This window comes from Rhopalosiphum maidis, chromosome 2 (assembly GCF_003676215.2).
Source record: "Rhopalosiphum maidis isolate BTI-1 chromosome 2, ASM367621v3, whole genome shotgun sequence".
Classification (NCBI taxonomy): Eukaryota; Metazoa; Arthropoda; class Insecta; order Hemiptera; family Aphididae; genus Rhopalosiphum; species Rhopalosiphum maidis.
Genome location: NC_040878.1, coordinates 34,480,917 through 34,617,320, shown reverse-complemented (window position 1 = coordinate 34,617,320; position 136,404 = coordinate 34,480,917). Strand labels below are relative to the sequence as shown.

The 136,404-nt window shown below is 26.9% G+C and overlaps 9 protein-coding genes across 16 annotated transcripts; 3 read left to right on the top strand and 6 right to left on the bottom strand.

Annotated features, from left to right (window-relative positions):
• Positions 1–23,952: 23,952 nt before the first annotated feature.
• Positions 23,953–36,497, bottom strand: LOC113554898 (ectopic P granules protein 5 homolog). Its single transcript, XM_026958988.1, is given in 38 exon segments — positions 23,953–24,314; positions 24,386–24,511; positions 24,569–24,757; positions 24,854–25,058; positions 25,125–25,570; positions 25,649–25,818; positions 25,888–26,031; positions 26,106–26,266; positions 26,356–26,541; positions 26,637–26,820; positions 26,886–27,155; positions 27,225–27,359; positions 27,420–27,617; positions 27,700–27,874; positions 27,956–28,101; positions 28,171–28,348; positions 28,411–28,560; positions 28,624–28,784; positions 28,845–28,968; positions 29,099–29,257; positions 29,348–29,502; positions 29,565–29,813; positions 29,867–30,188; positions 30,246–30,460; positions 30,538–30,705; positions 30,766–30,892; positions 30,992–31,164; positions 31,244–31,384; positions 31,455–31,612; positions 31,676–31,860; positions 31,926–32,149; positions 32,236–32,388; positions 32,451–32,607; positions 33,883–34,069; positions 34,072–34,171; positions 34,300–34,452; positions 34,581–35,192; positions 36,441–36,497. Coding segments are annotated over 38 exon segments (7,260 nt in total). The 3' UTR covers positions 23,953–24,097.
• A 455-nt stretch (positions 36,498–36,952) lies between these two features.
• LOC113554899 (decaprenyl-diphosphate synthase subunit 1) lies at positions 36,953–70,721 on the top strand. The gene is made up of 8 exons (XM_026958989.1): positions 36,953–37,303; positions 48,483–48,635; positions 49,251–49,384; positions 50,043–50,184; positions 61,912–62,001; positions 62,094–62,225; positions 64,481–64,675; positions 70,431–70,721. The coding sequence occupies exons 1-8, from the start codon at positions 37,142–37,144 to the stop codon at positions 70,650–70,652; spliced, it is 1,230 nt and encodes a 409-aa protein (XP_026814790.1). The 5' UTR covers positions 36,953–37,141; the 3' UTR covers positions 70,653–70,721.
• Positions 70,722–72,943: 2,222 nt separating this feature from the next.
• LOC113553117 (TBC1 domain family member 5) lies at positions 72,944–78,304 on the bottom strand. Of its 3 annotated transcripts, none has more exons than XM_026956276.1 (14): positions 78,127–78,304; positions 77,886–77,959; positions 77,556–77,814; positions 77,057–77,227; positions 75,340–75,434; positions 75,230–75,280; positions 74,670–74,766; positions 74,460–74,587; positions 74,243–74,388; positions 74,072–74,175; positions 73,923–74,011; positions 73,606–73,657; positions 73,425–73,535; positions 73,128–73,364 (listed from the first exon to the last, which is right to left on the bottom strand). In XM_026956276.1, the coding sequence occupies exons 2-14, from the start codon at positions 77,957–77,959 to the stop codon at positions 73,128–73,130; spliced, it is 1,614 nt and encodes a 537-aa protein (XP_026812077.1). In that variant the 5' UTR covers positions 78,127–78,304. The 3 variants fall into 3 exon arrangements, with proteins under 3 accessions (XP_026812079.1, XP_026812077.1, XP_026812078.1); XM_026956277.1 differs by having other exon boundaries at positions 78,150–78,300; XM_026956278.1 differs by lacking the exon at positions 78,127–78,304 and having other exon boundaries at positions 72,944–73,364.
• Positions 78,305–80,908: 2,604 nt separating this feature from the next.
• Positions 80,909–85,847, bottom strand: LOC113553378 (folate transporter 1-like). 2 transcript variants are annotated; one of them, XM_026956687.1, is made up of 10 exons: positions 85,731–85,847; positions 84,564–84,704; positions 83,735–83,905; positions 83,444–83,657; positions 83,228–83,382; positions 83,048–83,158; positions 82,855–82,978; positions 81,371–81,563; positions 81,158–81,296; positions 80,909–81,090 (listed from the first exon to the last, which is right to left on the bottom strand). In XM_026956687.1, the coding sequence occupies exons 2-10, from the start codon at positions 84,684–84,686 to the stop codon at positions 81,010–81,012; spliced, it is 1,311 nt and encodes a 436-aa protein (XP_026812488.1). In that variant the 5' UTR covers positions 84,687–84,704; positions 85,731–85,847; the 3' UTR covers positions 80,909–81,009. The 2 variants fall into 2 exon arrangements, with proteins under 2 accessions (XP_026812488.1, XP_026812489.1); XM_026956688.1 differs by lacking the exon at positions 85,731–85,847 and adding an exon at positions 85,023–85,143 and having other exon boundaries at positions 81,010–81,090.
• Positions 85,848–90,854: 5,007 nt separating this feature from the next.
• Positions 90,855–96,165, top strand: LOC113553501 (activating signal cointegrator 1). The gene is made up of 12 exons (XM_026956864.1): positions 90,855–91,039; positions 91,116–91,234; positions 91,302–91,411; positions 93,059–93,143; positions 93,202–93,320; positions 93,385–93,536; positions 93,660–93,823; positions 93,907–94,037; positions 94,119–94,300; positions 94,617–94,738; positions 95,782–95,970; positions 96,030–96,165. The coding sequence occupies exons 1-12, from the start codon at positions 90,957–90,959 to the stop codon at positions 96,089–96,091; spliced, it is 1,518 nt and encodes a 505-aa protein (XP_026812665.1). The 5' UTR covers positions 90,855–90,956; the 3' UTR covers positions 96,092–96,165.
• A 9-nt stretch (positions 96,166–96,174) lies between these two features.
• On the bottom strand, positions 96,175–97,351 carry LOC113553502 (DNA-directed RNA polymerase II subunit RPB9). The gene is made up of 5 exons (XM_026956865.1): positions 97,102–97,351; positions 96,845–96,899; positions 96,589–96,662; positions 96,397–96,523; positions 96,175–96,337 (listed from the first exon to the last, which is right to left on the bottom strand). The coding sequence occupies exons 1-5, from the start codon at positions 97,164–97,166 to the stop codon at positions 96,266–96,268; spliced, it is 393 nt and encodes a 130-aa protein (XP_026812666.1). The 5' UTR covers positions 97,167–97,351; the 3' UTR covers positions 96,175–96,265.
• Positions 97,352–97,522: 171 nt separating this feature from the next.
• LOC113553503 (multifunctional methyltransferase subunit TRM112-like protein) lies at positions 97,523–98,791 on the top strand. The gene is made up of 4 exons (XM_026956866.1): positions 97,523–97,785; positions 97,888–97,989; positions 98,105–98,197; positions 98,599–98,791. The coding sequence occupies exons 1-4, from the start codon at positions 97,708–97,710 to the stop codon at positions 98,704–98,706; spliced, it is 381 nt and encodes a 126-aa protein (XP_026812667.1). The 5' UTR covers positions 97,523–97,707; the 3' UTR covers positions 98,707–98,791.
• Positions 98,792–100,724: 1,933 nt separating this feature from the next.
• On the bottom strand, positions 100,725–105,462 carry LOC113554415 (microprocessor complex subunit DGCR8-like). 3 transcript variants are annotated; one of them, XM_026958245.1, is made up of 4 exons: positions 105,196–105,462; positions 104,799–104,971; positions 102,582–103,531; positions 100,726–102,481 (listed from the first exon to the last, which is right to left on the bottom strand). In XM_026958245.1, exons 3-4 carry the CDS (start codon positions 103,523–103,525, stop codon positions 101,455–101,457), a joined length of 1,971 nt encoding a protein of 656 aa, XP_026814046.1. In that variant the 5' UTR covers positions 103,526–103,531; positions 104,799–104,971; positions 105,196–105,462; the 3' UTR covers positions 100,726–101,454. The 3 variants fall into 3 exon arrangements, with proteins under 3 accessions (XP_026814047.1, XP_026814046.1, XP_026814045.1); XM_026958244.1 differs by having other exon boundaries at positions 104,799–105,462; XM_026958246.1 differs by lacking the exons at positions 104,799–104,971; positions 105,196–105,462 and having other exon boundaries at positions 100,725–102,481.
• Positions 105,463–107,061: 1,599 nt separating this feature from the next.
• On the bottom strand, positions 107,062–131,480 carry LOC113552894 (aminopeptidase N-like). Of its 3 annotated transcripts, XM_026955902.1 has the most exons (17): positions 131,166–131,480; positions 122,115–122,206; positions 116,279–116,722; positions 115,719–115,940; positions 115,477–115,644; positions 115,105–115,401; positions 114,816–114,999; positions 114,599–114,755; positions 114,452–114,533; positions 112,123–112,306; positions 109,723–110,017; positions 109,461–109,657; positions 108,972–109,171; positions 108,692–108,859; positions 108,109–108,252; positions 107,948–108,029; positions 107,676–107,855 (listed from the first exon to the last, which is right to left on the bottom strand). In XM_026955902.1, exons 2-17 carry the CDS (start codon positions 122,129–122,131, stop codon positions 107,676–107,678), a joined length of 3,021 nt encoding a protein of 1,006 aa, XP_026811703.1. In that variant the 5' UTR covers positions 122,132–122,206; positions 131,166–131,480. The 3 variants fall into 3 exon arrangements, with proteins under 3 accessions (XP_026811706.1, XP_026811704.1, XP_026811703.1); XM_026955905.1 differs by lacking the exon at positions 122,115–122,206 and having other exon boundaries at positions 107,062–107,855; XM_026955903.1 differs by lacking the exon at positions 131,166–131,480 and having other exon boundaries at positions 107,062–107,855; positions 122,115–122,131.
• Positions 131,481–136,404: the final 4,924 nt, after the last annotated feature.

Genomic DNA, 136,404 nt, shown 5'->3' with positions numbered 1-136,404 from the left:
GACTTTCGTCGAATAGAAATTAAAATTGTATATGTGATAAAAAATTATCAAATAATGTATAAAAGAAATAATATCGAAACCAAAAAAAAATCTATAAAAAAAATACAACTGTTACATTCAAAATAATTAGTAAAATTTAAAGTTTATCGCAATTTTTTTTAATCATTATAAGACATTAAATTAAATTATTATATTTTAAATAACTGAATCATAAATTTTTACAATTTTCAAAATGCGCTGCATTAGTGTATTACGTTTATATTATACCTAATAACGAAACCACCATATTTATTTATTTTTAGAAAAACAATAAAAATAGTATTTCGTACCTATTTTATACAGGCTGCAATTGGGATTTTAAAAATAAAAAAGTCACTTTAGGCCACAAATGGATGACACACCGTTGAAAAATGGAAATCTTTCGTGGCCCGCGGGAGACCGCGAACACTGTTTTTTTAGTTAGAAAAATGGAAATATAATTTTTTTCCGGACGCTATTCGGATGCCGTCCTAGACACGAATAATTTATATCCATCTAGATATATACATTCGGTACAGATCACTGCACATTATCCGGTACACGACGTGTATAATATTTAAGTCGATAAGTAAACTGCACGATGCGATTTACACTGATAACCGTTATAAAGCAAATTCAACCCTCCACGCAAACTATAGCTGTGGCGGGGTCGGTGCGGAACCAATTAAATAATGCAAAGTGGCGAGTCTTAAACGATCGCGGCGGCGGCTCGGAAGTGGTCGTGGCGGCGGTGGCGGTGGCGTCCGTGGATTATCAACCGACCAATTAATATTCAAAGTCGTCGGTCGCGGTGTATATAGCGGTAATATATTATTATGTGTATAAAGGTATTCTATGTCTATACAGGTGCAGTGTATATAACAACTTACGATGCGCGTCCGAGGAGGCAGTTTATATACGTATATATATATATATATATATAGGTACCGCACACCATTATATCAGTATGTATATACACGACCAAAGGATTATAGCTAGTGTATATCTTCGGAAAATATCCTCTATCTCTCTTCCGTCGTCGTCTCAGCATAAATATGCGTATGTGTATATGTGCGTATATATTATAATGAAATATCAACAATCCTTCGGACGCGGCAAACCGACCGCGCGAGCGTCTTATAAAACATCCCCTCTGCCGACCGTCATCATCCTCTTAGCTACACACATACACACACACACACAGAGCCACCCTCTTCCCTGAAACGGTCGTACTTTCATCGCGCGTAAGATACCTATACATAAATGCGCTTGTGTGTTTGTGTATAACAATTCCAACCCCTACCCTCTACACGAGGTTGACCTATACACAGACAGCCGCATCCCATGCCCTATCGGCGTCTTCCAAGCGTGGTGTTAAGTAGAATCCTATATATATATAAATATACACACACACATTATGTATCCAAAAACCGGCAATAATTTGTTACCGGCTAAACAAAACAAGACGGTCCCGATCCCGCTATCTCATAATTCGTAACAATGCAAATATTGCTTATTGGTATCAACGCGTCTCGGGAACCACCTAATCCTATTATATATATCGTATACATTGTACATGGATTGAGGCCATAGCTGTAGGGGTGAAGAGAGGTACGGTTGAGAAAGTTATGTGGTGTAAGATTTCAGCATAGACAGACTCGTTGAATTCATAATAATATTATGATTGACATAAAAAAATTCATTACACAACGGCAAGAATTTTTAAAATTATACTTTATTTAACCGATAAGATACCTAATCTAACTAATAAATTAAAATACAGAAAAAAAATCTTAAAAGTAACCTTCACCGTTATTCATGACAGATAACCCCGATGAGTTCTACACGCGAACAATTATAAAAACACACATTTATTGGTTTACACTATTCGTCCACCTGCTAACCTGGAACTAAACTTTAAATTTGGATCGAAAGCAGTTCTCTATTGATTTTAAAATTTTAATTATTATTGCGAATATAAATCGAAACTAAGTTCCACAAAATAATTTTAAAGAAATAGAATAGGTAAGTAAAAAGGATAATCCTCTTTAAGCAGGACGTAAGATTTAAACTATATAACTACTATTTCACGTAAAGTTTTAGATAAGTGTAAAGATAATGGTAAATGTGTTATATTTATATAATACTGTATAATCAATCATTTCGCTCGGAAAGAAATGAACAAATATAAAATACGATGTTATTTAGGTATCTTAGTTTTAGTGCAGCTTTGTAAACTAATACGATCGAGATGGTCTACTTTCTGTGGAGAATTGGATATAAAACTAAATATATTTTTAGACGTAATTCAAACTCTACTTTCTAAACTTAACTGATATCTTTAAAATAATGTCTGAAATTTCCGTGTGTTTTAGAACATAACAATATTTAAAAGTACTATATTATAATAAAAGTTTCCATTTTTTTAACCAATGGAAACCCTATATAAACATAAATATATTTTAAAATGAGATGCCAATTGGATACGTGGTCCCACTGAGATTACAATAATATACAACAATTATGACTATTAACAAACGCACAATAATTTATATGGAAAGATATATAAACGTTAAAAACTTTAATTTTTTAGATTTTATTTAAATCTGAGTAGAGTAACGAGTTATATAAACTTTTGCGCCACGACGAATTATACTGTAACACGCGCATTCGCAGTTTCAAACCCAACCGACGTAGATAAATCGTTGTAAATAAACGATTTAGAACGTCTTTATCGTGACGAGAACCAAAACACGGGTCTGAAAAATTACAGTTGTTTGCTGGAGCCACGGATGAGGTAAAAATCGTAATGGAGAATTTCGGCATGCGGAGAAAAAATAATTGGAAAACATTTGTAACATTATAGACAATTGACCACAACGATATAAGATAACGAGGGCCATAGAGTTGCAACAGAGTCTACCGTCACCCCTCGCCCTCACTATATACAATTATATATACTACATTGGTTAACCTGCACAGTGAGAAATTAAATTGAGTGAGAACACGAACACTTGGTCCCAGCTAATTATGTCCAAAACGCACGGAAATCCAAAAACGAATCTCGAAAAACTGCTCTACCGTTTATAATTCACTGCACAGTAAGCGTCTCTGATGAAGAGCAAACGCGTACGGTTTTTGGTTTGTTTTTGTTTTTTGGTTAACTAAAAGTTGCGCAAACAATATGTTGTAAAATTCAAACAACGGTTCGGGTAAAAATTAAATAAATGATTAAGCGGTTATCCGGGTAATCGATAGATATACCTACCTCGTTGTTAATTGTTATAAAATTTTCGATTTTATAATATGCGTCTTACTTATTTACCTATGTTATAGTAGTTATATAATAAAATAATATGTAATCAAATATTATGTATAACGCATTAACATTAAATATATTAAAATAGAACATGAATAAAATACTTTAGAACCTAAACTTAAACATCTGCTTTTTTTAATCAAAAATGATGTATAGTACTTAATATATTTTATAAACTATGTTCATCTTCATTGTTAATATCAATTATAAGAATTTAAGATTGTAAACAGTGAAATATTATTATATTAAATCGTATTATCTTATATTATGTATATGTTTAGTAATCAATAATCATAAATATAAATACTTATAATACTAATAATATATTAATATTAAGTTAATAAGGAAGAAACAAATAAAAATAAATATGTTGAGAATAATTGTATTTATGCAACTTACATAAACAAAATATTGAATATTATAATACACCTAACTCCTCGTATAATAATTTACAAATATTTTTACAATATTAAGTTTCTAACAAAGTTTTAATTTCAAAATTATAATAAAATCACACCTATACCATGTATGACATATGTTTTAATAATTAAAATTATTACACTTATATTAATTTAGATTTTACAAAATTACATTATAATATAGACTTAAATAATGATAATATAGAGGCAGTCATCATTTAGGAGCAGCTTTGTGGTGGTTTTGTTTTAAAATACACACGTGTTTCGTTTTCCTTCAGTGCCGAAATAATAAATAACTGTTGTTGTTTGGCACTTTTACCGGAAAAACAAACGAGCGTTTTTCACAAACTTTGAAAACATACACATTAAGCGAGTTGGTGGCTCATTCATCCGTGTCGGTTTATGTGTTGTGGTTTTATGTCTATACAACTTTTATACCACGACTGTTCGATAAAATAAAACTAATTTTTTTTAATGTTTATAGTGTTTATACTCTACATTTTTTCTACATTTTATTCGGTTTACACGTAATATATATATATATTTATTTAAATATATAAACCATTTTAGAATAGTTATTTCAATCTAAACCCTAATAAATAATAATATTTTTTGAATTGCATAAAAATAACTAAAATTGTTATTTATCTTAAAAATCCATTTGAACTTCAAGTATTTATAAAAAAAAATTCTGAATTTATATTTTTTTTTTATAGATTACGGTTTTTGTAAGAATTACTTATGAGAAACCTAGTAAATTTGCAAATAATTTTGTATTAAAAAATGTATTACCGAAACATTAAAGTTGCATATAAAGTTCCCCATAAATAGTTTATTTTCAAACCATAAATCTAAAAACATATAAGCACAATTATTTTTATAAACATTTTAAGTTAAAACGAAATTATACATTAACACGAAACGATTTTAGTTTATTATTATATATTATATATAACATTATTTGTTATTAGTTTTATTTTAAATATATTATTTGTCATGGTTTGAAACTTGTAGGTATATTATTATACTTTTTAAACACAATGACATTTTTAAAACATTTAGATTAATTTATTTCATGCTATTGTCTATTTATACCATGCACCTTTTCAAACTGATCCATGGTAAGTTAGTATTTACTTAAAAGTTAATAATAATAACAATAACAATAATGTAAATAATATATATATTTGAATAATATAGTAATTAAATATTAATAATATAATAAATTCAATGTTTTTAGAAAATAAATTTAACCTTCCACATTGTTTATAATAAAATAAGTATTAATGTACGAGTAGGTAATAGCAATTTACATGTATCATAAAATACACTCAATTATATAGGTCGACAGACCATCTTCGTCTCAGAACGATTTAGTGTATGCAATGATTTATCATTGAATTCAAATTAAGCACATATATTATACTAGTTAACTTAATGAGTAATGACTAAGTACACTCAACACCTACAGTACAGTACTATACAGTAGAACAGTAACCTTCTTTCCATATTTTTTATTTAAACCCTCTATAATACCAATAGATCCGGTTTGTTATCACTTATAAAAAATATTTGAAGATAAATGCAATTTTCTAAAAAGTGACGAAAAACATAAAAAACAATAAATAAATAATTAAAAACACTCATTATTAAAAATCAATACATTCATTGCTCGGAAACTAAAATATATGGTAATATCAAAACTTATTAAAAAAGGTAGCCAAGTAGATATCACTGTGCTATACATTAGGTTCGAGTGGAGGTGGTTGTTATAGGTGTGTTTATGTTAAATTCAAATTAAAAAATATATTATTGTATTATTGTACACAACTAAAGACTCTGAACGGAGACCGTCTACTAACTTACATCAATATGTATATTTCATAATATATATTTTAGATATTATATCGATTAAAGTACCTAATTTATTTTACTTTTAGCATTACGGTAGGTTGATATATTTTTTTCCGAAAACATTGCGTTTATTATTAGTTCCTAATTTAGGTATTATTAGTATTTAATTATGATATTTATACCATATTATAAAAACTAAGATAACTTAACATTTAGTAACATAATATTTCTGTAAATACTTTAAAAAAGTAAAAATAGGTCCTTAGTATAAATAAATAATATCTTAGAATAAACAAAAAATGTTATTGCGACATTGCGTATAATAACATTAATAATTATAATGTACGTAAAAGTTTTAATTTCATCAATATTCGTTATTTATAGTTTAAATAAGTAATTTCGTCAAAATTTGAACTTAAAATGTCTATAACAAATAATTGTCTTTACTCTTTACATATTCTTTAGATTTTATGCCTTTATGGTTCCATTATAAATAACTTATGAAAAATCTTATATTAAATTTTCAAAACTTAGGTATAAAAAGAAAAAATTTCATCAAAATTCTTTTTTCAATTACATAAAATAAAATTGTTCCTATATATTTTTATAATTTGTATACAAATGTATAAACAGCTTATGTGAGATTTCGTATTCAATTTTCAAAAATTGAAAAATAAATTTAATAAATAATTTTTTATTGACATTTGTAAAAAAAGAAAATTTAAAAACTAAAAATGTCTCATACCTATAAATATAGTCAACTATAAAATAAATGCTCTGAAAATTATATTATAAACATTTGGTTAAAATGTCAAGTATATTTTTAAGGTTATTCGTTTTCCAGTTATATAGAATAAAATTCCCATTTTTCCTTAGTTATGTTTTTTTGTTTTCCCGATTATAAAAAAAGGACTAGGAATTTTTTACTTTTGGTCATCAAAGTACTAACTAAATCTAATTTTCTAACAAAAACACCCCCTCCCCCAAATTTTGAATATCGAAGCATTTTACTATATTTATTAGTTATCATGTTAACAGATACAAAAAACACACATCACTGTAAAACCAATACATTCATTGCTCCGCTCAAAATCTATTATCCAATAATATTACTAAACGTATGGCCACAATGTAGTTTATGTTTAAAAACATCGCAGCGCTGTACAACTTAATAACTAAAAATAATTATATCTCAACGTCTTAGAAACATGTTTCTATATATTGCAAATATATTAGTATGATGTAGCTAAATAATAAATATGTTACTATTTTGAAGTTTTATATCTTATATTTTACCATAATAATTTATTCTTATTAATTTACACCAGTAACATATAGATGAGAAAGTTTTGGCCGTTTTGGGGGTTCAAATGATTTTATTATCGATATTTGTGGAAAAAAAAACTAGAAAAAAATTGAATATGTATAATTGTAGTTCAAAATAGTCAAAACTTTTGAATCATAATTTTATCGTTTATATAAAATGCTAATACAAGTATTTTGTAAAATCTTCAAGCATCAACAGTTATTAGTTTTTGATTTACAACAAAAATCATTGTTTTACGCATGAATATCCAATTTCGTCAAAATTTAATTTTCAAACATTTATAAAAACATTGTAACTATAAATTTACGATATTCTATATTTGATAAATAAATTATTTATGAACAACTTTTTTTTACATTTTCATGCCAGTGAACGATTTTTTTATCGAAATTTTTAGAAAAACAAAATTGATAATTGATAATTTCTGTATTCCATAAATCACTCAATAAGATTCGAAATATTTTTAAAATTTTACCATGTACATTTCGCTACCAATTTATTTCTTATTTAAATAGATTATGCCGGACTTACTTAAATTTGCTATGTTATGTTTGTAAGCTAGTGACAATAAGTACGTTTATTATTTTAATTGATATTTTACCAATACTGTGTACTTATTTTGAGATTACGCATATGATTATGTATATGATTTTGAACCAAATTGTTTTTGTTGGCTATTAAAATTCGATTCTAAAGGTATCCGTAATTATTTTTTCATTCTTTTTTCGTTATTATTATAATCGGTTTCTTACACTTAATATTGAATAATAATATCTAATAAATGTTAGATAGATGCTCCTAGTAAGTTTTATTTATAACATCTAAGAGTGATTGATACGATTATATTATATATATATGTTAATATAACTCGTATGAAACGTCATCAAAATTGAAGAACTGCAGAAGTTGTCACAACATCGATGTAACGTAAAAATAACAATCAACGCAATGTTAAGAGTTGATTTGAAACTTCTCTGAAACGTTTATATGACATAATATTGCATAGTGATTTACTTACTTGTATACTGGTATACTTACTGGTATAATTACTTGAACCAGATACTTCTACACCAAAAATATATATCTTCAAAAATAGTTTATACACGACATAAATTTCTATCATTTATAATACCATAACGCAATATTGTACTACGTATTATTGATTATAAAATACCTATATCATAATCAATGGTAATATTTAATAGTTGTGTACTAAATTTTCAAGTAGGTTCTACTCTTTTTAAGAACACCTTTCTATCTAGTCATCCATTTTTTTTATTCGTGTTCCTGATTGTAATCAACACATTTACTTATTGTTTTTTAATTTTACAGATTGTAAATTCTGTATTTATTTATTTTAAAAACATAAAATTAAAATGTTTTAAATGGTTATAATTTATGTACAGTATAGTGTTCATTTCAAAACACCTTTTGTACAAACCAATTAGAGCGGACCTATACGACTAAACGTGCTGCAGTCCTGCAGGTGTTATCAATTACGCATCTTGCGTTGTTCCTGCGCATAATGTAATCAGTTGTTTTAAATCATCGGTTAGTACCGTACATTGTGTTAATAATTGTTGGAATCTAAAACGTGTAAATTATTCGACAATACCAAAACAGTCGAATTATCATTTTTCACACGCGCGTTTGGCGGTATCGTTCAAAGTTTCTACAATGCTTGTTGTACTGTTAGTTCCACGCACAACAGTTATCTCCATTCTACCTATCTTCCCGCACCGTCATTTTATACTGTCGTCTCTCTATTTTGGAATTCCGCTTTTGTTTAGTTTGGTACCACAGTTGTCGGCCACGGACAAAGCCCGACAAAGTTTCAGTTAACGATTGTTACATTACAACATACCTACCTAAACTACACGTGGAAAGTGCAAAATTCGACAAATGTTTATACCATTATTCCTTTTCCCATTAACCGTATATCCTAAAACTATTTAACTGCGTCGAAAACAAAATATATTATATAATTTATTCATTTTGTACAAATGTACCTAACTATTTTAAAAGGAGTATGTTTGCTAATGCCTAATTATAACGAATCAATAATATTCAACATTTCACTTTAACTAAATTGACTTTCTATAAAAATTTGATTTATAATTTGATTCAATTAAGCATGGTATATCAAAAATAATCATTCCTAAGGCTCTAAGTTTGATATTCAGAGGAGTGATCTAATTTTAACTCGCATGAATTATAATTTTTTATTTTAAAATTCGAATATTATACAAAATATAAAAATCTAAAATTTAAAAACTCGTGCGATACTCCATGACTAGAAACCCCTAAAATTTTAAATAGGTATCTTAACTTTCTAAAACCTTTTCAGGTAGTGAATATTAAAAATATATTACCTATCTTATCTAGTAACTATCTATTTAAATTTGTACAATTACAATCATTATTATTTTATTGTTATTCTGATAACCATTTTTCATAAAAATATATACTTATTATTAAACTTAAATAAATTTGGTTTTAACATATAGCCCATCAACACTACAAAAATATAGCATTTTTTATATATTTTAGATATTAACATATTGTATTTAAAAAATAACTTTTTATAATATATCATGCTATTTGGAATCATTATAATAAAAAATAGTACCTAAGGGCTAAGATATTATAATATTTCTAAAAAATATCAAAAATAATGAACTCGATTTATTTTATTAATTATTTATCATCAATACTAGAGACTAGAGTAAAAGGGAATAAAACCATCTTTTTGTATCTCTGTTGGTTTTTTTTTTTATTATTAAATTATTTTACATTTATGGTTAAGAACGATTTAATATGCCAGTTTTCATGATATTATAATATTAATTAATTAATTAATCATATTTTTGTTTTATGCCTTTTGTTTTTCACAAAGGAATTATGTCAAGAATAAGACATGACTTATATAAGGTTTATGTTACTCACTAAAATAAATTAATAATGAGTTGGTGTATTTTACATAAAAAATTATATTTCTATAATATTAGAAAAAATAAATAATATTGTTTTTATTTAATAATAAATAATAATTACATGTTTAGATAAATAATTGCTAGGTAAATAATGAATCTACCAATTACAAATTAATTATCTTTTATACCATACATATTAAATATGTATGTATATTATTACTTTATAATATTATTCTTTCTTTGTTCATTAATATATAATTTCATAATAATCATCATTAATAAATATATTTTTTTAAATATTGATTTTCAACAAAACACTTTATAATGTGTAACAAAAAAAATATTAAATGCTAATTAAAAAAAAAAGAAATTGGCTTTACAAATCTTGTAAACAAATTGTATTCATTGTTTACCATATTTTATGAATACAAATGTTCGTTCTTTATGTATAGTAATTTATAATATTCAAAAGTTGTTAATTTAAGCGTAGTATCGACATGAAAAGTCAAAGTAGCGCAACAAAAGTTAAATGTCAATTATACGTGATACTATTATTATATAGTTAAATGTCAGTTAGGGCTCACGTGCTTAAAGGTTAAAACCTCCTGGAATTATCAAAAAGACCAGCCGAACGTAAAAGTGGGCACGTGAATTTTATAATGATGTAATTTTATAAATCTCGTAGCTAGGGGTTAAAGCAGTGTGATTTTCCATTTAGTTTTTGAGTGAAAACAGCGCAAGACTAAATGATTTCGCAACATGGACGTAAGTTATTTTCCACCATACACTGGACACGAGGGAAATCAACGCATACTTTAAGATAGGTAACCTACCCTTATTATGCGCGCAAGATACTTAGTTAAATGTCAAGCCCTCTTCAACAGCTCGTGACACTTAGTCCAAAGAACCCTAAAAATATATTATATACTATATACTATTAAAGGTATGTTTTGCACTCAGTGAGTGCAAAGAGATAATTCATCAATCATCGCACAAATGTGAAAAATTAACATTTTAATCTAAATACATTATATTATTACGTCGGCCGGTTTCAATCCCATATAAATCATATTTATGTAAAATCTAAAATATTTATTATTTATTTCGAAGTTAAACTTTCTCTAATTCAGTTCGTACTTTAACTGTAAGCATTTACAAATTATTGTTTTATGGTTAAAATTGTATATATACCTACATTGTACAACTAATATATATTGTACACGGACGGTCAGAATGAAAATAGGACATGAAAAAAAAATGAAAAGGGGTAAAACGTTGTCAAAGAAATATATGCTGTTTTGGCGATAAGGTGCCAAACCACAAGTCTAAACGAACATCAGTGAAAAGGGTAGACATAGTATCAGATATCGATATCAGACCAGAGACACCCTTGTTCTTTTTGTTAATTACAAAAAACTACCCTTCGTGAAAAAAAGAACAAAATACATCACAACCCTTTTACCGGTTTCTTTTGCCGTCTACATTGTTTCCTTTTCTTCCTGAAACGTATTTATTTATTTTTTTTTTATCTGGCTATTGTCCAAAACGCACGTAAATGTTGTAAAAAATCGTGATAAAACGCCACTATAATGTTTACGCTCCCAACTATTTTAACTTCAGAACCACGTACCTCTCACATCTACACAGAACTTTGGATTTATAGCTGTGGCGTCTAACATGTGATCGACGTTTTTATTTGGAATGACCGGCCAAAATTCAGCTACTATTCTACGTTATAACTCAGCACAACAAAAGACTCAAAAGGTTTCTTTTGTTAATTTTTTTTCACCGTCGGTTATCCATCAACGTCAACTAGAGACTAGTGCTTAACATTAGATGTGGTGTATAAAACGCTCAGTCAGCGAATGAAAAAGGGCAGTCGTTCTGAATTGGGTAGTGGGGAGAGCATTGATAATTAACATAAGAACGAAGAAAAGATATTAATAATATGATGAATGGTGAAAATGTTGACAGTAAAAAATATAAAATAAAAATACCCTAGTAAGATGGTACGGATTTAAATGAAACATAAATAAATATATAGTTCAATATGTATATACAAAATCAACTTATCTAGTATATTATGTTTTATAAGTAATAATAGTATTTGATATGCGTTTTTTTAAATACCATTTATTAATTGCATCATAGTCCATGTATTTTATAAGTAGATAAGTATAGAATTATCAAAACTTATTCAAATGTTTAATAAATACAAAATATTCTATATAAGATAAAATATAAACTACATTAATAGCAACGGCAAAATTATAAATAATATAATGAGTGGAATTATGCTCAAGTTCAGAATAAACACAGAGTACAGTGAAGTTTGTTAAATAATGTGACAAGTAAGTAACGCAATCGTAGTTTTTACAATACTGCGTGTGCAACTTTTACTCGTTTTTCCAGTGTGTGATCGACCGTTGCTCACCCTCAACGCAGATAGAGACTTTTCGATTCGGTACGTTAACAATCAAATTTATACGCCATGTCGTTTTATTGGTTTTTAAAACAGCTTTACAAGTCTCACTGGGGCTCACGTATTTGGGACGGGTTGTAATTAAAACGAACTACCGATTTCCCTTGACTATGTGCTTCTCGAACCCTTTTATAATTGGCAAATCAGTTAGTCCGTAAACATTTTCCCTTTGAAGATAATGTTGCAATGGTTATAGGTAATATATTATAACAACACGTAACTTAATTACACGAGTAGTACTAAACGATTTTAGATTAATTTTTCATATTCATAAGTGGCACAGTTAAAACGATGAAGTTTATATACAATAAACAGGCTACTCAATTAAGTAAAAACCTGTTTAAAAGCGATTTATCATAACAACGACAACTAATAAAAGGTATTCAAATTGTATAGCACTGTATTGTAGGTTAAAAACAAAAACAAATTAATTTATAGTGTAGTATAATAAATTCTTATTATATTACACAATTGCGCTTAGGAATTAAATGCAGCAAATACACGTCGAGAATTCTCTCAAAAATATACTACAATGAATAATTGTTAATAAAACATTATTATTATTATTTGTTATATTAATCAATTTAATAAAGACAAAGCTTAACGGTAACCGTTAACCAAAAAAATAAATTGTTAATTTCAAGTACAGAGAAGCAACCTTTTATCAATATAATACTATATAGCATATCAGATATACGGCGAGTACCTACACAAAACTGATGAAAAAATAAAAATCATCTATTGCATTGTACTTCAACAAGAAATTAATTGAAATACCTAGTCTTAATATATTTTCCCGAAAAAGTTATTATATTACTATAAACAACTAAAATACAAAATTATGATAAAAAAAAAAACCAAGAGTAATCACCACCCTTCTCCTTCTCTATGTATATGTATATATATATTATGTCCCCCGAGGAGCTAAAGGCTAATACACGGATATTCACTCGAATCGCAACCGATCATCAGTCTTGTCTTATACAGGTGGAAAACGGCTGTGTATTATTAATCAGCTGCCGTTAACACTCGAGTCCCCAGAGCTGTTTCTTGACGAGGATTTGCTTTTAGCCCCACGGTCACCTTTTATCGTTGCCATTATTATTATACGGTCATTGTCTCGTGGTAATAAAGCGTTTATTACTGTATTATTTTTTTGTTTTGTTTTTAGAGAGAGTTGGAAAAACAAAAAAGTACCCATAGTTCTCCTCAATTTCCCAAAAGTGTCGTTTTCTCAGACTTTCCTTATGACTTGATTCTATACAAAGAAATTGTAGCTTTTTAAAATTATAAGACACGAAGCGAAAAAAAATGAATTGAAACGAGCTTCAATTAAAACAATTATGATTTAATCGAATTGTTATATTATAATGTTACAGAAGCGAAGACTAATTTCACAAAATATCATTTGATTCAAAATGTACTTGAAACACACAGGTTCTCATTTAAAAAATCCTAAGTTGGTGTCGTCATTCCTTAAATATTTGAATAATATAGTTTTTACACTTAAGAATTCCAAAAATCAAAATTTTAATATAATATGCATAATTCAAACATAAAAATGGGTTTGACATGTTTAACAAATCATCCTGCATGTATGAAAAAAATTTTGTATGGAAATATTATAGGCCGATCTCGAGTAACTCTCTACTGAGAATCATTTTTCGTATGCAATGATTTATCGATGAATTAAAATTAAGTACGTAATATTTTACAAATTATCGTGGTTTTGTCAATATAAGAATATATGGAAAAATGTATTAAGCATGTTGTTTAAAAATTACTCTCTAATGATTATGTATTTATGTGTTATAGCAAATTAAATTACTTGAAACTATAAATATAGACATTGAATATGTGTATCCAGATTATTATTACAATGCCATCTGGACCACCGGGAATGAAAATGAAATTTTATGAAACCAACTCTAAAAAAAAATCCAACGTGTTTAATTTTAACAGTATTTTATTATTACTATTATTATTACCTATATAATTTACTTTACTATTACATATTTACCACTCACTCAATTTTGCTTTTTATACTTTACTTACTATTCAGTTTGGTTTTTTATGAATAGTAATTTAATTAATATTTACACCTAATCGTTTCATTGATGTAAATATTACGAAGTTATAATGTTCTGTATACATAATAATATTGGGTATTAGGTTTAGCATACTATGTTCATATATATAAGATTTTTTTTTAATTTAATATACTACAAAATTTTTTCATTTACATTTTACTTAAATAGATATACTAAATGATAATACAGTTTTTCAAATCAATCATTAATTTAGTTTTGTAATATTATAAACGTAGATCAACATATAATGTAAAATAATATTTTGAGTATGTAAACATAATTATATATTTGATAAAATGTAAATCAAGTAAGCACTGATATACGAAATTGATGCGATTTCGAAAAATCAGAACATAATATCTTAATTCATAAAACATTATAAATTGTTTTATGTATAAGATAATATAATATGGTTTAGTATAAAAAATATATATTATACTATAAACTATTTTATAAATATTAAATTATAATTACTGTAGAAAGAAAAACCGATTACCTGCCTGGTCTTATTATATAATAATTTTAATCACTGCAATTTATCGTTAAGATTGTCAAGTTATATTTTTTATTCTTAATAATTCATTGACATTTTGTTATATTTTATTTAAGAACCTTTCACTGAATTAAGTCTTGTAACCGCGCTTAAAGTATTATATTGGTGTATTTTTTACACGTGTACTGTATACCTACGTCATATTTTCTACACGTTTCCATAATATGGTGAATAAAAAAAAAAAAAAAAAAATCAATATCATCTAACATTAATATTTTGTACGTATATTATACATTATAGGTACACGATGACAATAGCGTGCGTCGAGAAATATTATACCGTTTGGTGGGACAAATAAGTGGTAATAAATAAAATATTTCCCCAATGCTCGTCAACGCGTCAGTAATACGGGCGAAGGACCGGTACGTAATAATATAAAGACGTCTACTGGACCTAATATAATTTCGTTGCTGGCCGTCTAGTTCTCTTCCCTCGTCCAACGTCCCACCGTATATTACCGTATATTTCCACTACTCCACATGTCGTTTTGGGTAAAAGCACAATAATATTATCCAGTAGCTTTATAATATTTTTTTCAAAAGATATCTGTAACGGATCAGTGCGCCCGATTGCCTTTGATGGAAAATAAAATAAAAAGAAAAGAAAAGCAAAGACCCTATTTACTCATGGTCGGACACACGCGTACCTTATACCTATATATACATATATTTTTCTTTTCTCCGTTGTACTACATTTGATATTTTTCTTCACCCGACTACTTTCTATCGAGCTACTATTGAGTGTCTCTATAATACAATTAAATAACAAGTGTTAGGAAAAAAACGTAGTACACTCGTATATTATACAATATAGGTATATGTACCTACTATATACTAGAGCAATATATGTTTATTTCAAAATTTAAAATATTATTAAATAACTAGCTAACTAACAATCTAGTAATATTTACCCCTTGGTTTGATTTAGATTTTGATGATTAATAACTCAATATTAACTGTATAAATTATAATAATATTATTACGTGTGAATATTATACACTTTACGGTTTACGCGTTGGACATTCTAAACAATCCATCAAAAATAAAGTTTCTCTATCTACAATCAATGTATACTCCATATACATCACTATATACAGGACAGTATGACCAAACATTATATAACATAAAGATAAATAATAACTCATACTATATTATAATATAATATAATATTTGTATATTTCATGGATCTGTGTTCTATAGTTATAACTGTGATAGGTAGAGATCGGATTTTAAAACAATTTGTGCTTTATTTTGAAAAGAATTATACACTCGTGTATTTTTTAGATGGTATAAATTTTAAATTTTTTAATGACAATAACAATAAATTACTTGTAATATTCATCTGTGTTAAAATGACGATTGTTTGATTGTGATGAATCATAAAATTATAATTTTTACTGTATAACAAATTATCAAAATAATAAATAAATCAAAAACTGTTTGAGAATATACAAATATACATATGAGATGATAAGTTCTGACAAATTTTTAAAATCAAAATATTATACTTACAAGTTCATTATCTACTATATATTGCAGTTGTGGAAGTTTTGGTTATTTATTATTCCCGATTTCATATTATTGTTACAATATGATAATTTTAAAGCATTTTAATAATAATTACGTTAACACGGCGTTATAGATAGGCATTTTCGGTAGGTTTTTGTTGTATGCAACGTTCTGGGCGTTCTGGCCATATTTTATTATTAAAAATAATTATTAGTAATAACAGTAGTTATACTAATAATAATTAGTAACAGTATTAGTAATTACAGGAATTTTACCACTTTTAAAAGTAAACGATCTACAGTGTAAAGTCATGACTCATGACACAGAATATATTTTTATGAAAAAAAAAAGGTATTTTCCTCTATAAAAAAAAAAAACGATTAGAATACATCGAAATACTAATTTTATGTAAATTATAATAATACACTTTATGAATCGCGTTAAAATAGACCTTTAGGAAAGGAATATTATATAAGATCTTTGCTGGAGTCGAGTAGGTGTATTGTGTAAACAGTAATATAAATATAATTTGTCTACAGATGACGAACTGTAAATGTATACGCGGATGAGACGCGAACCCCCTAGTTATAATTATGTTATGCCCGCGAAATCAGTGGCTTAAAAAAATATAATTAATAATTGACATTCGCAGTCTTTCTAGATAGAGAGTAGATGTGGTGGGCGGTGGCAAGCGTATCATTATATGTGCTTGTATAATATAATATTGTAGTGTGTGTGTGTGTATGTATCATATAGGGTAATACATTTAATGTAAAACACTTGTTATTTCAATAACTATTAACTTCATTTTTTTCATATCATTTTAAGTTGTTAAAAACACAATTTTTCAAAAACTATATTTTTTAATCTTGTAATTTTTTTTAAACGACAACAGGCATTTTAATTCCTTATTCTAAACAAAATATTGTTTGAAGTACTTCGATACAAACTATCGAATTTCGGGCGAGTAGATAATGAGTTAAAACTTTAAATACTTATAAGTAAAAACTAATAAGCTATGTGTCTAAAATTTAAACAGTATAATGTATACAGTTCGAGATAGGTACTGCAATTATTAATATCCTACTTCAGATGAATATGAAATTAAAAATGTACAAGGGTCTTACGGTAAATATACCACCCTGTATTTATTTTAGACGTGACTCATCGCCTCCGTGCCGTCAAATTCCAAATGGTCGGGCAGTCAAAGGCCCGCGAAAACGTTTATTTTTTTTTTTTCGTTATTATTATTTATATTTATATTCCTACGCACTCCGCGCGCGGTCGTTTCCCGCTACAATAGCATCACTACCGCGAGAGAGTCGTTATGATATTATTCGCCCCGGAATTAAGCTTGTTTCACCACGCGATTCTCCACGACAACTAATTAAAACGACCGCCGACGTGTACTACACACCATGCCCCTGTCCGCACGACCTTATAGTAAACTACGGCTCTCTTTTGTCGTCCTCGGTACAACCGCTGTTTCTACGCGTGTCGCATCGCATCGTTTTACGTTATACCTGCAATATGTACGTACTTATAGCCGTTATCCAACGAGACAACGAAATACACAAAACGGCGAATGTAAAAAAAAAATAGAATTCTTTACAGGGAATGAACCCTATAACGTAATATGATAATAATAATTATTGGCTGTGTGCGATCAATAGTAAAATTAAAGTTCATAAAAATTAATAAAAAAATTCTTGCAATAAGCTCCAATATTAAAAATATTAACAACCCACCGAGTGTATGTATTTCAAGTTAAATTTATAATATTTAAAATAATAATAATTTTAAAATTAAAATATGCTGGTTTCCTGGTCACTCAAACAGTCGAACACAAAAAAAAAACTAAAGGAACAGTGTCGTCTTGGTCAATTAACCAAAAATTCGGTTATATGCACCCAATCAACAGAATCGTCTACTCTTTTCAAATGATCACGCACATAGTATTTACTGCGTAAAGTATAGCTATACTTAAATCTAATCAAAAAATAAATACATATTTACACAAAACCAACAATGATTGTCTCGGTTATACACTTAGAATTAAAAAAAATGTATACATTGATTCTTCCCTCTTCCAGAATAGCTCTACAGAAAGTTTAAAATAATTAACACAAGACTTAGAATTGACCACACGAAAATATCACGTAGTTGCTTAAATGCTCAGAAAACTCCCCAATAACGTGCATCACATGTAGTGTTACTACATAAGATACTTACTATAAGTAGAAAATCTTAAGTCGTGTACAATGTGTACATACAAGAAAACATCACTGACGCTTCTTTCGGGATCTAAAAATGTATACTATTAGTAGTATTATTATTACCCACATTAATAAATAATATTTTAAATAGAAATCCTAACATATAGATTATAGACTATTACTAACGGAGAAAAAAATACGGACAAGATTTAATTCAAAACGTTTAGAACTGCGTCTAACTACGTAATAATAATATTATGATAAATTGATAACCATAGCATTACTATTATATTATTATTTATTACTCTGTATAAGTTCAGCCTCCAGGATATGCAGCAGCCGTGGCTATAAATATATATATATATATATTTTTCATATGCGATATAAATATATAAAACAAAAGTTTGCAATCGAAAGAGCTGCAGTTTTGTTTTTGCGAAACGTTGAGGGTGAAAATGGACCGATTTTATTTCTCAGTAGGTCAATATGAATGCATGATACAATACCCTTCCGACGGCATGCGAAAAAAATATGAAAATATCTTGGAACTTATATATTATATTATAATACCCGTTCGAACATTATATGCTATTTAATAGTAATTAATATTTAATAATATATTATCATTTCGCAGAAATTTTGCTTTGAAGTCGCGTTTTACAACGCGCGAGCTAATTATTGTCGAACACGACAGGTAATAATGCGTATACCTAACATTTATTTGTATAGTATGTATGTTATGTAAAAGCTTTTATATTAAAGTAATAATATTAAGTGTAGGTACTGTGTACTAACCTACCGAAGACCGTGATTAGTAACTGATGAAATAACTGACAGATGTGAATAACTGGTAACTAGTATACTTACATTAAGCTACATATCAATATCAATTACATTTTTAAATGTACCTATAATTCATAATAATCATATTATTTAAATTACTGAAAAACATCGTTTAAAAAAAATACAATGTATAAGTATAGTTAAGTTAATTAAGTAAATTCGGTATTAAATGTCTATACAAGTTATTTTTATAATATTGTATACGATAATTTTCTATAAACACAAATGGAGAATGGCTTTAATTATAAAATATACAACAGCCATAGAACACGCGCTCACATAATATATTAATATACTTATGTACGCGAACGTTTTAAATAACCTAAATGGTATATAGGTATTTATACATCTGTATAGGAACTTTTTTTTTACAAGTATAGCCGATAGGTGCACTATAATTTGCGCAAATGAAATATTTTTTAATTATATTATTAGTCTACCCTTAACATATTTCAATAAATGTTAAATATTTAAATTATTTTTATATTTAAAAAAATAGCTTATTTTAATATTATATAATATAAACATTAATAAATATTAAATACTAATAATTAGGGCTCGGTAGTTAAAGCACTAAAAAATTAATTTTTAGCGCTTAAATATGCCCATAAAAACAATAATATCAGCGCTATAAATAGCACTAAAAATTGGAAAATATGCAAAATAAAATTTTCAACAATTTTTTTTAAATATGAAATTTAAGATGTATTTAATCTTATAGATTTTTAATGTTTTTTGTAGAATATGATAGTAGGTATCGACAGGAATACGACTACAGCACGATAATACAACGAATCCAATGATAGTGCGATAGTACCATGTGATTGACATGATTTTAAAACAAATCAATTTGTTTTCGTTCACATATTCGTAGGCGGCTGTTTGGTAGGTTAACTAAATTTAGTTTTTAAAAATATGCCCATAAACAACATTTATAACTCCAAATTAGCAAAATAGCTCCTATAATATGTATTTATGTGAAAATATACCCAAAAATAGCACTAAAAACCTTAAATTAGCAAAATAGCAGTAAAAACCATAAATATGCAAAAAATAGCAAAATAAAGTTTCGTGTATGACATCAGAGAAGTGTGAAACATATTCTATATCTTACTTTGGATGTTCTAGGACGAACCAAGAAAAATATGCATTTGCTAGAACTTTCGAGCCCTGCTAATAATACATCATTTATAAATTAATAATAAACCAAATAAATTGTACATTACTATGAGTTACAGCTTTAAATTGGAATCCTACTATTTGTACTAGTGGCGTACTAACGGTGGATTTTGGAAATCAACCCCCCCCCCTAAATTTTTAGAATTTATTGTTAATATATATTATTGAAAAATCTTTATAAAATTATAAAACTTATAGGGTACACCTTTATATAAATAATAGTAAAATATGCACTTATTAATGAAAAATGGTCGAATATACAAAATATACATTTTAAATATACACATAACACTCGTTTGATATAAAACAAATTTATATTTAATTAGCTATGTTTTTATTGATTAATGAAAAACGGGCAAACTCCTAGAAGTTTTTAGCCCTACACATAACTCATATCAATCCTTATACCTAGTTTGTATATTATATACCTAACCTATCCTTCCTAGTTGCTGTATTTACAATTCACAGCGTTTAATGTATACGATGTTTCAACTATTTCTCGAAATATTATATTATAATACGTATTTATAGCGCATACAAGTTGATATATCGACCATGAACATGTTGATGTAACTCTATATATAATCGAATCTTCTGTTAAGTATGCATACATATTATATATTAATGATTTTATTAATCAGTATATTGATAATTAAGTACTTAACACAATTTAAGTAATATATTTATATCAATGAAAATATAAAAAATAAGAAAAAATAATTGTTTGTATAAACACAAACATTTTAACATATTTTAAATATAAAAAAAACATGGCTCATCTACCGAATCACGCAGAAAAATACATTTTAAATTTCAGAATAATCAAATTAGCAAAAATAAAATCAGGTTGCTCAACGTAACATAAAATTTAGCATGAAAACAAAATGTTAAGGAAAAAATTTGGCAGTGGTTTTTAGAAAAAAAAAATAAACAATAATTAATAATAAATTATAGGCCAAAATAAAATGTGTTGAGAAAAAAGTTATCAAAGTGACTTATTTAAAAAATTACAGTAAAAACAAAACATATTATATAAATAAGAAAAAAATTTGTCAAAGTCACCAACATTCTTAAAAAAAAAAAAATGAAAAATAATATCGAAGAGGACGACACAATAAACGTGAAGGATATTAGGTACGAGTTATAGACCACTGGCCAGTAGACCTTTGCATCATTCTCGCGACCGGTCCAGCGGGTAAACGATGAGTATCGCGGGAATGTTTCGCACGGGCTCGTGATGCATCGACCATTACAGAAGGCGAGGCTGAAATGCCTCAGCAGCGGCAGCGACGGATTACGGTGATGGAGCTCGTGCGCTACGACATAGTGATGGATGATGATTCTGGCGACAGACGGCGGAGATCGAAACACAGGACGTGCGAATAGTGTTAGTGCTACGGAACCGGCGGGATTACCGCGAGCGTCTCGTCGACCGCTACTGCGTCCGGTGACCGCCGTTAAAGTCACGCGCCGCCTAAACGTTGAGTATCCGCGGGTATAGCGCCGCTGACGTCCGTATTCCTAATTCCTTTATAAACTCACCCCACGAACCAAGTCGCCGCCGTCGTCGTTACGAGTCGCTCATCGTCACCGTCGGTACGGAATCGTTGACCGCGTCGGTACCACTAGCCTAGGCATAGCCTAAGCATCCAGGCGCGCGCAAAATCGCCATTAGAGGAACAAACGCGTCACTGCGACCGCGAGCTCACGACGACTGCAAATTCGTCGCGCCGCTGGTGATCGGAGAACGTGTTTGGGTGACAGCCCCCCCCCCCCGTGACACCGTTAATGCACTTTCTCGTGTGACCTCTCCTTCCCATCCTTTCGTCTCCGTGGTCTTGCTGCTCGATATCTTCGGCCGATGGGGCCAAGATCTGGACGCTATTCACGTCGGATACAACACGCGTATTGGTACAACACCACGCTTGACGCTTCGCCGAGTCACGCTTTCGATTGTCTCGTCTTCTTGGTCTGTAATGCTGTTGACAACGGTTGTAAGTATGTCATCGATGATCGAATCGAGATAATGCTTAATAAAACTTTTGTGGCGTCATCTTCAATTGAGGAGGCCATTTCATAATTGAAAGTGTGTTTCGTGGCCTCGTCTTGAAGTTTAGATTGGATATCAACTTATTTAGAATATCGTCGGACACAATTTCGAAAAACGGCAAAATCGCCCAGCCGAGTACGCAGCGTCGTTTATTGCAAGCCACTAAGCCAGTGAATACCTGCGTTCGTTAATTCTAATCGACCAACACGAGGATTTCGCGTGCTTATTTATTTTTCCAAACCCTATATTATTATTTATTGATATATTATATTATCTAGTAATATTATAATAATTTAACAAAGTTTTCGAATACTTGATTCATATAATACCCATTTTAAACTTTTAGGTGGTCTTTTTTATTTTATTTTTAATATAATATTATAATTCATACAATTTAACTATAAGAACATATTTTTCCAATAACAAATATTTGGGCAATTCGAGCAAGTATACATAATTATTACTGTCATAATGACAGTGTTATTACTCATTAGAATGTTTTATGTTATGTAATCAGGGATCAGAACACACCGATATTATTGTAGTAGACTACTAGTAGTGTATGTAGTAGAATAGCAATAATTCATACTATACAATTATCTGTATGCTAAAATACTATTCGATTGTATATCAGAGCAATTAAAAATATAAGTTCATTTTTACTTAATTCATTAAAAAAAACCCTAATTATGATGATTTTTTACAAATAAAAAAAGTGTGTTGAAACTATGCATTCAAACAATATTTATATACAGTTAAACACAATTGATTTACCGACCGTAAATTAAAAGGAGCAAAACAAGCACACTGATCCTAAAATACATATTTTGTTTTAGGACGCAATATAATATTTTATTTGTCATTGTAACAAGAGATTTCAAATTTGTCTTGTAAAATATGTTTTATAATTTCGAAAATTTTCCAAGCTATTTTATAAATTTAAAATTGACTTTTATAAGTCTCAATTTTTCTTCCCGATTTTTGATCAATCAGATCAAAAAAAAAGTTCAGAATTATTTTTCGTAATAATTTCAAACAAAGAATAATATAAATAATTAACATCACCACTGATAAAATAGTTGATTTTATAATAAACAAATATATATATTTAAAATATTACTTAAGCATAAAACATGAAATGTATACTAATTAAACTTCAATTAAAATAAACAGAATACAGTTATAAAGTATAATATAATTATTAATAACGAAAATGAATAGTCAGTAAAATGAAAATAAATATTCAACATTAAGTATATCACAGACGACACATTTAAAAAAAACCGGACAACCCAACTTGCTGTCATCAAATTGGATCCATACGGTAAATAAAATTATCAGTATATAAGCATTTAGCTAATTTAATTATGAATAGTTCACCAGTTTTCATAGAACTTTGTGGTCCTTTAATCATTTTTAATGCCATGTCAATGGCTACAATTGAATCAGAAAACTGCCTATCTTGTTTTAAAGATTCTAAAAGGCTGATTGCTTTCAAACATTCTATAGATGTTGTAAAATCACTGCAACAAAACAAATTTAGATTATTTTGTTTTATTCAAAGCTATATTATAAATTATATAAAAATTATTACTTGTCATTACACATGAAACCTCCGGGTGCATTGTCTTCTTGTCTTATATGTTGTTTACGACTGGATTTATTTTCTGGTAACTGTGAGTGTATAAAAGCTACTAGAGCCCGACATAGCACACGACATCTATAATTTTAAAATGTTAATAAAAATGACTTATAATAAAACTAATAAACGACTTACTTTGGAGATATACAGGTCTGTTTTTGTAATCTTATGGCATCAAACAAGCTCCAACTCTGTTTATGTTGCGCTAATTGTGCAGCTGAACTAGCAACTCGTAACAGATATTCAGCTGTTTGATCGTCTTCTACAGTGCTCAATCGTAAGACTAAAGACCACAATAGTGGTAACTTGTTTTCAGTGATATTACTGTTTAAAATAAATATATTCAATTTAATTAAGAATTTTTTTTATTATTATTATTATTATTATATTCGATAATTTTTCCTATACTAAGTCACTTACTTAGGTTTTACAGATTCTAGACACTGTACTAGAGTATTTAGTATGTCAGAATATGCTGATCGATTTTGGGATTCTTTTAGAGCCAGTGTGTATAATGTAAGTAAATGACTGGAAGTCATTAATACTTCACCTAAACCTTGATAGTGGAGACGCACAGGCTGAACCAGTGATAACACTTTATCCCATTTAAAATCTTCTTCATTTCCTATTTTAAATAGTTAACAAATTAATATATCTATTGTTTAATATGTGCTTAGTATAATGAACTTACCAACATGCTTAAACCATGATGTCAAGCAAGCTTCAAGTATATCACCTTTATGTTGTTGATCAGTAACATGAGACCAAGTAACCATTAAGAAACCTTGTAATACTACACAGTCAGCTTTTCTTTGGCTAATCCACTCTTGAATAGATTGTAGCATGAGGGATGATAGTATGGAACCGGTAGGTTGGTTAACTAACACCAACAACTCTAGGACCAATAGTTTAGCCTCTTCACTATTTTTACTAACCATTTCAGTTTCATCCAGTAAACGGTGAAAAGCACATTTAAGATTCTTGTAATGACTACCCAACACTGACCGGTATCGTGAAGCCAACGAGATAAACATTCTTACCATTGCACGAATAAATATTCTTCTTTTGTACATCATGGGTTCTGTATAAGGTGCATTATTATCAATATTGTTATAACCAGCTGCTGTTTTCAAAAGACTAAAAATTAAAAAAATTTTTATTATAAATATTAAAATCCCAGATACTAAATACAATATTATGAAGTGTATGATTTACTCAAGCACAGCAGAATCTGTACCACACCAATCTTCATTACTTAGTTGAAGTACAACCATTGGATCATATTTTGAAACAAACCAACTGAGAATGTTTTCATATGTTTCCCCATCAATTTGGTACCAGGCAAATTTTTGAGCTTCTAATAAAAGGGGCCTAATTTTTCCACCCTATAATAAAAAATATATAATTTTACAAAAGTCTAAAAAACAAATTAAATTGTGTAAACTCAAAAGTACTTTTCTCATATTAGGTTGATTCGATAGTTTTATAAACAGTGATAACAATACACGGAGATCAAGATTCGGAACATACGGCCAAGGTATTTCTAAAATTACATTTGCCAAAAAACATTGAGATTGGGGTAAAAATTGGTCCATGACCTGTAAAAAATGTTAAATAAAATATTAATTATTTTTATTTAAAGTTAACTAATTTAAAAGATATCAACAATAACCTTCATAATCAAATCTAAATCAACAGGTGTTGGTATAAATCTTTGCCAAGGTAACTTTTCAAGATTTAAGTGAATTGTTTCAAAAATGTAATCATTTGTCTGAATATGTGCAAACATTTTTATGTACCATTGACAAACAAAACTTAAGACATTATCACAAGCTAAAAATAAAAATAATTAAAAGGATTTATTTCTTTTAATACTAACATAAAAAATAATAATTTATAATTGTTAACAGAAGTATTCTCACCTGGCATGGTGTCTAGAACAAATATAATACATTCCACAAATGCATCAACCATTAAAGCAGATATTGAAGTATCCGTAGCCAACCAAGGCAGTTTCAATGATCTATGATCAGTGTTCCAACCCTCATACCATGGTTCCAACCATGGGCCAAACATACTTATTAATGTTGGACACAAAAACTCACATACTAAAATAGTTAACATTACAATTATAGTTTCAAAAATAAGATCTAAGCTATATTTTTTATAAAGTTAAAACATTTTAAAGTCATTTAATACTTACTTTTATTTGCTAACATTCCACGATAAGACTGTAAGGTTCCTACAACTAATGCATGGCTAACCATAGCATACAAGCCAACTAATGGTTCAATATATACATTGTATTTTGAATATAGCTCTCCGGTAGCAGATTTCAATCTTTCATTAGCAAAATGAGTAGTCAAAAGATGTAAAGTTTCTTGAAGCTTTGTTACAAAAAATATACATTTAACATAAATTACAATAGAAAATAATAAATATTTTAACATACTTCTTGTGAACTTAGAGATCGTTGATCAGTTGCATAACGCCTTACTACATCTCTTAGTTGATCTGTTGACATTCCTGGCAACAAAATTGTTCTCACAGCATTTGTTTGTGTTGTAGGTACAGCTTGAGCCAAAATTGTATTAAGAATATTAAACCATACTTGACAATAAATACGGCCTTCTTTAGAATGATCTAAGAGTTTTAGTAATATTTCACCATAATGTTCAGGAAAATCATGATCCATTATTTCACATAAATGTTGACTAAAAATCTATAAATAACAATTTTAAAAATCATTAACCTACAATAATAAAACACCAAAAATATTCAATTTACTGACTTCATGTAAAGACCATGTGTAATCTGATCGTGTTTGTTGTTTAACTAATATCAAAGCTTCTATACAGTAATCCATTAATATTGACCTTTCTTGAAGTAAAGGCTGTTTAGTTGATAGACAAACAGATACATTGAACTATACAACAATTTAAAATTAATACAATTTTTATTTCACAAAATGTTACCTTGCACTTACTTTAGAAAGTAAATTTAATGCAATAGGCTCATATTGAGCATAGCAATGGTCAACAATATTTTTATAAGCTTGCATAAATGTTTTTGTGGATGAACTAGATGGTGAAAATAAAGGTATCAGTATGTCAGCTAATTCAGGGAAGTTCAATGCTGTGTTTTGTACACGTAAACATTCATTTTCATTATTCAGTATAAAAACCTAAAAATATGAATTATATACAATTAATTTATTATGTTTATTGATTTATAATATTTTAAACAATGATTAAAGTAATAAATACATTTCCAATAGATTGAAGTATAGTAAACACAAATTTCTCAATAGAAGGACATGTCCTTAGAATTGCATATTCAGACATGAGTGTATAGAACAACCAAACACCTGAAGATTGAATATCGGCAACTAGTGCAATATCCCCTATTTTTATCAATGCATTAAATTCATTGAATATTAATCTGCAATTTCAATAAGTTTAACAACATATATTTACAAAATACTCATCTTATTAAACTGTGGCTACAATATTATACACTTACTGAATAATTAAATTCAATGTAGTACATGCTGTTGTTAATGAATGTGGCAACGAATTTTCCAAAATATCAGTAATTAATGTATCCAATTCTGATCTGTTATTAGAATTAATTTCTACTACATCTGAATTCAACTTAGCTTCTCGAATCTTTAAATTACATTTTATACATTAAGTATGTTAATTTTTTCTTTTTAAAAACATTATGATTAAGTATACTTGGAAAGTAATTTCAGCTGCTCCAGCACAACTGCTCGTACTGCCTTTTTTTGTTTTATAATCACAAACTGCTTGAACTCTGGTAGTAGAATCTATTTGAACATACGCCATTTTTACACCATCAATGTAACGATTGTCTAAATTTTCATGACAAACTGTTTGCATTCGGTATACACTACTGTAAAATGGTATTACTTAATTTCTGACAAAAAAAAAAAAAAGAAAAAAAAAAACACTTACTTAATAAATTTTACAATTTGTTTAATATTTAATTGTACAATATTTTGCAAATGATCTTTTTGATACAACATATTAGTAGATATTGTTTGAATATCTGATAGTCGTAATGCAAAATTCGGACTTTTTATAGGATCATCATAAGATTTCAATCTAAAAGTATAAATTACATACATTAAATTTGTCAATATTAGTAAGATAATTTTAATTTTCAACCTGTTAATAATTCTAGTTATAGGATCTTTCTCTAAAGGTATTCTTCTATTAGATTTATTGCTATTTAGAACATTTTTACCAAATAAATCACACCAATTTTGTACACATTCAAATTTGTTTTCTTCAATTAATTTATGATTGATTAAGTCTGACAACCACTCCTAATCAACAATAATTAAGTTAATATTTTTCAAGCAAAAATATTATAATTATTTCATTACATGAGACCCATTAATAATGTGTGTTAGGTCATTTGGTTCATACATTGAATCCAGTGAAGGTATGAATAAGGTAGATTCAAGGATTCGAACATCAGTTAACCATAGGGTACAAGCTTCATAGTATCTATAATTATAAATTATTATTTTAATATTTGCACTGGATAATTATAAATTTTTATAATATTTATTAAAGGATAAGAGTTTCCATAATCTGGTCACTATAGTTACAATAATATTAATAATAATGATCATACCTTAATAAACGCAAATCAATTTCAGAGTTAGGTTCAATTTGAAGTTTAGAACGATGAAAATCAATGCACTCTTTAAGTTTATTACTTATTTTATTTAGATATGGTGAATTTACAATGCCTTCAAAAAATTTACGACCGACACAGCCTAATTGTTGAGTTCTAAATAGTTAAATAATGTTTAATAAATATTAAAGTTAAATATTATAACTCAAATTGTAAGTAAATATTTAAAAATATATATATATTTACCCTGGAACTCGTTGTAAATACAATCTAAAAAAGTTTTGCCAATATAAAGAAGTCATAGGATGACCAGGTGGCATTTCCAATCCGTATTGCATCCACCGATACAAAGATAAATGTCCCGATGTAAAATGAGGTACTTTTAATTCTGAACACACTTTCTAAGTACAAAAAAACAACAATATAAAATCATGATTATAATAAATTTTATTGTTTGTATAACCTTTAATGCATCGTCCACATTGGATTTTCCTTGTTGTACGTGTAATTTTATCAATAAGTTTTTCCAAATATCATTTCTACTTTGAATACACCATTCTTCAGCTTCTAATGCCAACAGAGCATAATATGGACAATAATATAATACCACAGGATATTTGGGCAATAAGAGTGGTCGTTTTTCTGGACTTTGAAACATAAAATTGAAGATTGATCCAATAGCCGTAACATTTTCTTTTGAGCCATTCAATTGCTACAACATCATTAAAAATTAATAATTTATTAGAATTTTGCAACAACACTTACAGTTATCAAACTTATAAGCATCTCTCGAGCCCACTGTATCGATTGAGTTCGAAAAACATTTCTGAATACAGTATCCAACACATAAACAAACAAATCTGACTCTGCTTCTTTCCATACAGTGCACACTACTTTAGTCCAAAAGTCCATAACAGAATGAGGACTTATTAATCCATACCGCGCATAATTAGATATTTGATATTGAATCATATTTGTAAATTGTAAAGTGATTTCAGAAGGACCTTGAACACTTAATAAATTCATAGCACGTTTTGTGGAGCTGTTCCTGTTATCTGCCATAATGCCTGCTACAATTGTAATAAACCTATAAAATAAATAAATTTTTATTAGATTTGAAATTTTTAAATAAAAATATTATTACTTTTTTGATTCCAATAGGCAATCTGTGTTTTCAAAAAAAAATGGAACTATCTTATTCAGACAAGCAATAGTTGCTGTGTAATGTCTATATTGTAATAATCTATAGCAATAATCTAAGCCCTTGTTTAGAATAACTGGAACACAATGACCCGCTGTTGTTACATGAACAGCAGCGTATAGGGCAATTGGGTCGTCATGACGCAAATATTTTATGTCCTGAAATTAAATTTTTTTTTTGCATTATACAGTGTAAATTGTGAATTGTTTTTAAATATATTAAGCTGTTAACTCACATTATTATCAGTATCAATATCGATAACTGAAAGTAAATAATGGCTCAAATCTTGTAATGAACTACGTACTATAATATCTGGTAGGTCCATTAAGTGGAGTTTTAATGTGTATAGTACTTTCCAAGTCCATACTCGAAAAGCTTGTTCATTTGATTTAATTTGTACCAACTAAAATAGTCAGGGTTAATTTTTTTACATCGGAGTTATTAATAAATTTACAAAAATTACTTGTTTTATACTGTGAACTAAATATTGAGTTGAACTTTCATCTACAGTGATGGGAGCATGCTGTACAACTGCTTTGACAATAATGCTTGCTATACGACAATGCATATCTTTAGTCAACATAAAATCACTGCATTGCATTGAAAAAATAAATAAATAATAAAAATATTCAAACATAATTTCTAAATTGATACACTAATACCTAAAAGCTTTTTAAAAACATACATACTTAATATCATTTTCATTACATCCAGAAAAAATCTTTGAAAGTATATGGCGACTTAAACAATTTTCTGTAGATGTAATTGGATGATTGAGTATTAAATGTTCTAAGTATGATAAGTCATCCATAGTAATTTTCCAATTTGGTAATTGAAGAGTTTTGAAAAGATACATAGAGCCCTTAACATGGTATATTTAATTTAATTTAATCTAATAAAATAAATTATTGGTGTAAAAATTACATTTTTAGCATACATACCGAGCCAACTTCATCAAAGTTATGTTTAAGTACACTTATAATTTCAGAAATAAGAAATGGATGTTTATCAGATAAATGTGTAAGCAAAGTTCGACAGGTTTTACGGCATTGTTCTTTAGTTGCTTTACTCACAAATCCTATCTATTAAAAAAAAAAATAATAATAATAAATTATATACAACAGCTCAAAAGAAAATTATTATTATCCTTACTTTAAACAAACAAATAGTCACTGCTTTTATAAAGTCTAAATCATTAATATATCTGCTTAAGGCCATATTACTAATGGCTGTTAATAAATAGTAACATTCATCGTCAGAAGTATGTGTAATGCATTCTGAGAGTTCTTCTAATGAACTTTCATTAAAATCTATAAACGAGATAAAAACTATAACGATAAAATATATATTTAAAAATTGTGATATTAATCTACCTGATTTGATGTGTAGTATATATTGGAAGAGATTCACTACCATTTTAGAAGATACTTGTCCAAAAGGTAACATCACCAAATACTGCCAAGTAGTTCTATCAACATTATTATACAAACAACTAACAGCACGGAATATAAATGCATCATATTCTGTTTGTACTCTGGCAGACACAAACTTATGATTTCTAAATAAAATTACATTATATTAATAACTAAAATAATATATAATAGTATGAACTAAAGAACTTACTTATATTCTTCTAATACATCAGTAACATAGTTTACAGTATCTTGAAGTAGATGTCCAAGTCGTTTTGAAAACTGCTTATATTCGGTACTTTTAGAATTGTAAGTCTCTAATCCTGATTTAAATAATTTAACCAAAACACTGCCAACAGCAATCAGTCTTAATAGGTCATGTTCATTCCATAAGTTTATACGTAAAACATTTTCATCCTCAGAAAACATAATCATCTGTCATAAAAATTAAAATATATTTTTTTTTCTGAACTTTAATTAATAATAAATAATATGTATTATAAAGTAAACCATTTAAATACTTTTTTAAAGAGTACTGAAAAAGGCATTTGATTGAGAAAAGCAATAATATCACTCTCACGAATTGTTTGTTGAGAATTTCCTGGACTATCTTCTTCTCCTTCGCTGTCTACCACTACCCATATAGATTCATTGGCATCTTCACTTTTATAAATCTGAAAAATGTAACATACAATAATATGCATATAAAATTAACTAAACAGGTATTATTTCTTACCTGTTCTAAGAATTTATCTCGAGCTTGGATTGGCAGTAAGATATTGGCCAATGATGTAATCATGAAATCTAAATGAAAGTTATTATCTTGATGATTTAAATCAAACAATGGTATTTGTATAAAAGAATTGGCCCATTTCCCAACACCTGTTTGACACCTAGGCCATAAAATAAAAAAATAAAATTATTTGCAATGGAGAAAAATATAATTTACTTATGATTGAAGTGAAATACATATATTATATTAAATAAAGTTAAGTTTTTTAACTAACACTTATACTCACTACTTAAATAAAAATTAAGTTTTTTTTCCAAAATGTCATATAATGCTGTCAGTTTTTAGAGCTATTATAAATCAGGTGAACCCAGAGGTGTATTTAGGGATGACGAAGGGGGGTAATCGTCCCTGGCACCAAATTGGAAGTCTTTTAAAGGGATGCTGTGCTAAAAGTTAAATTTTTTTAAAGTTAAAATCATAAATATTCCTCTGGGTAAACCTTCTGCTGTAATTAATTAACAATTGTTATTCGTTTAACCATATTTAAGACAAAATTTTGAATGAATTATCTAAAATTGTTTTAGATGTAACCCCAATTATCCTAAAATAACATTTATTCCAGGACGATAAATCTACCATCACAAGTGGTATCTTTTATATAATCATAAATTTCTAAAAACGACGGAAAAGAACTAGCTCAAGATAAAGATAGATGGAGGTATTTGGTTGTTGCGGCAATTGACCTAAATGGCCCGTAAAAGCCAAAAGAAGAAGAAGAAGATATATTTCTAAGTGTATTAAAAATAACTCTTAAGTCTAAATTATATTATTATGACCTATTTGTACAAAACCTTTAATTCCTTTGATTACAATTTCCTCTGTAAAAAAAACTTTGAATAGATAATCCATTTTATCTTAGCTAACTTCTTATTTCAAAGGTTTATTACAATTTGTTAAACTAAATAATACCCACCAAAACCTAGAGCTCTTTAAGGCAAGTATCTGAGTTATCTTTTTTTTAGATGCTAAGCAATTTCTTATAGCTGACATACGGTTTACATGAATCCACTACAATTTTATTAAATTCCTTATGCTCCATATCTTTTCAAAAGTTTCTTATAAATTCTCTCTTAATCTACCCATAACTAAATTCTTTTTTCTATCCCCAATCACATGCCTCGTGTGGCCATAAACACCTACTTCACCCACATGACTAAAACATATTATGCTCGCTGATTATTTGTATTTTTAAATTTATATTATGTTCAGACTATATTATTATATTTAGATTTGAATTGTATTTGTACCTATTTATAACTGTTTTTAGTATTTATATTGTAATACAAATAAAAATAAATGCTATTATTTTATTCATATTATTTACTAATAAACAATTATTCATTTTTTAAGTTTTAGTTCAATGAGATCTGATTACCTTAAAATGTGATTCATTATAAAAAAATGATCTTTCCATGAAGCAACTCTAAGTAAAACACTGATTATTTTAACCAACAATTGTTTAGTTTCATTAATGAAAACTTTGTCGTTAATTATTTTTCTTTGGTATAAAAATAATATAGAAATGGAAGACTTGAGATCATGGATGGCTGACTGAAGATTTTTCCTTGTAAACTTCTTACATCAGAGTCGAGAAAGAGTCTTACAGGAGTATCCGCAGACAAAGAAGAAAAAGGTTGACACAATACATGTAGATAATAGTCAATCTAAAAAAAAAAAAAATAATATATTTTACTTATATGTTTTTTTAATTTATTGACTATGGTATTTTTAGTGTAGTTAAGTAAATATTACAGAAAAGAAAAATAATAAATACAACTATAATCTGTCAAACCTTTTCTTTGATCATCTGACAATCATATAAGGCACAGTAATAATTGTTAACCAAAGTTCTTAACTGTTTGAGAGATACCACTAAATTGTCTAAAGCTACTTGGTTGAATCTAGATATATCATATTTTTTAGTAGCTGACACTGGATTTCCATCCTAAAATAACAATAATTAAAATAAAATACAGATTGGCAAAGCATTTTTGGATGAAATACATTTATATATATTATGTATCATTAAATTTAACTCATATAAAACAAAACAATTTTTTTAATAATATTTACTTGGCATTCACCGTACTGTGTATATGTGGCTGGTTCTAATGCCCAGATATGCTTTTCATGTGTAATATAAGAATATTTTGATTCATTAATTTCTTGTTTAGTGCTTTCAAGTTTAAGTCTTGCATGTAAATAATCTTCTAGTAATGTGTAAAGTGGATGTTCACAAACTTGGAAATATTTTAATTCTGTTTTATTAAATTCTTCAATATACTCTTGTAATTCAAATAATAATGTATTTTGGTAATATTCTGCCAGTTGTTCATCATTAAATGGAGTTAAAGATTCAAAAGGTATTTCATCAACTGGTGAACTACATAAATCATTGAATATTGGAGCACAAGGAGTTGGTAATGAACCTACAGAGCAAGGAATTGAAATTGGTAATATAGATGTTGGTGTTATATTTATAGCAGTAGGTTGTTCAACAACATTCTCTGTATCAGAAGTTTTAGTAGTGTCATTATTCAAATAACTAATACTTTCATTTACTTCTTTTGAAAGTTCTGTACTTAAAAAAATATCATTGAATGCTTCGTGAAGAGCATTTTCAACATCATCTGCTATAGAAGAATTCAGCACATCATCTATAGGTTCTGGTTCTTCAATATGTATCTGCAACCAAAACATTTGTTAAAAATGTTCATACAAAATAACATGATTTACAATAAGTGTTTTTTTTCAAATATTTTAAAAATTAATTTATTCAATTGAACAAAAAACCAAAAAATTATCAACATGATATTTATCTGAGCAGAAAGTATAGATATATTTAGTACTATTTTACAAATCTTTCAAAAGTAACTTTTTGATAAATCTCTTGTATGAAATCAGTATGTGCACTATATACAAAATTAAAAAAAATAGTTTTGAGTTAATTTAAACTTTTAAGTCTAGTCATTGCCAGAGTGGTCAGATACATAAACATACCTTTGAGACTGATTAGAGTAAATATATAAGAGATGATTGAGTGATTCTGGGTTCATAAATTACTTTATGTATGCCTAAGATTTACTCATTATATTCTGTTCCATAATAATTAAAATCAAACATTAATATAGGAAAATAATACTATCAACAATTTTTGTTTTTATTTTTATAACTTTATCAGTATAAGATATTAAAACAAATTTTAATAGGCACATTGCACATAAAATAATTGGGTATAATTTCATAAGTAAATAAAAAATTATATTTAATTATTAATATAACCAACTATGATAAAATATGCCTATTTTTTAAATTAAATTTCATTATGAATATTTGTCAACATAAATTAGTGATAAATAGTATATACAGCATCTAAAATTCAACTCAATAATTAATTTAACATTACATATTTACACACAATAATATTATAAAATTGTTCATAAATACCAAATTCTATAAAGATAACACAAACAGAACTAACATTTGTGGAATAGGATATAATAATAATAATAAAATGTTTAAATAACCAATTGATATAAACATAATGCTTATAATTAAATGTTATATCAGTGGTTTTGAAAATTTGGATTATTTTCATTTTGTAAACATCAATATAAAGTTATCCATTAAATCAAATCAGAAGTGTATTGTAGTAAACATATACTACATAACGAGTCTATAACAAAAGGCGAGTATGTGTAGAAATATAATGCAATTAAATATCCTTAGATAAATATAAAAACCAAATGAAACAAAAAATAGTGAAAAAAGTATAACTCAGATACATATAAAAAATACGAGCAGTACATATTATGTCTTAATATGCTTAATTGTTGGTTTGGTTAAGATAAATTGAAAATTACATAATATACAAAGGCGACCTAGTTTTGATTTAGTTCGGAAATAAGATCGCTACACGGATGTCGTACATACTTTGGCCGATTGTTTGGTCTCCGGCGGAGTACGATTTATTGGCCTTTGTCGTTCCATATCGACAAAATCAAATCATTCTTTCTCGAACTTTAAACGATCGATGGACAGTGATGATCACGTATAATAGACACCTAACGATCGACAACAACTACGTTAGTACACTATGTCGAGTGTCGTGCAAATAAGCAAATTGCGACTTCTCCAATATTTTTTTTTGTCATATCAGTTTTTACTTTTTATCGTTGTTTTTAATTATTTTTGCTTTGTTTTATCTCTTGTCGCTGACAACAACAACAACAACAACATTGAAATCAGCTGCTCCTGTTTTAGTGGCGCTCAGATTTTATCAACATCAGTCATCAACAGCTGCTGAAAACGTCTGGAACCCCGAAACAGCCAGTCCGCCACGTTGGCAACAGTGGCTGTTATCGCGGTCACCGGTCACCCGTAAATGATACGCATTGACGAACAGCTGGTCCGTGATATCGGGTCCGTCGGTCGGATGTTTGGTAGGAAAAAGGTGGAAATACCACCGTGAACAGCCCGCGGAGATTTCCTTACGTGCAGCACGGCCCGCTCTCGATTGTTCCGTTATGAGTGGCGTCCACAGTCGCCGGTCGATCAGTGTCCGTGTGTAAGGCTGACCAACAAGTCGTTGCGGTTCGGTCGCCGATGTTGTTGAACACGTCCAGTACAGTGCTATGGCTTCGCGTATAACGTCCGGTGCTCGGTTGTGCGTTCGCGCCAGTATCGACAAACTCGTGTGCAATTTGTCCAGGAACCGTCACCACAATGCAGTGGCAGCCGGCGTGGAAACGGCCGCCGTCCGTCGGGGCTCAGACAGGCTGCTACAATGTTACCAGGTCAGTACTGGGCTGGGTGCTAGCTCATCGTCAGAGTGACGGGTTCGGTCTGTAGTTTTCCAAAGTTTTTAATCTAGTGTTGGTATTTTTTTTTTTTCACTTCCTCGTGAGAGACCTTTATTCAAGGTCCTTTCAATGACTTTGCAATACGAGGATTCTTTTTTTTTTTTTTTTTGGCAACATTCCCCGTGGACAAGATTTTATACAGAGTATGCCAATATATATACAAACGTCACAACTTTACGATAATTTAATCTTCTAGCTAGTAAGCTTTTGAAATCACAACTAGATAGATATCAATAGTTTTTATTCACTCAATATTTTAGTTTTATATTTTTTTTCTGGGATGCAAGATAATCAATAATCACTTGGTCACATAATATACTATCAACTGAATATTTTATGTTCTAATACTATAGTATTGTCATATCTATACCAATATTTTCGTAATCTTGAATATAATAACATAATATTTAAATTATACTTTAATAAAAACATCGTTATTACGTGCATATATTTGTAAATAATTTTCTTACAAAATGTTCCTTATTCATTCTTATTACATACCTATAGCTCAACATAAAATTTAAAAAATGCGAAAATAATTTTAAATATTTTTTAATATTTATAATATTTTATTATATTTTATTGTGTGTAGTCTATTTACTGAACATACTTCATATATCGTTACGATCAGTACTTAAAATTTTATCTTTTTATGCTGCGTATTTCTTCTGTAATGAGAGAATGTATCCCAAAGAAATCCCGAAGAAAAACGACCTCATTTTCTTAAAAAAATTTCTTTTTTTCTTTGTGTATAAATAACTCATTATCTACCGTCTAGTCTAGAAATTAAATTACCTAATTTATTAAATATCGTAAAATAAATAAATTATAAAATTTCCATCAAAAATATAGGTAGGTGGATAACTAAATATTAAATAATTTAAAGTCTCTAAAGTCATCTTATGTGGTAATTTATAGTTATGTTTATGAACTATTTGTTATCAAACCAAATAACTTACATATTAGCATAGGTATACTAAAAAAAGATTTCTGTTTATTTGTTTATCTATATTTAATATATATTAATATATTATTTTTTATTTTAACATATTTTTATAATCTATCTATTAACTTGTTGCCATAGTTACTACCTATGTCATTGAATAAAGCATATAAATTACATATTATATTGTTATTAAATTAAATTTAGATTTTTATACCTAAATAAACTTTTATGATTTAAAATACATTTCTTTTAATTACACTAAATTTGGACAATTTGTATGAATAAAGATAATTGCAAATTAAATTAACTATATAATTTGAAATTTAGCCACATAAATTGAATATGTTGCAATTGTTATTTTTATTGCAACACGTTAGATAATAATTAATATTATAATTGTAGATTCCTTAACCACGTATGGAAACCAGGAATTTCGTATGATTTTATAGATACTTTTTCTTATCCTTATTTTCTAAATACTGTTGTATCTATAAACCAACCATATTATAATAGAATATGTTATGTGAACATACGTTTTGTATTTTTTCACATACATAATTAGCGTTAGGTATACCGTTTATAATCGTTCGGTCCGTCAAACGGGTTATTGAGCTTGACGAGTGTTTGAAACGCGACGCATTAACGGATTAATCGTTTATCGACAATAATTAAATTATATTTTTATCTGATGATTGATTGCATAACAATTTTTAATACATAATTGTTATTATCTATTTATTCCATTTATGATTTATTGAAAATAATAACAAAATAATTTTTATATATCGATGTGCGTAAATTATGTAAATGCAGCGCCACCGTGGTTCATAATAATAATGTATAAATACCTACAAAATCATTTTGTGTCGCGTGGGAGGGGGATGTTTGAACTTGGATAACGTAGGTACGCCGCCGCCGACCCACTATCCGACTTGTCAGGCTCGGCACAATATGGTCGCGTGTTTATGCGATTCGTCCTTGTGACGTTTTACCCGTATCGTCATCGTGCAATTTCGAGTGCACGCATGTGTATAATTGGCGGCGGCGGCGGCGGCAATAGTATGTATAGGTGAATCGCCATAATAACGAACCAGTTGTGCGCAACACGTTACTGGCCTACTAAGAAAATAAAAAGAAAAAATCGATAACACATAGAAAAGAAAAATAAAAAATAACGTATACCTATATAGTCGCCGCCGACACCGTTAATCAAGTTCGACAACCTGGTATAGCCCGCGTTCGGTCAATCTCTCTCTCACTGTGTCTGTCTTTATAGTCTATCTTTTTCTAGCATATTACCGCCAGCTCGTCGAATCGCCAGACCATATCCGATTAAGACCTGTAAATTCTAACGATTCAGCCTCACCCACATTTCGCCCTTAAAAATTACGATTTTCAAAATTGATACAACTTAAATGTTTGCGTAGTTATATAGTTGTAGTGTTATTTAATTGAAATACTTTTAAGCTCAATACTAAATATAGTGTATATATATATTTTTTTTATATATATATATATATATATATATAATATAATATAAAAAATCTTATTGCATTTACAATCTTAAAAGATGCCGTCTTATAAAAATTATCGGTAAATTGATAAGGTATTTTTACGTTACAATTTTTATTTAGGGGCTATTGAAGAAGAGATTTAATAAAGAATCTATACAATAATATTATAGGTATAATTCAATTTTAAACCTTTAAATGTTTAATATGATTCATTCAAAGAAATTTAAAGGATTAACAATGGATATTAATTGTTACTAGATGCCTTGAAACTTTCTTTACTTATTTTTAGCTTTATCGTGTAAACGTTAAATATCCTATATTTTATATTTAAATTTACTTTAGGTATTTCATCATATTGTATTTGACACCCCAATTATTATTATTATTATTATTTTAAATATTTAAATACCAGCTATTATTGAAGAAATATTTACTCATCAATAAAATGTAAATTTATGGTTTAAAATTAAAGTTTGTCCAAGCAAACTATCTTAAATCAAATCATAAGTAATTCCTATACGATTACAGATTTATACCATATATTTCATATTATATCTACACAATTTATAGTTTGATTTGGTTATAATAAGTTGGTACCAACCAGATCACAAAATATTGTATAACTTATTTGTTCAAACATGTGCACAATACATTGATAATACAATATACAATAATATAGTTCAAATTAAATTTCATATAAAGCCTCACAAGTTGGAAAATAAATAAGCACTTAATATTTTTAACTGTTAACTATATAACAAGATTAAATCTAAGCTATAAGTTTTCTTTATACTAACAAATGACTTATATAACATTTTTATTCCAATCAATATTGTTTTCAATGTTAGATCATCTTATTTAATACTACGCTTATTCGTAATTTATCGTATAATATTAAAGCTATGATTTGAGTCTGTAATAGATTATATTATAGACGTGTATAAAATAAATATAAAATAAAATAAAATATTCTAAATATTTTTATTATACTTAAGTATATTTTTATAAAAAGATTAATAGCCAGTAGATACTTATTAAATATTTAAAAACATTATTTAATTTTTACTTATTATTAGTTAATTACTATTACTAAGTTATTCATACTTTAAAATCAAAAGGACGCTACACCAGCATGTGTTGTCCCAATCTTACACTATATGTAAGACTTAGCCAAAACTGTTTTAAGCAGAATAGAACCACCCAGACTGTAGAAATAGTTAAGACTCTAAATTGATATACAATATAGTTGAGAACAATACTATCTATGAAATATTGTTTTTATATTTATGATATAACTATTATACGAAAAAATTTCTTATTGTTTCAAAATTCATTATTTTTGAACTTGAATAACTTTTTTGTAGTTCTAATATCGAAAAAATTAAAAACGATATTTCACAGCCAACGTTCTCTTCTTTATGTGGTGAAAATGTCGTTTTTTAGTTATGACTGTAGCCCTCTCCGTTCTTTACCGCGCAAAACAGTTTTTGCTATGTTTTACATATTTTGGAAGACAGAGATAACATATGAGGTGAGCGCCCTCTTAATAATCATTGACTTTTAGATAAAGGGAAATTCTTATTTCCTCTATTATACATTCAAGATTTATCTTAAAATAAGCATTTTATGGTTTAAAAATGCCATAAGATAGGAAATCTTAAAAATCGTATTACTTAAACAATATTTTTAAATATAAAGTCTTTCTAGAAAGTACCTACCTACATTAATTTGATCATAAAATTATATATTTTTTAATCATAAAACGATCAATTTTTTAAATTTTGATATGCCAGCAAGATAATGATATTAAGTAATTCCTTTTACAGTAATTAAACAATCAAAAATTAAGTTTATGTTTAATATAATGTAAAAGTATGTAGAATCAAATTAATTATTATAATATACATTTAGAACCACTATATTAATGAAATAATTTTTTTTTTTTTTTTAATATTTCCCGTGTTTAAAACGTAGAATTGTGCAATTTAACTATTTTTTCCGTGTGATAAGATGACCCCTTCAATGTTTAGTGTATTGACCTTGTGACTTTACCTACACAAGATTTGGTGTTTCCTTTTTGCCGCGTTGTTTGAGTGAAAGCGCAAGTGAAACACGTGCAAACCAGTCCAGGATGTCTGCTGCCGTGGTATTCAGCACGTAGACTTCTAGACTATCGACTATCTCAGCATAATCCTTAGACAATTTGTTTGTATTTCAAGTTCAGGACCAATTTTTTTATGGGTAGGTATCTAATGTATTCAGGAAATATGAATTAAGTTGTACCGTGAAAAATTATTAATTAAAAATTAAAAAACATATTATTGTTGTTTTCATAAGGAGATTCTTATCTAGGAATAAAAGCTTAAGTGCTCAGATAGGTTAATTTTGTTACCAAACTAAGTAATTTCTTAATTGTTCTAATATATATAGTGAAAGCCGTGGCTCTCTTGCTCATGTACGATTTTCATGGATAGTTTACTTTTTTAAATTTATGCCATCCGCTCTAAATAATAGTATACACTATATTAAATACAACTCATCTTTAAATAATTAGATGTATTTAATACGAGTATTGTTTGCTTTTAGCATATTATCAAAGCAATATAAATTATGATTTCCAGAATACCTCAAAGCTATTTATTAAGATGACATAATTTGGTTTAAAATTTTGCTTATATACCTAAGTGTGTTATTAAATTATTAAATAATGAAAAATAATATTTATTACTACCATGGCGATAATTAGACATCAAATTATTATACGTTTGCATAGATAACTTATGGCCATCTTATGCTATTTAATTAACATTCTAAGGGTATAAGTATCTATTATAAATAACATTTTAAATTTAATTTTTCCATTTTTAAAGTTCCTACTTTAGTAATTAATTTTATTACTTTCGAATTTTTAACTGAGAACTTTCACATTAGGGTGCATAGAAAGTGTCTAAATCAATATTTTATTTTATTGTACCTACTTTGTGAAATTAATTTGCTGCTACTGTATATAAATAAAACATTAATGTTAAGCAAGTAGCCGATGAAAAGCACACTCTTTGAGCATGTTAAGTTTCATGATAATTATATCTATAATCTATGTTTGTAATACGTGATAATATATGGGTCTTGATATGAGTGTATACATAAAAACATGAAATATTTGACTAGCTAACTAGTATTTGATATGTTAAAATAAAAATAATATAGTTAATATATTACTTTATATGAATAATATACTAGCTACTGTTGTAGTAATGTAGTTTGAAGAAAGTGTATAAATTCAAATAGTTGTTCAAAATAATTATAAAATATTTCATTGATTATTTTAGAATCGGTAATACAATTAATTAAATACATTGGAATTAAAACTAAATAAAATATTTTTATAAAATTATCAAAGCTATTTTATACAAATTATGATTACAAACTACAATATTGACAAACTTAATTTTTCAAACAATACAATCGGTTTATAAAAATTAAGACGTAATCTCCATCAAGCCATCATTTTATAGAAAGTTTGGAAAATGTCATTGGTCATGACAAATTAACTATTAATCTAATTTAAAATCATAGCGTTTAGTTTTTTATTCTAATTTTATTATGCAGTTTGTAACTCAAATTAAATAAATAGGTAATATATTTGTATATTATATGTTAGATGTTTTTTCAATATAAAAATGTACCAATTGATTATTTCACTTTTAGCAATTTGCTCTATACTATTTACGTAATTATCAGTATTAAATAATAACGTTTTTGTAAATATTTATTACGCAATGTTAACATTTTAAAATTTAATTTAATACTTGGTCGTATGCCATTAAAATAAAATATTACTATATAGGTACCAATATAAAATAAGTTGACTTTCCCAGAATGAATATTCCTGATGGTATTCTCAAAATATATAAAAAAATATTTTCATACCTATATTAACATAACTAAAAAAATCATCTTAACATTATAAATATACCACGATATATTATTTATTTATCAGTGTCAGTTTTAAATCAATATTTATATAGGTATATATAAAATAATTAGAGTATAATACATACATATTATTCCTATTTTTCTCATAATATATATTTATTATTTATGAATTTGCAGAACATTTGAATTCATTCGTGATTACACTTATATGGGTATTATTGCCTAATCAGATGGACCCAAAAGAAGAATTCTTCTGTAAATAGAGTATTATTTGAATCTGATAATTTTTAAACCATTATAATTTTTTATTATCCCATCTTTGGAATTAGAACTGTTTATGTTTAATGTCAAACAATAATCTTGGATACAATTTATAAAAGAATAATTTTGGTAAACTAAGAGGACGTCTCATCACCAGCATGTGTTGTCTCCGTCTTACATACGTACGACATAGTAAATTTTCGTTTACCAGTTTCATAGTGTGCTTTTAATTTTAATATTAGAGTTAATTGACATATTATCAAACTTTTAAGCAAGAATATTATCTGTGTCCTCTTGTTGGTTTTTTACGATATTTTATTTTTATGTGAGTTTATGAGCATGCAATTATTAAATATTTAAAAATGCTCATAATTCACTTAAAAATTAAAATATCGTAAAAATTTAACGAGAGAACACAGATAATGTTCTCACCTAAAAGTTTGATAATAGGTAAATTTACTCTAATATTAAAACTAAAAGCACACTATTGAAACTGGTGAACGAAAATTTACTATGTCTTACGTGTATAAGACGGAGACAACACTGCGGGTGAGACATCCTCTAAAGAGTGTATGTTTAATACAGTTTTAGGAACAAATTTTTGAATTTTTTGTTGCCATACGAATTATAACAGACAAAACTTTTCTATTATTAAGTAAATTCTATATTTACTCGTACAGTTGTATCTATATGTTTGATATATTATTATTGTTACGCATTAGTCGCAGATAGGTTGTCATTACACTTTTTATAACATACATAGGTTCTTTATAATTTAATTTATTCAATTCAGAAAATAGGGTTAAGGCGTCTATATAGTCCTTTTGTTAATAGTATATTATATCCTTTTTTATTTCCTTTCCCTCAACTCTTCTACTTTTATCCAATAAGTAAGCGTATACACACTTGCATGAACACCACGAGAACGCTTAGGAATGTGTCATCCAGTGCGATCACAGTATCCAAATTGAGGCCAATCGAAAAAAAATATTAACTGCGTTTCTTTCTTGAATGTTATTCTCGGTTCATTTTACTGTTGATATGAGTTTCTGAATAATACAACTGTATGTTGTCGTGCATTACAATTATAATTGTAATACTATTTTTATTGACAATAAAAATTAAATAACTAAATATAAGACTATATTAAAAATTAAAAATTTCAATTGTAGATTTGGTATTTATTCTTTACAAAAACAATTATATTTTGAATTTCATTTCATTATTAAAATTATAATAAGTAAAAATTTTTTTATAAAAAGTTAAAGCATAAGGAAATGTAATCTAAGTCTTTTAGAAAAATCCTATTTAACATAAAATATACATTATATCGCTTATAAATAAAAAAATATTTGCCCCATCTGTTATGTAAATATAAAGTAGTGTAATACTTAACTAATGTACCTAATTTGAATTGTTTGTACATTTTTACGGATATCTTCTAAATAGTATCATATTTAATTTAGTATAATATATGAAATAAATAATAAGTGTGTTTAAAGTAGTCAATCTTAAAAAAAACTATTTTACGATGTGTGATGTCCCTAACTGTAGTTTATAGTTTCATAAATGATTGTTAGTGATAATTCATAAGATTAACAATAGTCTGGTACGAAACCTTAGGTTAAATTTAATTAACCTCGGTCGTATTTTTAAAAACAAACGATTCTTGAACAAACATCATAACATTATACAAGATGTGTTGACTTCTAATTATTAATTGGCGGGGATTTGCTTTGAAATGCTATCGTACGCTGATTGCAATTATTATAATCTCAAGTGTATGAATTCATATAAACCTGCTGCAGCTTTCACATTGGAACGATGACACATAAATTACTGATTTAAAAAATATATATATATTAATATTACAAAACGTTATGACTAGAAACTTCCGGTTCATCCGGTAATAGATAATTGTGTAATAATTAAATCTAAGAATTTGTATAAAAATTAAATTTTTTTGCATTTGATACATACGTTTGTTGTTTATTTTTGTACAATATTTCCAACTTATAACTTTATTCGTGTATTAATATTTTTGTACCAACCTATATTTTAAGACTGAATCAATTATACCATAGTTTTTTAATTATTGTAATATTTTTCAAAATAAACTATCTTGTTATTTTTCAAAATTACTTATCGCAATCAGTAGATTGGTGTGTTATGAATTAATTTAATTATAATCTTCCCAATTTAACATTTTTTCTAGTATAATTTAGGTATATTCCTCATATTTTTAATTTTCAATATTTCATTTTCTGTTAGATTTAATAATAATTATTATACCTAATTATATATAGTTATGCGTATTGTACTTTCCAATTGTTCATTTAAATTGTAATACAATCTCTATATGTGTCCACTGTTATAGCAAATAAATCAAATTGATTGATGTATATAATAGTGGACATTTTTAATTTTGATAAAGAAAAGAATAATACTAACACATTTATTGAATACAATAAAATGTTGGCTGAAATTTGCAAAAAGTATTTTGCGTAAAGTAGCGAGGCGATTGAACTTCGTTTTGCTGTGGCCTTGCGGTTAGTATGTGTAATTATTTCGAGTGGTATCCGGACATGCACCGATTATTGCCTGATACGGCGTTAGAAAGCGCGAAAATACGTTTTAAAATATATTAATAAGAAAGTAAACTTTTAAATTTAAATGTAAATTGTAGAATCTTATGTTACTATAATTACATTTTTTTAGTAGTTTTAAATATGTATTGAAATTGTACGATATAATTAGACTAGTTAGTGGTATTTTATTATCTATTGATTTTAAGTTTTGAATAGAGCTATGGATTAAGTTCATTTTTGATTATATTAGCTATATAAGTTTAGTTTTTTTTCTATTTAAAATTTTACTCATACAATTATTCAAGTGGTAGGAACTTATTTAGAAAGGTAATTATTTGAATTCCAAAATTTTGTCAAAAACTGCAAAAATGAATGAATATAAAGTTTTTAATATATTTTATATTGATCAATTTTGAGTGAATCAAGTTCTACTTAAAATCATATAATATATTTTTAGTACCTATGTTTGGCATAAAATGTCCTCAAACAATTTTTGACTTAAATAAAAAATAGTATTTATGATGTCTTGGTAATATCACAAATGTAATATCTGTTCACATTAATGAAAAAATCTATGAAATAATTAGACACAAAGCTAAGTGCCAGTTAACCTCTATTATGACAAACGGCAGTCTGTAGATATTTTGAGAGTAGAAGTAATAAATATCAAAATAATAAACGTTAAGGCTGTTATGAGAGTATATATAATAAGTACTAAATGTATTAGCTTTTTGGAGGTACAAACTAAAAATCTCGTTTGTTTATGATGAAATACAAATATAAATGCTTGTATTTAAACGTGTTTTTAATTTAGATTAACTAAATACTAAGTTAAAATGCAGAAGAGCTCACTTTCTTATTTCAATATTTACACCTATAATAGAAACCTGAAAGTCTAAATAAATACCAAACTAGATAACCGGTCTTATTCTACGCTTAATATATTTATGTTCTTCGTATTTGACATATAATAATATGTAATCCTTAAGTAGCACACGGGTGTGCTAAGTATTATTTCAATCCAGCTAATACCATGAGTAATTTGAGCTACGTGTTAAATAATATTCAGTGTTTTATATAAAATTGCATAACTGGAATTTTTAAAGTTTTGAAATTAGATTAATATAATATTAATTATAATCGACAGATTATAAAATTACTTGCATCTTAGTAATTAAAATATTTTTAGGATGCTAGTTTAAAATAAATAAAATATCAAAGAAGAACAGTTCAGATGTGTATTAAACTTCGCATCATAGGAATAAGTACGTATTTATGTCCTTCGGTGAAAAATAACCAACTACCTTATTAGGTGTTATAAAAATAATACATTGTATAGTAGTTTCTAAATCGATTTCTACTTTAAACCTTTAATTTTGAACTGAAGATTTCATTTTTAATAATTTTTATTTCAGCATTATATCTGTAAATTTTGAAATCCAATTTAAATCTATTTTTATTAATATGTTATATTTAGCATTATAATATGTTTTATAAGTATATTATACGATTTATTAAAATAAAGATGTGCACAAATATTCCAAATTTCAAACGATAAAATAATTTTATATGGTAACAACACTGGTGTAGTAAACCCTCGTTCCCCTGCGATTAAAATTTCGATGCGATTAATAATATGTATTTCGGTCGTGTCCCACATACCCATGACGATGATGAGGGGGCCAAATGCCTGCAGGATGGAAAGTATATACATGCGTGTATGATAGAAAACCGGTCATATGGTCATTAAAAATATATAAGTGCATTCGCATTGGAATACATCGCTTCAAATATATCATGGGCGTTACAAATATTAACTAATAGTTTTTTTGGAAATGAGAAAAAAAATTAACAATGAATTTTTACAGAAACAATTAAACCGAATCAGATCTGATCACCAGAGGAATCACTGTCGACGTTACACTACTTTACAAGATACAGATACAGATTCACTGTCTTCTATCGACCCATACAGACTGTTAGATGATGACCTCAGGGATGTATACACAGACATCACGCGGGTTTGTTATATTTTATTATTAAACTTCAGCTGTATTAATATAATTAATGTACATCATCACTGAAAATGGAATATTAATATGTAATCCATCTATAAAAGATAAAAATAACATTTGATTCTATAAAAGTTATTAATTATAAATTGGTTCATTTTACATGAAAATTATTTGTATTTAAGTAATTAAAATGAATTTCTAATTGTAGTTTTAAAATTATGTAACCTAATATTTTCTTTATTGATCATTTAATTTTTATCATAATAATAACATACTTAATCATATTCATGAATATTTAGTAAATATTTTACAGACATTATTCATTTATTATTATAGAATTTATATATATATATATATATATTTTAAAACCTCTCTAATTTTAGTCTATACTAATAATTATAAACTTATAAAGTTTTAACCATTTATAATTTCGAAATATTCAATCTTAAATTATATAATGAATTTATTTTCTATTGTTTATATATATATAATGTATATACATATAAATTGATTTTGTATACTTATCTATAATTATCTATATTTAATGCGTATAAAAACACGTCATAATAATAATCGTTAAAAAATTAATTTAAAAAATAATTCTTGTTATTTATTATCCAGGAACTCGAACTGAACACTAATCAAGATGAGCTACGGACGATAGCTACTTATTACTTCGATGGGCAAGGAAAAGCCCTTAGGCCTATGGTGGCTATCCTGATGGCTCATGCCATAAATTACCATATGAATAATAAGTAAGTTGGCACATTTTATTAACAATAATCTAAATCTAAATGATACCTAAAATTCTTATTTGTCGCGATAGTGAAAATATGAAAAAAAAAAGTAGATCAAAGTATGTTTATACGGATAGAACTGTACGACTGGTTGACATATACTTACGCGGGAAGATATCAAGGATATTAATAAACTGGTTATAGTTCGTGTAACCTAAATATTTTACTTGCATTCTTGTCTAAGTCTTACGTACACATTTTTGCATCCAAAATTTAAGTGAAAAAAGTTGATTTCATTAACTTTGATGATATATATGCTATAATATTTATATGTACTCTATATTAAACTACAAACAAATTACGAAATAACTATATTTATTATTTTAAAAATGTAATTATGTGGAGCATACCAACTACTATACTATTATTAAATCCTACTGTACACACATTTAATTTATTAATCATTTTATGAAATAACCTGAGTACCTACTAAATCATTGTTAACAATATTATTCAAATTACTATGTGTTAACATAACATTGTAGTGGTTTTACTTTTTTTTTTTTGATAATTTTGAATTAAATTAAATGTTATTGATATCTTAAAACTTAGTTAAACTAAATTAATACATTTACTTGTAAATAAATTTCTTATAGTATTTATCGTACTTTTACAGTGGTTTGGACAAAAAACAAAGAGAAGTAGCTATGATTGCTGAAATGATCCATTCTGCATCTCTAATTCACGATGATGTAATTGATCAATCAGACTTCAGACGGGGAAAGCCAAGTGTAAATGCACTTTGGAGTCACAAAAAAGTAAGTAACACGCATTTTTTCTCTTGTATAACCAAACTATAGTTTTCCATCGGTGTTTTAAATTAATATTAACTTTACTGCATTTTACAAATTATACTTAATAACATGAATTACGTAAAATTACGAGTATACATATCAAATATTCAAATGTAATAAAATATAAATAATATTTTTATATTTCATGTGTAAATCAAAAATAAATTATTATTGGGAGACTTACAATTATTCATTTAACTACCAGTTGTTGAAGATTTTCACTTGGCTAGAAATATTTAAGTGTTATTTTATCTGAAAATCGTTTTTAAAAATTTCTCTATTTTATTACTATCTAAAACTGATTAAAAAATATAGTCATCATACACATCAATTATTCACAATAGTATAATTCCGTACCTAAGTAAGTATATAATCTATTTATGCATACAACAAAGATTAAGTATATTTACTAATAAGAACATTTCACTATTCGTACTAAAAAAAAATAATTATTACCTTGAACTATTTTATATTTTATTCTTCGATTTTAAATTTGATAATTAATTTTGTCTAATGTATTTATATAATAATAAATAAGACTATTTTTAGTTCAACTCTTAACCAAGTGATTCTTTTGTTAAAGAACACTCATTATTTAAAAAATTATACACTTATTAACATTTATGAATATATATTTTTTTTATGACTTCATTTTTATTTCCATATTCCAAAGCAAAATATTTCTTATATATTTAATCATTACTTTATGAGTTTTAAGTATTTTTAGTTTATATTAGTTTTGTTGAGTTGCGAAAGGCAAGAGGGATATGCTGCAAAATGTTTATCTATAACACCACACAGCTGAATTTTAAATACTTAAAAGTTATAACTAATTAGCTACTCTTCTGAATTTTTATTTGCACATAATATCAAAATATAAAATTAAAAATTTATATTGATATTAACAAAAATTAAAATTATAAAAATAATAACAATAAAAACTTTAAATGTTTTTAAAATAATGATTGTTTACGTTGAATAAACCATCTGATATATGGTAATTTGAGAGTAAAAACCTTTCCAGTCCATTATAACTATTGGTAAACCTTGATCGTACAAGGTAATAATCAGTATAACAATTACATGGATGTAATGACTAAAAAACCAAAGTTAGATTTCGAAAAATTTCTTTTAAAACTGTAGAACTTCATATCCCAGCAAATTTTATTATTAAATAAAATCATCTTATCAACAAACATGCCTTATTTAAAGTTGCGTTGTTTATCCTCCTAAATCTAGCTTATAATAATGTTATAAATTACTATAAATATTGTATATCTGTATAGATATACAATATATGCATCATAGATGTACTACATTGGTCATTCCAATTTTTTTTAAATATGCTTTGCTTTTGAATTTTTTTATTTTCTTGTATCTAATAAATATAAATGTGTAATACTGACCTTAACTCTCTGTACTTATTATAATTTTACTGCAAAATATCAAACAAAATTACTCGTTATGTATAAGTAGAACATTTTTAAAACCTTTTGAAATACTATATATTACTGTCACTTAAAAATATATGTTATACACTCTATTTGAGTATTAAGAAGAGGTCGCATATTAACATAATATTATTATTACTCTTTAAAATTGGTATGTGGTAAACAAATGGTGAAAAACTGTTATTTTAGTAATTATATGTGTTAAACATTTATGAAAGTTTTAAAATTGTATAATGTGACATTAGAACTAAAAGAGTAATTATGATCTATTAGTATTGGGTATGATTCAGTTAATTAAATTCTATCTCACTGTTAACATTTCTGACAGTGCAGTACGTTGATCTTTTATAAAACCTTGATATATTTTTAGAATAAATTAATCTGAAAACAGTGAAAACAAATGACTGCTCTTTTATTATAATTATTTTGCTTTTATACGTATTATTATTTTTCAAAAATTCAATCGTTAATAATAGCTAATCCTTACATAGTATTTAAGATTATATTATAATATATTTTTAAAAATGCGCATGATCAGATTATTGATAATGCACTAAACGACGTGTAATCTTATCGCTCATAAAGAAACTTGCATCGCGGTCTGGTCATGTATTGGCGACAAGTGTCGACAATAATGATTATAATACCTCAAATAACAACAAAAACAACAACGAACACTATATTATTATAATATATAAGTGGTATATCGCGGTGTAATGATGGTAATTAAATCCGACGCGGCGCCGGTGACCAATAACCGACCCGGCTAAGACCAATATATCGATGAATGAAGAAGGTTTGGCACCGTGGGTTTATACTTTCACTGTATAATATAGGCACTAGGCAGGCAGGTAGACAGGTATAATAAGGTATAGGTTGGTTCGCGTGGAGGCCAGAGACCCACTTATTACGCGCGTTTCGAGCCGCAGCGGCGGCAGAGATGTCTGGTCTCGGAATACCGCACACGCGGGTATCGATCAATTTCACTCGAGCAACCCGACAAACGTACACAATTCTCGAAAGTGGTGTTTTATAAGAAAGTCACGTGCAGGATGTCTGTATTTTGTTGTATTTTTTTGTACCTCGATAATATAGTATACTATAAACGACAGTCGTCGTGGTAATAAATATATATATATATATATTATGTAGGCAAGAACTCTCCACCACGATTAGCTGAACTTGTCGATCTCTATGGAAAACCGTAGAAAAAAAAGAGAGACTGAGGGAGATATATACTAAGAAAAAAATTGAAAATGTCAACCGGACAAGTTTAACCCGTGGTCCACATGCAACGTCTCTATGCGATAAAGGGCAAGGTCGTCCGCCGGTTGGCGCACGGTAGTATAGTCATTACTATAGCTGTGTATCGTTGGCGCGTGAATGGTATGTCGGTACTGTCGTGAGTTGCATCATATGAATATAATATCCTCGAAATTATAATTAATACAGCAAATTCCTTTTTTTTACCAATAGTACTGTCAGGATTGCAGTCTTGAATTTATTATGATTATTACGTCTTGTCAGTAGAAAAAAAATTGTATTTTGTTCTTTCTATCTCATTCGCTCTCTCTATATATCTCTTTATTCCCCCCCCCTCTTCTCCAAAATATCGTACTATATAATATAATATTATTCTTGGCCCTGTATATGCGTTTGTGTGTCGGTGGCAACGTGCATATAGAGAAAGTTCAACGCGTGCGTAGGCAGCCTGTGTAGTTAGGAGTATGCGTCGTGTGTGTTTCACAATTAGACGCTTGTTCCGGAAGACCTTTCACGCAATGTGTAAACAACACATTTTTTATTTATCTCTATATATATGTATATATAGACACACATTAATAAATAATACTTTGACGCATGCACTGTCGTCCAAATTTAGAGAGCCCGTTTGATTCTCGGATATTATATATTTGTGACAAAACTCCTGGGAACTGAATAAGCAAAGATCCGGTTTCCAGATAAATTATAATAGGTATAACAGGAAGGGCTGGCGCGTATAAGTAACCGGTGAGAGCGAAACGTGATTGACCGTTTAAATATTTTACTAGTTTTTACATTAAACAAGATATTTGAAAATTTAAAATCATCAATTTGACGATAAATACTATTTTAAAATTTTATAAATGTTAGTGGTTTTGATAAAACCATTTTGTTAAGAGTGGATAGATTTTTTTCACGTCTTTAATTTATTTTTAAATAATATATTTTTTTAACCTGAATGCTTTGAGTTATATTTACCAAAATAACGGATTTTATAGGACCATTATCCTATATTATAAAGTTGTAATTATTTCATTTGATATATTAAATACATTTTTCCATTTTAAATTCTGATGAACAACTTTTCCTATAACTATATATTAGACATTTCCCAACTATTAAAATACAAGAGATTAATTAAATAATAAAACATAAAAGGGTAATATAAATAATAATAAAAATGTGGTTGAGAGATGGAAATTATATATTTTTAATTTTAATAAATAATAATTTTTTCGAAAAAAATAATAATTTTCACACGGTTTTTTTTTTGAAATATCATGATCAGATATCCAATCAATTCAGTGAATTTATAATTTAAACTCACAAAAGTACTCTCGATATATATTATGCATATGTTAAAAACCATTTTTATTTAATGCTATTTGGAACTCATTATTATAGTAAAATTTAGTTATATATTGTATAATAATGATTGATGAATAATGACAAACTATGCAAATAATAAACGAAAAAATAATTAGTACTTCTGTATAATTTAGTTAATGTTTATTATATTTTGCTTAATTATATTGCATACTTATTTCTAAAATATTTTACTTTAATTAAGGGTAAACAAACCAATAAAAATTTAAGACATACTTATGTATTTTGACATGCTAAACATAATAATATCATAAATTCCTAGAAGCTCAAAGGTTATGCCAGCAAATCACTGACACTTTTGTTTAATGTGCACACATTGTATAATATCTATATCATGATATAACATAATTAGAAACATTATTTATTATGTAATACGTTGATATAGAATAGCTTTATTAATTTTGTCTTAGGACTACTCCTTGAATGTTTATCGTCGTAAACTGTTAGTGTATTAAACAATATACCTTCGTTAAATACATTATTACACACACACACATACACAATTATATGCTTTATTAATATTACAATTTTTTTTTTATTATTTCCTAATTTGTTCCGTCATTAATTTCAATTAACTTAAATACACGAATGGGTTTGACATAGTCATCGAACACAATAGACAACGAAATTTACATTGAGTAAACATCGTTTCATCCGTAAACCTTTAGACATTGTTTAGAAAATACGTTTCTGCATTCACATAACCTCACAGGTATTTTATTATTTTGTCATATTTTCATTGGACCGTTTATCACTTATCATATGGAATTACTGTCATTAGATTCCATTTATATTCAGAATTATGTTGTGATTATGAAACAATGTTATTGTTTCATAACTAATATCGTGATTGTTGTATTTAAAATAAATTTAATTTACTAAAACAACATTTTAATATTATTTTATATTTTCAACGAATTATTATTTTCTTTAACTTCAGTTATTTATTTAAATACGCTATTACTAAATCATAGAAATTATGACAAATCGTGTTTAATAAATAAACCAATTTTTACACTATCAGAAATTATACTTCGTATTTATTACTTATTTAGATATGTACCAACTACCAATCTATTTAAATTTTTAAAATATTTATTTGAAGATACAAAATGTAATTTGGTATGACGTGTACATCCTTACTTCTCTATGGTTGTGAAAAAGCACAAACGAAATCTGTTATTATAACCCCTACAACCCATTGACCCAGAATGGTCATATGACCTTTATAGTGAAATTATTAGAGAAGGGCATTGGAATGCAGTCGAAACCCTCTAAAATGACACACCCAAGTTCAACCCGAGGCACACTTGCAAAAATATTCCTACCACAAAATATTAAACATGGATTGCTTTCACCTGTAATATAATTATTGTATTGGCACAAGATGAACCAACTTTCTAGTTATAAAATATTGATGCGTTTTTTGTTTATATGTTTGTAAAATTTAATAAAGAAACTTGGAAAATTTTCCCGGTACCCATATAGTACTTTTTTGTAAGAATTGTCTGTTAACAGATCATCTATAAAATATGACCTGAATTACTTTAAAGACTTGGTTATTTAAAAAAAAAGTAAAGGTTGGCATCGTTATATTTGTATTTATTTATTCCCATATAAATTTGCTAACTTTAAATGTATTATTAACGCCATACCTTACAATAAATAATTGATAACTTATAATAATTATTTAAGAAAAATGTTTGTCACATTACAAGACAAGTAGGTTATTAGTTATTATAGTTTTCTATTAAAATACGTTAATATTTTATAATAATACGTTAAACTTACCTAACCATTATTGAGATTTTCTGTATCATCGAATACTAACTGATTTCGTTCAATATTTGAAATAGATCTTTTTAAATCTTTTTGTCATAATTCGATATGACTTTTGACATACGTTTTTAATTATTTTAGAAGCTCAACTAGCAGTGTTGATATTTGTTTATTTGGATGGTAACAATTTAATTAGAAAAATTTAGAGAAATATGTAAATATAATAAATTATTTTATTGTAACAAGGTAGCGCTCCTTGATTCTTGATTATTATTTTGAATTATATGGTTTTAAATGACAAAATCAATATATATACATACACATTTAGCAAAATATACTGTTGTATAAATGTCTTCTATTCTTTATTTTTCTTTGAAATTTTTTTTGTTACACAATTATTATTATACTATGTTCATTTAGATAAGTGAAGTATATATCTGTCAACGTTGGTACATAATATAACATCATAAATCATTTTGCGGTCTTTGAGCTTTTTCTGTTTTGTTTTTGACTGGGTCACGACAAGACAAACATAATTTAGGATAATGTAATTTAAAATGTTATGAAATTCGGCAATGGTGAAATACTATATTATACCATACGTATATTATGGTATTTAGGAACTATAAATATACTTTTTTATTGATCTAAAATATAAATATCCTTACGTCTGAAGCCATTAGTATACTCGTACAATTAACTACAGACATTTTTTTTACAATAGTTTTTCAGATTTATATACATTGTATTAAATTATAAATATTAGTATTTTTTATAAAAAAAAACATGAGATTTTTATATAATTTTATGTTGTACTAGGACTCAGTACCTATCCGATTTCTTGAAGGATTTAATGTTTTTTCATGTTACAGCATTCAGTGATAATACATAATTGATTCCACATATAATCTATATATGCAGAATTCTTATTTGCCATATATAACTGCGGGAAAAATATGTGTTCTTGTACTTAACTGCATAAGGACTTTTAATTTTTTTCTTTTATTTTAATACGGTTCGACCCAAAGTTTATATTTTTAAAGTTTATTTTATTTAATTTTTGCCTAACTAGATTTTTCCATCTGTCATTAATTATAATTTGTATAATATGGTTTTTTGTTTGCCGAAAAATATGTTGAGGTAACCGCGTTTGAGATTTCTTAAATGACTTTTTTCGTTTTCGATTAAAATACTGAATCCAAGTTCTCTTTTATAAAAAAAATTGCTTATTCTTTTTCACTATTCTTCAGATAGTTTTTTTCTTAAATTAGTTGTATTCTACTAAAATGGTTTATTGTTTGAATGATTTTAAGGCTACTAAGTGAGTTGATGAATATGATATAGGTTATTGTCTATACTATTTTTAACTTTTATTATTAAGTATATACTTAACTACTTTATGTATTGCTAGTGTAATATGCCAATACCCCAATATACCATATTATATTGTAGAATGTTATACCTACTAGTCCGGGAGCTTTCAACCCGCCCCCCCCCTTGCCATAATATGCGGCCCACGATCATATTTGAAATTTATCATGTAGCTTTTCTATTTCGATAAAATTATAACTATATTACACTTGTGAACATATTTTTCACAAATAAAAATTTTCAAATCGAAAACTAGAGCGCAATTAACTGACATTCACTTAGAAAATGTATTCGTGATTGCATCTCCAATCAAGTATAGAATAATTTTTTTGTGAAAAACAATGTCAGTTATCTCACTAAAAACAAAATAAATAATTTATAATTAAAAAAAAATATATTTATCTAATAAATAATTCTAAGTTTAATTAATGTATAATTTAATAATAATAGTTTGTAATTTAAAATTTAATCATAAAAATTGTAATAATAAAACTGAATTTTTATATAAAATACAAGTTTTACTACGAAAGTGGCCCGTAAGATTTTTAAAAAATAATACTTGACCCGCTGCATAAAAAGGTTGAAAACCCCTGTAGTAGTCAATACTAAAGTAGCTAAAAAAAATATTACTTTATTAGTTATTAAATACATTTTTTAATATCTCTACACATAAATATATCTTTAAAATGCTCTGTGTTTTGGCATTTATGGGCAATGTTAAATTGAAATAGCAGAAAAAAGTTTTTTCCGGAACTTAACTCATTATTGTGTCTATTAAAATATAGAAATTTATTACTAAAAATAAAATTCACTGCAAAAACGAAATTAGTTACATTTTATAATTAATGTAAGCAATAAATAAAAATATCATTAATAAATGTCATCAATTAATAACATGTTATATTTGCTGCTTATGTATTCCTTGAACTATTTCAATAAAATGATAAACTTTGAACCGACAAATTATTAAATAATCGGTGTATTTATATTATAAGTGCAATTTCTTTAGTTTTTAAAATTAGAATTTTACAATCCATGTTAAATTATCTTTTTGTTAAAATCTGAAAAATTAAACCAATATCAATCATAAATGTATATTATATAATAAAATTTATATCGCAGTTTTTGAAATAGATAATTGTATTAACTGTTTGTTAAGTTTTTGATTATTGATCAGTTTTTCTCAACAGATTTTAAATAATAATTATTTTTTCAATGTGATTTTTATGTACATTAATATCCAAGTATACAACCCTCTTGCCGGGTCTGTCAGATGTCGTCAGGTGAACGTTCGAATGTCCACGTGTATAACCGACCAGCGTCCGTCCTTGACCGGACACAAGGCTGCGCTTCTATCGGTTGGTTGGTCATCGCATCCGTCGCGTATATTATCCTTTTGCTTGTAAGACACACCTTTACTATCATCTCCTTATATATGCTATCTGCTGGAATGCTGTTTCTTTTCACATCCGACCGAATTATGCAACCACAGACTGCTTGTATAATATGTGCGTGCGATGAGTGTGTATTTTCTCCTTAGGCGCACCTCCCCCTCAGGCCCCGGTCGAGCGTTTTATGTTTCTTTCTTTTCGAAAAACTATCCGACCTTGGCATACAGCTTAACATGACTAAGCAACGTCGCTTTACTCATAAATAATTCGAATTAATATGTGTGCGCGTGCGTGTGTGTGTGTGTGTGGTGTATTTGTATAAGGTACACAAACGTATATATTTTTTTGAGTAGATTGCATAATACAATTATACGTCTCTTTCCATTTTGATTTGTTCTCTTGTCCAATAGCTATATCGCGAGTTTGCGAAATTATATACGACGATACCTAATGTCCGATGGGCGAAAGTAAATGAACATTATTATATTATGTATATCGGCTTTGGATATCCAAGGTTTTTCGGCTTCATACATGGGTACAAATCTATGTCAAACGTTTCCAAGCTTTGACGGGTGAATCAATTATCCATGAGTAAATGTATACAATAAACTCGTCGGAAAATTATGCGTCTATGTGCTATATGTATAATAATTAAAGGTCACTCCGAATGTTCACAATGTGTACAAAACATATTTTGTGGAATCTTTGACAAAATATCTATAAATGTTGTCGTATGACCGCGTTCGCGGTGTATCAATTATAGGCTGTAACTAATGCAAACAAACTATATGTATACTCAGTGGCGTAAGTTTGTTTGGGTGAAATACGTAGTACTACATAATATGTATACCTGTATACCTAACCTAACCGATACATACTACGCTCTAAAAAATAAAAAAAATATAGAAATGTGTCATCCTCTAACATTAATAGCTATGTGACTTTATCTTATTTTCATTAATAGTTTATTATAAAGCGAATATAAAGTTAAAAACTTAAGTCTGCAGTATAGTCAAAAGTCAGAATTTGGATATTCGCCTTCAAAATAGTTTATCAAATGCTCAAATTACTTTTCTATAACACTTATTATAGTTTTCAGTTGATAATACATATTATGTATAAAAATATTTGTATTTTCTGAAATAATAATCCCAAATCGCGAAATTTAATTAATTTACTCAACAGTTTTATACCTAAATTATTTATAGCTTAGTAAATTTTTATTTATATTGATTATCTTATATATATTTTATTTTATTTATTTATTTTTGTTGTAGTACATAGTAGGTATACTAAAACTTTCATCTCTAAATTGAAATTGTGACAAAACTTAATATTTCTGTAAAAAATCCTTGCATTTAAAAATTTATATGATCTAGAGTTTTGAATTATTGAGGCCCTTCAATTTTTAATAATTATTTTTTCTTAATATTATGAAATCAATTTTACTGGATAGTTTCTTAACCACTCTATTGTTTACTAAATATATAAGACATAAGCCGGTACTTATGTGTATTGCAGCATTATTCTTATTTTAAACAAGTATGTTGTTTGATGTTTCTATTAGTTTGTCGTTATTATTTACATAACTAATTCCTTGAAATTATATAATCAATACAAATTATAATCAAATGTTTGGAAAAATTCTTGTTGTATACTTGTAATATAATAGTATATAATATTGATTTATTATTAACAAGTTCGTATAAATAAGTGCGTGTATTATATCAAAAATGTACATGTGAAATCCACACTTTAAACAATAAAATATTATTATTTATTACTCTACTAATTAGTAAATAACATTACATTTTTGGGGAGAAACTACATAAGAAAGTTTGTTTGTTTTATATTTAATTGTTACTTAACATATAGAGCCTGATGGCGTCAACTAATGTTATTATTATGACACTTGTACATTTTCTACCGATTGAGTAGAAATAACATTCAATTTATTTATGTATTTTAGAATTTCTTACGAATAAAATTACATACTAATGTATATTTAATTTCAAATAAAATAAATGCTCATTAGACTAATATTTTATTTATCTTAATTGTATTCGCCTTTATTTACTGAAGTATAATTATTACAATTTATAGCCTCCTTTATAACTATTAATATTAATTATTATTATATTATGTACAAATTCTAATTTCTTTAATGAATGTTTATTAATTTTCTTTTCAAACATATTTCCTGTTTTTATATGAGTTTTTGAGCTACATTAACCTGGAACTCATATGTTCTGGAAGCATTTCATAATGGTTTTTATAAGACATTTTTTTGTTATAAACTTTTTTCAAAAACATATAAATAAAATAAAATGTTTAAGTTATGTATTCTTATATCTCATAAATTTAATTTTAATAAGCCTAAACATTTCACAAATTACATTTAAATTTTATATTTTTAGCTATGTTTTAGAAATCTACATCCAATAATTTCATTAGTCTTATATATATATATACAAATCAATGTTTCTGTCTGACCAATGACCATCATATTATTGTATCATTATCTTCGTCCAAGGGGGGTCATAAGTACACGGTCATCTTGGAGGCGTAACCGGGCGCTCAAGTTAGGCAACTCCTATTGCCTCCAAGACGTAGATCAACCAATGAGAAATTATATGTATTTATTAAATTTTTTTCAGTCTCTCTTTGAAAGAAATAACGTATACATCTGGTTTTTCTAATTTATGAATAACAGCTATAAATACTATAATTATTATAGAGAAAGTATTTTTTGGCGTTAACTGTCTATAGTAATGCACATAGACCTTAATAATCAATATGCTGCCCTCTTGATTTTTAAACAATGAAATATAAAGCTCTTATCCCATATAGATGTTTTATTTTACTTTTATTCGGTCATAGAGTTAATATTTTTAATTTAGATTAATTAAAATCGTATTTATATGAATAAAAAAGTAGAAACAATAAATACGAATTAATATCTCGAGTACATATCTATGTTAAACATAGCATTAAAAAAAATATATTTATTTTAACAAATGTCTTAACTGTTTTGTATTTTTATTTTTTAGGTAGCCATGGCTGGTGATTATATATTGGCAGTTACGTCTATGATGATCGCCAGACTTAATCACAATGACGTCACAATCACGCTTAGCCAAGTACGTGTAATCTTGTTAATGTTAATATTAAAACAAACTTAAAAAATATCCTATACAGTATCGAAAAACGGCACAAATTGAAAACTTTACAGATCATCACTGACTTGGTTCAAGGAGAGTTCATGCAGCTCGGCTCTAAGGAGACTGAGAATGAAAGATTTGCTCATTACTTAACGAAAACTTATAGAAAAACAGCTAGCCTCATAGCCAATTCAGTAAAAGCTGTAAGTATAAAATTATATAATTCGATATACACTTATTTACATATACGAGTAAGTATTATAAAATAAAGACAAACAAAGATTTTTTATTTATTTTAATTGAATTATACTTTTAATAGTTTGATACATACGTATTAAATTATTATTGAACTCTTATAATTATTTATACTTATAACGAACACGTTTTGTATTTAAATGTACATTTTTTAACCTATTTACCCCTTCATATCGTTCCTCTAATATTTTAAATTATAATATTTGTAACTTTTCATTCTTAATTAAATATTTATTTACATTAATATTCTCGCATTGGTCGAAGCATATTATTCAGACCTAATGTTTTATACTATGTGTCTAATTTAAAATTGCAAAAACAAAAATAAATATTTTACTAGACCTACATATTTATACCTAATTTGATTCAATGTACCTTATAATATATTAATGCAATAATAAATTTGTAAAATATCACTGTATATTTACAATTATTATTATTAAAAACCAATTATCGAGAACGTATTCATTAATTTTCTTTATACCAAAAGCCGGTTAGCGTATCACCCTAATATTATGTTATTCGTAAATTAACAGCAACTCCTGTACAATTATTATATTATCTGTGTACAATGTTCCAGTCGGACTTGGCCTTATTTCCAAAAATAATTGCCATGGTATCGTCCGTATTCGGGATGTACGTTGAATAAATCCTCGGAAGCGTATCAAGTATTTTTCACACCATTTATTTTCCATTATAGGCCATCGCATCGGTGTTTATATATCTATCTATCTATATATATATATAATACATATGTGTGTTTAAACGCTGAATAAAACAATTACATTACGTATTAATTTTCGCTATACTTTCTTGCTTTTAACGAACGTCTCAAATTTAATTTCTTTTAAACGCCTGGCTGAATCGCAAGGACCCGTTGAAGGAATATATAGAGCACTCAGATGGTAAAACTGGACCGAGATAATTTGTTTTTGTCGAGTCACTCGTCGTGACAATGTCCGGTAAAACTATAATATGCATCGGACGCTGCAAAAGTAAAAAAAAATACGTGTTCAGCCATAGATATATAAAATACATTGGTATTATACACTCGTAGGTATATACATAATACACATGTATAAATCTGGTGTTACGTAGGCTATTTAAAAATATTTTATCTACAGAACTGAATGATGAACGAAGTATGTACGTAGGTGCATGCAATGCGTGCATAATAAATCTATGCTTTTATCATCGATTGTTAGTTATTAATTATTAATAAATATACGTCGTACAATATATATTACGAAAGAAAGCGAAATTTACTTTACCTTAGTGACGGCATTGCCAGTGGGTGCACCTTACCTTTAATTGCCGCATTGTATTAATAGTATTTAGTGTATGCGTATAAAATTACCACGCGGATTAATTAAAACATCTTATATTATACACTTTGAACATAAAAATTCTCTGGACGTACCTAAATTATTACCATATTGTGTCATAAAAAGCGAATTCCTCTAGTGTGATCCCGCAGTGGGTATACGCGCACGTACATACTTGTAACTAATTAATACCTTACACTACATGCCCAGGCGCATTATTATATTTAATATAATATTACCTATATGTACACATTTTTTTCGGCACAATAATTATTATTATTATTATGGGTAGCTTTAGTTGACGAAATATCTCGAAAATACACAATATATATATATATATATATTATGTATGATGTATGTACCAAGAATGAAAACGTTTCATTGCGAAATATATATGAGATTTTTTTCATTCTTTTTAAATTATTTTATTGTTCTATGCTAATAACGGAAAGCGTACTTATTGTAATACTGTTCTATTCAGAACACGAGGCGCTATTGCGAGAGGATACTCAGAGAAGCGATTTTCACGTTTTGCACGGTGTATTCGAGTCAATATAAGACCATTGAGCCGTCGTGGCTTTATATAAATTATAAACGTACTTAATACACTTAACGACTGTATAACCTACATCTACATATATATACAAGCCGACCGGGGTCGAGTTTGTCTGTGCGAAATGTTAATCAGATAAAATCACTGGTATAAAAAGAAAACGCCTTGTTTGGTCTATTATTTTGGTTATTATAGAGAAAAATAAAAACCTCAGTGTTTTTCGCGCACTGATAACGTATAAAATACATACCTACTGAGAAAAAAAAATTAGTATTTTTTTCATAGTTTTCACTGTTATTATTCATCGTTGCTGTTTATTTCGCAGGAAGCGATGTTAGCCGGCGCTGACGACCAACTGGTCGACGTATCGTTCGAATACGGTCGCAACATAGGTCTGGCGTTCCAGCTAGTCGACGACCTTTTGGACTTCGTGTCCAGTAAAGATGCCATGGGCAAACCGACGGCAGCCGATCTGAAACTGGGCTTGGCCACCGCTCCAGTACTGTTCGCCTGCGAAAAGGTAAATATAAATTATAGATACCTACTAATTAGTTATTACACATAAACTTATAAACTTAAATAAAAATATAATACTAAACCCTACTATAGTCACCCCAACTATTCGAAACTTGGCTATTTTAAAAATACCATACTTGATCTATATCATATTTTTAAGAAACCCAAAAACAAATATTTTATTTAAGTACTTATCGATTTAAACCAAAATACACTTCAAATTAATTTAATTATATAATAATTTTAGGTCTCTAATTCAGTAATAATAATTATCAACTGTTAAAACTGTTTAGTATTTAAACGAACGTATCGATGATGTTTAGTCATTAAACCACGACATGAATGAGGGACGTAATATTTAAGAGTATTGTAAGCAAAATTAATCAATTCATCATTATTATTTTTTTATAATAATATAGGTTTTTATCATTCCTTAAAAATCAACCAATTCGTAAATATTATATATATATATATTGGCACCACATGTTCACCATCGTTAAACATTATGAATACATGCCAGTCGTTAAAATTGTACGTTATGTAAATCTGAACGACCCTGTACTTTAACACAGTAACCTACTACCTTATAATTATTACGGTTCATCGATTAAAAGCATACCCAAAGATCTTTCCTTTTACTATATATTATGCATAGAATTACAACAGATCTTCGCCGTCGTCCCAAAAAATAACACTAGTCCTATATGTACCCTATTATTATATAACCTAATTTCAATGCCAATATAACTGGAGTGTATGTTTAATTTATATATATATTATCAGGTCTAAAATTATGCCCGAAAGGGTTAATTTAAATTTTCAATTTTTTAAATGTAATGAGTACCTATGCGATTTGATGAATATACATAATATATAGGTACAGAAGCAAAAGCAGGAATGTGTTTGGTGTCTCTTTTCTCACTTCCCGATTACCTAAAATTATATAATTATTTATACATTTCATACACATGAAATGTCTTAAAATTTCCTTTTTAAGGTGCATTATTATACACTTTCGATAATGTACATTAAACCATTAAACGTCCTCTAATACGTGACACACACTGTTCTATATCCTCGAAGGTGTTGGTGACACGTCAAGTTAGTGGTCAATGTCATTTCATTGCCAAACTAGCTGACATAATATATATTATGCATATCCTAGTGCTGGGTTTTTTTAAATAGACAATCATTTTTTAGTACTTTTCAATATTGTCGATAAATAAACAATAAACACGTATATATTATAGCTATATATTTTTTAATTAGCCGTATCTTTTATGTATTCTATTACAATTTCGTCGTGGCACATTATACAAATTTTCAATAAGTTAGGATCATTAGACTAATTGGGATTGATAATATGATAAAACTAATGAGATTATTAAATATTTTACATTATAAATGTACAGTAGTGTTATCTATTATTATTTATTACTTGATGTAGGTATTAAAATAGGCATACAGTAACTAAGAGTTTCAAAAATTATTGAACACTTGATATACGGATTTGGGACGACCCGGAAATTAAAATAAAAAAATATAAATAGTCGTCGTTTATAAAAATCGGCAGAATTATTACTGTTGATGTCGCTATCGTCTTCGCCTTGCCTATGCCAAGTTTCTTTTACCAAAATATACCTAACAATAATAACTACTTTCTTGCGACCAATGAGAATTCGTCGGAACCAGCGTACCTGCCCGTATATTATTATTATTATATATTTTTTTTTGTGACCGTAATCCATCCTGCACGACAAACCAGTTGGTCGGGTTGTAGAATATGTTTTTCTCTTTTATTGCATCAACAATATACTTACAACTCGTATGTGGTTGTGTTTCTCGTGCGATGTAATAATTCCGGGGCAGAACGCAATCAATTGTGTTTAATAATCTCACGCATTTCGCTACAGACGAATACAACACATATAATATATATATAAATACATAATAATATATTGTAATATTATAGGTACGCGTGTGTTTAATATAAATATACATATACGAGAATGGGTAGTTGCCAGTTGGTAATAATAATATTATGCGTTGTTTTATGACGCGAACCTGATGCGCGCGTTGCGTTGTCGAAATTCAGGTTATGATTAGAGGTATGTCAGTGTGTTCGCCGTCGTAGAATGTATGCAATTATACAAAGTAGGTGGGTAATAATTTATTAACAAGGGTCATCGGCGGATCGTATCTCCGAGTAATTTAATTACTTTTTTTCGTAACGTTTCATTTTTTTCCCCGCCTAGGTACTAACGTTTTATTCGCCTCGCAACTGAACAGTGTAAGCCCGGCGCATTGTCTTATAGTATTTTACATATTTTACGTATATTATTGTATAGATACTATGAACAAAAATTGGTAGTTTTCTTCGAAATGCTTCTTCGCCAGTTAAATCCGGAACCAGCACGTATCACGATTAGCGAAGTTTCTACTTGACGACTTAAAAAAAACTTGATAATTTATCCGCCGTATTGAAAAACATTTAATGATTTATATGGTTTTAGTGGTCACTGATCTAATGATCTAATGTATCAAATATAGTTAAATCAAATTCTAATATGCCAAAAAATACGGTTTATCAAGTAACTCAAAATTGATTGACGAATACTATTTATTTATTTGTTTATGTTTGAAAGCATTTGCAACTGTAACAATAAAAAAAAAAAAAAAATTGTATTCAGTCCAGAATAACATATTATGTCATTATGTTAATTCATTCATGTCAATTCGTGTACCTGTATTATATAATATTATAAAGAGCGATTGGTGTTACAATAACCAATTATTGTGTGGGGGAGGGAGAATCAAATGACTTAAACCCCCAAAAGCTGGATTCCAAAGGCATTATTCTTCATTTTCCCGACGTATGCAATTCGCGATGTCTGTCCAAACTATACCGCAGTCGGTCCGTGAGTAGATATCAGTGACTTTTGACGTGTATCGATTGTACTGCATCAGGATTCAGGGTTGTAGGTCGGACTTCATTAAACTTGTGTAGGTTACTATTAATTATCGTTAAGCAATTTTAACGATAGTGAAACCTACTCGACTGCTCAATATTATATCCGTCCTCCGCAAAAAACGGTTGATATCTCTATTTGGTGGCCGGAGACGAACATGATAAATATTATTATATACCTGATTTTAACAGAGCCGATAAAAAAATAAATAAAATAACGGTTTGTAAGCCGTTTTTAATATATAATATATAAGTAAAGTATTAAAATTCACTCGGACTCGATTTACCGGTTGATAATTGATTATGTACCCAATCGTTTGGGACTCGATTTACCTGGCCCCGACACGACGCTGCTAAATCAGTGGGTTACGCGGGGAAGGGGCGATTCATGCGCGGTATGTGTATTGTGCGAAAGTAAGACGACCGCGCCTAACCTAATTACACTAACGCCTCGATCGCAGACATTCGGTACTTATATTACCATTGAGGGCGGCACATTATTTGAGGGACGTTGAGAGTTCAAGTTATTGCGAATGCTTAAAATGAATAAGAATGAAGGAATTAGGTGATTAATTTTGTAATTAAATTCGTGTTCAAATCATTTTATTACATTTTCATTTTTTTTTTTTTTTTTTTTTTTGTCACATTCTTGTATCATGATAATTTTGATAACTTCATAATTTATGTAGGTCTGTAATACCGTAAATAAGCGCATATTCAGTCTAAAACTTAAAGGTGCGACAATTATATACCTCTTGATGTCTAATCCAGATCTTCAGTATTGACAGTATTTTACTACTGGTCTGGCTATAAGTGTTATCAATCATGTACTAGTAGGTATAATTTAGTAAATAATATATACTATTATAAAATAGGAAAAAATGACAAACATAATATCAGTAATAATAACAGTCTTTGATATAAAACAAGTTGCTATTTTTTTGTAAATTATTACTATCAATAATATTGTCCGTATTATTTCAATCAATGCTAATGTTTATGTGGTGCCTACTTATTACTATTAAATATAATATGACAAAGTATAGACTGGCATAATCCCATAAACGCCAAAAAAAATGTACTCGTACATAACATTTTATACTTATACGTAAGTATATATATATATATTAAAAATATCATAATAAACACTTAAGTGAATATAATTTATATAGAACAAAAGATTTCAAATTTAAGTTTTAAGGCAAAAGATTAAAAAAAAAATTATCATTCTCTAATCAATGTATTCACGTCATTCACGATATACGTGTTTCATCGTTTGTGGGCTGTGGTTTTGGTTTTAGAGCAACGGGTCAACATTTTCGTCAGTGAATCGCGTATATTTCGGCAATCGGCCGCCGCAAAACGCTGCAGTTACCAGTAGTACAGTTCGCGTTCCTCGCAAATCGCACTCATAGAACATAGTGTCGATATGTTATATGTCTCTTCGCTTCTCTGTTATCACTCATCCTATTACAGTTCATTGGTTTCTTTTTCTCCATCGACGTCTCCATACAAATCATCCCGTTTCTCTGGTGCACACGAAAACACTATGCTGTTTCCGGCTAGCTAAGTATGTCAATTCTTCGGGTGCTAACGTCACCAGCTCGAAGGATTATATTCCTCCTTTTGACTGCTGCTGCTTCTGCTACTGCCACCACCATAATCACCGACGCTACTGTCACTCTTAACCAAAATTTCCGCCACTGTTGTGGGACATCGATTTTTTTACGTATACATCGCGCCATTCACGAGTATTTTAAATTACTTATAGTCTAACAATGTCATTTTCTTGGCCGACAGGTCCACTCGCACCCGTACCGTAATCTCGTTGTGTACTTCACGAACTCTCAATAGGTTCACCCGCCACAAGATATAGGTCAGTAACGGGGACTCCGAGTCAACCTCGCCGGTGGGTTCCGCACTTCCGCGTCCTTCGTTTGGAAAAACGGGTTTTAGCTCAAGTATTAGCGAATTTAATTCCGTACATCTTTTGCTACTCGTTTATGTCAACGGACATAACTTTGACGTTATCATCTCTTTCGATGCAGATTTTATTATTATGAATTGGCGTTCTTATTTTTACCGCCGTATTGATTTTTAGATCATTATAGAGATTCCTATAGTGAACTCCGATAATTTTTCGAATCGAGCAAATATCCCGACCGTATTTCCGTTGTTTCATTGAAAACTAGAAAAATATACGAACTTATAGATGAGTATAGTTGTTAATTGTTATAGTTGGATGTACAGTTAATTAAGTAATTTTTTTTAATCAGTCATATATTATGATTAATTTCAAACACTTAAATAATTGTCCCATGATAATACCCAAATATGTATATTATATTTTCACTCATTTAAGACAGACTATACACACATTATTTACTATAGTAGTAGTTGTAGCAATAATGAATAGTTTTTATCACTGGAAATTAAATTAAATTACAAATTTTAAATAAAAATATCATCACCCACAATAACAGAACAAATTAAATAATAGTATAAATACAAAACATTAACGATGGGGTTTTAAAACGCATTTATTTTTATTTTTACAGAAATTTTTGTAAATATATATAATATTGTTGATAAAACTATTATGTGAAATCACAAAGATATAAATGTATTTGATTTTGACGATGAACACAATTAAGTTATTCAAGACAACGGTGGTAGAGTAGAACACTACAATTGAAACCATGACTAAACAAAATAATATAATTGCATCATATTATTAAAATAATTGACGAAAAATAAAATAATGTTATTTTATTTTATTTTATTTTTACAGTACCCCGAGTTGAATGCCATGATAATGCGGCGGTTCCAAGAGCCAGGCGATGCAGAACGTGCCTTCGAGCTAGTACACAAGTCGCAGGGTCTTGAACAGACGCGGTTCCTTGCCAAAAAGCACTGTCTCGAGGCAACTCGTCTGGCCGGCAAGATTGCTGAGTCACCGTATCAAAAGTCTCTGTTGGTCGTACCAGACCTAATAGTAAATCGCATGAAATAGCTAAATTCCCTTTGCTGCACATCGCTTTAGGGTACACAGATAAATGTGTATGCACATTTTTAGATTCAATAAAAAAAAAAAAAACGTAATGGTGAACCAGTTATTTATATTAAACTAGTCCCAATTATTCGAAAAAAAATATATAATCTATATTATGCTAACGATTTAATTTATGTCGTTTGAAGTTAAATCGTCCCGATTCAAAGGCACACTTATTTTTGTTATTATTTTATTTTATTTTTAATTGTATGATTATTATTAGATTTAATTACATACTTTCGTTTTTTTTTTCCAACGCTAGTACTTAACAACAAAATACCATCATATTATCAACAATAAATTAATTTCTATATTACCGTTAACGGCGGTCAATAGAATTTAATCGCAGTACCATATTTATTTATTAATATGTTCTTTATATTTTTGTGTTACCCAAGAATTTTTTGTTTACTTAATAATTTATTGGACAAAATTGCATATATATATATATTTATATTTATAAAATATATACAATTAATCATAGTTTTCTATACACTATAATCTTATTTTTACAACGCACAAATTCATTTAAAAAATATATATTACAAAACCTTACATTTTGTTACTTTTGATTATTATATTATAATTAAGATTATAGTGTATCAATTAACTTTGTTCTATGTATCGAATCAAGTATAATTTTTATATTATTAAACATAAATAAAATTCAGTACAACTGACTAACAAGATCGTATTTTTTCTCCACATTTTATTTTTCTTAACTTGATGATAAAACAAATTGTAAATACCAAAGAAAATACATTATTTTGTTATCTATAAAAATATTATTTTATTAGTTTATGATTTATATTAATTTATTTTTATTATTATTATTATCTTTTTTTACCATTTAAAATTACCATTGTGTATAAAAAAAATTGTTTAATTTTTTTGTAAATGTGTTGTAAATCTGCATATATATATATTTGGGTATTTGGGTCTTATAAGCATATTAAAAATAATATTTTAAAACAACGTATTTACTTTATTTTTAACACTTAATCTAGATTTTGATAATAATATTTTGTTTCGTTTATCTTTTCTATGTTAACGTGTATTCCATACATTGATGACAAGAATATTCTACACATGTAAAATATATTTTATATTAGTATTGATCAAAAAACAATACCTATATAGTCAACACATTTAAAATAATTATTCTTGATAGTATTAAGAAAATACATCAGATTATTCAATAAAAAAATTATCAGTAGTGTTAATTTTGTATTTGTTAATAATCCTAAATTAAGGGCTTTTATATTTAGTAATGTTAATTTAGTTCAGATTCTTAGTTTGATATAATTTAGAGCAATGAGAAATTGAACTAAATTTTATATTTAATTAAATTATAAATAATATTAAACTTAAGAACCTATTTATTGTTTTACTAAACAAAAAGTTAACTTAATATAGTTTTTATTAGTAAATTAAATACTTAATACTTAATAAAATATTTAGATTTGAATTTATAATATTTAAAAATCTAGATAAATTATTTTAAAATATGTAACTATGATTTAAAAAATTATTATGATAATTTTTAATTCTCTGAAAAAGTATTTGCTTCAAAAATTATGTTAATTGTGAATTATAACACTGTTTAGTTTAATTAAAGTGTTCATTCTTATTTTTCCCTTCAAATTATATGGAAAATACATTTAAAAACTGTAGCATATACTACAAATAATTATCTAAAAATATATGTCTGAAATAGTAGGACCAGTGCCTACTGTGGCATTGTAATTGTTGTTAATAAAATTAAAAAAATAATAAAAATAAAAATGTTTGATACAATTATTATGTTGTGTGAAAAAGATATACTAGCTAAAGTTAATAATAAAAATATTAATGATTTAGCTATAACAATGAACATTTAAAAAAAATTCTTTTGTTTTAGTTTTTAGATATTTTTAAAAATTAACTGAAAATACCACAATTTGTAACAAAAGTTATATAAAGTTAGGTTAGATTTTTATTAAAAAAACATGGAGGATGTAAAAAAGGAGGCTTATTTTTAAATATCTTTTATTTGTTTATAAACAATATACTTTAGATCTAAATAGTTAATCTAATTAGTCCCAGTCCACTTCTACAAAATAAAATAAAATAACCCCTACAACCTTAAAATGATTACCATTTCGCCCATTTCTAATATAACCATAGATTCAATAATAAGACCTTTTATTTTTATATAATTGTTATTATTAGATAAAAATTATTCACATTATAACTTATATTCAACAAAATGCTGTTTTAACAGTATACATGGTAAATAAGTTAAAAAAAAAAATAAAACAACGACAACAACAAAATATATGCATAATATACTAATATAAAAACATAAAATGAGTGGTAAAAATATCAAATCACAGACAATTCAAATTATTAAAATGTTAATCAGATAGAATAAATTAAGCAAATGCGAGATTGTATTTACCGTTTCATTTGTTTCAATGGATTTTTTATTGGTGCCCCTTGTATTTGTAAGTCAGTTGAATTTTCTGTCTTACGAAATACCTTCATAGTGATGGCAGAAGCAGGAGGAGGTAACAATGGTCCTCCATCTGGTGTTTCAGGTGTAAGCAATGTTTCAATTGGGGTTGTTGTACTTCTCACAACATCTTTACCCATTTCTATGATTCCTGGACGCGAATTAAGCATTCCACACAACTGTAATCAAGATTATGTAATTAAAATTAACAACTTTATTACTTTTTAATTTTTTTTTACCTCAAGCATTCCAGTTAAAGCTTGTCTTGCCTCTTTATTCTGAATAGGGACAACTGGATTTAAAATGGAATGATACTGCAATAACTTAATTCTACACAATTCAAGTAGATCCTAAAATCACAACAAATAATAAACATCCAAATTGATTAAAATATAATATTTTGTATTAAATTATAGTTACATCTGCTGAATTTCTTGTTGGCCTTGGTGAATAACTAATGAGTTTAGTTGGCCTAAAACAAAAACAATGTATTTACAAGTATAATATTATTCATAATAAATGATATAATTATATGCATTGTATTGTATTGTAAAAGAAAAATACATATTAGAATTAAGCAGATTGTTATTTGTCAATAATATTAATTTAATAAAAAAAATAATTTCAGTCGTTATAACTTGGGAAAATTAACAGTTTTATTAAATTAATTTAAGATCTTGTATGAATCATTTATTATTAAATATTTGATTTATTTGTTGTTAAATATAAATACTAACCGTTCTGGCTGGTGATCTATAATATTAGATTTTATGTTGTCACTTTTGTCATGTTTGAGAGAATTTATAATAGATGGCAATATATACATCTGAAATAAAATAAAATTGTAACAAAATCTATCAAACTAAAGGAATGACATTTTGATTACCTTTGGATCAAACATATGCAAGGCATATTCAATAACAGTCATCACATCAACATGTGGATATCTCATCAAATGTTTTAAACAGTCAGTATTATCACTTTTAAGTACTGAAAATAAAATTAATTTAAAGAAATGTTGAATATAAAAAAAAACATTTGAATTATTTTAACTTACATTGAATTCGTATAAGGACCAACATAGCCACAAAAATATGATTAACCAATGCAAAGTCTTGAGGTGATGTAGCAAAAATAGCATCCCATAACACTAATAAATCCATTGATGAAAATTCTCCTCCAAACAGTAATCTTAACCATCGTCTAAAAATTATATCAATCATTATTCCATTGGAAAAAAAATTAAGTGTAGCTACTTATAATAATATACTTACACTCCAAAAGTAGTAAATGAAATATCCAGATCCAATAAATGCCCATATAGTTCTGGGTCATGTTTTGTTAACATTGTGTCACGTATTTTGGTCAGTTTTTGAACAACTTCACTATTATATGTAGAACTCTAAAACCATTAACAGATATTAGATATAACAAAAATGAAAAAACAAAAGTTTAAAATTTAACAAAAATGTATATAAACTCACAGTCTTTACATGCTCAGTTGGTTTTGATGCAGATACAATAAAATCATTTACGTTATAATAATCCTTCATTATTTCCATTATAATATCAAACAGAGAACTAAAAGTAGAAAGTATTAAAATCATCTTTCAACAATCCATCATGTTATCTTAAAAACGTACAATATAGACTATGTTACATGGAATATTTATAGAATTAATTTTTTGTTATTAGATTTTAGAGGATGTCAGACCCACACGCAACATAGTAAATTTGCATTCAGTAGAACCATTTAACCTTATACTGTTAACTTTAGCATAAAAGAAAATTAACTAATTATCAAACTTAAATTTAAGAACACTATATGTTTTTTTAGATGATAGATGTTGTATGTTTGTAAAACGGAGACAACAAATACATGGTTAGTGTCCTCCTAAATCCCAAGTTTGATAAAAGGTCAATTCGCTTTAATATCAAATCCAATAACACAAAATTAATTCTTCTGAATAAATATGTTCTACACAACACATTTCTAATACAGATATAAAACAACAGGAATGGCAATTTATAATAAAGCACTTACTACGCGTCTGCTTCCAAAAAGGCAGGATCAAGGATTTTCTTAATTAAATCGCTAAAAAATAAATAAAAATATTGGAACAAATCAAACATTTTAAATTTAATTTAATTTACCTAACATCAGAAGATGACTGTTCCAAAACATGAAGTAATGCCTGATGATCACAATGCAGAACAAATAATAATGGCGCAAGGACTTCATGCATACCCTACATAAACATTTTAGTATAAAATATGACTGAAAACAAATTCCAATAATTTTTGACATTAATTTTATAAAACTGTTATATAATTGATTAATAAATTACAAATATTTCTATTAAAAATAAAAAATAGACTATTTTAGAACATATTGGATTACAGATGTATAACAAATACACCATATGGTAACACATATTATATTAAAATGTCCATGGCAAAAAAGTCAAAAAATAAATTTAAAAAGTATTTTTTAACAATATAATTAAAATCAAGTAACATAAATCATTTTTTAAAACAAGATCTTACAAAGTTTGTGATTATACTATAGCCAATATCAAAATTTGGACCATATTATGATATATTGACATTAGTCATTGGCATTCGTAAGACACAATTTATTATTTAAATTTTTGCATATTAAATGTTAATTTAATAAGGATACAAAAAACTGATCAACCCATCAAAGAGTATAATTAAAGGAATCTTCACAAAGCCATACAAACTTAATCTTACAACTGAAATTCATTAAATATATATATATGTACAAAATTCTGATTATACTGAACAAATCTAATAGATTTTTATTCAGATTAAGCGGTAGTTTTATTTTTATCATTGATTCAGTCCTAAGAGTTGTATATGTAACATATGATGATACAGATTATGCAGCAACTAATGTACCATAAGTTTATGATACCAAAGATATGCGAGATTAAATTATTTAATTTTCATAGAAACATGAATAAATATTTCATTATAAAAAGAGTTAAATTCAAAAATTAGAGTACAAAAAATCTATCAAATGATTAAATTGTGTAATATATTTTTTATCTTGTATTTAATTTACACATTTGTAATTTATATTTAATAATAATATATAATATTTAATTAAATATCAGTATATTATATTACTATAGATAATATTTTTTAGATCTACTTTAGGAATTAGATTTATTTGAAAGGGGAATTAAGAATTTTAGACTTTGAAGTTTAAACCTTAATAATCTGAAATTTAAATGTATTGGTCAGTATATGGAAATACTTATAACTAAAAACCCCCTAACTATAGATTAGGTCTTCATATTTTAATTTACAAATTTTATTTAAACCAAGTTCTAATTATAATCCAAAATAATATGTTAAAATATCTATAGATTATTTAATTTAAAAACAATATTCTGAAACGTAACTAGTAAAATAAATAATATATTATTTAACACGTTCATGGTCACAGAATAAATAGGAGTCATTTAAAAAAAATCAGACCATAAAAAAATATATACCTACGATAAATAACACTAATATTGCTTCGAGTATCACTATCTAGTTGTCAGATTTTAAAACCAAGTATACTAATCAATTACTTAAAGGTGTTTAAAATAGGTAACCATCTTGTCATAATATGTATTAGAATAAATCTTAGTCAAATAATTTCGTGAAGATGAAAGGACTCCATGTCAAGTATTCTAAAATGTAGTTAAAATCTTGATAAATATATTTTTTTAATCTATACAAGTATTATTAATTATCAAAACCTTAACAAGTAATTAATTTTAATTATTACCTATCAACAAATATATCAAGTTTTACTTACTTTAAAAGAAAAATATATAATTAAAATATTGCATACCTGTCTATAGCTCAAATCAGGATGTTCCCTTGAATAACAAAACAATACATCAATCATTATTTTACGAATTTTTTCTGTTCCAAAAAATTCAACTCCAGGGGAAGTTCGGACCACATCTTGTTCAATAATTTTCTTTAATTCAATATCTTTAAAATATTGTTTCCAAATACTCTAAAATAAACAATTTTTAAATAAACCAATTAAATCAATTTTCAAGCATAAACAAAAACTAACAATCAGATCAAATTCTATGAAGCGACAAACTTTGTTGACTTTATAGGCAAAATCAAAATATTATAATTGTATAATAAGATTTTGTTATTCTATCAATATGCACTGTGTAAAATTAATGTATGATATCTATGAAAAAAAAACCATTATCATACTAAATACTGAACTAAGCTCCCACATGAGAATTAACATTTAACATATTATTATATGCAAAGGGTATCTCTCTATAGAATATTGTCTTAAAAATATTGAAGGGGGAAAAACAAACATCTTCTTCCTGTGACAGTGGGTCATCAGGTCCAGAATCCTGTGTATGAGGATCATTGTAATGTGTTGATTTAATTTGTTCGTACAATGATCGATATTTTTCAATAGTAGTCAACCATTTAGATGAATCTGGTGGCAATATTTCTAATAAAAGACGCCAACACAGACTTCTAAATCTAGATGTCCGCAATTTGGCTTTAATAGCGGTGATCCGTAGTTCATCAATGTTGATGATATTGAATAAATATTTCCACTCAGTTCTATATTATTTTCAAGACATATAAATTAAATTATAGCAAAAATAATAATAAAAAAAAATAGTAGTACATACTCATATAGTTTGACGGAAACATTTTGGCTATTATTATCATTAGAGCTGTTCTCATCTACGTTAGTGTAAAACATCTATAAATTAATGACAAGTATTGTTTAATATAAATTAATTTTATTTTAACTAATATTATAATTAATTATTTTAACTTTATAACTAATACACGACATTAACGCATACAAGGAAAACAATAATAATTTTTCTCATCATTTGCAGTCAAGATGAATATCAGAATACCTACCTGTAATTATTAATTTTACTAACTGTATATTGCTGATCACCGCATTCACATTCAATTTAGCACGTCTAGTTGAGAAAGAAACAAATAACAATAATATATCAATAATTAAACAATATATAATATTATAATAATCATTGATTGTTAAATATTAATTATTAATATATACTATAAAAGTATATACATTTGATATTATTTTACAATTTGTTAGTAGTTTATTTATCACCATTTATCATTGTAATTGTATCACAGATATCACTATCTATACTAGTATAGATATCTGTGATTTGTATACACGAACATAGATAATAAAAGATCTATGTACACCATAACCTTATACTATATATATGTATAAGCTCTATGATGTACACGAACCACAGAACAAAGATCTTAGTCCGTTATACAATATTACAAAATAACGTACATGATAAGGTAGTGATTAGAGAGCATAGATAATAGCCTCTTGTAGTGACCATAGAGCGTAGACTAGTAAACTATAAGTATAGAACAATATTCGGGTCTCAAACTTCTATTCATATTTCTAATTAAATGTGTGAACCGGGGGAATGTTTTTTTTTTTGAGGGGAGGCTAATATTTTTTATTTAGCTTATTTAACAACCTTCATCAAATATGTATTGTGAAGTTGCAAAATCTATAAAGATTTTTCTTTATACTTATCTTAGTACGTATAGTTGTTGTTATTACAAATCAAGATGGATTAGTAAAATTAGGATCAATTGGTCCCCGGCTTAAAAGTTAAATACAAAATATTTTTTTATCATTAAACATTCTCTAAAATGTATTTTCAATAATATAATACTTTTAGAATATAATAACAGTTATTTGTTTTAAAAAAAAATAAAAATGAACATAATAATATAATAATAAATTAATAAATAATATTATTAAAGTCGAATAAAAAAATAATTTAAGTATAACATAATAATTACAATTTATGAAGATCTCGAAAACCTACACAAATAATTCAAAAGATCATCTTTCAAAAAATTATTTAAAAAAACATCATCATTATTTTTTGTCAACGATATCATTGTTGTTGAATTAATTATTTGTATCAATTCAATAAAATTATAAATATTTGGAAGTTTAATTCTAACAATATTTTTAAATTTATTATTAAATGCTTTAAATTTTGTTATTAAAAATACATAATTTGTTTAAATTTTATATTGCTTCAAAGCTTAAAAATTGAATGCAAGGTTATTCTAAAAGTATTGTATTTTGAAAAAACATTTTAAAGAACGTTTAATGATATTTGTATTTTGTATTTAATTTTATGCCGGGAACTGAATTATCCGAGTATAAAATTATGACGGGGACCAATTGTCCGTGTACCATAAAATAAATAATTGAATATTAAATAATATTATTAAAGCATTATTAAAAATTAAAAATGTTATTTTATTAGATTTACAATTTTATATTATGTATTCATCCACGAATTTTTTGTTTATATCATAATAATTGGTTTTACGTCTAATAACTCAAAAATGATAAAATATATCATAATTATAAAGATTTTATGATTGATAATCAAACCCTGTTTTACTAATTAATATTTTAATAGTGAAGGAAAAATATTATTAAGCATACCTAGTATTATATTAAAAACAATGAAATAATAACCTAATTGATACTATATAAATATAATATATAACATTTAAAAACATGTAAAAATAATTCCCTATATCTGAATTAAGCTACCTAATAATTAAGCATACTAATGTATGTAGAAGTAAAATCAATAATAATATTAATCATTATTACAGTAACTTACTTATTAAGTAACAAGGTACACTCAATACTTATACAGCAGAACAGTCATTGAATTATCTATGCTTTCCCCCTTTTTTAAATTAAAGATATTATGAATTTAGTATGATATTCATAGAGAATGAATGCAATATTTACCTAAAAACAAAAATATTATTAAAAAATGAAAAACGGCTTTAAAAACCAAAAAACTTAATAAATCAAAAAATCAAAGTATGAGTTACAAAATTGAATTTGTAAGTACATAATTCAAAATGTGTGCTAAAGAAATGTTTTTGTATTCTACAAGTTAAAAAAAAATAATGCATTTTTCTACTAATTCATAGATCTAAAACTGATAATAAACTTAACTAATATTACAGATATATATCTGTGACTAATATCTATTTTAATGTTAAACAAATATATGATAATAAATATTATTTCATTAACAAATTGAATACATAGATATAAACATATTCCTATATGTTTTTTTTTTTAATTATTAAGTATAATTTTTTGGAGGTCATAGTTGTTATAATGTTTAATTTGGTTTATGTAGGTAGAAATAAATTACAATACCTTTGCATTTGTTTAAATCCAATCTGAAAAGGATTAACGAGATCATGTCAAAGATTGAATTTTCATTATTTAAACTTTTTTTTATAAATAACAGTGTAATTATTAGATTTATAAATTATTCTAATTTAAACTCTTTAATAAACTAATTATAACATTAATCACAAATCATTTTATTCATTAAAATTATTGTAAAACGTTTACATTACAATATTCTTTTTAAATAGACATGTAAATTATAAAATAAGGTACTTATAATTTTTACTTATTAATAGGTATAAATTCATAACTTATCGATATAATCTTTGTATTCAATTACAATTATTTTACATAATTAATAATACAAAAAGTAGTAAATATTAAATTAATGTTATAAAAATAATAATTATAAGTTACAATATTATGTTTAACATGGTATATTATGATATTGAGCAAACAAATATAAATATTGTAATTATTTATTAGTTTTTAAGTTAATAGGATAAATTAAATCACTTAATTTATGCATTAATATTAAATATGTTTGTCATGAATTACTTCTTAAAAACTTGTAAAATTGATATAAATAAATAACATACTCCAATTACCAAACAAAATATAGCATACCATTCAAACTATAACAATAAAAATCATTATTTACTAACATGATTAGATAATAGAGTATGTATATTGTATATTTACCAAAATTTTAGATGATGACGACAAACCTCCCATGGTCATGAAAAATGTAGCTAATGATTGTAAAGTTGAAGCTAATAAATTATTAACACCAAACACAAATCCATGGTTATCTTTATTGACACATTTGGCTATTTCAGAGCTTTATTACAAAATAATAATATTAATTTTGTTTTTTCAACATAAAATTTAAAACCAAATTATCATAAATCTAACCTGGCAATGGTCATCATCCCTTGATAAATTGTGCAAAAAATTATGTAATTGATATATGATACATAAATTGAGTTATATAAAACTGATATATAAAGAGTAATAAATTGGACAAAAGATGTTACTATAATAAGTAAATTACTATATTTATCCATATTCATGCTAATAGAACCACATAAAAACGTAATAAATGCACCTAAAGAAAAATTAATTATTCATTTATTATTAAGTTTTAAAAACTATCCATAAAAATATAATAATTATTAATATATATTATATCAAATTATTAACTAATATATAACAGATGCATGCTATAGAATATTTTGTGAAAGGATAGATTAACTAAAAAGCAAAAAGGAGATTAATTTAAAACTATATATAAAAAAAAAATCTTAGTGTCACTATATTTTCCTGTTTTACTACATAAACTTTATTTTAATAGTCAACCTATGTATTAAATAGTGTATACTATATTATATTATTATATAATATACTGTTGTCTTGAACTTATTGCAGTAGGCAGTGGTGAAGAGTCATAGGAGACACTGAGACAATGTCTACCCACTAAGAAATTAAAACACAGGACAAATAATTTTATATCATAAAATATTTACAAATGTTATCGTCATTTATATTATAAATTATATATGTTTTAATATTTGTTAAAATGTTAAAGACTTGTACAGTTATAGTCTTTGAGAATTATTAAAATAGAATAGATGCGCGCGATACGGCTGTGCAGGTCATTCCAAATATTATATTATATCAAAGAGATGTTACAATGCAACGTCTCCCAATTATGGGCGCACGGGTACAGGGAGGATTTTAATGTAAGTGGGGTTTACTATCTTTGCTATAAGACACGTCTCGCTATTCAGATTTCCTTAATTATCAACATCATCATAACATTGTCATACCATCATCCACTGTAAAACCGCTATTACTGATAGCCAATAGGTACCTACGTGTTTCTTAATATTGTTGTTTCTATATTATAGTTTGTCCTCGTGGCTGAAGATTTAATTAATCTAATTTTGAACGATGGAATTATAAATTACTCCTATGAAAAAAAAATGTATTATCGAATAGGTAAAATAAATAGGGAAGAAAATTCAAACATAATAGTGTCATTTTATTCAACGTCTCCCCAACTAAAAACTTAAGTTTCGCCACTGCTCACTATAAACTATACTTTTGAGAAATATCATAAATAATAATTTTCTGTTTAGATGTATCTAGTTATTTAAAATTATTGACAAATAAACTTTTTGTATTATTATACAAATAAGTGGTCAAATATAGCTACCACGCTCCTAAACAATTACTACAAAATAGTACACTCATCCAATCTAAAATAAGTAGCCAGATTTTTTAAGATGTTACTTAAGTTCCTTGCAACTGATAACGATAAATCAATATTAACTACTTTTATAATTTAGGTATTAAATTGGTTAATATTATAGTTTATTCTTAAGTACAAATCATACTTATGATTGTATAAGCTGCATCAACAGCTCCGTTCCACTCTGAAGTTTTAGTACAAATACTATTATTCTCAAGACATTCATCATGACTTAAAGATTCCCACAATGACTGAATATAATACAAAACCTAATAATAAAACATTTCATAAATTATAAACAAGTAAATATTTATTATTTTATTTATACTTTTTTATACTTGATTAAAACAACAAGTTGCAGTTATAACCCAAAACGACCATTTCAAAATATACAAACTCTTATACTCTTTACACATGGACTTGAAATATTTCCAAGACATCTTGCTATGCTAAAAAAATATATGAAAATAAAGTAAACATAAAAATATTTTTTTTCTTAATTCATTCTTAACTCCTACTTTTTCTGTACTATGTTCAGCTGATTCATCATCTCCATCTTCTATTTTTGTTTCTAATGTTCTATCAATTACATTCATTTTCTGAGTTTCTGACTTTGGCTCACTTCTTTTTACAGCTGGTAATGTCAATGTCCATATCATAGCAGCCATCAGGCCTAAATATTATCATTAAATTATATAAATCACTATTACATCACATTTTCAATACACACTAACTTCCTAATGTAAGGAAATTTAATTGATATGAATCAACTAATTTTGTTGAAATAAACACTTGAGAAAGAAACCCCGAAAAGAAACGTCCTATAAGATGTGCAGCTCTTATATAACTAGTAACTTTCTGGTAATATTTTATATTCACAATAGAATATGTATATGTGAAGTAAGCAACTTCTGTAGCAACAAACATGCCATACAAAATTTGAACTACCTAAAAATAATAAGTTATTTAAATTTAAAAACCAACAAAAATTATTAGTATACATTTAAAATAATAATAATACTTACAACAACAGATAAAAAACTTGTAAAAAAAGATAACAAAGTATAAATACAAACACCGCAAAATGCTTGGATAACAATTACAATTTTGTACCTCAACCAGTCAGTTGTTAATGAAACAAATATCATACATATCATTGATGCATAAACACCAATAGTTAGTATTTCATTATTAACCTGAAATTTTATATAAGTATATTTAATTATTATAATGTACTAATAATTAATTATTATTAGTATCCATATTGTATATATCTGTGTATATTGTTACCTAATTTTTCTTTCAGGTCATAAATTATTAATATATATATTTATTTTCAATAAAGAATCAAGCCTATTATAATTAATACATTTATATTTATATTTAAAATAGGTGTCCCACATTAAACAATGTATTTTAAAGAATATTTTAATAAATTATTTAATACTGTATACCTACCTATAACTTTGCTTAATTATTACCTTTGAAAAAAAATTACAAGCATTTCAATTTAATGATTTACAATGAATGATTACAAATTTAAAATTTTAAGCTACTTTTAAGGTTGAACTAATGGATTTTAAATCATAATAACTTATAACATTAAAATAACAATTGAATAATGTTGTCTACATAATATTTTTCTTAACTTACAAGTTATAACTAGCTACCTACTTTAATCATACAAATTAAAAACATAAAAAAATAATAGTTTTATTATAGTTTGACAGTAGTTAAAAATTAAAGTATAAAGTTTATTTTTTTTTTACTATATAGTTTAAAATTAATTATAAAAATAAATTAATATTCTTAAGATACTTATATATTTAATAATAATTATAGAATATTTCTTACTTGTTCTTCAGTAAAATTCATCCGTGGACTTAGTAAATAAGGAATGAAATAAGATTCTGATGGTCGAAACTCTTTTAAAACACCATAAATGCACAAGCATAAAGAAATGGTTTTCCACGTCATGTTCAGAAAAATATTTAACTATAAATTTCAAAAATGAATTATGATTGTTATTAACAGTAAAAAAAAAAATTACTAGGTAATAGGCACCAAATTTTAATCATCATTAATGTAATTTTTATAAGGTCAAGTAGTTACGTACATTAGATAACCTATTTAAATAAATTATTTGTACAAATACCTATTTTTGTTTTACCTACAATCTACATTAAACAAAGTGTTTTAAACACTGTACAATGGACATTATCTAATAATTATTAAGATTAAATAGCTTTATATAGTTATAGTTATTCATAACCTATCTACCTATGATTATTGTTATATCATTCTTAAATGTACCTCTTCCTATATAATAACATAACAAGGTGGCTATAAGGTATTATTAACACGATGCAGTCATATAAATTAGAACTTCAAGAGTTAAAAATAATCTATTATATAATTTATCATACAAATGATTTTTAATCTTGTACAGATACAGGTTATTTAAATAATTTTATAATGTTAATATATAACTACTGAGAAAAAAGTTACACTATTATGTACTGATTTATAAGATAATAAATTATTAATATATCAACAATGTTTTCAAAACATTCAATATAAGCATCTCGTGGCAACATGTAAAATTCAATATAAATTTGAAATAAATATTTATAAATTCCAAATTACCTAGTCACTTAGAGGATTAAAGCACTGAATAGATTAAATTTATTCTGTGATTAAAGTGTTTCTTTTATATTTATTAAAATATTTGAATAGGTAATCAAGTCTTAGGCATCTACATGTAATAATATTTGTTTAAGATTAATTCTTAGGACAATTATCCTGTAGTTAATAATCATATAAATGATTGTTATTTGTTAACAATGTAATATTAGTTTAACCTTAAGATATTATCAACATAGTGACATTTATTATTTATGCAAAGTAATTATATAGTTGATGATCCTGAATTCCTTATAAGGCATAAGCTATAAATAAGACGTATTCGAACTGTTTTTAATGTTTTTATGTTAAAAACGGAGATAATAATTTCAATATTACCTATGATTAGGAGTTAAGACTGATAAATGTATAAATTACTACTTAGAACTTAAAAAATTACAACACAGAGAAGATATTTTTATACAATTATATTTCTCGTAAGTCGTAATTGATAACTAAATGCTGATCACTGATAACACAGAATAACAATTTAGCTTTGAAAATCGTATAAAGGTCATGAGTTCATGACCACAGTGTAAGGGTAAGATATAGCTGATATAAGTATATCCGTATATCTTAAACCGTGGTTACGACTATGGTATGACCTTTAACCATATTGCAGAACGCAGTGCGCCAGACGCCTTGTCGTGTATTTATGGCATTTGAATCTTAAATCTTAGAAAATAAAAGAGGAAAATTTCGAGAACAAATATTTATTTGTGTACAAGAAAAGAGAAAACCATAAACCATCATTACAGAAAATGAGATCCACATAATATAATGATTTAGGTATTAGATACAGTGTGATTTTAATAATTAAATATACAATATAATATAAATAGGTAATTAAATATGAAAATATTAAATAAATAAATAATTTTTATTTCAGGACCTACAATACAACACTAGAACCATTTTTAAAATTTAATTTAATAACATAAACGTACTCTGAATAAATAAAAATAAAATCTACAATTTTTAATTTTTCGTATTGATTTTATTAATTGTATAACTAATAAATTAATATTTTAAAATTATTTTTTTTTTCAATTTTATAAATATATACAACAAATAAAATAATCAATTTAGTAAATTTGATGGTCTTTAATTTTGGTCATAGGAATTTTTATTGTAACAGCTAACAAGTTATAAGCGAATCTAATGAAAGGAGTGCGCGACCATTTTAAGAGTGGGAGGGGACTTTTAGTATATGTCTAAGTGAGGTATAAACTACTTATATACCAAAATTTAGCTTTCGACAATTTTTTTTTTTTAGTATATTGTAATAATATAATATCATATTTATTATATGATTCTTTTATATATGTTTTAAAAAATATTGTATATTGTAATAGTCAACAGCTCGTTCAATTATATCGTCACCACCAATTGTAATCACATTATGGCTTACGATGATTAAAATTGATAAAATAATTAAACGTGTTATAAAGTAAAATTATTTGCTCGTAACTTTTGTCATAGGTTGTTTTAGCAATAATTTAACTGATGGACGGTTTTTGCTCAAACAGAATAAAAAAAAAAAATTTTTTATCATTTTTTAGAATATAGTACTTACTGCAACATATTTATATATATTATAAAAATTATATGTTTACTATAAACTACTTATAGAGTGGAACCTCGATTATATCCGTGACTCGGTTATCCGTGTTCGCGATTAACCGTGCACACTTTTTCGAAAATTTAAAAATAAGTATGGACTGGAGATAGGTATATATAATACATGTAGTTATAATCGAACATTTTATGTTACATAATAATATATGATATTAAAAAACGTATAATGACATTTTTGACAATAACAATATTATGAAGTGAGAAGTAAAGTAAGGAAAATTATTTCAAATTTTAAACCAAAAAAAAAAAAAACAAAAAAACAAAAACTGATAACTTCATATGTTAAGCACTGATATAACTTGTTGTTTATAATATTATGGATGTATAACATTATTTTATGCATTTCTAATGATAATTAAATAAAAAAATTGCATCATTATAAAAAGTCTCGATTAACTGTGGTTTTCATTTTATCCATGTGAATATAATCCAGTGAATCCACCATTACCTCGGATAATCGAGGTTCTACTGTATACCAAAATTCAGCTTTCGGAGAATTAGTTCCGAACTTATTGCTAATTTGACTGGACTAATTATAGGTGTGTTAAATTTGAATTCAATGATATATCATTGAACGTTGGTACACGAATACACAAAAAACGATTCTAAGCGCAAACGGTTTATTGTCAAATGATATGTTTTTTGTTATAAATCTTAGTTATTTTTATTTAATTATTTTACTCTTAGTATTATAGTAAGTTAAGATAATTTTTTTCGAAAATATTGCATTTATTATATTATAAATATTTAATTATTATAATAGTATATATTTATACTGTATTACACGTCTTTCTGTAAATACCGCAAAACAGTAAAAATAGATTCATAGTAGCAATTACTATGCATAGTACCTACGAGTATAAACATAAACTGCAGATATAAATATAATATAAATACTAAAAAACAAATAAAATTGTTATTGCGTGTAGTAAAATTCATATTAATATAAAACACTTAAGTTTAAGTTCCCACAAATAAATAATATTGTTTTTAAACTGCATATACGTATTCGCGGTGAAAGAATTTTACCTACCTATTTAAATTTCGAAACTCCACGCGTACTTGGTTAGGTATGTTATGTTTCCGTGAAAAACGCGAAATATTCAATATTATTATTATTTTAATATGGCCCGCATCACATTTCAATGTCTACCGTAAAAAAACTAATTATTCATTGTTTTAAGAGGGAAGAGTATTCACGAGACAGTTACAAATTAGTTAAATCGTTGAACATTGCTGTACCTTTTAAAACAATTACAATTGTGAGTATCTAATGATTTAGACTTACAGGTCTCAAAAAGCGTGTTTTTTTAAAAAAACCATGTTTTGTACATTTTCAGGGTAAAGGAGTTGTATCTTCCCTCATGGGTCATGCCGCCCAAAGACAGTTTCTCCTAAATAAAACTAATTTTACGTCTTTTTAAAAGTGAAATAGTATTTCATCGTTGTATATCGACTATATTACACGCAATTCAATGTAAAACTGCGAAAAACTATTATAATTTGTGTGTGGATTTGTAACCGCCGAAAGGGCGAAAGAAACCAATTATAGTGTAATATCACGACAGCTGTATGAATCTAGCGGAATCCGTGAGACGGATAGTCATGGACAGCGGTTCTTCGGCTGTTGGTACCCGACAGATCATCGACACGGCCCGGTATCGATGACTATGATAGTGATACCGATACGTGTTTATTGATGGTGACATGGCGAATGCGCCTGTATGGAGCAAAATGTTAGGAATATAAAATAATAATATATATCAGAAATCGGCGCGGTTAGGCAAATTTCGGTATGGGTAACGGGTGCAGGTGCGGATAATGGTGAGGAATGTCTAGAGATACTATCGGTGGTACGATCATAAATCATCATACCCGGATCTGTTCGGTGGTCTGCTGACTATATTATTCTTTATTATGTATTTTATGTCTTGGACAGTGGACAACCGGCGGCCGAGTCGCGTGGACAACTGTCATCGATTGCGTAGCACTTCACTTGTGTTACGTAATCATGGTGCAAAAAATCTGCTAGCCGTCCATCACGATTGTAATGCGCATGACAATGTTTTAAACGCTCTCGCGAAATTCTTCCCCCTCAAATCGTATAAATGTATTTATGTATCGGTCAGAATATGGAAATACTTATAACTAATAACCAGGGCCTGATTTAATAATATTAGGGCCAAGTGGACAATTTTTTTTAGGCCCCCTCCTTAGGTCAAAAAAATCTACATAGAGGTTCAGAGGGGGGATTTTGATAATAAAAAAAATATTTATATGTTAAAAGTGTTAAATACCCATGTCTAAACTTATAAAATATTTGTATATTATTAATTTCATGTATCTACTATAAATACAATTTAGTTACTTGGTCTAGTAAATTAAGGACAACGAAAAGATAATACTAATTAAATAACATAACAAAATTAAACTTATTAAAATGTTAAAAATACTTAAGGATTTTGTTATATGAATTTAAATTAAAATAATTAATTTTTAATTTTCCATAAAATTATAAAAATGGAAAATAACTTATTAATAATTATTATTTTATAGAATTACAATGAAATAAAAAATGATCAATTTCTATTTTTAACCTTTAATGAGTAATAAAATTTGAATTGGTGTTATTGGATGCCCTCTTCTCTCAAGTCCACATATCCTAAAAAAAATTCTATTATTATAACATTTTATCATAAAAAAATTTAAAAATTATAAAAATTTCTTTCTTGCTTTTTTCTCTGCAAAAATTTCAATAACTGAATCAGAATTTAATGATGATGTAACATCATTTTCAATAGTTAACAAAGACAAATCGTCCAAACGTTCTTGTGTCATACAAAACCCGTGACGTGTTTTAATTCGTTTAACGCAGAAAAAGACAGTTGGTATTACATTTTACAAAATAAATTTTGGTGGAATTAATTTAAAAAAACAATTTTCCTTGGGGCCCTCAGAAATTGGGGGCCAAGTGCAAGTACTCTATCTGCACTTGCGTAAATCAGGGCCTGATAATAACCCCTAACTATAGACTTTCAGATCACAGATGCCTGGGGCAAATTTTGTTTTTTGAGGTCTCTAGCAGTAAAATAATTTACAATTTATAATAATAAATTATTGTATGAAAAGTAGCAAAAATTGCTCATCTTAGGGGTAAACATATAGAGCGAAATTGTTCCGTCACCGTCTTCTATTGACTAATAGATTATTACGTACCTCGCGGCTCGCGCGTCATTTGTCTAAAATGTGTTAAAACCAGAAAATTAAATTACATTATTAAATATATTATTTACTATTAAACTTAAAAATTTTAATAATTTTTAGACTATTATATTTTAATGTTTGGTGAATCATTTAACTATTTAAACTTTATATTTATATAGGTACTAAAATATTTAGAGTTCGCTGGATGCCCCAACGATGTTTTGTTGTCAAGTACTTAGGTGACATCTTGACGTATTAATTTTGAATCTAAAATTGTATAATTACAAATCAACATATATTTTTATATAAATTTCCTAAATCGAGGGTCAAAATGTTTTAGCTTTTTCATAATATTCTGGCATCCGAATGCCCCTCAAACATCTTCTGCCCGGGACAAGTGTCCTTAAAACCCCCTCCGTTAAATCCGGCTCTGTGACTAATGACAACTGAAGTACTGAGTAGTGAGTTGTGACTTTATAAGTACAGAATTATAGAATAAATAATAATGAGTAATAGCAATTGACAATATTGAATTAACTATCTTCTTATCAAATGTTTTCCTTATCTTATTTTTAAATGAAAAATGTTGGGTTTTTTGATAATAAAAAATGGGTCTTTGATAATAAAGGAATCGTACTTTGATCTAGATATTGAAACTTTCCTTAATTTCCTTATTAAATTTATTAACTTTAGTATTGTACCTTTAACTGATTACTTTCAATAATGTCCAAGCAAGAATTTATTCAATGGATTTGTGATAAACTTACTGCTTTATTACAGTTTGAAGTACAAAATGACATGGCGGAGTATGCATAATAATTATTTATTTTAATTTTCAATTAGAAACTAAACTTTGTCGGATAATACAGCTATTGGTTTCAGATACATACTTTCCATGCAGTCAGAACAAGACCTTGATGATTACTGTAATTCGTTATTAGATATTAAATCTCAAGTTCATAAACAGTTCTTAATAGATTTAAAAAAAAAACATAGACTTTGTAAGTTAATTTTAATTTGTTGTTGTTAATTATTTGTTGATTAACTCCTATTTAAATATTCCATTAGTCAACCAAAAACCAACATCCAGTGTTCAAAATACACGCCTGCCTAAGCAAAATATAATAAATCCTGTTAAAGAAGATCCACAAAAGACAAATATTACTAATAATCAAAAGGTACATTTATTGGAGATTATGTAATATATTTTTATTGTTTACCTATTTTGCATTTTGGAAAAAACCAAAAACATTTGGTGTATAAAGAAATTAAATAAATATGTATTTGGAATTAAATGAAGTGAAATATATAAAATATTTATTAAATTAGTAACTTAATTAATCAATCATGTGATATGAACTTTGTATAAGTTTATTGTTCAGTAAATCACTTCAAATTGAATGCATGATTGTTTCTCTAAAGTTGTCCTCACTAGCAAATAGAAGAATTTAACCCAAATTGAGTTTACTTCATAACTACAACTAGACTTAACCAAATAATCCTTATCAACTCATCCCAGGCTCTTTTAAAAATGTTTTTATTGTATATAAAATTGAGTGATGTATTAAGAGGATGTCTCACCCGCATGTGTTGTCTTCGTCTTACTCACGCATGACATAGTAAATTTTCGTTCACCAGTTTCATAGTGTGCTTATTAATTTTAATATTAGAGTTAATTGACATATTATCAAACTTTTAGGCAAGAATATTATCTGTGTTCTCTTGTTGGTTATTTAACGATATTTTATTTTTATGTGAGTTATGAGTATGCAATTATTAAATATTTAAAAATGCTCATAATTCACTTAAAAATTAAAATTTCGTAAAATGTCAACGAGAGAACACAAATAATGTTCTTGCCTAAAAGTTTGGTAATATGTCAATTAACTCTAATATTAAAATTAAAAAGCACACTATGAAACTGTTGAACGAAAATTTACTATGTCATGCGTGAGTAAAACGGAGACAACACATGCGGGTGAGATGTCCTTTTAAGTAAGTTTTAGTTTAATAAATTATGATTAGCTAGTAAATGGAATATACCATTTTACAATAGGTAGCGTATTACCCAAGTATTAAACAATATATTATTAATCATTTTTGTTGATAACGTCATACTCATTGTTAATGATCTTAACCAATTTTTGATTTGTTGCACGCTTAACAACTGCACTTGTGTTTATAACTTACTGAAATTATGATAGTAATTTGAAATAATTTATACATGTTAATAAAAGTCTCTTTTTTTATGGTTTATCTTAATCATAATATAATTGAAAATATTAACTGTTAATTATTATTATTATTAACCATTCTGCAGCTAACCTAAAATAAAACATTTCAAAATATAAATGCTAAATTAATGAATATAGACAATCAAAAAACACAATACTTATTTATATTGAATATCTATGTGAGAACTAAGAATTATAGTTTTTATTTTTAATGGTACTAATTTTAATTTTGAGAATGTTAAAAAGCCCCCTTTATTTTTTCTTAGTAAATTACTATCAAATAAAATAGATTATTTTTTTTTTCTTTAACTTTATTAATTGTATTAATACCTTATTTTTCTTAACAATTGATGTATCTTTTTTCTGTACTAGTACGCTCCACTCACTATACCATTAATTGTCTCCTAATAAGGATGATGTTGATTGTCAATATACAACCATCTGTTTTCATGATTTTTTTATACATTTTATTTTTTTCCTTGTTAATATTGCAATCATTAAGTAACTTGTCTATCTGTCAGTATTTTTAAAAATGAATAAATGAATATTTAAAATTTATTTTTTATACCTTAAAATTGATTATATTTACAGAAAAAAGAATCCAAATCAAAAAATAAAAAATATGTCAACATTTATACAGATGAAGGTCTTAATCGACAAGAGGTGTTTTTAAAGGGTAAAAATATTATCTTTATAAATTTTAATATAAATTACATTTTATACTTGTTGTTAAGGTCGTCACAAGTGTAATTGTCAAGCATCTAGACATGGTTTAGTAAATAATTGTTTGAATTGTGGTCGAATTGTTTGCAAACAAGAAGGATCTGGTCCATGTGTTATATGTGGTAAATTGGTATGAATTAATTTAATTTGTCAAAATTTGTTTTGAAATAAAAACATTTTTAAATGTTCAATAGGTATGTTCGAATGATGAGAAACTTTTGTTGAATTGCAATAATAATAAATCTAAAGAGTTGTATAACCAATTAATTGAACAAACTGTTACTTCAGCCATTGACAATAAAGCTCTAGAGCATCGTAATAAGTTATTAGAGTTTGATCGTACCAGGTTAGGAACATAAAAATGAAATCATCCTACAATTAACTAAAAATAATACTAACATTTTTCAAAAAATATAAAGGCTATAACTATAGATTTAATTCAAAAGAAATATTTTCATTTATAATACAGTGCTAAGCGTACCACTGTGATAGATGACCAAATGGATTATTACTCAGTTAATAGTGGTTGGTTATCATCTAAGCAAAGAGAACAATTACAAAAGAAAGAAGAAAAACGCCAAGAAATTAAACACGGATCAAGAAAAACGAAAAAAATCATTATTGATTTTTCTGGTATATAATAATAAATATAATTATTTATGTAAACATTTTTAATAAAATAAGGATTAATATAAAAGTTGTTTGTGCACTAACAGGTAGACAAGTCTATGAAGATAATGAATCTGATGTTGAAGATGATATTGATGTATTAACTGATAGTAAAGAGACACTTCCAATTGTGATCAATGAACATCTAAATAATCCTTTGATTAAATTGGATATAAAAGTAATAAATAATAAAATTTATTTATGGAATATTTTTTATTAATGAATGCTTTTGTTATTTATTTTTTTTATTGTCTTTTAGTTTAATGATAATGCTATAAAAAAAATTAAAAGACATACTGTTGATATTAACAAGTCACTTGTAAAAAATAATACAGGATTCAGTAAGGTACAAGATGCTGAGCTAATGTTAATGGCCGATCCAGGTCTTTGTTTGAGCATGCATCAGCCATATGCATCTCTCTTGTTGTTAAACATTAAAAGGTAGTTTAATTAGTATCTTTTAATGAGAATTAGTTACTCTTTATTTCTCTTATAAGAATTGAAACAACAGAATTGCAAAGAATCACAAAAAATAATTTTAATTTCTTATTTAATTAAATACAATTATAATTTTTTAATAATTTTATCTAATATAATTTACTTACTTAAGTTAGGTATTAATAAATTAGAATTGGTTTTATAATTAATTTTAATACACATATTATTTAAATTAATGAGTAACTTAATTATCATTTTTTTTTTTACAATACTAACTAGTAACTACCAAGTTTCAAATTTCTGTTTCCTTTGATTTTAGCCATGAAGGCCGTACATGGTTTACACCACATCGGGGAAGACTTTGGATTGCATCAACAGCTAAAAAACCCAGTCCAGAGGACATAGAACGAGTTGAGACATTTTATAAACATTTAAAAGGAGGCAAGTTTGAATGTCTTTTTTTAAAAATGACTAATTAACCCCTGTATTTTTTTATTCTTATCTATTGTTACCTTTTTGCCTTTTGAATTAATAAGAATGCTTTAATCTCAAACTTTGAGAATGGTTTTAGGTAGCAAAATTGTTCTATAGTTATAATAGTCAATCAAAAGTAAAGTTGGCGAGTACTCGACTTTAAAAACAATTTCGAGTCGAGTTTCAGTACTCAACTTGACTAGAAAAAATAATACTTGCCCAACTCTAATCAAAAGTATAAAATTCCTAATTATTTTTAAAATATTTAGGAAAAACTAACTACAAATAGAAATGGGACACAAATTGTAATAAATATTATGCTACACTAATTTTACAATTAATTATACTATTATTAATTATATTATAATTAAAAAATGAATGATCATATACTTAAAATTTTCACTTAATATTTGTATTAAAATTTTTTATACATGATATAGTTTTTAAAATTGGTTGACTATTTATATTATGATGCTTAATATTTTATAAAAATAAACATTTTTATTTTGATTTAGGATTATAATAATTTGTTTGGAAATCAAAGAACTCTATTATTTAATTCAGAGAATCTTAAGAATCTCAAATTATTGCAACTACAATTAAAAATTATTGAAAATACTTAGTCTCAAACATGTATAGAATAAAAAACTATACAAAAAATGCTGAGTTTCAATTCTATGATTAATATCTTTCGAATAACAAAAAATTAACTAATTTTGTTTGATAAAAATAGTTGTATAATTATTCAATTTTGTTAAAATTTGTTTTTAATACGTATAAATATAGTCATCTTAACTTTTTTAATTTTGATTAAAAAAACATTTGTTAAGCCTTATCAGATATAAATTAAAATTAAATACACAAAATATTTTCAAATATTAATGATTTCAAACATCTTTTAAAAGGGACCAGAGATTATTATTTTCACAATATGCAATATATTTTATACATAAATAAATTGCCATACAATTTAATATTTCATAATTTTTTAAAGTCTGTGTTATGTTTAGATGTTGAATTTCCAAAACGTTATCCTACTGGATGTTTGTTAGGCTGCGTGAATTTAGTGGATTGTTTATCCCAAGAAGAATACATTTCAAAATATCCTCAAGGAGAAAACGAAAGTCCGTATATTTTTATATGTGAAGATCCAATCTTATTGGTTAATCATTTTCCAATTAAAGGACAACATAAAATTTGTAAGTATTAAATATGGACTAGAATATTTTATTGTCTTTAATATTATTATTACTTTCAGTTAAATTGGACGAGAAAATTTGTAATGCTGCTCAAAAATGTTTAATGAAAGAAATAAGTTGAATGTGATATTTGTAAGAATATTATTTAGTAGTTTATTTTTCATTATTTAAAATATAATAGATATTAAATTTAAACATGTTGAATTTTAGTTATTTAAAATGTATATTTACATAATTAAGTATAAATATTGTCTTTAAATTTATATAAAAAAAAAACCATTATATTGTATAATTATTAAATAGACGATTCAGTCCAACGATGTATGCAATGAGGATTGGTACAAACATAATATAATCTCATTTCCTCCTGAAAATGAAAAATAAAAATCAATATTAAATTAAAACATTTATTAATATAAAGTATACCTCTGCACGTCTAGTTTGAGCTTGAAAAAATACAGATTCACGGTGTTTACATTTTGGACAAGGATGATCTTCTGACCTGGGTAAAGTTGGATCAGACGTTACATCGGAAACAATATGAGTGAGTTCACTAAATGCAAAAAAATAATATTAATGAGTTATACAAACAATATTTGTATAGACGTTTTAAATTACTTGATTTCGTGCATAATTTTATTCACATAAATACAATTGCTGTCTGCCATTTGTCTGTGATCACAATTTCGACACTAAAAAATAAAACGCCCAATTTAAAATTATAAACAAATGAAATATTAATAAATTGAGTAACTCAAAAAAACAATATAATAGTCAAAGCTAATTTTTACATGACAAAACCATTAGAATATGACAATTATTTTTTAAAAAAAATAATCTAAAATAATCAAAAGGAATATTATATTTTACTCACAGCGTACAACAGTACTTTATGTTCCTTGTCTTCTTTAGGATACAACATGTTATTGCTGAAAAACAAACAATACAAAAACATTTAGCTAAGCAATTTTAACAAGTCAGAATTGTTTTATTTGTATTTTTCGTTTGCATCTCAAGGCGTAACTTGCTTTTTCGACTTCAAAACAGTAATTTTGTCAACACTGTTGTCCGATCATAATACAAATAAAATTGAAAAATTTTAAAAAGGAGATTCATTTGTTGTTAGTTTACCATTCTTGGCAGAATCGAATGCCGACAAATCCAGGTCCATCACTCCGGGAATCGTAACCCGACATCGTTCGATCGGGGTGAGCACAAAACCGTTAAAACAAGCTTGGTGACGTCTAAACTATCAATCTCTTTTCTATGGATACAAGTGATACAACTTTACTTACAGAATGACAGAATACGAGCACGATGCCGAAATGCAAGGTTTATAGATTATAGGTTTAAGATCATGATTAATAGATAAGTATTATCTTAAATCATGATCGTTGTACAGACATTATAAGGTCTATGGATACAGAGCATTGTAATATATATATATATATATGTACATTGTTAATATTGTTCTGTGATATTAGATAAGAAACAGTTTATGGTACCACGACCAAACATACCAACTTACTACCAACCGGCTTCGTATCTATTGCTCATGGTCGCAGTTTTTGGGACTTGTTTGTGTTTTGTTTATTTTCAGTTATGTAGTATTGTACTCACATTCAAGTCATTCAACCATGCTCTATGGTTTCACGTGGTCTATCCAACTGTCGGCTGCTAATCAGTAATTAATTTTTGCGACACGTTAAAATTCAGTCCACTACGTGAACACTAAACATGAAACTGTTGACGCACAATTTGCTGTCGTCCAAGAGTCTGAAAGGAGTCAAAGTAGGATACCCACTTCGCATTGTCGTGAGTGATTTCATAGTTGTTTTTATTCCCTATTACCGACATTCATTTAATACCGTTGTCTCCCAATTGTAAAATTGTGTTAATACACGTTATTTTCGATAGGCGAAAGATGTCAAGATATCTGAATCTACATTCAATAAGGAGTTTGTGAAGAGAATCATACCAAAACTTGATTGGAAAGTATTTGTTAACGCCGCTGTGCAAGTACGATCATATTATGGTTGTATCAACGTTGATACGCAAGCAATTTATTGATAAATATCAATCTACCATGATATTAATGGGTTTCACGAGATTTTTTTTTTTAACGTTATTATAGATCGGCCATGGTAATGACCTGTCTGATGAGTTAATCGATGACTATGAAGACGACGAAGAGTACCTCAAAAAAGTCCACCATGTACTTATGGAAGTAAGTCTGGGCTGACTTATTAAATACCAAATGAGTGAAATACAATTTTCTTTTGTTTGATGCTATATTGTATGATTGGGTTTTATCTATTAGTAACTTATATTTTGTACCAAACATTTTTGAATCATTTATATAAACGAAAAACTATTTTTTTTTTAATATTTCTCAGAAATATTTGTCAACACTTGTTGTTTTATTAACACTTTTATTTGAAAACTATTTAAATTGTATATCTGATCATGGTTAGTAGATAACCGTAAATCAAGTCTTATAGTCTATGTTAATGCCAAGATCCAATCATATATTATTAATTTACTTGTTAATTTAATTATAAAATATAGTTAATTTAATATTTTATTATAAAATGATTAATATTTAACAATTTTATTTATTTTATTTAGGTAGAAATTATAAATGGCGAACTTATATGTCCAGAAACAGCTCGAGTATTCCCAATATCATCTGGCATACCTAACTTACTGTTAAATGAAAATGAAATATCACCATAAATTCTATATTCAATTTCTTCTCATGTGTTAAGATAAATGATTTTTATCAAGGTTTAATAATAAAAAAAAATGTATTTAACCAGCGCCTGATTTACCAATTCATGAGCCCAGTACAATTTACAATTTTGGGCCCCAAATTGTCCATTTCTATTTTCTTCAATACCAAGATAATATGTATGCATAATATATTTTTTAATTAATGTTATATGTAATTAACTGCTTATATATTAGTAGTTGAATCATAGAATTACATTTTATGGTCAAAAATATGATTGTTTAATATACAAGAATACTTTTAACTTTAAATGCGTCTAATTCATGTTTAATATTTATTCAAGTTAGTATACAAATTAAAAAGCAAAGGTTTTTATTTAAATAAAAATTAGTATTTTAATTATTACTAAGGCTAGGGACTTAAGGCCATAAAAAACCTTGAAATATGCATGCATTTATGCCCTAAAGAACCACTAAATATGTTATTAGAATATGCATTAAAAAAAAAAATAATAATAATAAGAATCTTAGTATTGAATAAAAATCATTTTATTTTAATATCTAGATAATATTTGCAAAATTGCTAAAATTATAAATTGTTAATTATTCGTTTCTTTTCCATTTTTTTTTTTTTTTTATTTACGCTTGTGGTGTACCAATAAGTAGTAATAATGCAAGTGATCAGCGAGAAAAACACAATCACTAATTTTAAAATATTTATTTTATATGAATAAAACCATCATACTAAGATTTCAGGCCCAGAGAATCTATTTAAAATTAAGTTTTTCTTAATAAAATTATAAAATCTACATATTTATACAAATAATTGTCAAATATGCAAAATATGCACCTATACATTTTAAATATACACTAGTATTGTTATGAAACAAATTTTTATTTTACTTAGTTATGTTTTTAATGATAATTGAAAAACATGCAAACTCCTAGAAGTCCCTAGCCCTAATTATTTCACTTAAATATCAAACTAAATATTTTTAAGTTTAATGTTTTAAGTCAAATTTGATTTCATCTTTAAGGCCATTATTTTTGGAAAAAAGCCATTATACTTTAAAACCCACTTAAATATCCAAGTAAAAACCATAGATATCTATTTTTTTTCTCAAAGTATGATAAAAAGGTGTACAATTAACTTTATATGCCTGAAGTCGGTAGGCCCGTCTTTTAATTGGGCCCAGTATAATTGTCCCATTTGTCCTTTCATATAACATAGTACTGTATTTAACCCAGTGGTTCTTAATTGGTATTCTGTGGACTTAGTATAAGTGTTCTGCCAACATTTTAAAACCAGTAAGAAAAATATATAGAATTACTGTTGTATTTTACGGCTGTGTTCCGCAAAAACCTTATAAAATATTAAGTATTCTGTCATTTGTAAAAGGTTAAAGGTTTAAAATTGCTTTGGAGTGATGGTATAGTATATATTTACATTTTGGTGGAATGTTGGAAAAAATTCAATTTTTAATGACAACTGCTTCTCTAAAAAATACAATTTGAGATACATACTTAAGTATGAATTGAAGAAGAAATTATAAACCATATAAACAGCTTTATATATTTAAATAAATCACTATATGTATTGATTAGTATAATTAATGTTATATAGTAAAAACAAGATCAAATAATTTTTCAAATTTTTACTCTATTCAATCTCTAATTTAAAAACATATTTATATATTATATTATACACTACATTCGTTTTTAAAAAATTATTTTTTTAATTTTAAAATTACTTTGAAAACTGAATGTAGATGTTAATTAATTTTTGAAAGATTGTCCATGTTTTCCTTCTTTGTCTTGCTCTGCTGACTACTGATGAGGTCCTTTTTATAGATATTTTGTCTTTACAGACTTACAGTGCATTTATTATATTTTTAATAAATGTATATGCATATTTTACAATATATTCATACCTAATTTTTGTCTCATTAAACTAATTACATATATTTTAATAATAATTAAAATTATGCATATACTTAACCGATACAAAAACAATTTTTATTTATTTATTGTTGTCATAAACACTTATTTTCCAGAAAAAGTTAAAATTTTTTGCTATGGTTTGTTTTAAAATTTATTATTTTTGCACTATAAAAATATAAAAAACCAATGATCATTATATAATTTTATTTTAAGCTGAAAACACCTTTACGTTGGTACTCTGTGGACATAACTCCCCCACACCATGACATGGTTAGGTCAATAATAATTTATTGCAATAAATGTCTAACATATTCTGCAACATATGTTAATGACACTATATGTCTGTGTAGTGTTAATTTTAATAAGATTTGACATATAGTCTGTCTAGCGAAAGAATGCACCGATTTTGTGTATCCCTCACGTCACCATGCTATCAAAACTGATTGTTTATGGCTGGGTGTCATTGGGGAATGCGCAAAAAAACTTATTTTGGTCAGTTTGCGGCACATTCTCTCGCTGGACATAGTATAGGTATTTGATTCTGGTGATATTGAAATATCAATCCCAGCAATTTCAAATATATATTATTTATTTACAATTTTTTATAAATATTGTATTCATAAATATTAAGCTTAAAGTCAACACTAACCTAAGACATTATATTATAGGTCAATACCTAAATAATACACTAGTATTAATTACTATCAGACATTAATTTTAGGAACAAAACATTTGAATTAAATGTTAATACAATTAATTGAACATCAATGGTTGTTAACTTGAACATGAATAACAACAATAAACCAGTCAAAATTATTTGTTAGTTGGACTTGTCGATGATGATGGAATCGCTATAGTATATGGACATGTTGTACCAAGCATTGTCTGTGGTAGTCCTAACATTTCGTTAGTTTCTTTTAATTTTCTTTGGTCCCTAATTTTTAACATTTCTTCTTTAAGTTTATTCAATATAGCAAAATTGGGTTGATTTACTGCAGCTTTACTTTGGAGCTGGGTGATTTCTTGCTCTTCTTGTTTCTTTTCTTTAGCATTCTTAATGCTTCGGTTACCATAAAGCCGTAACAATGATCCCCAATTATCAATGTGTGGATGTAATAAACCCAGTATTACTTGAGAAGCTTTTTGTTTGCCATCCCTTTTATTTTTACAAGCAACAGAAGCCGTGTGTTTACCGACCATCATTGTGCATTGGTTTAACATCCTACGACGATTGTTTAATTTATATTCAATACCTATTTCACATTCACCAAAATTCCTTTGTAAACACACTAATAACATAGCATATGGACTAGGTTCTGTGGTTTTAGCACAGAATTCAGTAATTCTAGGGTCAGTAACTTTAATTTGGTCAAATATTACTGGATCACGTTGGTTTTTGATATCTGAATCTATTTTAGTTTTCATTTCAGGTATGAGTATATCTAAAGTGGCTTGGGCAGCATTAAGTTTTGCTTGTTTCTTACTATTACCCACACCAACACCATACTGGACATCATTAAGCACTACAGTAGCAGAATATGGTGTTTCTGTATTTTCAAGTTCTTTAAACTCATACCAAGGTTGGGTTTTCAATGCTTGTTGTAAATATTCATGTAATATGCTCACATAACTTTTACCATTGGGATTCATTATCCATTCACGACGACGATTACATCGTTTATCGTGATCTTCAGTTTGAACTGGAAATGATATCAGTTTAGTACTATCTGGAAGTGAAGGTCTTTCTTTGGTATTGTTTAGTGTGGCACTGGAAATTTCTGTTTTTATATATTCTTCTTTCAGCTTTTCACAAGGAGATTCTACATTTTTAATCTTAAACCTGAAAAACAAAATATAATCAAAATTTATTACATAAAAATAAAATAGTTATATCGAAACAATTGTATATTTACTAAATCAAGTAATGGACATTAACTTACTTAAATAGTGATTGACAATATTCTCGCAATTCTGCATGTGTTAAAGATTCTTTAATAATATTTTCTTGTGCAGTCTCAACTTTGGCATTTGGTATAATCATATCGCCAAGTTTACTAATCTGAAAATCAGGTTCATTTTTTATAATTTCTTTATTCTCAAGACCTTTTTGATATTGCAAACAACTAATTGCTGACAAGGGGGCTAAATGTGATTTGGGATCACCTGGTCCTAAAAAATAGGGTCTTGATAATGTTACAACTCTACTTTTCTTATGTAAATAAATAGGCATGCCACTTTTATGAGTTGCTTCAATCCAATTTTCAGGCAATATATCAAAATGATTTTTACATACTTCCTCTAACACAATTTTTTCATATTCTTTAAAGTCATCTTGAGTTACAGTTTTCTTTTTATGTTCATTAGGGGTTTTATTTTTGTCTCTATATGCTTTGTCTAGTAAATCATATACTTCATCATTATCTATACCTATGGATGTATAAGTTTCAGTAATTTCTTTTTCATTATTAATATACTTATTGGCATCACTGCCAACATTTTTGATAGATTCATCATCAATTTTTTCATTACCACTAGTCTTAGAATTTGTTTCATTTATTACATACTTTTCTAATTCAAATTCACCATCAGAAATAGGCACATAATCTTCACTTTCACTATCTTCATATTTATTAATATTATAATCTTCATCATCAGATACTCCAGAAAATACAGTCTGATTTTTATTCAAATTTTGGTCTTTCAGATCAAAATAATTGTCAATTTCAATCTCATTGTAATTTTGACTATTTTTATCAATTGAACTATCTCCATCAAATGATTGTTCATTTATATCTGATAGTTTAGTTTTTTTTCTAGGACAATCTTCTAAGCTATCATCAGAATTAGAGCTAACTTGACAATCTGATTGTAACATATTTAACATTTTAATCTGAAATAAAAATTAACAAGATGTATTAAATATTTATTTTGTTTAACTTACTTTTAATTTAATACCTAATACTATAGTTATATTTAATATGAGTAGACATTTTATATTCTATCTTTATTGAAAATTTTTAAGCGCATGTTATTTATAGCCTAAATTTACTTATTTACCTACTATACAAATTAAATAACTCCATAAATGAGTTTATATAGTCAACATAAATTGAATAAAATATACTAGTGAACGATTTAATAATTATACTAATATTGAATTTCAAATAAAATATCTTTAAAATACTTGGGTAGTAATTTACTTATAGTAAGGTAACTTCATTATTTATTTATTTAATGTAAAAGTAACTACCTCAAGTACTTAATAAGTAACTTTGTTAAATAACAAGTAATATTTTATAATTCTTGAAAAGAAAAAGATGATATGTAATGTGTAAATGAGCTGAAATTGAGCACTCTTATAATACTTTTTATTTGTTACCCAATGATAAAATTATTGATTAATGTTTCTAAAATTGCATTGCTTCCTTCTGGCGTTTCTGTAGAGCATATTTTTAGTGTGGCTGAGAAAATTTGCAATAACAAACAATCAAGAATAAATAACAGCGATTTTAAGATTTTTATATACAATAAAAATTATATAAATAAATAAAAGTGTTTACATACATATATAACTTATTTAAAATGTCGTTATTTTATGTAATTTTCAGTTGTACATATTTAAAAATGTTGAAAGTAACATAATTGTAATTAGTTATAAATTTTGTCTATTTACAATAGGAGGCCAACAACTAGCAGGTTAAATCTTGCAATAATGAGATTTCAAATATACACTAACAATCAACATAAACATAGTTGAAAATCTATGGGCTAGAAATATCAATAAACACATACCTATTAACATGGTTTAATATATTGACAAGGTAAGTCAAGGAGTATTCAGTGAGGCTTCAGGAGCTTTTGGTGTTAAAACAATTCCATTTAACACAACCTAACCATTTAGGCCTATGTTTACAGGTTTATTAGGTACAATATTTTATATTATTAAGTTTAATATCATATTGTATTTGTATTGGTTATACTGTTATATTCTTAACGTAAGCTTGAGGTAAAGTGTACAAAATAATATAGTTAAATAGTTTAATAAATACTACTTTTGTAATTACTAATTAGTAAATAAAGGTACCTAGTTATTACATAATTTCATAATATAATGAAATAAATTATTTTTATAAAAATAAAAATATATATTTACGTACGTTGAACAATTTTAGACTTATTAACAGGATCCAATATATAGATAAAGATTCGAAAATGAACCGTAGCCTGAATGCCGAGTGCGGAAATGCGAATTGTTGCAACTTGCAGTTGCACTGTTGCAGTGTTGCACTACTGCACTAGCGAAGTAGTGAGTACTGAGTAGTGACTACAACTGATAAATAATAATATAATAGTAAATAGTATTATTCTGATTACTTGGTGACGTGTAGACAGCTGACTACCCAAGGTTTATAGATATTATGTAATATCGTTATATCCGTGATAATAGTATAAATATCACGGACTTGAATATATCACAGTCCGCGAGACGGTGATAGATATATATATTATCCATAAAACTTGCTGCCATTAAGGAAAAAAATGTAAAAAACACACATTTATCCACGTGTTGCTGACTACCACGAATAGTCCTGCTATAGTATAACCTTCTAGCTGATACTAAACACCTACAACTGTAGGTACAAGTTTGATAGTGTGGTTGCAGTTGTGGTTCACGTCGGTATATATTGTATACAACTGATGCAACTCTGCCCACGATGGCACGACTTAAGGTTTATAAATTATAATCTATAAACCTCGGGCACGACGTAGAAAAGATCATGAATCGTGATCGTGCAATATTCGATATTTCGGTCTTCGATAGTGACGTAGGTACGAGAATTCTTATCTAAATTATTCTCAAATAACTAGAACTGGTAGCGCTCCTTGCGGATGTCAAATGCGGAATTACTCATTTGCATAATACCTATTACCGTTAATAATTCCGCGAAAACATTTCAATTTCTATCCGTTAAAATATATTTAGATATTTTGATAGAATATTTATATTTTATACAATTAAATACGATAATACTTGTTTATGAAATAACTAATTTTGTTGTACCTAGTAGGTACATGGTATATTATATCAATGATGCTGCTTAAAAATATTTTTGTTTTTTCATGTATCTATAGCCGCATAGGTAATAGGTATGTAATGTGTACAGTAAATAAATATATTATAAAAATACCGAATTATCGTGCTGTTCGTAACCTTTTTTTGATCTCAAAAATTCTTTTTAATGATTTTAAGGAGAAGTACGAAGTAAAAAAAGAACTATGTGGAAAGTATTAGGGTATGGGAATTGGGCATTACATTTTAAAAACAGACATAAATAGGTATATAATTAATATTAAGGTTCCAATGAAGAACTCAATAATGACACGTTAAGTTAAATTTATAAATTGTAAATATTGTAATGCAATATTACAATAAAAGTAACATTCAAGAGTAAATTTTCCATTATACATTATTTATTAAATATTAAAAGGATGTCAGCTTATATTTGTTGGGCAGTCGTCGGTCTGTTTTTTTTTTGTGGTCACATTTTATCTACCTATAATTTTATTTGTATACAATTTTTGTTAGTATTTTATTATCTGGGCATTGGGCTGTAATTAATGGGTGTAGCGCTTTTCGGCTAAAATCGACCTTACGCATTTCGCTCAAGTCTCTTTTAGATCAAATATTTTAAAACTACTTTCCTTTTTCGCCCAAGAATATTATAGCATTTTTTAACCTTATTTATATAATTCTCACTTTGGAAATCACTTACTTTAAATTATTTATGCTCGTTATAAGTTATAACTATCTGACTGTTTAGTTACTAGACTCTAGTAGTCTAGTATTTACTAGATGTTAATTATACTTACTTACTCTCGATTTTATTGTATAGAATATATATCTGAATATATATATAACATAAAAGCGAATATCAAAAATTCAAAACCCAACATGAACTTATACAAACATGCTTAAATTTGAAACTACTCAAAATCTTGTACTCTTATTTATTGTGAAAACCTTTTTTAAGTATACATTTTACTATGAATTTTGTCAAATTACTCGTAAGTACTTACATTTGTTTTACAAAACTGAATATATTTTTCAATTGTTGATTTATTAAAAAAAAAGTTTTGTACCTGGTTGCAGAACTGGCTAATAAGCTTCTCGATAAAATTTACAATCTAAAAAAAATTATCGTTTATTCTCTTATAGAACCCAAAGGCAGTGAAATGTGTATGTTAAATTTTAAATTCATTGACTCAAATATCATCAATAATATGAAAAATAATTAATTAACTAGAATTGACCTTATTAAACAACTTCATCAATAATTAGTAATTATTCCAAATTATTAATCATCTTATCATGCTAATGTTAAATGATTCTTAAAAACAAAAAAAACAATTTGAACTTAGTTTGCATGCATATTGTATTTGTATATCTATAGTTTTAAACATGGGCTATATCCAATATATTAGTGATACACTATATTCTATGTCTTAGTTTATTTATAAAGAATTGCAAGTTCAAGTTATTAGGTTAGTAAAAACTTCAATAGAAAATTAATTGTGATATTTAAATATAATTAACAGTGTTTCCACTCAACATTATAAATAGAATAGTTATAGCATGCTAGATGAACATAATTTGTTTAACCCATCAAGTATATGATCAATTAGGATGAACTATGCTGTTCAATATTTTAAAATTATTATATACGATATAAAGTAAAATTATATTATTAAATATTTTTAGGTACAACGTAAATATTGTTAACTTAAAATAAATGTATAAAAATACTGTTTAAATTGAACATTCATTGCCATAAAAAAAAAAATTATGATAATATAAAGATAATATCAAGTCACAATATTTAGCAGTAGTTTAAAAAATAAAAACAGTCTTTACAAGACAATCTTTAGCAAAAATGACACAAAAGTGTCAAGAAATAATTTTAGCTTAATCGTTAGTACCTATATTCTATTTATATTATATGTACATCCCACATAAAGTAATAATTTATTACTATCTAATCCACTTCGTTGGTAAATTGGGATAAGTATAGCGTGGTGTTTTGTAGCCAATTGCTAATTGTTTTAAAATTTCTTTCCATCCAATTTACATTTGCTTCTGCATTTTCAATTGATTGTAATACGCTCCTTCTAGCTGATCCCAAGTGTTCGTATTCGTCTTTATAAAACTGCCATAGCTAAAATACATTTAACAATTATTATAGATAATTGAATGGTTTAAAATTGCTCGTCATTTCGCAATGTATTAATTATTTTTGTTATTACGTACTTGGATCAAATCGTTTTTAGTATTGAAATGGTATGTGGCCGATTTTATAATCTCGCTCATTGTAGAAAATCCAGCCGCAAAACTAAATACATATGCACAATATATTATCATTCATTTTTATCATTAGGCCAAATATTATTAATAATCGTTGCAATATTTACGTTGATTTAAGATTACGCCAGTTATCGCGCACATAATTCCACGCCACTTCTTGCCCGGCAACTTTATTGGTTAAAGCATAAAATACTTTACTGATATCCTGATTTCTAATGGAAGAATTGTTTTGTAGGGCATAACTGAGAAATCTGTAACAAAATATTTTTAATCGTCAGTAGTTGCCACAAAATATTATACAAGTTATATTTATTCAATAAATAGAATAACGCCAATATTACTGTTTATTATTATTACAATACAGTTTATATTTGATAATATTTACTATAATAAGTAATCATAAAAACAAACAATAAGTAATTTAATAAACACACTTAGCATTATTTCTCATAGCCACAACATATACCACGTTAGATAATTTATTATAGATAAACCAGCAATACAAATTTACAATGTGCAAGTATAGGTACACAATCAGAAAATAACATTTTTTTAGAACTTGTTTTTTTATTACTTTATACATTTTATATGGGTATAAAAAACACTCTATACTATATTGATATTGATGTGAACACATACGAATGTACGCACGAATATGGCATGCATAATAAAAATATGTTCATAAATTACCTGGCTAAAATCCATGTTTCCCTACTACAACCCAAAGCGTCTAGCAATAAATCTTTTTCAGAAGCTACTGTAGTCATTTTATACATTTTCCATGCAAAATCCCATTCTTCTTCACTTCCATAACTAATGGCCGTACAATATATTATTGCTTTTAAATTTGGCGAAATTCTACAATATAAAAAATAAATAAATATAAATACATTACATTGTACAATCTATCATCATTTTGTAAATTGTAACTAAAACATAATGTTTAAGTCAAAAGCAATAAATTATTTACGGGTTATTCTTTTCTGGTTGAGGATTTGATTTCCAATTTTGAAACTGAGCCACTGCATTTCGAACGCAATCAGTATGTCCTAATTCACAAGCGCATGATAACAAGTTAAATCTTTTGTAAATAACTAATTGATCATCTCTCGGATTATCTGCAAACCCGGTTATTTTATACATTGGAGATATTAGGTGTAACACATATGCCTATAAAAAAACATCAAATACATATTTAAAATGCATGTCATTATTATATTAATATAAAAATGATAAACAAAATAACAATTTATTAATATTACATCGTAATATCATGGTTTTAAATAATGAATAACTATACGTTTATAGGTAATATGCGTTATTAGTAATTGTAGGTACATATAATTCTACACACTATATTGTATAATAATGTACCTATCGTTTAAGAATTTTTGTTCCTAATTTTGTAGTAATTTTAATAATTAATTACGTTGTTTTAATTAATAAGAATTTAATTTACTTTTAATTTGTCATAAATGGATGTTTTGATGAGCATTTGATGTAAATAGGTAAAAGACCTATACGCAGATTTCCACGGCACATACTCAGTCTCGTGGTAAAGATATTTAGTTAAATCGAGAGAGGTTTGGTAACTCAAATATCCAGCTCTTGATAAAGACATCGCGTCATCTATCAACTGTGCTCGATTAATTGTTCCTAGAATAATTAAAAATTGACATTATCTTGGTACATGCACAGAAAAATCAACACTTTATGTTTACCAATATTAAAATACATTTCTGGATCGGTTAAATATTCGATTAGCATCTTCCAATTTTTTGAATCATAGTTTACTCTATAAAATCCAGTTTCGTTTATGTTAAACAACACCCAATCATTGGAAGGTATCCCTATTTCAGTTATCACCATGAATTCTTCGGGCTTAAACCAATAACTTGGTTTTGTAACTGAAAAATCCAATTTTGATGATGTTGTGTACGTAAGTGGTATCCACCAAAGATTATTTGGTTGATCAGTTTTATAAACGTTTTTAGTATCATGAAGAAGAAAACGACTCTAAAACATAAATCACGTATGAAATAATAATTTTATAATATAGTTAGTATGGTACATATTTGGTACAAAGAAACAATAAAATGTATTTGTGTTCAAATGTTTAACAGGTTTATTCATAATTTATAACAGAATATTGATCATTCAAGTAAAAAATAAGTATATTTATATCATAAATTGTAAAAGTTAGAAGAACCTAAAAATGTTACATTAGTTCTAGTAAATGTAGTTGGTAGGAGGGTGAATACTGAATGGGTTGTTTAGAAGACTCAAGCCGCCATTGCATAGCAATAGGAGATATTTAGTTTTTATTTTCTTATTCAGCCTTTAATAAAATGTTATTATATCACTCAAAAATTACATTACAGTCTGATGGGAATAAAATACCTATTCAGTATGTCCATAAAATATAGACATAATCATAAAGGGATAATATATTATTGTGAAGGTAAAATATGGCATACGTAAACTGCGTCCAAACAACCTTTTATTTTTTGTTAAGCTGCGCTCGAATTTTTATCTATGTCAAAAAGGTATAATGTAAGCTGCGCCCTTCAAAGCTACGATGTACCATTTCTAAGCCCAGAAAGTGTATCTAAGTATTTTGTAAATTATTTAATGAAATTAAGGCCTGGCAACGAAAGAGAGACACGATTTGCGGATTATTTAGTACCTAGATGTATATTGTATATATCATAAATAACTATATATAAGTGAAGAAGCTCAATGATTTTGTGTTTACCTGTAGTTTGGGCGAAGTTTACAATCACCGAAAAATACTTTAACAAAATGACTATAACTTTTCTAAGGTTATTTAATTGTATATTTTAATATTTACTATTAGAACTATAATACTATTACTACGGTAAGTTGAACTATTTTACAAAAAATATCTTTTACCTCTTATTATACACATCTGACTATATATAAATAAAATACTGTTTTTTTTTTTAGTAAGCATATAATTTAAAAACAGATGGATCGATTGGGTTAATTAAAAACAAATGTTTATATTAGTCCAAATAAGGTTTTTACAAAAAGAAAAATTGTCCGGAAAATTGAAAGTATCTTTTTCGATGGAATTTTTATATGAACTCATGACTAGATGCGTGTATAACACTATTTCATAAATTTCTTTATGGACAAGTATAATTATAATATTTTATCATATATTATTTTTATTACTTTAATGTCAATACTAATGTACCTTACAATATTGTGTTAATAGGTTTGTGATAGATAAGTATTACTTTATAATTAATCTAATTTTTAAAAAAAATGTAATGTGTAAGGAAAATTATAACACTTATACGTAATGGTGAAAAGTTTCAATGAGTCCCCTCGGAAAATATTTTTTAAATTACAACAAAATAACTAAAATCGTTATTTTTCGTCTAAATATCCAATTTAGTCAAATTTTGAATTTCAAGCACTTCTCAAAATTAATTTACTATAAGAAACTACTTTTAAAGTAGAAGATCGAAGTATTTATTATATCATAAAGATGTACACACCTACACAAAAACACATCATTGTAAAACCGATAAATTTATCGTTCCGATTGGAATCTAAAAAATATTCACAATACTATTTTACTTAAATAGTTCTATATATGCTTTAGAATACAGTAAAATTCTAATAAAAGATAAAATTCATTTTAACAGTAGAATTGTAGAAACAATGTAGTTTGTCAATAAATCTAAGTACTCTGTGGGTTAATGCTTAACAATATAAATTGGATTCTGAACGAATCTAAAAGAGAAGGATCGTTATCACTAATCACTGAGACACTAAATAATTAGTAATGTAAGACCTACGAGCTATAATAAAATTATAAGTACTCTCGACTCTTGAATTTTTTAATAGTATTTCGAACAAGTATAGATTGGCTTTAAACATAAACATTTTTTTAACATTTAATAATTTGTTTTCATTAAACAAAGTGGAAATAATCATTTGTGAATATTTTTATTTTAAATCCTAAGAAAGTGAAACTAATATTTGTTATTATAGTTTAAAATTACTTATATTAGCTTAATTTTATATTAAAATATATATTTGTATTTTGTATTGTTGAGTGAATAGATGAATTATAAATAAATAGGCACCTGCGAAACGATTAGTGTATCCATTTCATAATTTCGTGTAACATTTACTACTGGAAATCCTGGTTGTAGTATCCATGTATCCATGACATTCTTTACAGTCAATGTATTGTCCATAACACGATCGGCTTGTGCCTGTTCGGTTAAAGCATCCCACAAATCATTATGATATGCGCTCTTATATGCTCTACCAAATATCAAAATAAATTAACACTATTTGTACATTGTATTAAAATTAAATTTAATACTGAAAAAAATTTTAATGATTAAACTTCAAAGTTCAACAAGTTAAAATAATCAATACGAGTATAGGTAACTAAAAAATAAGCTAATACCTTTTTCATCTTGATTATACTTAAATAATGTATATAATTTGTTTTCTTAAAACGGTTTTTATTTCATAGGTCTCAATTGACTCAATTTATAGAAATAATTTTTAAACAATAACTACCTAACTATTTATAAAATTATAAAATGATAGGATTATTTAGATCACCCAGTTTATTTTTCAAGATTAATTTATAAGTATTGATAATATTTGTCATGAAGACTATAACATAACAAAACGATTACAAATAATAATATGTGGTTATTTGGTGATATGAATACTAATCTAATAATATATTTTAAAAACAAGTTTATTGTTTATTTATTTAAATATTCTTGCATTTTATAATTTCATGTTTTCTATTGACAATTACAGTATGATTCTAGGACTATCGATATTTTAAAGACTTATTGTATTGATCATGTTTTTACAAAAAATATCAATATATCTATTACCAGTATTACCTAACATGAAATCGTTTATTATGAAAGCTGATACTATAGATAATTGTAATTTATAGATTTCTAATTTTTATATTAGCATTGATATTATCAATAACGCAAGCAATAAAGAATTCAATATACCAAATAATACTAAAAATCAATACAGGTTTCAATTATTTAAATAATAAAGTTTTTCTACGATTAACATGATTTATTTATTGTCACAGTCACACAAATGTTGACATATTATTAGTTAATAAAATTATACAGTTAAAATCTAACAACTACATTGATTATAAACTAAAATTAAGTATATTGAATAAATCATAAAAGTGTATTAAATCTATTGATAAGGTTAGATAACGTTCTTAATATTATAGTTTATTAATTATTTTATCTAAACATAATATGAAAGCTACTTGGATAATAATGATAATATTAAATTAAGCTTCTTATGGCACCAAAAAAGTAGAACCACATATTAATTGTATACATTGCCATTCTTTTAATATTGTTTTAACTATAAGTAATAAAAATACCATTTTAAACGAATTAAATAATTTATATTTTAATGTTGGTAGGTTAAAATATTTATAATGATATTAATAATAAATTAAATTGGAATGAATTTTATAAATTTTGTATATCTATTAAAGGCAAATAAATCTATTTTCTTGATTCAATTAATATATATGGTATTATTTTTAGTAGATCAATTAGTTTTGGTGAATTATCTTCTAACTAAAAATATTATTATGTTTTTATGCTTTAATTTTTAAAATCAGATCACCGTAAAATGTAGACCAATCGCACTAACTTTAATAATTTAAAAGATATTTGAAAAATGTATTTATGCAAATTAATTATAATAATTATAACTTTTTTTTGTGAGTTTTGTTCGTTACTAGTGTGTGGCAAAAACTATTGAAATTTGAAAATGTCTGAATAATAAAGGATTATCTCAGTGGTTATGCAAAACAAAAATTAAAGAAGAAGGCCAAAGACGCAGTAAGCAAGTTACCTAAATTAACGAATCTTTTTGAAACTATCAACAGTGCAAACGAAGTAACTAACACACTTGATTTTTCAGATCTAATTCAAAAGTTTAGTGAACTAAAATCTATAAAAAACAGTTGTCCTTAATTCTTAATCATGTAAATTTTTTTATTATTTACATTGACTATGTTGAAAAATGCATTGCCACTTTAACTTTGTGTACAATGTACATGATGTTTATCAGTAAACATTTGTTTAAATTAAAAATTGTATCTACACTTCTTTACTTATATTTATAATTTTAATTTCATCGTTTTATTTATATTAACCATCATTAAATAATTACTTATAGACTTATGGTATAATTTATTTATAATCTTATAAAATCAATTGAATATAAAAAATCCATATAGCAAAAAGACTGCATTTATAAACTCAGTTGTTAATTTAGAATTTAGATAATAATTAACTTTGGGGCCCCATCAAAAAATTAGACCAGGCCCCAAATTTCCTAAGTTGGGCTGTGGTATAACTAGTATTCTATTTATATTTTATATTAACTTACTTTGCATTCAAATATTTAGTTAAGCCTTTCCGGAACACTTGCCGTGTAAGAAAGTGATCCATCATTCGAATTACAGAAGCTCCTAAAGAATTATAAAAATTACATTTAATACTAGTTGTAGAAATAAAATTAAAATTGTTTAGTCACCTTTATCGTAGGAAATGCGATCAAACAATTCATTAATTTCCTCCGGCCTCGACACACGCGCTGAAATCGGATGTGTGGATTTCAATGAATCCATTAAAAATACGCTCTGTATACCACTGGAAATAAATTGTTCCTCCATTTTCCACTTAGGCTCTACCTGTAAAAAAAAAATAGAAAACAATAAATCAATTTAAATTATTAATGCTATGATACTTACATGGTCTACCCCTACGTATTCAATGTAAGTTGCAAAACCTTCGTTTAACCATAAATCTGACCACCAATCTGGTGTTACTAAATTTCCAAACCATTGATGTGCCAATTCATGAGCTATCACCGTCGCTACTCGTTCTTTTTGAGAATTAGGCGAAACACCTTCATTATATAACATGGCTATTTCCCTAGGAAATTTTTTTTTCGTCTTTACTTTGTTTTTTTTTTTTTTTTTGTAATGTAAATACAAACTATCTAGACTAGATTATTGAAATTAATTATATAATACTTACCGAAACGTTACTAATCCCCAGTTCTCCATTGCTCCAGCTGCAAAATCTGGAAGTGCTACTAGATCAGTTTTTTTCAATGGATAAGGAATGGAAAAGAATTCTTCATAAAACTTTAATATACTAGGGCCAATGTCTCGAGCATAATGGGTATGTGATAACACATCACTTCTAGCCCATACTCTGAATGTTTCCGAGGATAAATATTCAAAATCAGAAATAATGAATGCCACTAAATAAGTAGACATTGGTACTGTTTGTTCAAATGTGTCCCATTCATAAAACTCTAAAGATTCTGATCTGTAAAAATATAAAATTATGCTAATTTAAGAACTTTGAAAATTATTGATATCAAATAGCAATTTTTTAATTTACAATGTTGGTAATTTGTTGTCCACATATTTAAGCCCGGTGTTGGATATAGAACTCATATGTCCGGGTCTTGCAATTGACACAGTAAATTTAGCCTTTAAAGCAGGTTCGTCAAAACAAGGAAATGCTTTTCTTGCGTCAGTTGGCTGAAATTGTGTAGCAGCTATCCACCTTATATAAAAATAATAGATTATAGATTAAATTATTAGTGATTCTTAAAATAAAATATACTTTAAATATCTAACCTAGTTGTATTTCCTACGTTGTAAGAACTTTTATAAAATCCTTCCATGTTGTCTTGAAGTTTTCCTGTGTATTTTATGTGAATGTTGTACTGATGATCAGCTGGCTGTGTATCTTTGAACTTTATAATAAAAAACTGTTTAGAAAGATCTTGTTGTGTTTCTTGAATAGGAACAAAAACACTCTCAGCCATCACGTGTTCATTTAGTACCATTTTTGGATACCTATAGATAATACAACTAATATTGAGTATACATGACATGAAGGGTTAAAAAAATACTAATTATATTGTAATTTCCAAGGAAAATAATTGTGTAATAGTATTTATTAGAATATCACAAAAGGCAATTAAATGTGATGTAATCATTTCCTTACCCCTCTTACCCCAACTAATAGGATAAGTTACTCATCATACGTGATACGTCATTATATCCGGTACCCAGCATACATATTTATCTAACTACCTCTGTATCTGCTTTCTATTTAGTCAGTTGCGTCTCAACTGACTGCTTCCTACAATACTACAATTCTTCTACTGTTTACAATTGTTCTTATCGTTTACCTGGTAACGAGACATTCCGTCATATTCAAGTCGACGGCGTGCAGTGTCACACTGTCCACGGGGGCCGTTGCATTGACGACAATGTCTACCTGGCCGTCGAACGTTGAGTTTCCAGCCCATAGGAATGGTATTATTCGTAGGTCATACGAATCCGGCACCACTTCCGCCGGTAACCGGACGTCCGTATTGCCGTACTCGTTCTCCAGCCGCTCATAATCAAAGCCGCGTATCTCGTCTAGTATCGTCTCGGTGGACCCAAATCGCGGGTTACCAGATATCTGACTACACGTTTGCGGGTGGAAGAAAAAGAACAGGCACAGGGCGCATAGTAGCACAATGAATGCGAACGATGACGTCAACAACGTCCAGGACACCCTGAGGGTTTTCCTCCGAGTCGCGTATGTCGCGTCGCCGTCCATCGGTTCGTCAGCAGCTTCATGGACACTGTGCATAAAAAGTATAATATGAAATATTATATATACAAAATAAATACAATATATTATAATATAATGTTGTAAAATTATTATAATTATTTATCTGTGGCCACGCCAGCATTTTAAGATTTCATTGCTAAAAGTGATTTAAAAAATAAAATGTACTTTGACATTATGAATATTTTATACATTTAACCTATATTGAAAAAAAAACGATTAAAAAACTATTTTGCCATTGTCAGAGATTAGAATGTGTTTGAGGATCTTAGCCCTAAAATTAAAATTATTATTGTTATTTTGTGTAGAAAAAATGTTGCTTTCTCTAAAATTCAATTAAATCTCCACCATAGGTACATCGTATATAGGTACTATTTTAAAAATTAACCAACATTCGAGATCATATGTAAGTATATAATATAATACGTATTTATATATTATATAGATATAAGATAATTTTTTTAACGTAAGTCATTCACTAAACAAAAATTTTTTTTTACGTAATTTAATTCACATTGAAAAATAATATATTTCAGAGTAATGCATATATTTTACCATTTTTTGTTATTGTAATATTATAAGTTATTTAGTTTTTTTGTTAGTAAAAACATAAGCTGAACATCAAAATCTATGAGATTTCTCTGTTGGAGACAATAATGTTGTACGATGCAAGTGTGAATATGTGATATAACTTTTTATAAAAAATATAAGACACCTATGTATAATTACGAGCAGTGTGTAATAGATATTAGATATACAATAAATATATATATTGTGTGAAGCGAAAAAAACAATATAAATAAAAAATCAGCTAAATAAATAATATAAGTAGTAAAATAAATATGTACTATTCCTACAGATAAAAACTTATATATACATAAGAAAAATAAATTAAAGTTAAATGGGAAACACATTGTAATATTAGCCAACAATTAAGAAACATAGCGTTATAGCAATGCGACGATGTGATTTACATACATATTTCATTTTAACGTCCTAAAAGTGATATCACTATTATAGTCATATCCCTCAATGTTCGGCATCTCTAAAATATCGCATATCGCAGTATTACATCTAAAGAACTTCATGGTTAGATATATATAATTGCTAAAAAAAATTTTAAACTAAAGAAAGTCAAAAATACAATGCATAAATAAAAAAATTCTGATTTAAAAATAAAATAAAATAATTATGAATAGACTAAGAATTGCCTGCAGAAATAACGTTCAGTGGTTTAATGGTTGAAGAACATCCATTAATATGCGAAGCCGGAAGAGTAGCCAAAACGATCAAACAAATACTGACAGAATATCGTGAGTATACGGAAAAACTCAATAAATGTAAAAAAAATCTAATACCTTAGATGTGATGTTGACACAAAATATAATAATTTTAATATTCTTAAAAGAAAAAACTAAATTTTATGGCATAATTTAAAAAATAAAATAAAAATTATAAAATACTAATGAAATGACTTAATACTAATGATCTATGAAGCTAAGGTTTTATTTTAATCAATAAAAAAATATGTATTATGCTGGGTATATTTTTTATAGAATAACATTCATTATTAAAAAAATTTATATTTTTTTTAGAAACGGTTATAGATTTTGAAATAACACACTTATTTGAAATAAAGTCGTCCTATATATATATATTGTATTTACTTTAAAATATTTGTTATTTTTTTTTTGTCTGACTAAGTACGTGCAAATTGAATCGTTTATGGTGCATCCGTATTGCATACCAAAAAAATAAATAAATTGAAACATTCAATAATTCTATGTCATCATCTCTAAGGGAGGTCTGTCCAAAATTGCATGCTACCTCTGACAGAAATCTTTCCAAATTACATGCCACCTCTTAAAGGGATCTGCCTGAATGCATATTATGTACAATTGCTGTAACCACGCAGTGACAAAAAAAAAAAAGTGTCAAAAATGTAGCAGGCAAAGATTTGACTGAAAAACACACTATGGGATGTATTTAAAAATACCCAAAATTACTCAATGAGTGATAATTAATAAATATGAAAATATAATTACATTTTTCATAAAATTAATATTGTAAAACAAATATAACCAAAAAATATTAATACAAAAAATAGTAGGGTATAGATATTTATTATTTATTTTTTTCATTCTACTTTCTTTGTATAATATCACAATATTATCATTATTATAGTTATTATTATACATGATTCGTGCAATTATAAAAAAATTATTTTTGATAATTACTTACCTGGCTGTTTATATATTTAATAAGAAGCAAATATTAAAACAATTGTAATTTAGGGAGATAATAAAAATGAGTTATATGCGTTACCTATCTATTTTTAGGTACAAATACAAATTATCAATAAGTAATAGCCAATAGGTGCCAGGTGGTATTTGATAAAAAAATATTACGTACACACGAATAATATTATATTATGAGTACTAAACATTTTATAATATACGTTATGTACGATAAATATATTTATTTAGGTATTTAGTATAATATTAAATTATACATGTGACGTGTACCTATACATAATGACTCCGACGACAGATATTTGTGCGTTAGCCCAGCCATTAATATTATGTCTTCATTCTAATTAAAATCACCATTCTATTTTCGAACCGTGAAAAACAATAATAGACTAGTATTTTTATATGTTCCAACGTCGTAAAAAGGCGGCTGGTCTAAATTTATCGGTTAGTTTACTTCAACTTTAAGACTAGCAAATGAACGTATTATGCTTAACAAGTGCGGCGAGAATATCAACTTAATATATGGCGAGTTGTGTTGATCGAATAGGGTCGACGGTGCTAGTAAAACGACCGGGTAAGATAATTTGACGCTTCGGGTACCTACGACGTTTAATCACAGAATATTTGTATAGGACGATATGATATCACAGATTCACAGTCATTAAGTAATCGATAATGATGACAACGAGAGCGACAAACCGACCGACAAATTAACGAGAAATTGTATTCTGTGTATAACACTTAATGTTATTCATTATATTATCGTAGTTATACGCGTTTTATATAATATATTTCAGATCGAATAAACTTGAAAGCGATAATTGATTTAGATTTCAGACTAAAGAAAGTTAGAACCAATAAATTGCACGACTAGTTTTACAGATACAACACAATATAATATTATCATTATCATATTTACCGCATTGTGAAACACATAACTTTACACTAAATTGGACGCTAAAAACCGTGTACAAAAAAATCGTATTGACGCGAAAGCAGTTTATAAATGTTGCGTACCGTTGCCCGACTGCGCGTCTTGTCTTTAAGACTTACGCTCGGCGACATTATATATATTATATTAAAATGACATTTTGTATTCGCATAGATTAAGACGTTATACTATTATTGTGTCTGATATCCGCATACCTTGACCCACATATATACTACATGGCTTTGGTAGCATCAAATAGGTTTTTTTTTTAGGTACACTTTTTTATTCTTATATTATTATTATTATTACGTAGTATTATTCTTTTTGATAGTAGAATTACTGCACGTTCGCGATTCTCCCCTTTAGAACATTTGCATATTAATGGTGTTCCTCGGCTACAACGACGGGGGACAACGACAAACGTTTGCACTATTCTTATTCGTCAAACCCCACGCGGCAGTCATTTATAATATACATATATTTTTTTGTTCATGAAATGTGTGACGTACCCTTCAAACCGTTGTCCGTACGGGCTGTGCTCCAAAACTTGTTTTTGTGCCAAGGGGTTACCTATTATTTATTCGTTATTCACAGAGAATTGTTTAAAATAAAATCGACATCGCTCCAGGCGATTTGTTAGGTATGAGAAGTGAGGACAACGCACCTACTGGCCAGTGGCTACTATATACACAATATTGTAATTTATAATTATTTATATTACTATCATTATATACATGTATAGTATACCGTTTCAGATTAAATTATTATAATTATTCGTCTAAGGGTTGTGGGCTACATACAGTATTGTATATTATTATTAATTATAGCATTCAGTATTACGTGCATGTTTTAACGGACCGATGATGATGAATTACAAATTAAAATGATCACTATCATTTTAATTAAAAAAAGGATATTATAATGATATCATATTTTCATTCATATCTTGAGCATTTTATATAATGTAATTACTTATTTCAAGCATAATATGCAGTTCAATTAATTAATATACCACAGTTATCAGTCGTGCTTATAGGTTTTATTAAAATAGTTAAAATATTATGACATGTTGCTATGTATAATTTAAAATTCTTACAGTCTATACATAGTATAAAATTTTTTTAGTATTTTCTAAATCAAAACAGCATCAAAATTATTGTAGATATCTTGATTTTCAAATGGTTTTATACTTTTTGAGTTATATAACTAGATGAAGGGATAGACTAGACATTATTATAATAGTGTATCAACGTTGATAAATTAATGCGTAATAATTTTAATGTAGCAAATAGGTACTATGCAAAATAATATTGTTGCCATCAAAATCCATAATACATTACTAAGATTAGAAGGAAACAGTCACGGGTCAAATTATATGTAGAAGATTATTTATTTAAAATTATACATCAAGTCTCTGAGCAATCTTTTGATATTTTCTTGAAAGGGCTATTATGCTTATGAATAATGTTATTAAATATTAATATATAGCATGAAAAAGTACTATGTTATATATCAAAAAGGTAAAATATTTTTTTTTAGAGTATTTTACATATGTTTTAATATATTACTTGAAATTGATATATAATTAATAGTATTATTATAAAGATTGGGAAATATATTATAGTTCTAGTTTCTAAAACTATAAACATAGAACCATATTCAAAAACAAGACTGTAACTTGTAAGCACATAAATTATAATTAACTCAATAATCAAAAGACTATGATCAATGTTAAAAAAAAATAATATATTTTAGTAAATATATGTTAGATATCAATGAAAACAATAATAATTATTGTTATTATATCAAACAATTGTACCAACTGTGTTAAAATCAAAATTTCAAAGAATTAGGTAAATATTAAAAATAAATTATAGGATGGCGTTAGTGGACCTTTCATCATGTTATGAATGTATAGCAATATATTATATATGTATTTCTATCAAAAATTTTTAATGTTATAACAAACAAATTGAAAATATTTTTAACCAGTAAAAAAAAAATGTTTTAAATGAAAATAATTTTGATAGTTTCAAATGTTTCAACATACTGATATTGAAATATGGTGTTGTTTAATATGTTAGTATATTAATTGTGACATGCACAAGAACGATGAGCCAAAAAATAAAATTTTAGATATAATTTATTATGCAATTTTTTTTTTGTATTAGAAATATGCGATTATGATTTTCATGCATATAGTACAATCAAATAACAATTACTTGAACTTGTATTTCATTTGAACTTAGTTGATTGATTTACGGGACAGCGGTGATCTTGAGTAAATGTCTTACGTGACATTCAGCGAAAACCTCTATATTCGTTGTAAACATAAAGTAAAATCAATGAACCGAACATAAAAAATTTAACAATAAATCAATAATAATAATAAAAAAAAAGAAAAAACTACAATTTCGTTGTACTCAAATTAATAATAACAACAATAAATAAAAATGATTTTAATTATAATAATTTTAATAATTATTATTTATTAGTTTAATAAAAACGATCAAAGCATATTAGTTTTTGAACAGATGCGATGACAAAATGATCAAGCAACATGTCTAGTTCGAATGCACACAAACTCTGTGCGTGCAAAATATTAATAGTACCCCCACTAAAATGATTCAAAACACGTGTACAACGTATAAGGTTTCGTGCATATTAAATATCACGTGTAAAACAATATATATTAAAAATATTATGGTTTTCACAACAATACGCTCATTGTTTTCGATTTTTGGTTTTGGAGACAACTACCAGCATGGCAATTCCGCTTGGTGTCAGTGGTTTTTCGGTTTACCACACAGGTTGTTGATGAAGATGGTTCATTGAGATACAGCTTCCGACAGCATAAACAACTATTGTCTACCGGTGAGAATTAAATATTTGGCATACATTACACTGCAATGTACATTGTATACACTACATTATTATTGTGTAAGTAAATTAAATGTTCCTAATACAATGTAATACGTAGAAATGTTCAATATAAATTACCAAAAACATAAACTTTAAATAAAAAATATAGTCTTCTTTGATTATTCCCTTATAATTATTTGATTTAAAATGTTGACTTCAATTAACATCGATTAATGATGTAATTAGTTTATTAAATGTTAAGTTTACAAATAATAATAGTCCAATACATTTCCTTAAAATAAAAATAATTTATAAACGATAGGTCATAACTCATAAATATATAGTAGGTATTACAATATCGTAAATATCTTATTATCTATATCTAGCTGTCATATATAAGTTATACCTACAAAAATTAGTGAAAACGTTGCTCAAAAAGGTGCCAATAATTTTGAAAACAGTTTGAACTAATACATTTTTAAGGTTAAATTCTATGTTTTAAATAACAAAACAAATATCTTTTTGGACAGACATCACATGTGTAGCTTATAACATACAAATTTTAAAATAATAAAATTGTTTTTTTTATGTATAATAGACGAAAGCAAATAATTGAATTGATAACTGAATATTATAATTTTTATAATCATAGTTATAATTGGATAGCATTAATTAAAAATAATTTATTTACGCTTAAACTGTATCCGTTCGTATAACAATAATTATTAAAATATAAAAACAAATAAATAATTATATATTCAAAAACGTAATTAAAAAAATCTTAACTGTTGATTGAGGAAATTCAAATTGACGATGTAGATTAAGATGTAATAGCATTGTGTAATATTTTCTAAATTGTTACTTAGACCAATTCAAATTCACTTGAAGTAATTTAACTTTGATGACTGTTTTAATTGCGTAAACGTTACGTGTTAAAATGAAACGGTTCATTTAGATTTTATTCATTGATTGTTTTTAATGAAAATAATCGACTGACCTTTCCCTTCCTTTATAAATACATCACACAATTAAATATTCTTAGTAAATTAAACTAAATACTACTATGCTTTAACATAAAAACTTGTAAAATTAGTAATTGATCCATAATCCATATTATTAATTATTTTATTATTCTGTCTCTGTACTTCATTATAAAATACTCGTATATAGGGCACAATGAAAATACTTTTTTTAAATAAATACTCACAATATTTTGAAATATTTGCCAAAACTATATTATGACATACAATAAAAATTATTAATTGTTAAATAAGGATATGAATATTTATTAATTTTTTTTTAAAAAATGTTCAAGTTTCTAAATCATTAAAAACAAAAACGTTATTTAAAATCTATGATAATATTTTCAACCATATTTGGAATAGGTATTAAATATACATTTACAAATCAACAAAAAAGTTATTCGGCAATAATTTCAGTATTTTAACTATTATTTAGACTCCAGCTTAAAAAAACTGAACCTAAGTTTTTTATTTTGTCTAATTAATTACAGTGCTGACAAAAGCGACTGCAAAATGTATTTAACATACTTTATGTAATAATACATTTTGTTGTTATTGTTATTTAAATTTTGATTTTAAATAACATTAATCATAATATTTAAATTTAAAATTGTTTATTAGAATAAAAATTATTATATTGTTATAAATAATTACATTGTCAGTTTTTTTTTGCTACACTGTGTATGTATGCACTCGTATAAAACAAAACTTCTAAATCCCTTATTTAAACTTGTCTTTTATTATTATCGTTAAAAATATTTATAATACATTGGTTAGGTGATAGATGATAAATATGTAATATATATTATACGTCTTATATATAATTACCAATTCAGTCAAAATAAAATACCTAATTTCATAAAACGTACGTTTTTAAAAGGTCAATAGCGGCGTTAGAACACAATAATACATTATTGACAATTATTTTGATTATTAAACAACATTTAAAAGGGTTAATTAAAGAGCGGAAACCACTTAATGACCTTATACGTTTGGATAATGCTTTAAATTAAGTTGTTACTTACTACTTATAACATGTCAGCTAAAAGACGTCAATAAATTTGACATCACATAATTTTTAACAATCCACTGTTTGCATTTGTACATACTACATACGTTTATCAAAATTGTTTTTTTTTCTTATAACTATTATTTTTTAAAAACTTAAAGTATAATATATCATGGTAAAATAACTCATCAAAATAAAGTTAATACTATCGATAAATGGACCGAATAAATAAACTAGTATGCGATTGTGATCTTCAAATGCTTAGAAGTTGTTGGTACAATTGTACATTGGTATTATGTATTTTTATTGATTCGACCAGTGTTAAAAAATTATTACGAAAAAATTTTTGTAGAATACCATAACGAATACATGTGTATATTAAAATTTACAACACTTTTGATGTACACAAATTAATATTAACGATAATAAATTATAATAATTTTAATAAATATAATTTATTATTTAATTTTGATAATAACACAATCAAGGCATATTAGTTTTTAAACAGATGGAACATACAAATGCCAATGAAATGTTTGATATTAAAGTTCAACGAACACTTGTTGCTACACAAATGAGTAGCACAAAATAGTACAATAAAATATAATGTAAAAACTATTTATACGAAAATGTTCAACAACCATGATATTATAACTATATTATTATTCCGACGACGGACAGACAGATTTATTTATGAACGATAAAAATAGTTCACACGACCGATCATGTTTGAAATCCATACGATTTATATGTAGTCACTAGACAGAGGTACCTAATATACAATATCATAACGCGTGAGAAAATAAAAGATACCTGCGCGCGTCTGCAGCTAACCGATGAGTAAATAGTTATAGAAACGGAACCGTTGGCTTTCTAATAAATGTGTCGAGCTAGTATATATATCGAGGGCAGTTTTCTATTACGAGACTGCGACAACGTCGCCGGCAGAGTGAAAGGACATAATACGACATTATACGTATATATGGGTACGCGCTTGTAAAGGCACTTCTATATATAGGTGTATGGCGACATGGCGTAAAAGTCCAACAGACAGAGCCGGCGTACATATATTATCGTACGAGCCTACACAATACTATACGTCGTGCAGTGTGGCGGCCTTACAGCAATGTAATGTCATACAGGGACCTTGAAAATTAAGACTAATTGAATCCGCCATTTTGGTATAATTTAAACGGGAAGCCTCGAATTGTATTTAAATGGGACTGACGGAATTATTCAACACCCGTTGGTATATATATATATGTATATAAATATATATAATATATATACATATATACTATATATTATTATATATTACGGTGCTGTGTAAAGACCGGAATCCGTTGCGCGTTCATTATAACATGATTGATAAGGAAACCCAAACGCCTCGAGAATTTATCAACGAACGTCTGTCCTAAATATGATTAAAGACCGCCGTAGTAGGAACAACTCGCGCGCATATAGTTGATAATAAACGTATAACTTTGTTGTCGTAGTATGTATTTCGTCCAAATTGGATTAAAGTATAATGAATATCTGTAATAAATAGTTATAGTAGTAGTAGTAGTAGTAGTAGTAGTAGTAGTAGTGTTAAGTGTACTAGGTAATATAAAATAGTATACTTAAACGATTAATGTATTGTACGCAAGAATATAGCCGGTGAGTTAATCAGAAAGTTGAAAGCTTTTGGTCCGAATGATAACGTTTCGGGATGACGAATGAAAATAAATTTATTCGTAAAATTTCGAACAAAAAAGTCACTAATAAGTTGAAATCGAAAATCATAATTTGTTATAAGTATTTATTTATATAATAGTTATGTATAGTATTATAGTACAGTATATATAAATAATATTACGGTTTGACATTTTATACATGCGTCTATTTAATACAGTTGCTATAATATATAGGTCATAATGCTATAATATATTATTACTTATTAGTAATTAATATATTATAATGTACTTACATTATAATATCACTAATATCTGTCATCATATTTTCATATTACGTATATAGCAAAGATTGTTAATTTTCTAATTAAAAAAATATGTATATATATACAAAGCATATAAATGTATATGCCATATATAAGGAATAATTTTACCAAATATGTCCATCCAAAATTATTGGCTATTGCTTTAATAACAAATTTGCAATTGTTCATTGTACCTAACTTAATTATTCTATTATACGAAATCTTTAAGTAAACTTAAGGATCATTTATAAAATAGTTTAAATTTATATAGTTTTAGTTATCGATATGCAAATTAATTTTTTTAATGAAATCTTTCTTTACTGTAAATTGTTAAGTAAATAATTTTTTTTTTTGTTAATTTTGATGTAACTAAATTAAAATTCAAACGAGTAGTTTCTGGATAATCTCATTTTAAAAAAGAATTTAGTATCATTAAATATTATAAAAGTCTAAGTAAATAAAAATATACTTGTTAAGCAAACTTGAAAATTTCAAAGTTAGAATTTGGATAAATACATTATTAAAGAATAAATAGAGAATTATTGTACCTGGTGAATTACCAAACTCGTGTTATTATATTATACAAATGTATAATAATGGGATAATAATATAATATATAATATAGGTAATATATTATATGATATTATTATTGATATTATTATAGTTGTACCACTTGTACCTATCGTACTATAAAGATATGTAAATCCTATAGTTAGATATTAAAATATGTTTTACTTTAATATGTACTCTACAGTAAGTAAAATAAACTCATCCCCTTTAAGTTTTTACTATTAATAGGGCGATTAAACTACTTTTTTCTATATCATTACCATAAAAGATAAAACATCTGCCACATTACAGAGTTTCGTCGTGGTGCGTTACTTATTTATTTTCATTTGTTCTATTATATGAATGAACAAGTGCATCGGCATGGCATTAATGCATTAATTGTTAATGAATATTCTGATGATTGGTCAAGGTATACTTCAATTTATTTTCATAATATTATTGTTGTAATAAAATCTGCATAGCCGGTATGCTAGGGTCATTGGCACATCTTTACAAAATATTAATCACGTACATTTTCTGAACAATATAACTATTGAAATATTGTTCACATAGTGGAGATGTGAAAACATACTTTCATTGTATACTTACGGTTTACAGGTTACCAATATGTCATGTTTAAAGGTATGCATAAAATTTAAATTAAACCAGAAAGAATTATTTTTTATGTTAGATATTTATTTGAATCCAAGGAAAATCTACGAGAGTTTGAAATGATTTGTCCGGAAAGTATAATAACCGAGTATTAAAGTTGTTGCACTAGATTTGGTAACTAATGCTTGAGTTTAAAATTATTTAGTTTTATATGACTTAAAAATGAATTTATTTGATATCACTATATAAGTTAATTTAATTTATTTATAAATTTTTAAGTTTTCTCTCAGCGCAACCTAGCTATGCTGTATTTAATTAAATTACAAGAAAAAACGTCTATAAGCATATATGTGGGTTCTTTACTTTAGTTTGTTTATAAGAATGTGTTTGCAATTATTAATTCAAAACACTCTTATTTATTTGTTTTTAGGATAATACGATATTTATACTATACCGTATAGTCTATACACGTTTCTCTATAGTTTTCATAAATAATTAATTATAACAACATCGTAGATAATTATAGATAAGGATAAAATATGTTTTAGACTACTATCCAAACGGTATGAGTTTATAAACGAAATAAAATATTTTCTATGAATAAACATTTTAGATTCGTTGATTACTTGTAGATTTTAACATTTTTTTAAATGTATTTATCCATTTTAACGTTTTATAATTACATCCTTTTTTATATATTAAAAAAAAAATTTAAGTTACACTTTCAGCTTATTATTAAAAAAAAAATATTCATTGTAACATAATTCATACTTAATTTAATATACTAACTACCTAAATAGTATAATATTAAAATTTAATTATAAAAAATAGATTTTTATATCAGGATATTTTTAGACTTAAGAAAATTTAAGTATAAGAATGAAAGAATGAATTTATTTCGTAAGTAATTATCCATCTAAAAAACCTTAAAATATTTAAAGTTATTGTACAACACTTTAGAGGTTACATTGGTCTTAACCCTTCTCAGGATTTAAACTCATTGTGTATTATTATGCGTGTCAAATAACATGTTTCCTTCCGCTGTGGATTTAGTACCATATAAGTACCTACGTGAAGCTCTATGTATGCTATCGGGTCAAAATATTTGAAATGAATGCTCGCAAATTATATCGGTTATTAAATGTATAGTCACCTAAAAAAAGGAAGTATAGGCTACTAGTTTTCCGGCATCCGGCTGTGATGTATAAAATCAAGAAAAAAAAATGAAAGATGACTTTAAGTCGTGCAAAAAAAAAAAATAAATATCAAAAATAATAATAACAAAAAAAGTAAAGATTAGTATGCCTTAAATCTAATTTATACATTACATAACAAAGTTGTACATAATAATATGTATAAATGTATGATATATATTACACCTATAAATTATATTATGTTATTATTTAGTATCTATGTATAACACTATTTTAATATAGGTAAAATATTTTCATTTGCCGTAATAATGGATACGCCTTACATAATGTACTAAATGAATAATTATTGTACATTTGTACGTACTTATTTAATTTTAATTGCCATATTACATACGTACATATTTATCATCATACTATATTATACTGTGTATAATAATGATGATAAATTAATTAATAATTTAAATTAAAAGTTAATATATTGTACTACGAGAAACAATTCTTGTTTATTAAACTAAATGGGTGGGTAGTTTATTATAGCTGGAATAGGTATTTTAAGCTAAAGACACGAATAACACTAAATAGTTTATTGTTATTTATTTGGTATTAAAAAAAAATGATTTTATCTATAATATTAACATTTTGTAATTATACGTTTAAGATAGGTAATTTATCTTTCAATATATTTAAAAAATTATTTTGTTCATTTATATTATTTTTATAAATTATAAAATATGAGGGGTCGAAAAACATTAAACATTTTGTATCATATATTTTCAAATTTCACAAAATTTTTAATCAATTATCATAGAAATATTAAGATTGGTTATTATAAGAATGTAATATTTTGTTTTCATGTATCTTTTACTAATTTATTAGATTTGAAATAGTTTTGTTTATAAACACTAATTTTCTTTTATTACTTTTAATAATTTAGTTTTAAATAACAAATTCAATTCAATATTTAAATAATTTTTGTAAAGTACAATAAGTATATAAATATTATAAAATTTTCTAAATAAGTGACCATCTAAATTTATTTAATAAATTATTTTAATTTGTAAAAAGTTACTATTGTTATTCATTATTAATGTACAGTAATAATCTGATAATCCTTAAGTATATAACTCATAAGATGCAAAAACGAGAATGGATATGGGAGGGAATTCAATTTGGCGGAGGGATTTTACACGAGGTTGCATATCTATGTAATATATTATTATATTTTAGTAAACAAGAATAAAAAAAAAATATTACGAAAATATGTAAATAAAATACTAATCAAATTTATTGGATAGTAGATAGTATTACAACTTTTATAATACAGTATAAGTGTATCTTAGTGATAATAAATCCCAAAATCCAGATCCTCAAGTAGGTATAATTTCTGTAGACCGAACTGATATTTATATTTAAAATCGAATTCATTAATACTATATAATAGTTAATAAAGTGGAAACCGTGGTGAAATTCGAGATATAAAAATTTGGAAGGATATAGTCCAGTTATTTTTAATTAAAGTGTTCTAGTAAATTATAACCAATAATCAGGATGCTACTGTATTCTTGTTTTTATGCAAATTCTGCATGTAAGATCCATTAATCCATTTTTTATTTAACTCATTTATTGATTACCTATTTATTCATTATTGTGTAGTTTTTGTAAAAAGATTAAAAAATGTCTCATTGAATATTATTTAAATAATTGGTGCTGACATGTGGTCTTGGCGGGATGTAATTAGTGAGGGGATTAAAGAAATGGTGAGTCGCTCAACATTTTTTAAAAAAGCGGGTGTCGTATGATTAATTAGTAAGACAAAAAAAAATGTTTGCATCTTTCAATTTTCAATTGTGACACAACATAAAGAGGCTGTAGGTAGCGATAAATGACAATTTACAAATAACAAGCCGTAAATTTATAGCGCGCTTTAATATTTCGTTATTCTGCGTAGACTGAAGTGACGAAACGTTAATTTGCTATCCCCGCGGACCACAGATCATAATATTGTTATCATCGAGATGACTGCAGTAGACGACAAAATATAAAATATAGGTACCGTGTAAAATGTACAAGTTGATCGTAAAGCTTACCATCGTGATCAGTCGAGATGAATGCACGTGTTGGTTGTTCGGCTGAATAGTGGATCAGCTTTGGGTCATCGTTGTACGACTTGCAAAAATGATGAACTGCGGCCCACTCGGCGTAGTCGTATATTAAGTATTATTTAGGGAAATGTGATCAAGAAAAACGGAAACTTGCGATCCCGTATAACTACTAGTGTTTGCTGTACTCGTGATAGGCGCTAAAACGATATTATTGTAACCGTGTTTTTTCTAGGCGGCAATGTCGTCGTCGTCGTGTGGTACGGTCGAGGATACGGCGCACACTGTCGGCGCGACAAAACTGATCGTGTGGCCGAAGCGTTGTCAGTGGCGGCGGTGGCGGTCCCTCCTAAACGCGAAGCCCGCCGGGGCCGACGGACCAGCGCGCTGCTATTCTCCGGAACTCGCTCGCGATTTCGTATAATAATTATTATAATTTGTAATAATAATATTAACGGTAAGGCTTAACAAACATTGGTTAACAATAATGATGACGTATATACGGGCGCATTAACATTTATTGTCTTTACACGAACGAGAGGACGTTTCGCGCGATGCGTGGATGACGATTCGCTAACACTTGGCTCGAGGCCACCAGAATACGAGAATATACGCTTCTGAGTAATTCGTTTTTCATCTTCAAGTCGTTTACCATGGTATCTCGTACAATGTACTCCTTTGACCACTGTATAGGTGCTACAAATATATAATATTTTATTGTGCTATCCGGTAATCTGAGATTTGAGCTATACAAAATGTACGTATAATGTCGATTAAAAAAAAAAAGAATGTTTTCAACGTTTTTACATCGTTTTGCAATAAATACAATTAAGATGGATTTAAGAGAGTTTTGATACAAGGACAACAATTTTGGTGAAAAAAAAATCGTTTTATCTACTACGACTCGTGACTGCGCATACCTTTTCTATAATTCTATTCCAATGTGTTACGATTTTACGAACGACGACAATTGTATTGGATACTTTTTTTTCATTGTCTTCGTTTTTGTTAACAATACTTGTATATTGAATAGTTTATAATATAAATATATCTGAAAAAAATAGGTATAAAAGTTTTGAACGACATTTAGTTTGGTCATCAACAAGTCGTTTTCATCTAAATGTTTTTTTTTTTAAGAATATACTTCTACCGATTTGAGTATACGTCAATAAATCAGTGTACAATTATATAAAGAATATAAATAAAATGTATAAAATGTTATGCAAGAGGTTAATCTCATCATAATAAGAACGTAACCGACATTTTATTTTAAACATAGCCAACCAGCGGGTGGATTTAGGGGGGACGTTTGGGATCTGAAACACCCGTCGTCCCGCATATTTAACTTTTTTTTTTAACTATTGTTCTGTGGACTGTGATATCACATATTATTTACAAAGTTGAAAGTATTATATAATATCAAAAATATTGTAGTTTTTGTAATCGGAGAATACACTGTTTATCATTTATCCTATTAAACAAAGTGAGGTTATATACGTATTTGCATTAGAAACCGTGGCAAACTCATTTTTATACAGATATTTTTATGCAATTAACAACAAAGTTCTAAGCTAGATTTATCAAGTGAAATTATATAAAGGTTAAAATGAAATTGATGTGTTTGAAGAGGTGCATACAAATTAGCATTTTATTTTAATATGCAGTTCTAAGATCGCTATCTTATGAAGAATTAAAAGTTTCTCGACTTGATGATCATCAAACTCAAAGGAGTGATATTAATGCTAACGCCAACAACAATCCTTTGTCTTGATTTAAATTAACCAGATTTAGACCACAATATTCAAGAATGAAAATCTACAAAATCAATAATAAATTTTCTAAAGTTATTCCACTTAAAGGGTTCGTCTTAGCTTACATAAATTTGCGTGACAATGAAACTATATTAAATGTTGCACATTATAAATATGTATGTACTTGCAGTTCGAAGGTTAAATATTATACATTATAATAAGTAGATGAGTATTTAATGCAGAATTATTAGCAGTTAGCATAACTTTATATAATGATAAAGAATCTTAAATCTGCTCATGACTCAACTATAGTCTATAATATTAAGTTTTCTAGAGCAGTATTATACGTGATAATTAGAATATGCATAGCAGGGATCATATTGAAAATAAAAAACCGTGATGGTATCATATAATATAATGTGCATAGTGTATTTCGCTGTTATATTCTGTATACGCGTGCACACGTTATGACCATAAGCTGCGGTACCTACGCTAGCTGCAGTATACAATATTGTACGTAACTTTAATTGGATTATTGTTTATATTTAAACAAATTGTAATACCAATGCGTAAGTACAGGCATATTATATAAGTATATATCCTTAATTATTATTCACCACAAAGCTTCGGCAAGCAGATATATATTATGTACTAATCCAGCGCGTAATTTATTGTAAGAACGATATAATACAATATCAATACAGATCGATTCGATAATATATGTAACACACCTAATACATTACTGTACGCAAATATTATAATATACGTATGGTGTATGTACAATGTGTACACTGTACAATAGGTACTCTTATTCTTACGCGATTAAAAATTATAGCGCATCTATACGTCATCGATACTATACGTATAGTAGGTAATAGTATATTATTAAATTAGCGAACGCGGTGCTGCCCACTGAGGTTAACGAGCTCATTTAAGTATATTAATTTATAAGAAAACTTATCGAGGACTCCAATCAACTGCAAACTCGTGTAAATCATATTAGTAGTGTAAACCAACAACACCGGTACGTAGGCAAGACATTAATGTGTTGCAGTCTCCGGGTACAAGATATTTGGGCGACGATAATCGCCGCCATGTGCGCTTTTCGCGGAACCGTTAACGGTTTTAGGCGGCGGCGGTGTTTATGGACACGGTCATGGACCCGTTGCGGACCGTGAACACCGCTAGTTCATTATTCCGTCGCCATTAATCTCGTCGATTATGTGTCGTGAAAATAATCAAAATATTTACTAGCACGGTGACGACACAATATTGATAATAAGTTCTCGCCGTAACGATACAACATAAACCAGCGCAGTTAGAAAATAAAAAAAAAAAAACACGTAAAAAATAGACACGCATATAATACTTAGAATATTTCACATTAGGTATTGTCAGGGCGACAATATACCAGAGCGGTCGCTGTCGACGTTTTGTCTTCATCGTCGTGTATGTATAAATAATTGTCCAAAAGTAAAAATATTAAAAAAAATATAATATAAAACATAAAACATAATAGTATAATACCGTTTCTACATACGTCCAAATATACCTGTAAACATTAATAAAATAAAACAATTTAATTATAAAACGAGCAAATAGAATGGAGTAATATGCAATATTTAAAGATGAATTATTTGTGCGTATTCCATAAAAAGTTATAGCTTTAGTCGTATACGACCTCCAGTATAACACTGTAGCTTCAACATATATGTCTAATCTGAACGGACAAAAATCATTAATACTTTTGCTTCGTAAGTTTTCTGGGAAATTTCAACATTAAATTTACGGGCGAAATTGGGGTACATCATTCCAACCAATTTACATTCTTAAATCACCCTTAATAAGCGACACTACGTCTATTTGGTACATGCGCAGTGTGCTAGTGTGCGTCATACAGAGTAATGTGTAATAATCGAGTTGACCGTTGACGAGAGAAAAATTATTTGTGGCGGCGACTGCAGTATCCCTCGGGAATCGACCAGGTGATCTATTGTCATCGAATTACACGATATGCATTTATGTGTGCACACATTATTGTGACGCATAACGACCCCCCACCCCCTACCCGTTGCAAACTAACAACCGTTTGTACAGGGTGATTCGCCAAGCATGTTCTCCCCTATCCCATTTTGCCATTTAATAATGAATTTTTTTTAAAACATATTTAAATAATGTATTTTAAAATGATTGGGTATTTTGTACCTAAGAAATGTCCTGTGATGATACACATTTCTAATTTTCAAACGAGAACTTTCCTGTTGTAAATTATTATTCGGAACGATATTTATTATGCTTGAGTTATTTTTACAAGTTATAAATGTTGATAGATTAATAATAATTACTAAAATGTCCAAGCTACTGTAGATCACACATCTTCCAAACCCACTTACTTATCCTTTGTAAACAGAGTTAAATAACTCAAAAAATACTCGTTCGAATTTTGATTTTGAATATCTTGACACATCAAAATTTTCAGAAAAACTATCCACTAAATATTTTACAGTAAAAAGAGTAGTTCTAATCAAAAAAAAGTTTTAACTCCACAGTATACTCCGTAAGTAATACAAAAACTCTCAATAATTTAAAAATATGGTATATTTAAAATTTAAAAAATCGGATTTTTAAAGGGAAAATGGAATAGGGTGATCATGCCTGGTGAATCACACTGTATATATTATTTTTGAACGCACGAGATAATAATCTAGGTTCTAGGGAATGGGTCGATGGGGTTGGGGATAGGGAACGGAAACGGACTGAGGTCATGAACGCATGACGTGTCTGATCGATCGGTGAGATGAATATATCGCTGCTATTGGTTAGATACTAGATATTATTATTATTATTGTTTATATTATTGTTATAACAGTACAGTGATATAATATTATATTATATACATCATTTATTTATTGCGGTTAACCTACAATAATGATTTCGCATCACACAATTTATACTCGTTACCCGAATTGTTGACATCACGACATGACATTGGTTATCAGTATGTATAGATTTATTATTACCATAATAATTCCGTCGGACCGTCAATTCTTTATCAAAAAGTTCAAGTAATTTACAATATTTTAATGACGATGACGGTCGCAATAATAATTTTTAGATAATCAATAATTATAGATAAATAGATTTGTAACTACTTTCGATTTTAATTAAAATCAAACCATTGCTTGGTCTAACATAAATAATTGTGAATCGATTAATAGTACAATTTAACTAGCCACCATTAAAACATTCGTCAAGCATAATAAAAATGAAAATAGTGTTAAGACTAAAAATATTAGGAAAAACAATTATCACATTTTATAAAATTTAAAAATTAAAACTACAATGTAACATTACGCTATAATATATAACGCGTTTTATAGACAGCGCTTCTGTGTACAATATTTTATATCGAATGTGAAGGGGTATTTATACAACTCAACCGATATGATTTATCGAGATGTGATTTCGGGGCGTAG

Excerpts from the sequence above, each read along its gene's own strand:
- LOC113554899 (XM_026958989.1), top strand. The coding sequence starts at position 37,142 with ATGGCTTCGCGTATAACGTCCGGTGCTCGGTTGTGCGTTCGCGCCAGT. Across the intron at positions 62,002-62,093 it reads TCACAATCACGCTTAGCCAA|ATCATCACTGACTTGGTTCA; the intron begins GTACGTGTAATC and ends AAAACTTTACAG. Across the intron at positions 64,676-70,430 it reads TACTGTTCGCCTGCGAAAAG|TACCCCGAGTTGAATGCCAT; the intron begins GTAAATATAAAT and ends TTATTTTTACAG.
- LOC113553502 (XM_026956865.1), bottom strand. The coding sequence starts at position 97,166 with ATGTCGGGTTACGATTCCCGGAGTGATGGACCTGGATTTGTCGGCATT. Across the intron at positions 96,900-97,101 it reads ATTCGATTCTGCCAAGAATG|CAATAACATGTTGTATCCTA; the intron begins GTAAACTAACAA and ends TTTGTTTTTCAG. Across the intron at positions 96,338-96,396 it reads CTCAAACTAGACGTGCAGAG|GAGGAAATGAGATTATATTA; the intron begins GTATACTTTATA and ends TTTCATTTTCAG.
- LOC113553501 (XM_026956864.1), top strand. The coding sequence starts at position 90,957 with ATGTCCAAGCAAGAATTTATTCAATGGATTTGTGATAAACTTACTGCT. Across the intron at positions 91,412-93,058 it reads ATATTACTAATAATCAAAAG|AAAAAAGAATCCAAATCAAA; the intron begins GTACATTTATTG and ends TTATATTTACAG. Across the intron at positions 93,537-93,659 it reads TTAGAGTTTGATCGTACCAG|TGCTAAGCGTACCACTGTGA; the intron begins GTTAGGAACATA and ends TTTATAATACAG.
- LOC113553117 (XM_026956276.1), bottom strand. The coding sequence starts at position 77,959 with ATGTTTTACACTAACGTAGATGAGAACAGCTCTAATGATAATAATAGC. Across the intron at positions 77,228-77,555 it reads CACTGTCACAGGAAGAAGAT|AGTATTTGGAAACAATATTT; the intron begins GTTTGTTTTTCC and ends TGTTTATTTTAG. Across the intron at positions 74,588-74,669 it reads CAACTGAGCATGTAAAGACT|AGTTCTACATATAATAGTGA; the intron begins GTGAGTTTATAT and ends TAATGGTTTTAG.
- LOC113553503 (XM_026956866.1), top strand. The coding sequence starts at position 97,708 with ATGAAACTGTTGACGCACAATTTGCTGTCGTCCAAGAGTCTGAAAGGA. Across the intron at positions 97,990-98,104 it reads TTGTTAACGCCGCTGTGCAA|ATCGGCCATGGTAATGACCT; the intron begins GTACGATCATAT and ends ACGTTATTATAG. Across the intron at positions 98,198-98,598 it reads TCCACCATGTACTTATGGAA|GTAGAAATTATAAATGGCGA; the intron begins GTAAGTCTGGGC and ends TATTTTATTTAG.
- LOC113552894 (XM_026955902.1), bottom strand. Across the intron at positions 108,253-108,691 it reads GAAACATGGATTTTAGCCAG|ATTTCTCAGTTATGCCCTAC; the intron begins GTAATTTATGAA and ends ATTTTGTTACAG. Across the intron at positions 108,030-108,108 it reads TGGCGTAATCTTAAATCAAC|TTTTGCGGCTGGATTTTCTA; the intron begins GTAAATATTGCA and ends ATATGTATTTAG.
- LOC113553378 (XM_026956687.1), bottom strand. The coding sequence starts at position 84,686 with ATGACGTGGAAAACCATTTCTTTATGCTTGTGCATTTATGGTGTTTTA. Across the intron at positions 83,383-83,443 it reads AAATTTCCTTACATTAGGAA|GCCTGATGGCTGCTATGATA; the intron begins GTTAGTGTGTAT and ends GATAATATTTAG. Across the intron at positions 83,159-83,227 it reads CTGAACATAGTACAGAAAAA|CATAGCAAGATGTCTTGGAA; the intron begins GTAGGAGTTAAG and ends ATATTTTTTTAG.
- LOC113554415 (XM_026958244.1), bottom strand. The coding sequence starts at position 103,525 with ATGTTAAATATGTTACAATCAGATTGTCAAGTTAGCTCTAATTCTGAT. Across the intron at positions 102,482-102,581 it reads TATTGTCAATCACTATTTAA|GTTTAAGATTAAAAATGTAG; the intron begins GTAAGTTAATGT and ends TTTGTTTTTCAG.